Source organism: Porites lutea, chromosome 10 (genome assembly GCF_958299795.1).
Source record: "Porites lutea chromosome 10, jaPorLute2.1, whole genome shotgun sequence".
Classification (NCBI taxonomy): Eukaryota; Metazoa; Cnidaria; class Anthozoa; order Scleractinia; family Poritidae; genus Porites; species Porites lutea.
In genome coordinates this window covers 4,327,082-4,469,662 of record NC_133210.1, presented here as the reverse complement: position 1 = coordinate 4,469,662, position 142,581 = coordinate 4,327,082, and the positions used below count along the sequence as shown (strand labels likewise).

The window sequence follows — 142,581 nt, the reverse complement described above, 5'->3', positions numbered from 1 at the left end:
AATACCAGTACTGTAAATGATCTATATGTAATAGATGCCTGGGGTGTTTGTTTAATTTTAGGGGTCTACGAGGGGGCATGATCAGAGGGATTTTTTAAAAAGAGAGGCATTTATTCTCAAGCTGTAACAAGCTCAACAAAGCTAATACTCATTTAGTAAAAATGTTCATTCATTCATCCATTCATTTAATTAGCCATTAACCACATATAAATACGACAACCATATACAAAAAATTTACAACATGTTAAAGATACATCTGTAATACGCACTATTCTAACTAAATTAGTATGTGTAATCAAATGGTGACGAGTGAAATTAGGGAATAATTTCACTTGCATTTTGTCCAAATCCTAATAATTTCCCAAGCCTGATTTGGACAAAACCCAAGTGAAATTATTCCCTAATTTCACGAGTATACCATTTGATTACCTATTAATATTATGGGTGATGAATTACGTTAGCAATCTTGGATTTTTGACATGCTTATCCTGGATTGTATCGATCGAGAACTGGACTCTCTCAAATATTTAGACCTTAAATTTGGCTTATAAAGTTCAGAATTTTTCAGACTTTTTCGGCAAAATACCTGTTAGAATCCTTCTTGATGTTCTCTTGTGGGTTCACGTTTTCTAAAGCATCTTTTTGTGCTCTGACATCCGCAGTCTTCATTCACGGCATTTTAAAACATTGTTGCCATCTTGACATTGAGACGTACGGAATGGTTGCCATGGCAATTTAGTAATTTCACATGTGAAATTACAAATTAACGCTGAAATTTCGCGCCAAAATTAAGGAGTAATTCGTCACCTATGATATTATTTACAAAATTAAATGTTTAAAGTGGTAATGACAAGAAAGCCTATATAGAAGCGGGGGGCTTACACACTATGTCTATAGGCCTCCTGGAACTATACAGTAAACCATGTGAGTTAACTGGGTACTGAATGAAAAATGGATTACGGTAATTTTTATTTGAAAGCAAAGAAAAGAAAAGGAAAAGAAAAAAGAAAAGGTATGTAGCTCAACAAAGAGTATGTTTGACTAAGAAGGAAGGTTTTTTTTTAAGTCTTTTGCCAAACAAACTGATGAAGAGAGTTTTTAAACAGCAGTATAACCAGTTTATCCTTTGAAATGTCTCAGTTGTCTAGAGATTCATATCACTCTTTCAAATCTCAACTTGATGTCAAAATCCTTGTTCATCGCATTGCCGTCTTAAGCCTACGTATCCTTTTAAACTTGACATTGATCAAGATACATGTAAAAATATGTGCAAACCTTTGTTAATCAAGCAAGAAACTGTATTTGCTCCTTTTTGTGGAGTAATTTTCATGAGGGGGGCATCTATTAGACAGGGCGGTTGTTAGGGAGAAATATCTAATGAAAACATAACATTGTAAGGGGGCATTTATTAGACAAGAGGCATCTATTTTAGAGAGGCTTTCCATTAGATCATTTACGTCAATTATTAGAGTGGTCAAATTGTACTGATGGCAAGGGATTATAACTAACTATTCTCAAATTTTCCATGGCCACAAATCATGGGAACATCAAGTTCACATGAAAGGTGCCAGCATATGCCATAAGGCCATAAAATCCTCCACACTCATTGCAATCGAACATACTCTCCTTTACTTGTTTGCCCCTGGAAATTTTCCCCAATTTACCTTGTCGTCAAAGTCACAATCATCGGCATCAATTAGAAGAAACCAATATCCAGTGTAACTTGATTGGTTATAGTCGCTTTTGTGTTTTACTTCTGAACATGCTGACCTTGGGTCAGCCAGCACCACTACACCCTTAAAAACGAAAAAAATACCTGTTTACTAATCAGATGAGGATCCAAACAAATCAGATATATATAGTAACATTGGTCCAGAGCTGTCAGGATATTATGCCCAGGTGGAACAAACCTAATATTAATAAGTACTGGTTTGATTTTGACTGGGTTGTGTAGTCAAATTTGTGACAGAATTTTGTACAGTTTGGAGATCCATTGGGAGCAGTGAGTCACATTAGAGTGTTGGGTAAAATAAAATTCAGATTTAAATTTTTTAACCTACAATCATGGACATAAGTCTAGAAGAAAAATTTGCATTTATGGGGCTTTTATTAAATCTCAAAGACACAATATTATTTTTGTAAATGAGGGGGTGTGAGAACTGCAAACTATTTTTAAAAAGGTAGCACTGTTTTATGAGGCATCCAGAAATTACAATGTTATAATTATGAATATAAGAGTCCGAAGGACTTTAATCCAGGATGGCAAATTGATTCTCAATTTCCTTTGTCTCCTTGCCATAATTTATGAATAATAAGCAATTTTTCTATTGTACCCTCAAGAAATAACAGACATGTAAAAAAAACATTGCAAATAATTTCCTTCCCTTCTCCAAACAAATTGACTTGAACCTGGGAAAACAGAGCCAAAATTACATGTATGCACCCTTAACCACTGGGCCTTGCCCTTTAAGCCCCAACATACACATACAAATTCTCCAAACTGATCTCTGTACATTTTATTAAAGAACGTGTTGAGAGAATTTGATAAAAGATCAAGGCATTTTCTCTTTGGTGATCATTTTAATAATTCTCATAACCTAATCTCTTGACAATGCATGGATATCGTTAGGAGAAAATTGATGTTGGTCACCATTGGGACTTGAAGGGTTAAGGAACAGTTCTCAAGAACCCCCAAGTATTTTGTTAGGTTGGTCAACTTACTTTCATTGGACCGCCACGAATTTGACCACCAAAATATGCAAATCCATAAGGGTAGCAATGAGTGAGAGTCTCATTGCTACTGAAATATTCCTGAAAGAAAATTAGTAAAACACACTAAGATTGACTTGGCTAGTTTAAAGATAAAAGCCATTAATGAATATAAATTTACATGGTTTGAAAGTTTGCAGTTACAGTGAAATTACAAAGGAGAGCAATTAGTAATTCATTAATATGTTCACTCCTTTTCATCTGAGTAATCAATGTTTTTTTCAGAATGTAAAACAATCATCAGCAACAGAAATTAAAGGGAATCATTCTTACCACACAAACTTCATTTGGATCATATTTTGAAGCTGTACAAAACGTAAAATGAAAGCTCCATAGAAGGATCAATCCTTTAGACATCCACACAGTTCTCACTTTCATGGTATGAACTTCACTGAAATTGAAGTAAGTGCAGTATTGGTATACAGTGCAAATAATTTGCACGACACAATTCCAAGGTAACTAGATGTAATTCACAAAAACACTACAATCTTTCACACAATTGATTGTTTTACAACAAAGAGGTGTTGATATAATGAAGTGCTAAAGATCTGTCGAAGGGAAAATGATAAATATAAGATTGGGCACCCATTTCACAAATGTAATTTACTATCCTGCCTGGGATTTATAAGGGTTTAAATGTAATTTCTTGTTAGAAAACAGAGATTGTACATTGTTTTGTCAGTTCATTGCAGTTACACACTGTACACTTATATTTCAATCTTATTCCATTTGTGAGTGACTGTAGTCCTTGTTACTAAATTGGAGTCGGCTGTAGACTGAAGAAAGAACTTGCCTAAAAATTAATGAACACAACCTCGAAAGATTTCTAAAACGTTAACACTATGACTGCAGACTTAACCATTTTCTATCATACACATGTATTATTTTTATACATAATTCTAATAATTTATTCACAGTGCTCATCGTGTGATTCTACACACCCAAAGCATCGACCTTCCTATAGTGTAGTAAACTATGTTATTATTACATGTGATGGCTTAGTGCATGAGCAATGCGAATAGTTTTTGTTTCATATTAATTTCGTTGACTTAGTTTTTTTCCTTTTTTTAAACTCAAAACCACATACAATCCTAACTAAAACAAAGGGAAATACCTAATAAATAGAGATAACACTAAACCCTATAAATGCAAGACCACTTCCTCTCATGTATGGCATCTCTACAAGTGCTGAATCTCTAAATATTACTTTATAACACTACAGAAAAAATTGCAATTCACATTACAATGTAATGGTTTTAACAATAATAAATTGAGTAACACCCTTATTACACTTTTCAATGTTGGACTGTGCTTCTGCAAATTAACTTGTCAGCTGAGCTGTCCACAGCTGAAAATACATTGGCATTTGCAAAATTTGTACGCTTCCAAGAACTCCCAATACATAACTCACACATACAGAACTCTGAAAACTACATTGTACTTACAAAATACATGGAGAGAGTTTGAAGTGGAAATTTTTCTGCATTGCTCAAAGTTTTCCTTTTAATCACTACTCTTAAAGAACGAAATTGGATCACCATTTTTGGGTAAATGATTTCATTCGTAAAAATACGGTCTGGCTTACTCATGGTAGTGACATCTCGATAAACGATTTAATAATGCACTTTACAGACCTCGTTTCACAGACACTATTCTAATAACAATAAAAAGAACAGGAGTGCGGAAAGTCATGTTAGTTTCTCCTCATGATGCAACAAACTGTTTCATATTTCGTGTAGTCATGCCAAGTCTGGAGTTAAATGGGCACGTTTCAAAATTTACACGAGGAAGTCACGCGAATCCACAACAGATAACAACAGTACGTAAGGTCTCCAGTTCAGCACAAGCGAAATACAAGTAAGCAAAAAACACTTTCACTGCATTGGGGTACTAATGAATACAATGAAGAGTACATGCAAAGATCGCAACATTTATCGATATTCCTCAATGCAAATGTACATATTTGTAAGTTACATCATGAAATAACACGGTAAAAATGTAGAGCAAGTATTTAGCTTGGTATTATCAAAGAAATACAGCCGCATTCGTGCATTTAATGAGGATACTCTCAAATCAAGAGGCAAACTATTAAAGGACGTATTACTAAAGGATGGAACGAAAGATCAGGAAAGATGCATGTGAGGACTGGAAGAGGGCAATCGAGTCCGACTTGGCGATCCGCATATATACACGTAAAAGATTGCACTTCTCTAATCTCTCCTAATAGTGAGGCAAATTTTCAACGTCCACTTTTTCATATTAATTGTAACGATAAAATATTCGAGAATTTTCTTCCTCCATGATTCAGCGACAAACTGGGAAACTGTCAGACACTCCAGCTGTTTTCTGGATAATTTTTCGCTTTCGGCCACTTTCAGCGACATTGTTTAAACGAGCTCCTTCTTCCAACAAAGAACAGCGACAGCAATTCAATCAGTACAAGAATAAAGGAAGCCTACCTTAGTGTTTACTCGATTTTGCCACACTACATGGCGTTACTCAAGAGATTTTCTGTTGCAAGCACACTCCTTCCTCTATGTTTTGTTATGGCGCCCGAAATTTCAGGTGTTCTTGTCGCGCTGTCCTTATATGGTAATCGACCTTGTTACGTAAACGTGGACGTGAGCATTGTCATTTTGGGAGTCCTAGGTTCTAAAGTCCAAAACTTTTAAAAAAATTTTCGTCATGCATCAAATATACATCAGAAGCAACCTTTCGCCTAAAGGCCCTTAAAAAAACACGAAGGAGAGAAAAAAACATGACATAAAAAGAAAGACAGGGAAGAAGAAAAACTTCTGAAACAGAAACAGGATCCTAGCCTCTTCCACAGACAAAACTTTTGTTACCATAGGAAGAAATAACCCGTGAACAATGTCCAAGCTGCGGTAAGTCTGCGAAGAGGATCCTAACCTGAGATCAGGCGTTATTTGTTTATTTATTTATTTATTTTTTTGCTTCTTTGCCTCTTCCCGAGAGAGACATAAGGGGATAATAGGAAGAGCACCAAGAGGGCATGATCTCAGGCTAAGAGGATCCGGGAACACTGAACCCCAGAGACCCTTAAGCCCCAAGACCCAAAATCCGGGAGGATACACCGCTAAAAACACCGGGGCATGGCAAGGATGTTTCGATGCGGAGCTGCGAATATTTGGCAAAAATGAAAACCCATAGGAAATCTCTCGATCTTGAAGCGAGACCCAATAATCCCTGGAACCGTACAAATTATCAGAAAGGATTAACAGACACCATGTAATGCAAAATAGTCGGTAAAAAGGCAAACTCTCCTCTCTCGTACCATAAAAATATTTTTCAACAAACATTCCTAATTCCTTAATATTCCCAAGATCCCTGGTCAAATTTTTATTACCCAAAAACACTTCATGGAATTTTCTAGCCAACAAAATCCCAAATTCGTGAATGTCAAACCCCGAAGTACCCCCCTCGTATCGTCCATCCAGTTCGACTGGTTTTGTGTCTCTATAAGAAGATGACAAGAACAGGAAGCATTTTGGACGAAGCTGCTGTTTACTTTATCATTTACTTTCTTGTGCGTTGCGCAACGCTTTCTGGTACTAAGTCACGTACTAGGCAAAAGCGTCTTTTCGCTTCGACTTAGTGCCGATTTGTTAGCTGTTTTGTTGCGATTTTCCAAACCTTACGCAACGCTTGTGGTGGGGCGCACTTGATGTAAACACTTTTCCATTAACGTACTCCGATTTTTTTTTTTTTTTTTTTACCTACTCCAAGTTAGATATGTCGAAATTCGATCCAGATAGCGAGGAACGCCCGAAACAGGCTACTGAAAAATCGCACGACAGCCTGCATGGTGGCGTTTGGAAACTGGAAGGAGAGAAATCGGGCACGCAAGAGGTACGATAACGGCGTCGAAGAGTTATCAAGAATTTGGGTGTTAGGGAAACCACCGCTCAAGAAAAGTGCTTGAAGAAACATGAGTAGCCAGAGAGGTCGGAGAGCGCACGTCCTGGGCTTTTTTCATGTACCTCCGTGCATTTTTTTTTTTACCAGAGAAACAAGTTTAATACTTTGTTTATATAACTTTCCACAAAAAATTGCGCGCACTCATAATGACGTTGCATTGGCGGAAAAAAGACTCCACTCTTAGACAACGATAAAGTTCAGTCATCTTTATTTTTAGTAAATTGGAGACTCTTGTTCTCTATTATGAGTAAGAAAAGTAAGTCAGGAGACCTTAACACCACATTTTGCCTTTGAAATAACGCCATTTTACAAGCGCTCTTCTATCAAAATGTCAGTTTCGCACGATTCACATTTTGTGATGACGATATCTCTGATCTATGTACATGTGATTCACACCTTTAAAAAAGTCTGTAAATAAAATGGCGATAACTTAGTAAGCATAGATTTTCCCACTTTACAACTTCCTAAATAATGAAAGATATAATTTCTAGGTCAAGTACGAGGGATGTCAGTTACTCCTGTTAATGATCCAAAACTTTGAAAAAGTACTGCACCTAAAAGTTGGATAAAAGTGCAAGGAGAAGAAAAAGAGAGCATAAATACATTGTATAGGAAGATACTCTACAAAGCCCTGGTTTACGCGAGAAGGTTCCGCCCCGAGGTCCCGGGGAGGTTACTAAGGTTAATTTTTGCTAGGTATGTGCCGCTGGGCTCTCAAAGCCCCAACCCCATTATAGTATATTCTGTGGCCAATTATAGACCCCATCTTAGTCACTTTTGCGCAAAGACGTAATTTTCGCGATCCCAGCTTAGTCACTGTCTATTTATGTATCTACCTTATATTGAATGAAGAACACTTTACTTTTCACATACAATACAAACATTCTGGTACGTTTGCTAACGGTAAATATGAAGAACTGTCTCACCCCAAAAATCACAAAAAGTGCGACCCCATTCTAACTCTATGGAAAATGCGACTCAATTACAGTCAATCCAGTCGTGAAAATGCGACCTCACCCAGCGACACATCCCCATTAGCCTCTTATGAGGAAGTACCCCCCCACCCCCCACCCCCGAGGTCCAGGTCCCCCGAGGGCCGAGGTCCAGCCCCTCACCTTTTTCATATACCGTTTTCAAGAGCATGCATGAACTGTCCGCAAAATAATAAATGGCCGTTGTAGAGAGGTGGCCGTTAGTGGAGATTCGACTGTATGAATGAATAATTTACAAAACTTTTTCACAGCCATAAAATGCATCTGTCAGCCTTTTAGGAGTTTTTACCGACCGAAATGACAGATTTCCCTACCCTTTCATATACTTCAACAAGTGAAACCCATACCCTTTCTTATACTTGAAGCCTGAAAAAGGTACCTCATTCCGGCGGAGTCTCCCCGTATAGGCCATTATAGGGAGTACCCCCCTCACCGGAGTCTCTCCGTATATGTCATTATAGGGAGTACCCCCTTCCCGGATTGTTTAACTCTTAACTCGTTACAGTGGAATTCCATGCGCATATACACAGACCCGAGGTCGCTGATGGGGACGGGAAGTTCCAGCATGGGATCAATGGTTGCAAATAAAAACGGTTTCGAATACAACTTGCCTACCCATGGGTCTACGAGGATGGTCAATAAGAAACACGTTCCCGGTGTAAATAACCATAAATGTCCACGCTGGCCTCAAGATCCCTTTCATTTTCTCATTTTTGCCTCGTCGTTAGAGACCTCTGCTACAACCAGTTGCAAAAATGTTGAGACACTCCCACGAAAAAACGACCTTTCTTGCTTCAAATCGCTCCTGGTCACAGGTCTGTGAGATAAAATACTGACATCCCTCCTCCCTCCCATTCAAAGTTGTTCCTCCAAGTTTTGAGTATGGTCTTGCATTGCTAGCAACTTTGATAAGGGGTGGAGGGGGATCACAAGCACAAGATCATGGACAGGCCATTTATGCCAAAATACGGTACCGTGTCTCAAGTACTTTTGCAACAGGTTGTAGCAGGGAAATTTACTTCGTTCCTAGTTCTTAACTTTGCTATACCGTAGATGTATATAAATGTCTGACATAGGAAGTATTATAGCGCACCTCTGCCCCCAGAATATAAGACAGGGCGGAAGTGCGACGTAGTCCTTACTTTGTCTACAGGCAACCCAAGCAGAATACAACGTGCGACATAATATTGCATAACCTCAAAATCTCGATTCTCCACTAAAAGAAATCGCTTAAATCGCACCGGATCGGGACAGTAATCACACAGCAAGCAAGATTTCTCACAAAAATGGACACTTCGGGAAGCTTTATTGTTCTTTTTTCGCCACAAAATTTAGTACGATTATCTTTATTGAAGGGGGTTAAGCCCTTTTCTCGAGCGAAAAATGATATAACTTTTTAAAATCTTTTCCGTCACTACGTTCTTGCTAAAACGTTTAGCAGAATGACGACCGCACTTTCTCTCTTGGTATTGAGAAAATCTCGTACTCGTAGTCGTCGTCATAGAATCTAAATGTCTCTATTGTACAACACGTAACTCTGATACTGAGCTTGGGCTGCCTGTGATTTGTCAACTATTCCACACTTCCACAGCTCTAGAATTAAGCCGCAAGTAAAGAAAAACAAAGAATTCATGATAGGGCAGAAATACGACATACGCCTTGCTTTGTCAGACTAGTCCCACACTTCACCGTGTGTCATGGCCCTCGTAACGTTAAGAACACAGTTTTTAATCCTTAGGTCTTGGCTACATCGGAGTCCCAAAACTGACAAGACAAGTGCATGTCGCATGTCGGTGACAAATAAATTGCCCGTTTCCTAACATGAATTTCCCGAGTGACACCAACCTCTATGAGCCCATCTTCGGGCAAATCCGTGCAATGTACAGCGTTCTTGATCTTATCTTTGCCAAACATTGCTCTCAATGTTCCCGGCCGAAGATGACGAGCGATTTCCTGACACACACAAAAAAACATTATTAATTCAGTGACTCTTGTATAGAGGAAAGAAAGATTTCATTGGCTGAGAAATAGCGCTAAAGATAAATTAGCCTCAAAGCTGAGGAGGGATTGGATTGCAGGCGGTGAAAAGTACGCAGGAATTTAAGTGAAGTCCACGCTCTCTTCAAGCCTAGTATACTTGCTGAATGTATTTTAAATCTGTTAATTTTCCTTCATTCTTTTCCTTGGATTAAGCAATTCGAAAACCTCATTAAAATAGCGTGTGAACAGGATCGCTAATGTGTAGACCGATGAAGCCGTTTTTTGTTCCTGTTAGCCTTTGCCAGTCTCTCAGATAGTAGGAACGTCGAAAAAAGGCCGAGCAAAGATAAAACCCGCCACGCGCGACCTCCTCTCTCCCCAGATCTGGGAACGTCGCGAAAACAAGCAAAGCGAACACGAATAAAACCCGCCACGCGCGACTCCTCTCTCTCCCCAGATCTGGGAACGAAAATGGTGTCGCAAAGGTTGGTTTACCATTTACAAAAAGTTTCCAGCAAATCCGGTTGGAAAGCAAATGGAACACGAATTTTTTGGCTAGTTCTAGCGGAAGATTTCCGGGAGCAACGGAGCATCTAAGAAGGTAGTCCTGTTTTCCGGACTGAATGCTCCAGAAGGAAATTCGTGTCCCATCAACGAACTCAATTACTGAGGTATATGTAGACTTCAGTCTAATATTACATTCATTCATGATCTGGAATATTATCTTCGAGATCGCTAGACCATATTCAGCAATTTCAGCAATGGAATCCAAGCCTAAGACATCCTTGATGAAACCTTAACCGTGTCGTAGAGTCTGAAGAGTGTTGTTTGTCATTGGGCGAATCGACTTACGTCCTGGCGAAACTCCGTCGGGCGAAACGATCACGATTCATCAGGAGATGGCTAATTACTTTGTCCGCGAGTCTAATCACAGGTTTCCTTGGGTCAATTTAATAAAACTTTTACTAGTGTAATTTACAAGTGTAGCTATTGTTTTCAGACTCTTAAACAATGACCGCAGTTGTAAATTACAAGTGTAAAATTTTTATGAAATCGACCCCTGGAAATAAATTTAAATTTAAATATATTGTGATAAATATTCACAAAGTCAGCTTACGGGATCCGCAGGTCCAACAAATTCTCGAAATGTAACTGGCGCATCAGGAGCTCTTATTTCCATTGCAAGGCAGGGACCACAGCACAGTTCTTCGACCATACTCTAAATACAAAGAGAAAAAAACACAAAAAGAGCGATTCTAGTTACGATTCCAGGCCTTCCTTTAGCTGGTCCTTAGGGAGTGGCGGAGGGGAGATTTTAGAGAGGGGAGCTTCGCTTCTCCTCCCCCCGTGGGAAAAGCTTGATGCAGGGTCTAAGAAAGGGGTTCTTGACGCTACATTCACGTCGATCCAGCATCCCCAACTTCTGTCATCTCTACCCTGAGTACCATTTTTTTCCCAGTACCACATCCCGTTCCGAGATTTCGGCGAATCCCGTTGCCCGAGTAGTAATCAACCCCGTATCCCGTCAAGAAATTCTGCGTTTTCCCGAATCCCGCACTGTATGTCGGCCAAATCACGGATCCCAAGAATGCTAGATTCTAGTTTGAGCCCAGTGAAAACATGACGGCCTTGTGGTTTTTCAGACAGCGCGATGACCAAAAAAAAATTGAAGATGATGAGATTTGCGAAATATCCCTAATATTCGTTTCATACTCGAGGTTCTTTTCATAAGAAAAATCATAATTTCTGAAAAACAAAACCGAACTTTTGGCACAATATACAGTTATGCTCGCTTTCAAAGTATACTTAAGCGCCTGGTCCTTTGACCACCGCAACTTGTACCGCGTACTGACCTTGTATTCAAATACAACACCTTTGTACACTTCATGAAATTCTTCAGCATTGGCTCTTTCAAGATGAAACTAAGAATCGGGACATAAAAGAAGTACGTACAGTTGATATAGTCCCGTCATATAAAATTATAGTCAGCATAGCAGGCGCTTGGAAGTAGTGGGCACAAGAAAAAACGGGCGCGCGAGAAGGAGACACGCAGGCTAATAAAATTAAATTTTTAAAAAATAATTATTCTTGGGTGTGTTGCGTCTTCAGCTTCTTGAAGCAACGTGAAAAGATTAGAATGGTGGGGCGGGGGCATGGAATGCTTCTAAAGGCACATTCACATTGACTCTGTGTTTTACCTTGTTACAGAACCCAAAACCTTGAGCGAGCAACTCCCATACCAGGCCTATGTCATAGCATTTATACGAACCAGTTTATTTTTAGACACACTTTAGGGCACTCTTCCCCGCGAAAATGGAATCTCCGTTACGCGTATGAACGTATTCGAAGCATAAGATATCCAAAAAGAAAACGTAACGTCATTAAAAGGCAAAAATTATCACTTTTAGGTCTGTAGGTTTTGCTGACTGGTTTGTGGGACTTAAAAGATATTCTAAATTCGCGCCAAAACCGTTCTAAAAATAACCTGGTCCGTAAAAACGCCGTGACACGAGTACATGGAAGGGATCCACATGGAAGTTGCTTGCTCCACCTCATTGTTGGTACCTAAGAGCGACTGTTTATTGGCCCCCAAACTCGATAAGATTAGAAGCTAGATATCTCTAAAGTAATAATGTGAAATTCCAGTAAGTTATAAGCTCGTGCATCTATAGGTCCATCAACACGCAAAAAAAAAAACAAAAACAAAAACAAAATTCAGCTTCTAGTCCCCTTCCCTGACAAGCCAGGGAATTCACACCTGTTTGATTATTTTATTTTCTTACCATTTGGAGTGCAGAAATCTCAAACCCCTTGCTGCATATAGCTGAGATAATTTTGCCCGTGAGGCCTGAAGAAAAGATTTAAAAACAGTTAAACAGAGTTAACAACAAGGAGCAATAGTCTTGTCAGGGACTTGTCAGAAATTAGCAGGGGGGGAGGGGGGGTGGAAAACGGGGGAGGGTCAGAGTTTTTTGAGCCCTCCAAAAGGGAGGGTTATGAAAAAAAAATGACAGGAAAAGAGGAAGGGTCACAAAAAAATAAGCCACCACGATCGTGAAGGGATGCTTCAATATTATGTTGTACGAGAATACAAACCATATATGAAAATCATGACATGCAATTCTGATTTCCTGACATAATGATCATTATTTTCCTTGCGTAGAAAGGCAACTTCTCCTACTTGATTGTGGTTGATAAGGTTTTAATGTACCCATTTCTATAGCATGCTGTTTTGTGACATGCCCCTGTTTGGAGCATCACTTGAAGTGATCTCAACTGAAAAAACATTCAGAAGTCTAACTTTTTTTCGCGAAAATTATTCGTCTTTGATTCTTATAGTCGTGAAAGATAGCCTGAATTTCATCCGATTACTTCAAGTCGTTATTACTCCCTCAGTTGTTGAGAGGAGAAAACGACTCGAAGCAATCGGATGAATTTCAGGCTACATGAAGGAGAAACTGTCATAATCCCATTAAACCAAAAACTTTCTTGTGTCCTGTTTGCCAACAGAAGAAACACTTGCATGTCCATCGTAGGTCAGTTTCAGTACAAGATGGCTTTTTTGAAAGTACTGAATTACTTTCCTTGTACCACTGCATAAGAATTCGGACTCAGGGGAGGGTCCTAGAATTTTAGGACGCTTTCCAGGGGAGGGTCGGGACATTTTAATCCCTTACCTAGGGAGGGTCATTTTATTTTCATCGCTTAACTGAAAATCTCCACCCCCCCTCCCCCCCTGCTAATTTCTGACAAGTCCCTGACAGTAGCCAAATGGAGGTTCTCCAGCATTTGTGTTTGTGGATTGGCCAGTGTTTAGTATTTTGCTGCATTGCTCAGTGATATCTTGACTGCTCTGGTGCTCTTGACCTTCCCAAAAATACTGTCTGTTTTATAGTCTACATCAGAGTCTATTGTCTCGACCAACAGATCCTATAAAGTCTGGTTACATCAGACTTTCGATCTGTGAATCAACATTCAGCATGACCAGTGATGTGTCAACCCTTTAAATCCCACGAGTGATGGACATCAACTTCCTCCCAACAACATCAAAACGTAACCACGTAAAAGGTTACAAGAATTAGTAACCGAATGGGAAAACGCTTTGATCTTTTAACAAAATCTCTCAATTAATTTTCCAAGGAAAAGTATGGAGAACAGTTTTTAGGGAGAATTTCTACATGGATATTGGGGCTTAAAAGGTTAACTAGCCTGCAAGCAAGCTCGCTGGAGTGCTCTGGAGAGCTTAGATTGCAACTACATCTCTGCAATTGGAATTCCACCTCCAACTCCCCTGTGGCTCCCCGTCGACTGAGCTGTCAGATTTCGGCCAATCACCAGGAAGCAGAAACAAGCATGAATGTAAACAAACATTGAAAAACACATGCAAAGCGTAATGACGTCATTGCTTATGACATCTCCGCCCGGCCAGTGTTTGGCATTGACTTTTTCGATGCACATTAATTTTCATACTCCAGAGACGTAGTTGCAAGTTCTCCTTCCTTTTCCTGCCCCTCCGCCAGAGCACCCTGGAGAGCTTGCTCGCTTACGCGCACTACACTTCCAACAACCACCCAATAAAAATCTACATTATAGAGCATATTAATGAGTAAATTGTACCTTCAACAATGGCATGAGGTTTTACTATACACAGGGTGCAGTCAGAGAAAGTAGCTGTATTTTTTCCACTAAATGTTCGACCACCAAAGAAAAAATCAATCTCCTGCAGGAAAGGAAACGTAACAAGTATGATTTAAGCCCTTGATTCTTCTGAAGCTATGATTTTCATATTGCAGCTATACAAAAAACCTTGAAAACTAAGCTCATTTTTATTCTAAAGCAAATATATCTAAAAGCTTTGTCTTTCCCCTTTTCTTGAGTTCAGATCCTCCTCAGATGACAGATAGAAAAAATTTACCAAAAGATTACCAAACAGTGGCTCAATAGCAATTAAGCTACTAGCAAATATAATAGCTTGTTTTATTTTTCTGCATGAGCATGAAATAAAAAGGCTGCATGTTGATAAAAAAAACCAAGCAAGAGCTTGATTTGAAGTGGCTTTGAACATGTAAACTAGTATACAGTTCTCCTTGGTAACCCTGTCCAGGAGTGTGACTATTTACCCTTTGTGGGGGCTCTGCTTAAAACAAAACTTTGGTTTAAAGATAGCTTCTTACTTTTTGAGCTGATACAGTAGAGTCTGATCCATGGGCAGCATTCTTTGTATTATCTGCAAAGAAAATATTAATAAAAAACATCATGTGTGTCAAAGTAACAGAGTTTCACTTAAAAGTCTATTTATTTTTATAATACTTATCAGTTACACCATCCATCAACTCATTCATCCAAAGACGACAAAAGACCTGACTGGACGTGGCAGATGAGGAACGGACTAAAGATCTTGTACAATTCTTCAACAGTGTTTTATTCTTTGCAGTTTTTTCACCCAATATTGCGACTCTAGACAAGTTTCCTTGAAAACTGAAGCCCTCTAGTGTTAAGTCTCCTGAACTAATGGAAGTTGAACATATGTAGTAAGGCTGTTGCAACATTTATAATGTTGCAGCAGACATAATTGCTAAACAATTTTATTGATCAAAGCTAGATGCAGCAAGAGCACTGTCATTTCAGGAGGCGTCACACCTTGATTTGTGAGACAAGTTTCCTAACAGGGCCGGTAAGTCCTAATTCATTTATCAGTGGTTTTATTCTGTTAGCTTAAAACATTATTTTGGTGAATAAGATATTGTGGAAGAAACTATAAAGTTAACCTACCAGTGCCAAACTTGGCTCTGACTGATATTGGAGCCTTGTTTCTTGCAGTTGCTGAGTCTGTTGGGCCCAAAAGTGTGCGCCACTTTTCAATAGCATTTGATCCCTTTAGTTCCATAGCAACAACTGGGCCACTTGTTATAAACTCTACTAAGTAACTTGAATTAAATTAATAAAAACATTCATGAATGATCATTTTAAATGATGACGTTTAGAAAATGTGACTAAAATGTCATTTAGGCCAAGTTAGTTTTCAAGTCAATGCAGTCAGCGGTCGATCTCCCCCTCAAGTTTACATGATCTGTGGGGTGAACCTAGGGGCCTTTGCTTATCTTGTCATGCTGGTATTTAGAGCTTATCATTGCAGATCTAGTGTTGCTCAAGCATTAAAGCAACTCTTTGCAGATTCTGGCACCCAGCCCCTCCCTCCCCATTTTGGGTCTGTGTGTTAGTAAGTATGGGGTCAGATGAGTATTTTCCACTAAATTCCTTCAGTGTGATGGTGTCAGTTGGCAGCTGCATGCAGGAGTGGTTCCCACTTGCGGGGTTCCCATCGATACCTCTTTGCTATGCCTGAGGTGCTGAGGCCCCCAGCCAACCTTTAAGGCACCAGTCTCCAAGCTCATCTATTGGCGATGAGTTTAAGTCGCCTTCAGGAGCAATAAAGGTTAAGATAAAATGAAGCAAATAAACTATCAATCACTTTTTTATTAAAAGACATTAAAATTCAGTTTCACCGAGCACTATAAGTTATTGTAAGTTGATTCTTACTTGTAAAATGGTTTTCCTTGATGCTCAGCATAAAATCTTGAGGCTTCAGAACTAGAAGTTGCAAGAATGTATGATCAGGTAAAAACGTGATTATTCCTGTCTGAGATGGACACTGACATGACCAGTATAATTTGTGTCTCAAAATCAGAGAACATGCATAGGTTAAACAACAGCTCAACTTTTACATAAACATGTAATCTCTCATGCATTCCCTCTATTTTGTGTTTTGAGTACATAAAGGCATCCATATGCATATAAGAATTACTACAACAGTAGAAATCCGCCTTATTATAGAGGTGTGTGTAATAGGGAGTTGGCTCTTTCATCTGCACACATTACATTAGGTTACTGGATCCAACTACAATTTTTCAAACAGGGCTCAAAAAATCTTGAATTAGGACAAGCTGCTTTATAGCATAGCAAGAATATTCACCTAACCAAATTCAATATCGTGAGCGTGCTACATAGTCCCATTGAGCACGCTGATGGCGTCAATAAACCATATCTCAAGTTCTTGTGAGGTTCGCATTTTATCCTTCCAATACATCTCCCAAGTGCATCCATAACTCAACAATACACCGTCAATGAAGTGTTTACCTTATGTTTTACTTTAATTTATTATTATAATGTAAATTTAAGAGAAAACTTTGGAATTTGCTCACTGATAATAGGGAAATGGGGGAGTGTTGACGTTTGTTCTAGCTCTGCAGGCTATGGCATGTGCAAATTAGTTTTTGCAAAGTTGTTTTGCTCAGAAATAAAGATCATTTCAGTGAAAATTATTAATAGTTTTCCACCTCAATATTATAAAACTTTTTCTTTGAATATTATCTTAAGCGACTTGAATAAACTTTCTCTCAGTTTCATGCAAGATAAATCATAACTGTGAGGTACAAAAATATAGTCATGAAGACATTTTTTGACATGAACTGCTTTGAGCATCCCAACAATACAATATTTTTAAGTTAACTGCTGCATTGATCACATTGATAATTTTACAAAACAATTGGTCCATGCTTCAGCTGTGCGTATTTTGAGATATGTAGCACTTGGGAAGTTTGGACAGCACTCAAGACGCTAGAGTTGCTCTCAGCTGCACCTCAGGCAACTCTTTATGCTTCTTTCTCTTTCCTTCTCTGCTTTTCTCAAACCCTTGGCAATGTTTTTTTTTTGGTTTTTAAGCTCACCTGGACAATCTGACCATCTTAGCTCTGCAGATAAGAAAGCCTTCTTGATGGATCATGTCAATTATGCTTCCTACAGAATACAGATAAAAAAATTAATGTTTCTGTTATTTTCTGTTATTTTAAATGTTGTTGTTTTTAACCTCATGATTTCTTATTATGTAATTTCCTAATAGGGGTATAGAATGGTACCTTGAAAATGTGGGTCTCGGAAAAGTTTGGCCTGATCTCGAAAATTATCTCAGAATGGAATGGAAAATTATCTCAGAATTGAATGGTACCTTGAAAATGTGGGTCTCAGAAAAGTTTGGCCTGATCTCGAAAATTATCTCAGAAGGGTTTTTGATGGGTCTCAAAGTCTCATTCTTAGACAATTTTTTTTGCCAAAGGGTTTTGGGGCCTCAGATTTGTCGTTTTTTCTCTTCTTTTGGTCTTCAGGAGCCACATTTTGCAGAGTTCATGGGTACAGCTTAAAAATATTGAACTGAGCTAGTAGATTAAACCAAGCAGTAAAACAAGACAAAGCAGTATATTGGTGGGCTTCCACTAGAAATTTTCAGCTCTTAGAGTCTTGGGGGGCCCAGATTTTTAAGTAGTAAAGTCTCAGGCTCAAAAACTTCATTCTGTGGTTCTGACATAATATAATATACCGAAACCATGACAAGCAAACCAATGAACTGATCACATAAACTGTAACTAACCCATCTGTGAGACAGCATCAGGCTTTATCATAGCAAGTGTTCTGTAAATTTAAAAAACACAGCAATAAGTGATAGAGTGATAGATCAACTTATGTATCAAATCGATTACGTAACTTCTAATTTACCATCTTTTTAAAGGAAAATTTGAAAGACATGTATCAATAAAATTTTGAGCTTACGTCTCATTCTTGCTTTTTAAAAGATTTGATGTACGTTGGTCAGCATAGTCTGTTATCGACAACTAGAATCACAAGAAATAATAAATAATTAAAAATACTCTAAGTCTTCATATACCTTAGTCTTAATATAAGTTAACAGGATCTGAAGTGGTTTCAGGTGACCTCAATCAACTTGGTGAAAAGTGTCATAAAATGCCCCTGGCCTGTGCATTGCTAGGAGATCAACAAGCATTGAAAGAGAACATTTAACAAGTCCTCTGGAAGAGAAAAATGAGGCCACTACAGAATAGGCCATTAGTGAGTCCCAAAACCTATGACTTTGAAAACGAGGTCATGTGCAAAACCTTTCTTGTGGAAAAATGAGCTTTATTTGCAAAAGAATAAAATTTGTTTTCATATTCGTGGCTTTGTACTTAGCCTCGCCTTGAAATAGAGGCTTGAGGTAACTTGAAAATGGTCTATTACATTAGAGGTAGCCAGTAGGATCTGAAACTAGTTTTGCTTTCTGTCAGATCAGTGTTGTCAGTAAGATCTCAAGTTGCTTCAAGTGCCTGGGTAATTTAATTATATGCAATTACCACTGGTAGTTTCAATCAGTTCTTTTGATTAGATATTTTCCATTTGTTTCCACAAGTGAACACAAACCTTTAACTTGTGTCCTTAGTGACAGCCCCGCAGGCAAAAGATTAAACCAGCTTGTAAATAACATTGTCAATGATTTAGTTCTAAATAAAGAACTGCAATGTGCCTAGATTTAAATAATAATAGCTCTAAAAAGATCAAAGAATCAATACCTAAATGTGTTAACATGGCATGTGATGTTAAATACCTGACGTGAGTGAATAGTAATAGTAGCTCCAATGAACAGGTGGTGAAGCTCAAGGTCATCTATTACTGACCTCTTCAGAAAAAGGCGACGATTCTTGATGTCATACTAAGGATGTGAACACATCAAATAACATTAATATTAGCTACTTTTATAACAAAAAGACTCCAGCAATTTATGTAGCCTGTGTGTCAGGTGTTGAAAGAGGAGGGAGAGGGGGGAGGGGAAATGGAATGGGGATTTGGAAAGGGAAGAAAAGGGACACCTGTTATAAGACCCTCCCCCCCTCCCCCACTATTGAAAAAAGGGAAACAATTATACAGCCTGAAGTTATGATTATATGAAATAAGCCTGTTGAGTGAGAAAAACCTCAACATTTGAAGAGGATCCACTGTCTCCATTCAATGATTAAAAAGTTGCAACTGCCTGAGCAGAGCTTGCAGTAACATTAACTAGTCAGCCATGGCAGCCATAAGTCAGTGATTTCCTGAAGGTTCCAGATTTTCAACTTTGAGGATCAACAAATCAATCATGGTTATATGTATTGTAGGTCAATGGCTTAAAAATTTGTTTGTAGAACAAATTTCTTTATCACTTTAAGATGAAAACATCTTTCTTTAGGCATTACAAGGAAGCCTTAAAATCTAAAAAAGCACCTTAAGACCAGTTTTTTCCAGGAAGAGAAAATTACCATAACCAATATCTGACACTAAGTTAGAGGACCTGGCCCCAGTTGTTCAAAAGCTGGATAGTGCTATTCGTTAGATAAATCACTACCCAGTTGATAAGCATTAGGGAAACCATTGTACTATCCACTGGATAGAGAATTATCCAGTGGATTTTGAACAACCGGGGCCTGACGTAAAAAAAAAAAAAAAAATTACACCACATGTACCATCCCATATGTGAAGAAGGTGTTTGTCATATTTTTTCAGTTTTTCGACATATCATTTTCGAATAAAGTGTAATGCTAATTAAGCGTAATACACAGTGAAAAGTCATTTAAGAATGATATGCTTTTACAGAAGTTCAGTAAAGTCTTGCTGTTGAGGACTTCACTCATACTTCTGTGAACGCATGTGCATACGTACTTCACATAACGTTAACTGCTTAATCTCTAGAATGACATCAAGGGAGGTTTTTGTAAATAACAAATGATTTTAAAAGAATTCATTAAAATGATCAAACTAATGCAAAAAAACTGGCCATTACCATCTCTACAGACGAGTCGCTGGGATAGTAGAGGAGTTGGTATTTTCTCATTAATGCAGCTCTAGGGTCGTACCATTCCGCCAAAAACGCAAACCGATCATCTGATGCAGCCTGTTGATAAGCAAAAACGTAGTCAAACCACATATAATACTCTTGAGATACACGATAATCGGAGATCTAGCTCACCATTATAAAACTTGACGAGCTAAAAACAATAAAAGATACGGTCCAAGTTTAGATCTAGCGCTTCTCTTGTTTTGGCAACGAGCAAGCCTCATTCCCATGTAAATTGATTGGTTCCAGTCTGTCGCCGCCAAGTCTAATGTTGGACAATTTAGGGATAATTACATGACATACACTATAAGGGTGAGGCTCTCTAAGGGCAGGGGAGAAGTTACGCGGGCCGATCTTTTTCTCCATGGAAAATAGAAATTTCCTTGTGTTAGATGGAGGTTTGGGGTCAGCATTAATCCGGGCTGGTTTTGATATTGACGTAAGTAATTACGATACTTTTTTTTAATTTTTATTAATGCCCACAAATTTATTTTACGTACAACTCCGGGAAAGACATTTATTATGCATGCAGCTATCTCACACTATTTCCCACAAATTAGTTTATATGAATAGAGCCGAAACATGCATGCGTTCTAAATGTATGGGAATGAGAGGAAATCTTACCAGTCAATGTCTGGTAGGTGTCTAAGGTGGGGATGCGCCTTGGACACCATAAGACATCTTTCCCCCACCCCCACCTCCCACAGTCCTAAAAGTTTAAAAAACAGTTAAAAAACAAAGTGTAGCTGTGTATGCAGTACCATGGAAGCAGTGGTTTCTCTATGCTGATTGCTGCCCTTTGAAGGGAGCATAGTATTCAGCATAGAGAAACCACTGGTTCCAGGGGATTTAGGGGGTACGACAGGTGGGTGGTAGCCACAGAGAGTAGAGGGCTGAAGGGGTACAGGAGGTGGCAGAGCCCACTCCTGGAAGGGCAGCAGGTGGGAGTTCTGAAAGAGTTGAAGGGACGAGAAATAGGGGAAATTAGACAACAATGTTTCTGCAATCGAAAAAGACCTGAAGGAAGGAGTTAGTTAACGTAAAATTCCGAAAATAAGCCCCAGAACTTATATTTTTCAAAGGCCCACTTTGAGGGGCTTATTTTTGGAGGGACTTATATTCAGAGGGGCTTATGTACGGAGGGAAATTTGTGTTATAAAATTGGTTGGGCTAGCTTGTAGTGGAAAGGAAATTTACCATTTTTGCTTTGTTTTACTTTGTATTCAAGGGCAAATTCCAAGTACAAGCCCCCCCCCCCCCCCACTGGGGGCTTATGTTTGGAGGGGCGATTTAACGGAGGGTTTTTTGCGTTACGATTTTGGGGGGCTTATATTTGGAGGGGCTTATACATGGAGGGGCTTATTTTTGGAATCTTACGTTAGTCTGGTCGAGCGCTCAGCTTGGACAACATATTGTCTTTCAGTGGCTTATTCCTAGAAGAGTTATCACTTCACTAATGGCAGCAGTCATTCACTTCAGGATATTCATTGACTTTAGGAAAGGTTCCTGTACCCAGGGTCATGTGTGTTTTACCATTGGTCCAGGTGACTCTCCCTCTAAAATGCACATCTATGGTGCTGCCTCCCATGGTTTCACTATGACCCTGGTTGCATTGACTTCTGGGTGCTACACCTTGTCAAAGGGCAACCTGTGTGTTTTGTCTGAGACTGCTTATTGGTTATTCACAGCTAACCTAGGATATCTAGTAGAGAAGGTTGTAACATTAAATTATTTGGAAAACAGTCGATGTACCAAGTGGTATAAGATGCAAATAACAAAAAAATTATTATTGTCTTGTCTTGTCTTGTCTAGTTGCCATTTCCCTATCTGCAACCTGGGGACCTGGTGGATGGGGTGGCCTCTCCACACCTTGGGAGGAAAGCAAGGAAAAAGGGGCGGGAGCCAGGTATGCAAGGTCGAGGTATGGGAGACCAGAGTTTTGGGCACCCTTGCCTCCCTCCCGCCCCCCTCCCGCCATGGCTCCCTATCATATATGCAGCCATACATCTGTTGAGACTCAAGCTTAAATTATTTTTCTTAGGAAGATCCACTTTGGGGTGGAAAAGTTCTCATTGAAAATCCAGATGCAGTAAAAACCATTCATAAAAGGTATGTTATACTTAGTGGCAGGAATATATGAAGTATCAGGGCTGCCAATAAGAGCCAGGGGGCGGGGTTTTCCCCCGGCTTCTATGTCTGTGGCTCCTGGCTACTTTCACTGGAAAATAAAAGAAAATCGAACCAAAAGAAATCCCTAGCTGTTTGATTCCCTGCCTACTTGTCGTATTTACCCGGCAAATAGAAACCTTAGTAACAACCCCACTATATTAGCTTAAACATGTTTTGCCTTGAAGTGTCAAGTTCAGTTTACCACATTTGGTCAGTTACAACATCATCTGAATCCTTAGTTAACTGTCAGCAGTAATAAAAAGGGTTTACACTTTGCCCGGGAGGGGCGGGGGGGGGCAGGGTACTCCCATACATTACCTATACAGGTATGTGCCGCCCAAAGGGGTCGTGATTTTGAAGCTCCTGTTTTAGAACGGGGTATCCATTTCGGAGGCATTTTCTAGAACGGGGTATAATATTTCAAACGCACGAAAGCTCCACTTTTGTAAGCAGCCATTTGAAAGTATTCAAGGACAGATTGCTTTTAAAAATACAGTTCAATGCATCCATCAGGGAGGAGTATGAGTTTACTCTCACCGGGTGTTCATTAGGCATCGGAGATCAGAGAATTCTCCGTTTGCTATGAAAAATTCTCCGGCTGATGTTCGGTAGCCTGTGACTATTTTTTACTCAGATGAGGAGCCTCGTTCAAAATATTCTCCTGTAACATTACACCTTTCTCCTGCTACTAGAATTCTTAATGTAAACCCTGTTTTGAGACCATTAGTTGGCCTGTGAGCAAGATCTTGGGATCCCTAAGTTCAGAGCTTGACAAAGGCTAACCACAGATCAGGTTCCCTTGTTTGCACTTTAACATTGAAACAGAGTGCAAAGAAAATCATTTTTACAGCTTGTCATTAGGGCAAGGTGAAGCTAGCATTTACTAGCCCAGATGTCATTTCAACTTGCCCCAAACACTTTTTGACTCGCAGAATTGATTCCACAGTTCTTCTGTTATTCAGATTCCTAAAAAACTTCACTTGCCTGTCGGGCAAGTTAAAAACAGAATTCACTACCCCGATAACAAAACCCACTAGCCGCAGGCTATTGGACACTGCTTTCTTTGCATGCTGCATTGAAACCAAGGATGAGGTTATCCAGATTTCTAACAAAATTTTGTATGTTTTGTACTTTTTTATTTGCCATTACATATTAATAACTTATACAGGGCACAATGAAATAACCTGAACCTTTCATCAAAAATGGTTAAAGTGATTCACTGTTCTATCCGGAAAGTATCTCTGAAATCCAGATTATTCTTTCCAAAAAACAACCACAGCTAATCTTTCTTGTGATTTTCCCAAAAATGAAAATCTTTAATATTATTTACAATGTTAAAAGTGAAAAGTAAACTCTCCAAAAAGACAGTCACAAAAATTCCTTATGATTCATTGATATCTGGTCTAGTTGTTGTGAAAAGACTCCTCTAAGACTATTTTTACTTATAGTTTCCTGCTAAGTGGAGCGAATGTTGTGATTACCAATACTTATCAGGTACTTTCTTTTTAACTACTGTTAATAATTTTTTGATGAAAGAAGAAAGATTTTGTTTTCAGTTGTAGTTTAAAAAGCATGGGGCAAAGAACCTTGAGTTGCCATTTGAAGCAAATTGAATCTGTGACCTTTTGGAAAAACGTACGAAAGTTATATTTCTGGGATTAAGTCACAGCAGTAACAGTGAAATCCCAGAGCCTTCATCTCTGTTATGAAGCCTGAGTAATACAGGCAGAGATTCTAACCCTCCTGTTTTGGCCTGAAACCTCTTGTTTTAGGTGAATATTTCCGGCCTCCAGTTTTTGCTTACTATTCTCTGGGTTTTTGAAACTCTTCCTAGCAAAGATATATAATGTTTTCTTTGTTTAACCAGTATTTTCAGCATGATTCTTTACCGTTTTTCTGTGGTTTCTCAGCCATTTTTACCCTTTTGGCATCCGAGCATGAGCATGCGATAAATTTGGGCACAGTAATGTACTGATGTGATAGGGACCAATATGTTGTTTTAAAAATGCCACTAGTTATTTTCCATTGACTGTGATCTCAAAATGCAGGAAATGTCATCTTAGAGGCACATATGTTAAGATTTTTCCTGGGGGAGCATGCCTCTGGGCCCCCCTAGTGGCTCGCACCTTCCACGCTTGTGGACATGGTGGCTATGCTGCTCCACAAACCTCCCTTTAATTTTTTTCAGCTGATATCATCCTCTGTCCAACTGAATCAGAAACTTAGACACGGATGCAATGACCCTGGAGAAGCAAACTTTGAATGCGGCTTGTTCTGACAACTTTCAGTTTTTCCAATCACTGTGGATCTGTTAGGTTTAAATAAAGGCCTTTTTTGACATATCTACCTTTTAAGTTGATTTTGTTGCCAGGCATTTTTAGTAGTCTTAACTGGTTCTTACTTGAACTTGAACTCAGAAAACCTCCTTTGCTAGCTTGAAAATCCCAATTTGAAAAGGAGGGGCAGTGGGATTAGATAAATGCAATAGGAAATAATTTAACTTCAATATACCATAATTTTGATTGTAATTCCTGATGTATTTCATTCTTAGGTTACCATAGAGGGACTTTGTCAACATTATGGTCTTAATCAGAGTGAGGCTGTGTCTGTAATTTACAAAGCTGTGAAAATAGCACGGGATGCTTGTGATGAAGTGCACAGGTAACAATAGTTCTTAAGTTCCTTATTGTTGTGCAATTTATGTTAACTCCCCAGAAAAGGACTGCCACATATAGAACACAGAAAAATTATTTTTTGGTTTAAGCACTCACAGATGTAATAAGGTCATTCATGATGGCTTTTTTTAAACCCATCGCCAATAGATGGGTGTGGGGAAGGTGCCTGAGTAAACTGAGAGAGCGGCAAGTGAGCATAAAGGTAACCATGACAACCCTGTGAGCGGCAACCACCCGGCGCCATCACACTGAGAACCTCAGTGGAAAGTTTTGAGATAATTACCAAGACCCACCCAGAGCGAGGGAAGGGCCGGGAACAAAAGGGCCTTGACAGGAGCACAAGCAAAGACAATGCGTGCAAAATGACTTGACCTCCAAAGGAGTGCTGTAAAAATACTGGGGCCCTGAGAAAGCCCTAAGCCCACCCAGCCCCACATACAATTAGCAACGGAGACTACTGGCCAGCATTGTCTCATGTTTAACCTTGCCTGAATTGCATTTAGCCACATTTCATTTTGTTCAGGTTAAATGTGATCACATGCAGAGATTGTTATAACTTTAGGTGATTTAAACTGACTGACTGTCTGACTAAAAAGGGAGGTTTTCTTGCTTTCTAAGTGTGGTTCTTGAAAAGCCAAGAAAAGTGCATGGTCAGTACATTAATTTATTCTTATCTTTTACAGCACCAACGTTGGATGTCAAGAAAAACTTCTGGTGGCTGGATCAGTAGGGCCATACGGAGCATGTCTACATGATAGATCTGAGTATACTGGAGACTATGTTGATAGCATGACCATTCAGGTTAGTTGTGATAACTTTAAGCTGGTAAAAACATGCCTAAATTGCAGATGCAGTTATAGATGTTAATAAATAGATTTAGCGGAGGCTAAAGGCGAAGCTCCCGTTAATGAAAAAATATTGCAATAACGAAATCCAATTACAGCTGAGCGTGAGATCAGTTGAAAACTAAATGATTGTCAGCGGTAAACTTTAAAAAAACACCTAACCTCGATGGGTCGACACCTGAGCCTGCAATATGGTCATGTGATTACTGGTCAGCAGATACCCTGTTTTGACAGCTGTCAAGTGAATGTATCATATCAGGTTGCAGGCTCCCACACTAACTAGAAAGTGTAATTATTCAAATTGGTTTCACTGCGGATCGATGAGCGGTGGGCGGGCTGGTGGACATACGGTCATGTGTCTACCAAAATTTCTTGGATGGAAAGGTAACCAAATTTTCTTTGGTATGGAGCTCCGTTAAAAAGGCCCAGCAAGCTGGTGAGGACTGCATTGCCAGAGCTTATCCTTGTTACAGTGTCATGATCAACTTGAAAAATTCTAAATCCCATGAAGTGATGCAAGTCCATACAAGGTTAACTACCACTAATGTGGTACCTGGGTGGAGAGAAACAGTATAAAGAAAAGATTCCTGATGTCTGACAGCATAAATGAAAGATTATTGATGTCTGAAGAGATACATGTACCAAAATAGCTATCCTCCTCTTACCCAGTCCTCCTGAGGATTACAGAGGATGGCATGATGATAGCCTGCAAGCAAGCTCTCCAGGGCGCTGTAGTGGTGGGGTGGGAAAAGGAAGGAGAGCTTGCAACTACGTTTCTGGACTTTGAATTCCACCTTCAATTCCCCTGTGGCTCCCCATCGACTGAGCTGTCGGATTTCCGCCAATCAGTGCAAAGCGGAAACGAGTGTGAATGTAAACAAATGTTGAAAAACACGTGCCAAGGGTAATGACATCATTACTAATGTTATCTCCGTCAATCAGCATTTCGCGTTGTCTTTTTTGATGCAGATATTCAAATTCCAGGGATGTAGTTGCAAGCTCTCCTTCCTTTTCCCACCCCGCCGCCAATGCACCCAAGAAAGCTTGTTCACAGGCTAGCATGATGAGTAAGAAGGGTGTCTAAGTAGGAGGCTACACAATGGCTCTGTCTCTGTACTCTGTCCTGTTGCACATCAGCACAGGTAGCTAAGATTACTGGGACTTGACCCATTTTCAGTAATGGAACTGCTACATTTAGTTCCCTTCTGGGCTGAGACACTAGAAAAGTATCGGGTCCATCCTTGGTTACCTTCACGTTGAGTTTAATATCGGTTCTTGTCTAGTAGGGAAGTAACATGATGGTTCTTCAGAATTATTGTCCACTTTCAAATCGGACCCCATCCTCAACCTCCACTTATAAATATGTGCTTGTTCATTACAGGAACTTATGGACTGGCACAGACCCAGGATAGATGCTCTGCTACAAGCCGGGGTGGATATCCTAGCAATGGAGACCATCCCTGCTCAGGTATATCTACAATGTCCTTTGGAAAAACCCTTCCTGGCAGATCAAGAACTAATCACGTAATCTGAAGGCTGCTTTTAAAAGAAAACTTAAGAGCTCTTCCTTTTGGTACAAATGGTTTTAGGGCATCATTCTAGCTGCCTGAAAGGGGTGCATTATAAAGCACTCGTTACTAAGCGATGATTCAGTTCTTAATGTCTTCAAGTGGCTACATCATAGCCAGTGATTTTAAACTGTTGGCTTTATCTCTTTTACCTTTCTTGTAGTTAAGTGCACAGAGGTGGAAGGGAGCCCAGATAGAAAAAAAAAAACGTTGGGAACAAAAACCCTAGTGACGTGGTCTGCCTGTGATTGTGTGAGTGGAAAGGTGGTTGGGATATCAATAAATGGGGTGGATGTCCTGTAATATCACCTGCTCCTGCAGAAATTTTCATTAGTTTTTTAATCCACCACTAGAACTTTGTGGGTTAACTATTACAGCTAAAATTTAGTCACGTTCCAAATGTGTGGTCTAACTACAGTCAACTCCCGATAACTCGAACCTTCTAGGGAAGTCAAAAAAGGTTTGAGTTATCAGGAGTCGACTGTAGTTCTTGAAACTATTTTAGTAATTGTACTTCTCTCTGACTTACAATGCCAAGAGATGGGGAGAACTGTACCAGTGGACTAACGGTTTTGTTTCTTTGTCTCTGTTCATGTTTATTACTAGAAAGAAGCAGAGGCACTTGTCCAACTTCTCAAGGAATTTCCCACCGCAAAAGCTTGGCTCACGCTATCGTGCAGGGTGAGGTCAGAATTCTTGTATGTCCATGTCTATCTGGGGTCATCCTTCGGGTGACTCACTTGCTTCAATGTGTTCATAGTATCGTGTACAATGTTTCTATTTAGCTCTGTGAGCAAGACAGTGTAAACTAGGGTTCGTACAGTCTTGAATTCCTGAAAACGTCTTGAAATTTGCCCAGCAGTGTTCCAGACCTGGAAAAGTCTGGAAATCTGATAAGAGTTCGGGATTTTTTTTTCAAAAAGCTGCAGCAAGTGCTTTATGATTTTTTTTCCGTGGTCACATCCTATTCAATCTCGCCCATAGCCAAGACATACAATTACAGAATGAGTAGTTTCAGAACTTTTTTTGTCCTCATTGCAGTGGTTACTCTACGTTTCGGGTGCATCATGAAAAAACCTTGGATCCTGCGTTTTTCAAGGTCTCTAGTGATCACCTATTGTTAACCTTGAGTCTGGAAAAATAAATTATTATTTTGGAATAAAGTCTGGAAAACGTCTTTAATTTTGGATCCAAAAATCTCTACGAACTATGTTAATCTGATTTTTATGTAAATTCTCAAGATAGAACAGATTTTTTTCCGGAAATGTCGTAAAGCAGCACGTACAAACAAAAGAGTTTTACTTGAATCTTTCTATATATATTTGTCTTACTTTTTAAGTCCTGAAGAGACACCGTGGGTAAATAAAGATGTTGTTATTGTTGTTTATGTCAAAGGTCAAAATTAAATCCAGGTTAAACTTTTTTAACCGTGGTTGATTCTCAATTTCCTTTGTCTCTTAGCTCTAATTATTCGCGAAAAGTCCCTCAGCGGCGATGAACGAGGAGAAACGTCTGTCGTTCGCAGGCTATGGCTCTGTGAGTGAAAGAATATGTGACGCTTTTCGATAAGAATTGGCGTGTTAAATTTATGGCTACATTTATGTTTTAGGATGGAAGTCACACTTGTCGTGGAGAAATGTTCTCTGATGTTGTGCAAAACGTTGTCAGGCAGTCAACTCAAGTGAGTCTTTAAGGTTGTATTGAGGTCATTAGAAATAAATTCTTCATCACTGTAGTCAGGGGCACCCAACGTCAATTTTTGGAAAATATCTGTTCGGAAGACGATTTGAGCTCTAGAATTTTCGGAACATTTGTTGTAAAGTAACAAGACGTACATTTTTCCTTTAAAATATTTTTTCAAATGCATATTGACAGGTAAAAAAAGTGGAGTGTGGATATTTGTTTTTATTACAGGGTTGTTTTCCTTTTAAAAACAGTACATTATTGTTTTCCCACTCTTTGAGCTTCTTTCCTCATGTGATCCTCTTTCACTCCTAGGTTGCGGCCGTTGGTGTTAATTGTACCTTTCCTTTGTATGTGAAGGTGTGTGCTCAAGATTACTCCACCATTTCTAAGTTTGGTGTGCCTTGTTAACATGTTATATAATACCATCAAATTATGTACAATTAATAGCAGCACGACAAGACATACATGGAAATAGTGCAGAACTTCAGAGGTGGAAGTTGTTCACACTGAATTGACGAGATTTCAACGACAGTCAAGTCTCTCGTAAGCGGCCACCTCGGAAATTCCAAAAAGTGGTCGTAACTAGAGCTGGTCACTTATGGGGATGAGCTCTCGCACGCGATCGTATGGTAAAAGTGTGACAAAAAGACGGATCGTAACGCACCTAGCCTGCGAGCAAGCTCTCCTGTTTGGGCGAGTGAAACGCGTTCTCGCGAGGCTCGCTTCGCTTGCCCAAATAGGAGAGCTTGCTCGCAGGCTATAACGCACCAAAGACTAACAAATAGCAAATAGCAAATAGCAAATAGCAAATAGCATTACGGCTAAGCTGACAGACGACCAGAATCATCACGACATAATTGACCAATCAATAACAATAATAACCATAGTTTAATACCATCAACTGTCGACTCTGAAGATTACTACCACGCAGGTTGTCTAAACGTCAGTCAACAACAGCTGACAGCTGGCTCCACTTATTTTATATGATCATTTGAATATTTTTATTTAATTTTCTTTTGATGTAGTCCCTGTTGCAGAGCATCAAAGGCAAAGTGGATCTACCCTTCGTTGTTTACCCTAACAGTGGGGAAATGTTGAAAGATGGAACGTGAGTGCTTTACTAGTATTGGGAGACTTTCAAATGGGAGAAAAGAAGATGAGAATTGGGAAAGAGAGAAGAATAGGACACCAGTGGTGGGGTGGGTAGAAAGAGTAATGAGAATTTCGAAAATGAAAGAAAAGGTGCAGAAACTAAGTGTAGAAAGGACCAAGAACGCCAGGTAAAGTCAAAGAATACTCATATGTTGCCACCTACTCTGTCGTGTTCAAATACATGGCAATTATATCATCTTCAAGGAGAGGGGCAAAGGATACTTTGAATCAGATAATAATGACTTAGTGGAGTTCAGTATCCGTTTTAAAAATAGGGGTGTTGAGTGGTCGATCGAAAATGATGCGTCTCGAAAAATATCAGCGGAGTCTTGAAAACTCGACATCTAAAATAAGAGTCTCGGGATCTCGGTCTCGCTAAAAAATGATTCGTCTCGAAGTCTCGAAGATGGATAATTTGGATCGCGGAATCTGGAAAATTGTACCCGATATTAAGCCATGTATATTATAATCTCGAAGGCAAGGTTTAAAACCAGGGTCTCGCAGCCTCGAATTTACCATTCTATATCCCTAAAAGTGATTATTACATGCATTTAGGATGGATTCCTCTAGAAAAGTACAACTGCACAGCCTTGTGGATGAGTGGATTGAAGCTGGAGCTGTTTGGATAGGTACGTTTTTGAGAGCAGAGAAGTGATCTTGATCGCTGAACCGACCATGTCACTACTGCTCCTTCACTTGCTCGACCAACGGTCAAAAACGTTTTTGTTTTTTATTCCACTGGGACAAGGTAAACTGACCTCAGCTCTAGCAATAGATAGCTATTATGGTGTTCAGCAGTGACAGGAAATAAAGCGGAATTAGTAGGATTAAAAGCTATACAACGACGCGATAGCATCGAGAACGTCAAAAAACAACAACTTTGCACGTGCAGCTCACTTTTGCATATTTCTTTGCTGTTTTTGCCGACTACGACGTGAAATTATAAAATGCCTAATTTCGCGTTTTACGGAGGAGAACGTAAACAAGCAACGGCGAAATTTTATTTCTCTTTCTGAACTTGGATATGGTCCCTTGGAATTCAAATTCAGGAGGGTTCGCCTATATTTGACTAAGTAAATGTGTAAGGACAATCGCGATAAACACTGAAAGAATGCAAACTTACGTTTTAAGTGACGTTCTCGTTGCCGTCGCGTCGTTGGATCTTAAAGTCCCTCACCGAAGACGTGAACGCGATTGCTTAAACTACCCTTCAAAAAGTTGGGAGAGGATAGGATTTCCGTGTTCGCGATCACAGGCTAGTGGTAAGGACAAGGAAGGCTTAAATCCCGGTCATAATTACTTAAAAGACCAAAATCGCACAAGTACATTTATTGTTGGTTTGTACGTGACGTCATGGCGGCCATGTTGGTGGTCAAGAACAAAAGCATTTCTGTCCTCTGAGAACTAAACTCTATTTTCATATAAATTCTTCGAGGAAATATTCTGTTGTTTTGACCCCCAAAATGGCCGCCTTGTCACGTGGTTACAAACCAGGAATTGCTCCCCTCCTGTCAAACTGATGTTGGTTTCACGGGTAGCGCCTTCAAAATCAACATTGAGGGGAGAAAGATAAAGAAATCTGCACAAATTTCATCGAATGTGACAGAGGTGGTTGATACCCTTTTCCTTCAATTCCCCGGGGGGGATAGTCCCTGTAATGGCCAATACGGAAAGGCTCCGCCCGAAAGGGGTAGCTTTTTCAGGTTTCAGGTATATTAACTTGAAAGGGTAGCAATTTCACTACTTCAAGTATTTCTGGTATATGAAGGGATAGGGAAATGTCATTGTGGTCTGAAAAAGGACCTAAAGGAGCTTTCACACACATCTCATGGCTGTGTAAAACCCACGAAAACTTTCTTGTCTAGTGATTTATTCATATTGAAATGGCGGTGCATTTACCGGAGTTAAAGGAGTGCAATATTGTAAACCACAGGTACTATTGTGAAAGGGTTACCATTTCACAATGGAAGATATACGAAGAGGGTAGCTTTCTTCTTTACTGGTAAATGAAAGGGTCGCAAGACGAGCTTCGACTTTTATCGCTGAAATGACCTGCAGAGAATGGATAGCAAGACTCTTGAATTTGTTACCGACGTTCACTGCTAACATCAGACAAAATGGATTTTAATTAACTATGCGTACTGATGTGATGTTGAAACTAATTTCACAGGGGGTTGTTGTCTGACGAAGCCAGAGGACATAGTAAAGATACGAGAAGTAGTGGACAAGCATCGATGACTAGCCAAGCCCTCTTCAAAGGATACCTTCAGCTATATCGCAGTGTTCTAACCAGACTGCGACATTTCAGCACTTTTTCGGGAAATGCCGCTCTAAAATTAGCCCAAGGGGTCCTAAGAGCGCAAAGAATGAAAAAAAACTATACAAAACCTACGTACATTTCCTTATAATATACGCCAAAAGTTAATTGGTTATGGCGTCTTTACTCTAACTCAGAGCTGTAAACTGAACGTTTGTTAACTGTATGTAAAAACTGGATTTCTATTAGAGTGGTTTTCGTTTGAGTGTCGTAAAACCAAAACCAAAGTAATTACTCTGGCCAATCACATAGGACACAGACAATACATTGAACCAATCAAAACTCGAAGTAATTACATGTGGCTGACGCAAAGCGCGGGAAAATGCATGCGAGCGCGTCACAATTGGCTTTGGTTTTACTTCTGATTGGATGAAAAGGTGGCGCGAATCTTTTAAGCCAATCGCATCGTGTAGAAAGTGCAAAACCAATTACTTTTCGACACTCAAATGAAAACCGCTCTATCTAAGAAAGGGCGAAGGATTTACTCTGACTGGGACCTGTGAGTTTAACGTTCGGGTAACTGTATCTAAAAGTAATGTGACCCGCTTTTCTCCCTCTTGACCCTCTTGTAGCTTCTCAATGGGTCCTGTGGATCCCAGTGTAGAAAATCGTGGTAAGAACACTGATATCAGTGGTATCAATGTCTGCTGTGTATGGGAATCAGTATTCATGAACATTTCAACACTTGTTTGCACTAAAGACTGATTCTCATTTATGTAATGTAGTAACAATGGAAACCGACATGGATAGAAAGAAATTAAGATGAAAATAGTAATGAATAATGGCAATCATATAATTGGAACTGTTGGATGAAGAATTAAATTTTTTCATTTAAGAAGTATTATTATTCATTCAAAATATTTCCCCGATTCTAATTGGCTAAAAGCACAGGCATAATTCACTAAAACCAGCTACTGATGACCAAATTTGGTTTGCGTTTAATGAACCGATGACGTCAAAAGTGCAGCCTTCTTGCAAGTTAATGCACCGTTAACCGAGAAGACCTGGGGACGAAGTGGGACGGACATTTCACTCGTTTCAAGAGTAACAACTAGGCAAAATAATAGCTAAATACATGGCAAGAACAGCAAGAAGATAACTCGAAGGGCGACATCTGCTATTTGGAGAATAATTGCGGAGTTGAACAACCCTAAACGTGCACTATCGAAGATGAACTTAACATTTATGAAGGCAAGCATGTTTTGGCTATGTTTTTAAACTATGAATTATTTTGAATGAATAATAAAACAATTATTGAATTCGGCTTTCGTATCATATGAAGGATAATGGAGATCTCGGAGGGTGTTATCCGCCTTGGCCTACGGCGTCGACGGATAACACCCTCCTCGATCTCCATAATAATTCTTCATAAGATACTCGGCCTCATTCTTTAATTGTTAAATTACGCAGTTATATTTCCCGGACTAGCTATTCAACCCATACGCAATAATTACACAAAAGTGGTCGCAAATCTCAGTGACTTTATTAGTAATTAAAATGTTCCTGAGAAACCTGTATACAAGTTGCACCATCTGCATAACATTGCCTGTGTTGCCAACGATTTGTAAACCATATTTTGAATCCAGATCCAACGTCACCAAACAAGCTATGTTGCACCAGATATGAATTTTCTCACACTTTACGTTTTTTTTGGTAAAATTTAAGTTCCGTGTAATAGCTGGAATTTATTAAAATGGCATTATTTTCTCCACAGTACCCCCACAGAACGAATAGTTTCGAATTTTAACACTGATTTTAAGATTCCCCAGATTGGCAAATTCAGGTGAGCACTGTTAAACATCTCAAGGGACTTCAAATTTGAATTTTGAATTTCACACAGTTCTATTAGCCTGCAATTGACAAGATTCTGATGGCTTGAGAGAAAACTGTTTTCCTTGAGTGTAACAATAGTTCCTTCTGATCTGAGAACTGTTGGGAAGTTCAATGGCTGTACATAGCATCCAAAGTAGCCCTGTAATAGTTTGTAATGTTCTGGCGCTTTAGCTTGAGTGAATTAGTAACCAGGTCAGTTTCAGGCGTCCACTGTTCTGTGACCAGTGTCAAACGCTGAGGGAGCTCAAACTTCTCAAGTCTTACTGCAAAAGACCACAGCAACGCTGGGAGTTAGAATTTGCCACTTTAAAAATTAGGAGACTGGGCCGAAAGACTTCTGGGACTGTTACTAGGGACAGGGAAAAAATTGACCAACAGCTGATTGGCACATCCCCAGTAACCATCCCAGAAACAACTGCGGGACGCATTTCGGCCCCAGTACCCTGCTCGTTTTAACCCTCACAGTCAAGCCAGGTCAAGCGTACCCCCAAGATTCTATTAACGAAATCCGTTGGCTGATCCCATAACAAGTGTCAAATTCAAACTGGCATTTCTGCATGGGTAATGACAGGCAATATTTTACAAGAGCTTCTCCGTATTTGGTCAGATTGAAAATCTTTGAATGGATTAAATTTCTTAGAAGACATTTACATCAAAATTAAGGAAACTTCACTTTGTCTCTCTTCACCCATGCGTATAAATAGGTACCAGCAACATACAGCGCGGGGATAAACCTACGATGGACTAGTATTCCATCTAGGGGGAGTAGCAATACTCCCAGGCATGCTTTATGCACCTATCAATGTAATGCCAGCAGTGGGGGGGGGAGGGGCAGGGCATGGGGTGGGGATTTGACTTTTTTCAAAAATTTGCAGTCAAATTCCCTGCCCACGGGCAAATCATTCCAGTCAAATGCAACCAAATTTCCCCACCCCAGGCTGCACATTGCTGTCAATCCCAAGGCAGAACCCAAGAAAGGCACAATAAAAATATCTCCAAATAAAACTCTGCAATCTTTTATAAACGTTGCTGCATCACCAAAGATACATGTTCCTGTTACAGCTGCAATTATATGTTTTAACCATAATCCGTGTTACACTGTGTAGAATGCATAAACCTTTAGAGCAAGTCCACATTTTGTACGTTTAAATACACCGTTCTTAGTAAAGGGTACAAAGAAAGTTAGTTTTACAAGTTTATAGTGATTGTAGTGAATGAGCCATACACTAATCAATTGTACTTGCAAAAATCGACTTGGTTTCTCTTTACTTCCGTTTACTTTGATACCACAGTATTTTAAGAGGTTCAAGTGATCAAAAATACTCTAAGACTACCGAAATTTGAGGACAAAACAGTGAAATCCACTCAGCCTTCCCTTGCTCTCATTAGCCTCCATGACTTCCTAGTCTTTTCAAACCGTACGGCGCATGCATGAAGCGTGGAAGCGGGAAACATGTTTGGTCTCAGTCTTTTTCGTCCGAGTCGGCAGTCTAATATCTCCACGTCGGGCGAAGAAAGATTCAGATATCCCCTCCCCTGGGAGAACAAGATCAGTCAAATGCCCTACCCCAGGGCCAACAAAGACAATCAAATCCCCACCCCATGCCCTGCCCCCCGCCACTTTACATTGATAGGTGCATTATGTCAAGGAAACCAGGATAAGCTCTGGCTGTTTAGGCCTTAGCTTGTGGGCGCCTTTACCTTTCCACCTTACTGTAATACTTACAAGCTTTGCCAAGAGCCTGGAGGTCCTTTAGCACAGCATCTGTGATGGTCTTACTTCTGCACTGTTCAGCCCAATCATCAGTCATGATACCAAGGGAAACAGCTAATGCCTTAAGCTGCTTAGGGCGTGGCACTGCCAAGCACACCACATAGTTGTAACCAGACTCTGCATACACACAGAGGGTTTCAACATATTGACTTTGTGCGAGGGAAGCTTCAACTTTTCCAAGGGAAACATACTCTCCAGCCGAGAGCTTCACAAGATCTTTCTTGCGGTCTAGAAAAATACACGTTCAGTTACATTTAACTCCTTCTGAGAGTAGGAACCTAACTATGCCTAATGGTAAGAGCTAGTCCAGTCTGGAAGCAGCTGCTAGAGGAACTAAATTACCCATTGGTCCACAAGCCAATGGAGCTTTCTTACTTTCCCACCCATTGTACTTATTAGATCTGCCAATTGATACAGCCTCCTTCCACCAATGTTTGAAAGAGCACATGTGGTACGCTTTATATTCTATTCTTTTGTATTATGGTATCCCAACTGTGACTGCATGACATATACATCAGTAATTGCTCATATCAGTCTACAAGGGGTTTGCCTTTTCGGAGAACCACATCTCCCTATCAGGTAAGTACTAACCCTCTGATGAAATATAACATCTCTGAGCTGTATCCTATTTCAAGGGAGGCAGAATATTTTTACAGTCAACCCAGCTGTAAGCTACCACCCAGAATGCAAAGAGTTAGTGGTCACTTATGAAGGGTGGTGGCTTACGACATTCCAACTGTGGGAGGTAATTTAGAAGCAAAAGTCCAGACACATCTATGTTTTGAAGAGAATGTACTACATGCAATTGTTAGTTCACAATATATTGTAAATCCATGTTGTTTCTTAAAGTTATTCTCATACTCTGACTAATGCAGTTCACACAGCAAACGCAAAGATCAGACCATTGTATCAGTTGGTGGCTTAAAGAAGGTTAAAAAAATGGAAACTTCTGAAACTGTCATCCTAAAAAATGGTTGCAGCCACTTCCGAGAGATTCCAACTATAAGGCTTTAATCAGCACTGCTATGTCATGAAGTTGTATAAGCCCAGAGACTCTAAGCAGAAGTAAACGGTATTTCCAACAAAATCAAATCAAGGACATTATTACCTATAATCTTAAGACAACCATCAGGGTGGAACTCGCCAATGTCTCCAGTGTGGAACCAGCGCTGGCCATTTCTATCTACTTCAAAGTCTTGAGCTGTTTTTTTGGGATTCTTGAAATAACCCTTAGTTACATTTGGACCTCCAATGACAATCTCTCCTCTAGGATAGGGCTTATCTCGGACAGAATAATTTCCTAAAAAAATCAAAATAAAAGAAGAAAGTCTGTTGTGTTTATTATCTTTCTGGCCAAGAACCATTTTATAAATTGTTTGTCTTATTACTAACCTTCTTCCCAGGTAACAAGCTTAATTTCTGATGAACAAATTGGAGGTCCCACACGGCCTGTTGCTCTATCCCAGGCTAAAAAAAAACAAAAAAGTGTAAAGAAAAAACGTAAATGTGATGATGCTTTTCTTGTCTCAAATAACATTTCCCTCTTTATTGATTAAAATCCATGTATTTGCCTGAGTTGAGGGCATTTCAAAAGAGATGACCGACCTCTGCTGATCTCACGTGCTGCAACTGCTTTTGTGCTCAGTCAGGTTATTTTCCCATGACTTAACCACACAATTCAATAAAGTGGCATTTACTTAACGAAAACTAAAACAAATTATTGCGACTAATTTGTAGATTTCAAGAATTCTTCAATCCCGTCATTCAAACTCTAAACCCTGTTCAATATCCTGATAGACTTTTGGCTAATTTGATGCCCCAACACTGACACAGTTACGTAACATACCATGGCAGACAGTTCCTCCTCCACATGTCTCAGTAAGTCCATAACCCTGTCCAACAGGGCAGCAAAGGCAAACATTCATAAAGAACTGAGTATCCTCAGACAACGGTGCACCTCCGCTTATGATCTGCCTTACACGCCCACCCAGAAGATTACGCATTTTGGAGAAGATGAACCTGTGCAAAGAAAAAATTGATGTCAAGGAAAATTTTAATATTTAAAAATGCACCAAGTAAATTTTTAAAAAATGCTTTCTAATGTTCTAGCTCTTCCACTTCCAGAGTGAACAAAAGAGTATTGTAAGGTGGTTCAAATTTTAGAGTCTGTGCACAAAATTCTGGGGCATGTCCATTCAAAGAAAACCTCCTGAGCAGTACTTTCACATGGTACTATTTTTATGTTCCATTATTTTACAGCAAAAGTGAACATTCATAAACAACTGAGTTTCCTTAAACAAGGATGCACCTCTGTACTGCACAAAAAGCTACCACCACCCCTCCCCTTGTGGCAACTCGTAACTTTAAAACTGCAATAAATTTCTCTTGGTTAAATGAAAATAACTCTTTTAACCCATTCGTCCCTTCTACCACTTGTGACATCATCAGTTTTATCGGTCAAGGACAACATTGTCTGCTAACTTGTGCAGGGTGAAGAGATCTTTAAACCATATACCAGAATGAGCATGACTCAGTCAAGAACACCAGAGAAAAAGTAAAAAACATCTAATATTGACCGAAATCTTGTTCCACTACCGACCTACCTTCCCTTCCTCTAATCCTAAGATCCTAAAAGCTTTCCCAAAAACTTTTCCCTCCAAAATGAAGCCTACTATTAAAATCCCCAGCAAAAGACAAAATTAGGCAAAACAAGCGGAAAAAAAGAGGGGAAGAGAGAAAAAGCAAAAAGTACAAAAATATGCTCTCTGCAGATGCCCGAACTTCGCAAGCTGATATTTTGCATCTAGATCAGAAGGCTGCCAAGTGTATGACCTGTAAATGGCTTTGTGGTAAGTTTTAGCCCTTTATAGCATGACAGAGACCAGAAAACCGCTCAACTAGCTTCAAAACGCGTTTTTCGACACAATTTCCAGGGGCAAATGGGTTAAAGCATCGCAATATTAAGGGTTGATAAAAAATGAGCAAATTCAGTGCACCCGTCTACTGCATAATTATGATGAAGTTCAGCTTCTTTTTTAAGTCATGGATTGGGAGTCAGGACAATATTCATTGAATAATTTTCGCTTCTCCGCTATGTGCATAAAAAAACCATGGGTCTTTCCCAGGGATCCTGCTACTGAGGGGCAAAAAGTGATCCAATCCACCATACCAGGCTAAAAATTGGCAGCAAAGCTGCAAATGTCCACATGTCCCACACAATACTCGTGTACGTCCCCAGCGTTGACCCACAGAATGGCTGTTGATAAGGGCATAACGTTTTGTGGCTTGAACTTACTTGTTAAGAAGAGGAGTATCATAGCCCATCCTCAGCTGTTTCATCTTGTAGCTGTATGCAAATGTGAAGAAAAGCTGTAGAAGGCGGGGACCCTCCTTGACCTTCTCCATAACATTTTGCCGTATTCTATCCATAATGGCAGGGACAGCACCCATAATGGTCGGCCTGAGAACAGACAGGTCTCCTTTTGTTCCTTTCTTGATTTTAGATGACTAAGGACAGACAAGAAAAGTGACAAGATTAATTAATAGTCAAGAGAAATTCAGTGAACTAACAGGCAACTACCTTATAATTATACAGCAGGGTTGACATGGTTTAGATCCAGTTCTTCCATCAGATCAATTTTTGTTTGGAAGATCTTTTATTAGAGAAACAATTCCAGGGTTTGCAAATTTTATTGATGAGTGGAGTCACTGTGACTTCTGCTTCACAAATTTTGGAGTCATTTTGGAATATTTGGAGTCAAGTATCACAATGAAAAATGCCATTTTCAGACTTTGCAGCACGTGGTCCTGGCATGTATACACTATCGTGAGGGATACATGAAGTACCTGTGGCGGTCCGCTGACCTGGAAAGCTCAAATCCATGATGGCGGTCATCGAGTAAACTTTGATCGTAATTTACCCTCCTCCTGTTTTGTCGTGCAGTATAATTCTTTAATTTTGATGATTTAATTAAGGTTTTAATACAACGTTTACAATTAACGTAAATTGTATTTGTTGCGAAAAAGGTAAGGACAAAACTGTTTTTGTTACGGAAAATTTCTGGAGTCGAAGTGACTCCCTCTGTAACCTCTGTGGAGTCATCTGAACAATTTTGGCGTATTTGCGAACCCTGAATTCAAATGACCTGACAAAATGTCCAAGCTCAATCAAGGATTTGACAAGCGTATTTTTGACTGGACATAAGTTGACACCTAACCAACAAACAGCTGTGCAGCATGAAAGACACACCTTTCAATCTAATCAGCTGCTGTTGACTTATTTTTTGTGCTCTTTCTACCTGTACAGTCGAACCTCCACTATTAGGCCACCTCTCTACAACGGTCACTTTATTTCATTCCAGCAAACAGATTTACTCTTATTTAAACCTCTCCCCAACAGCCACCTCTCTACAATGGCAACAGCCACTAACGCATGTCCACAACGGCGAAAATAACCTCTCGACAACGGCCAGTTTTTTCAGTGACTGATGAAAAAGTCAAGAATGGACATCCGTACGGCACATTTATGATCAATCGCTGCAATTGCATTTTGATTTTGTTTCATTTATGCTGCTGTAGCAGTAAGCATAAATTGTCTATGATACTTACAGCGAAAGTTGCGAACCTTGCTCCTTGTTACGTTAACATTTTGATTCAAGACATAATTCAAGCTTTTCACGTATTCTATCTCCATACATAATATATGATTGGATTTCCATGATTATGGGACACAGCAAGCATAAACTTAGCAGAAAAAAAACACGTTGTACACCCTAAAAAAATTTTCATACAACACCCCTAGTCTTCCCCTAGCCTGCGTGCAGACGATAACTAAACTCTGATTAGTACCGTCTGCGAAGCAGCGCAGAGATCCTTGTTCTGGACCCCCAACCGACTCCATGACTTACCTGAAGTACGTTTTGAATTTCCCTTCAACCTGTTTGGCTATTATCAGTCTTGCGACAAACAAAAACAAAGGTCTTTTTTAACTGGCCAATCGTGGTGCGTACTTAAATCTGGGTACACAGCTGGAAGTCCAGAACAAGGATTTCAGCGCTGTTTCGCAGACGGAGTTAACCAGAGTTTAATTTCGTCTGCGCGCAGGCTAGTCTTCCCCATAACAGCCACCTCTCCACAATGGCCACTTTCGTCTGTCCCCAAGGTGGCCATTGTGAAAAGGTTCAACTGTACTTTAAATTTTCTGGAAAACCATGCAGACAGACATCAAAATTGTGGAAAATGCCTCAGGATTATCTTACATAAAAACATTTTTACCTGATCAGAAAGGGTAAGGGGGCTTGAGTATCCTATAGATGCCCCTTGAGCAAGAATTCCAGTTTCTACAACAACAATGAAGGGCACAGATAGTTAGTTACTTGTAACATTCACAAGTAAAGGAGACTATTTTTCTTTGTACGCATAAAATAACACAAATTTAGTCCTCTCGGCAATGTTCTTTCTTACCTGCCACAAGCTCCAGTACATGTGCCAAAGGTAAATAACCAACATAAACATCTTTTTCACTGAAGAAAAAAAAGAAAGATGGAAGACATGAAAGTCTAAAAATTAGCATCATCTTAAGCAGAGGCATCTCTTGATTTTGAAACAAACACGTGACGGATTCCTACCTTGGACTGTATATAATTTTCCCACATCATATTCTTAAAATGAAGCCAGACAAACTGTATCAGGCGCTTGATGGCCGCTTAAAAGAGGTTTGATTTCCCATTCCCTTTTACAGTTACTCTGGGACTTTGATTATTAATGGCTGCTTAATAGAGGGCCTGTGGCCACTTAATGAAGATTCAACTGTTTATGTTTACATTTGTATTCAAATAATCTACAAAAGCATAGCCGTCTGTATTTTTATGTACATTCTAACAGATCAAGCCTGCTCAATATTGTACCACAGATTTCGCTCTTAAATACATCCCCAGTCCAAAATTCATCAAAGGGTAAGATAGCTGATAATCATGTCCTCCAGAACACATAAAATTAGGCAGTTTCACAAGGTGGTTGTCCAACAATGGCAAAGAAATATACAAAAAAGTGTAACACACAGGCAAAGTTGTCGTTTTGCTTGAATAAAGCTATTGCTTTTTCGCCGTTCTTTTTTTTTTTTTTTTTTTTTTTTTTTTTTTTTTTATTGCAAGTAAAACACACACAGAAAAGAAACAAAAATTACACAGAATAAATAAAGTAATAAAAAGAAAAAAAAGTAACAAATAAAGTAACAAAAAAAAAACAAATAGCGAATTTACACACTTACATGGCAATATACTTACAAATATTAAAATACGTTACAGCAGTGCTAATTCCATATATTACTGTACTTAGTATAATCTATAATTAATTTTTACATTTTTTTTCTTTCTTTGTGGTGAAAGTAATATAAATACTCATAGTAGGTGCACATATTACTAATTTATGTTTTTGGAGTTAGGAGACAAGACCCAGCGAGGAAAAGAAAGGTTTCCATTTTTTTGTATTGTGCGGTGTCTTATACCAATTATTGGTATATATATCTCAGATAAAACAAGAAATTGTTGTGAATTGGGAAACATTCTTTTGATCTGCAGATCCAGATTTGCCGTTCTTGTGATCTTTGTTATTGCTTAAGCTCCACACTGACGCACATGCTAATTAATAGCTCAGAACACAAATAAAAGTAAGAGAACATTACCTAACTTTGGGATGCACTCTTGACACAATTCCAGTCATAGCAGCTACTAAAGAACCATGAGGTATGATAACACCTGGTTTTGAGAAGAATGAAAGACAATAGTGACCAACATAAACTTTCTCCTAATGATATCCTGAGACACAGGGCGTACAGCTAGATGGATCACTTTTAGCACAAGGATTTGATGCAACAATGACATACCTTTGGGAAGTCCTGTGGAGCCACTTGTATACATGATAACTGCAGTATCATCTGAAGTTGGACCCCTTTGGACCATAGATGCTAAGAATATACAAACCATTTACACAATTACTAGAACAATAATAATTATTTTTAAAAGGCGCACGTTTGAGCCAAAGGCTCAAACGGCTGGAGCTTAATATCCCAGTTTCCTTGGCATGAAGCACGCCTGGATGGGATGCTAGTCTATCACAGGGTTACCCCCCAGTACTATGTTGCAGGTACCCATTTACAGCTATTTCAAGGAAGGTTGTCGGAAAAAATGTGCACACGGCAATCCCGAAAGGTAATATGGGATACGATCAATTCACTGTTCCTGACACTGTAGCTTTCGAACTTACTTTTGTTCCTTTCCTTTAGCACTCGCAAACATGTATCCATTGCCTCTCGTGCCATTCTCTCAAATTTCTTTGAAGTACTCAGAACTGAAAACCACCCACAATACCTTTTGGGATTGTCCTGTGCACTGTTTCCGACAACCTTTCTCAAAATAGCTGTATACACGTGGGTGAAGAGAGACAAAGTAGAGTAAAGCTCCTTGTCTAAGGAAACAATGCAACGGGGACGCTTGAACCCCAGACCTCCAGATCCACAGTTCGAGGTGTTAACCACCACGCCACACAGGCCTCCACAATAATACAATAATAATATTTAAAAAACCACACCTCTTCTTTTACAAGGCATAAGTAAGTCTCCAGTTTGCAAGTGCGTAAGAAATGGAACAAATCTTTTAAGGACAACCACAACTTCCTAAATTAAAATGCAGCTATGTAATCCTATTTGCTAAATTTTAAAAAGTTAAAACCTGTCTTTGCATTTCAATCAAATTCCAAAAATAATGGTCCAGTTTTGTTTACACACTGAAACTATTTTCTGTTGTCTGCTGCAACAGATGACAAGCATTGACATTGACTGAAACTTGAAAACGTTGGAACAATTTTTTCAAGTTTTAATGTTACTTGCAAAAACCACCAAAAAAAATTATCATCATAAATGATCCTTGTTGAAATTTGTTTGAGATGTTCTTCAAAACACAACAGGAGGATTTTACTGACTACTAGTGTGGTGATATAGTGCCGGGCAAATGATTGAAAGCTAAAAATTAATTCCTTGGCACATTTTCAGTTGTGTAGGATGTGGGCTTTTTAAAAGAGAAATTGAATAAATTCAATGCCCCAAAAAGGGGGGATATGCTAGGCATGAAGAAATCTATAAAGGATCTGCATTGACAACTCCAAAAACATTCTAAGAAGAAAAGATTGTTACAGCCGCTTACCTTTACCTTGGGATTCACCAATCTCTTCAACTTCACGGATTGAATGGATTTTCACCCTCCTTGAGAAACCAAGCAGGGTAGACTTCTTTACAACATTTCCAAGGTAGACAATATGTTCCAGTTTAGGTAGTCTATCAATCATATTTGAAAGTTTGCTGAGTAGTGGTGCATCTGTGATGATAAATCTGACATCGGTCTCATTGATGGCATGAACTAAGGCTTCCTCACCAAGAGTCGCATAAACTGTAACAACTGAAAAGAAAACAGAAAAATCAAAGGGGCTCTGTATTGGCTGTCTGGTTCACTTTACTAATAGGCTGATTTAGCAACAGAATGGGAACATCATTTGAAGACGGCAAAGCACGTGAAAAAGACTAAACTAGACTTCCGGTGCCCATTCCATTCGTCAAGCCAGAAATGTTTGATTTGCGTGTGCCGTCATCAAATGACATTCCCGTTCTGTTGCTAAATCAGCCTAATGTTGCAAATAACACTTTCTTACGCACTATGGAACTTAAAGGAGAACTTCATTCCAAAATTGCAGGATTTTTTCTTTTCGCCAACAAAAAGATTATACAAAGGTAGGTTACTCACCGAAATTTCGACTTAATTCTAAAGAGCTTTCCAACCCTATGAAATCCTCGTCTGAAGTAGCCCAAAATCAAGATCTGACTGCCGCCATCTTGGAGAACTCTTAGCAGCCTGCTGATGAGTGTGTGACGTCAATGCGCTCAACCTAAGTTTCTTAAGTCACTCAAAACTTCTCGTTTCTTCATTTCAGAGCTGCACAAGAAGCCATGACCACAAAAAACACAATCCAAAACAAAGAAAAAAGGAAGTGTTGAGTGATTTAATCTTTCTGCCAAACTCAGGTTGAGCGCATTGATGTCAAGTACTCATCACCAAGCTGCTAGGAGTTCTCCAAGATGGCGGCCGTTGGATCTCGAATTTTGGGCTCCTTTCGACAAGAATTTCATACGGTTGGAAAGGTCTTTGGAAGCTGAAATTTGGGCGAGTAACCTACCTTAATCTAATCTTTTTGTCAGCAAAAAGAAAAAAACTGCCATTTTGGAATGAACTTCTCCTTTAATGTTAATGAAGAAATATTTCTTGTAAACAACATCGGGAGTTTGAGGCAAATAACTAGAAATAAGGATATGGGATGCGGAAGGAATGAAAGTAACATGCACACTTCACTTCAAGGGCAGTAAGATCGGTATTATCGGTATTTTGAAAAAGGAATACAAAGAATATATGTAGTTGTTTTGAAATAAATTCAAGGTTTCAGACTGAAGTATATATGTTTTTTCAACTTGTCATGTGCTTAAAACATGGTTCGAGTAATCAAGGGTAAAATGAAAGGGTAAAAGCAACACTAACAATAAAACAAACAGAACAAAAAATTGTGCTTTAATTCACTCACAATGACAAAAAATGTCTTATTTTTTACCTGGGAAATTTTGAGCAAAACAGCCCTGTGCAGAAATAATCCATTCAGCTTTAGTTTCAGAAAACAAAAGAATATTTTCTTTAACTTGCTGTCCTAAAGCAGCTAATCCACGTCCAAATGCTCTTGCTCTTGCATCTACCTCGGCATAGGTCAGCCAGTTGTATTCTCCACACACAAGCTTTTTAAATACTCTTCCGTTAGCTTGAACTTCATCTTCTTCTCTAAGGACTTCTCGAGTTCCAAGGCATTTCCTGTATGGGTACAAGTTAACCGAACGCCTAGGGGGAGAAACATTTTATTTACTTAACGGGGCTATATCACAAGGATATTGCTGTTTTAGATCAACTCTGTGGTGGAGTCATTGCTTAGTGTACTACATTAACTGTAGATTTGTGAAAAAGAGCACTAACCATATCAATAATAGTTTTTGGTCATTTTTGCAGACAAAGCATTAAAACTTAAAAAACTTGGTCCAATTTTTTCACGTTTCAATCCATGTCCATTCTATCCATCCGTAGCAACCAGGGTTTGCAAATTTTATTGATGAGTGGAGTCACTGTGACTTCTGCTTCACAAATTTTGGAGTCATTTTGGAATATTTGGAGTCAAGTATCACAACGAAAAAAGCCATTTTCAGACTTCCCAGCACGTGGTCCTGCTATGTATACATTATCGTGAGGGATACACAAAGTAGCTGTGGCAGTCCGCTGACCTGGAAAGCTCAAATCCATGATGGCGGTCATTGAGTAAACTTTGATCGTAATTTACCCTCTTCCTGTTTTGTTGTGCAGTATAATTCTTTAACCCATTCGCCCCTGAACCACCCGTAACCGCCCGTGCGGATCCAGGTCCTTTCTACCCTTTGTGACGTCATCAGTTTTAACGGTCAAGGACAACTTTCTTCGCTAACTTGTGCAGAGTGAAGAGATCTTTCAAACCATACCAGAATGAGCACAATTCAGTCAAGGACACCGGAGAAAGAAGCAAAAAACCACGTGACAAGGACCTGAAAATCTCCATGAAAATCTTGTTCCATTACCCACCTACCTTTCCTTTCACCTAATCCTAAGATCCTAAAAGCTTTCCTAAAAACTCTTCCCACCAAAATGAAGCCTACTAAATGCCCAGCAAGAGAAAAAAAAATGAGGCAAGAAAAGCGAAAAAAGAAGGGAAGAGAGAAAGCGAAAAGTAAAAGTCAAGACTGCTGTGTCACTTTTAAACCCAAAAACTATGTCGAAATTTTGCTTTCTGCGCATGCCCGAACTTCGCAAGCTGATATTTTGCATCTGGATCAGAAGGCCGCCAAGTGTACGACCTGTAAACCGGTTTGTGGTAAGTTTTAGCTCTTTATAGCACGACAGTGACCAGAAAACCACTCGACTAGCTTCAAAACGCGTTTTTCGGCAAAATCCCCAGGAGCGAATGGGTTAATTTTGATGATTTAATTAAGGTTTACAATGTTTACAATTAATGTAAATTGTATTTGTTGCGAAAAAGGTAAGGACAAAACTGTGTTGTTACCAAAAATTTCTGGAGTCAAAGTGGCTCCCTGTTTGTTACCGAAAATTTCTGGAGTCAAAGTGACTCCCTCCGTAACCTCTGTGGAGTCATCTGAACAATTTTGGCATAAAATACGCCAAATTTGGCGTATTTGCGAACCCTGGTAGCAACAGAAGACAGGAAACAGTTTCAATACCTAAATATAGTCTCAAACAACAAAACTGGACCATTATTTTCAAAATTCAATTGATGTTTTAGCTTTTTCTTAAGTAAAGTAAACAGTGTGACATAGCCGCTTTAATTCCATACTGTTAGGCTGGATCACAGACGTAATTTAACCCCTGTTGGTAACATCTGTCTAATTTTCAACACAAGACATCAGCATTCATAAACTTGGCAACTTGTTTGACTTTTAGGTGCTCCTTCCAGCCGTGTTGACTGGTTTTAGCCAAAACAAAGTTAGAAAAAACCATGTTCACTTCTAATACCGAAAAGGGTAAAAAATTTTGGTCAGGAAGTGAAATATCAACAGCAAGGATTAATATGGGTTCAAATTCCAGACAAATGTCTCCACATGTTTATATGTATAGGGGCCAATTTTTCTGAAAAATGATATGATCAAAGTACAAGGATGTCTTAATCTAAAAGCTGGGGTGTTCAAAGGCATGAACTTTGTTTCTTAGGGACAAGGGTTTATAAGATGTTCTAGTTGCAAATAGGTTTCAAGATTATCCCAAAATGTACTAAACTTTGGTGAAAATGGTCTGAAAATAAGGATTGACTTTGGTATTTTGACATGCCAGAAAGAAGTGCAAAGTTTTGGAAAGGAGTAATCTATGCCAAAAGAAAACCACACACCCACACCACACCTCCATCACACCCCCCCAGGGGAAACCATTAATACAGTGCCTCACAGGAATGCTGAAATATCAGTATCCCCTTATAAAATTGCAAAATGCGATCAACAGCAACAGAAGAAACTAACAAACAACATTTTTCATTCAAATGGTAGGACGGCAGGCCTGTATTGAATACAATTTCATTAACGAGGCAATCACAAGAACTTTCGTGCTTGGCAAGCAATACATTTAACAATTCGCCGACTATGTACATCTCAACTGTTGGACTTTCAACTAAATATTGTACTAGAGCAGCACACAAATAATACAAAACAAATACAATTTCAAATACCTAACAAGAAAGAGCAGAACTATCGAGGCCTGAAATGAAGATTAATGATTTTCTGTTACAATTAAATGTATTTCGACGAGAAAAGCACATCGATCGTTACGGTGCGCAATAAAACGAACGCTCGGGAAAGTACAACTCGGGCAAAAAATGGAAAAGCTAAGCTGCGTAGTACAGACGAATCTGCAGGGTAACGATTTGAAGTTCGATCCTTGATACGAATGTTACTTTCTTGTCGTGCAAGTCGCTTGCAAGAAAGAAAGATATCAAGCGCGAGAACTTTGATCCTTCATATTTACAACAGTTACAACGGCTCAAAGAATGTACTTTAACCCTGCTGCATGTTAAGATAATCTAGACAGTGCTGTAAACGCACGATTCCACAGTTCCACAAGATTCCTAGTTGATGGAACAAAGGTTCACCTCGGCGCAATAAACAAACGCGTTCATACAATTTGCCATTTCGACTATAGCTCTGCCTAACCCTGGACCACTTATCGTTCATTTTGCCATTTTCGACTCTAGATCTACCGAACCTTTGATCAAATATCACGGCAAAAACATCCAGTTTCACAAGAGGCACATTACTGATCGAAATAAATCACCGGCGACCTCGTGATCAAAAATCAAAACCCCTTTACACCTTTTTATCACACGAGGGAGAAACTACTACCAGTACTAGAGTGTATTACGTGTACATGCAATTCTCCATGGTGAAGGGCTATTTCACGGGATCGCACCTTTATAGCCGACAAAAAACAAGTAAAACTTCACTTGCAGTGAAAAATAAATATCTAGGCTTAATTCCCCGGTCACTTAACAAACTTACTTGAATAGTTGATCCAAGGTATTTGCGCCATCATAAAGAGTCGTCACCAAAGAATCGAAGTGTTCAACACATCGATACGGAGCGCCTGGAAATTGACCAACAGGCCTTGCTTGCACTTTATTTTTCGGTCGGTAATGTTTTCTTCCAACCAGATAATACCATGGCAGAAAACTGATTATTCCCCAAAACCAGCCGGCTATGTTAAGGCTGAAGAGAAACACGTTCTCCACCAACGACCTCTCCATGTTGTAATGGTGACTTGACTGTGAATCAAAAAGAAAGACTCTTGCGGCGGGGTGAACAAAGTCCGCATGACCTGTCACTCAGCTGAGAACCACCGTCACCCTGCGCGCGCATATCACCACACCGACTCACAACATTTTTCCACTCCAAACAAAACCGAAACGCAAACGATTATCAGCGATAAGGCAGCTTTTGCAGGTTTTTTCCAAATATTCAGTACCCGAAAAAACTTTTTTGCCTTACTGCAGTTGTTCACCCCGTTTCGAACTTTGCTCAGGTGTTAATCACTATTGTGACGTCACAATGACCTGTTAACAAAACTGATTGTAATTCGATCAAAGTTCAGAGTACTATATACCATGTGGAAATGAACGGGAAAATATTACATAATACTAAGTAAATACGTTCCATACATTTTACTCTAACTTCTCTCATCATAATCGTCACACAGGATAATTCTTTTAGAAAATATTAATACAAATGTAGTCCTGTGAATGATTCGAAAAGAACCGTCCCGATCCGAGTTTCCGAAGGAATGTCAAGGATTACATCGAACTAGAAGTATACGTACGTGGGATTTGCGAATTAACCTACTCCACGTTTGGATCTAAACATTTTAAAACGTTTCTATCATGACGCGCGGAACTTGAACCTCAAAAGATTTTATGCTCGCCGCCAACACCTGGCGGGGCCCATGTGCAAGTGACGGGGATTCTCGTCGTCTTAGTAGAGACAGCAAATTTTGGTCTCACTAACGGCCTACGAGGAAGGCACCGGTTAGTTTATTTGATAATTTCCCCGCGAGGGGAACACGTGAAGAGGAGAAAAGGCCTCCTCTCCTTTTCCCATCAATTTCTCCCTTGGCCTGAGGGACAGAACGCCAATATTTTTACCCGTCTTGGTATCGCTTAGGGTTGTGCGTAAGGAAATTGTTTCTTAAAAATAACAAATGCCGTCATGGTCACTGAACCACACCCAGGAATTGGTCTCCTGACTCTTCCATAGGGGTTCAATTAGACTTGCCACAAGCCGGCCTCAAGAGTGTAAATCGGACAAAGGACTTTTTTGAAAGTCTAGGGTTCAATAGGCCTCTTTAAACTTGTATGTTTTGTTTTCCTTAAGAAGGTCTCAGGGGAATTTGACGAAATTTGAAAGAAACAATTCTCGTGGAAAACAACATCCCGTGGTCAGTCTTCGGGCCAGGAAAGGGGAGGGGGGTGGTTGTCGCTCACCCTCACTTTCTGAAGAGATAGAGGGATTCCTGTTCAACAGACTAGTAAAAAGATTATTTAGCCTTCGAGGAAGCTCTCATGTTAAGGGTATAGCAAACTTGTATTTTTTTTGGAAACCAATAAAGTCTGTGTGTGACAGTGTGTAGCCTGCGAACAGCAGACGCATTTCCGGTCGTCGCTTGTCTACAGTTAGCCTCCCACGAAGGCATTTTTAGGGGAGCTCTTAGGGATGAAAAAAGGAGCTCCCCTAAAAACGCCTGCATGGGAGGCTAGTCTACAGTGTGTGCGATGTCACGGGCGGAAGGCACGCGAAATAAAGAGCTTGCTCACGGAGGGTAAGGATAACGATTACGTCAGTGACTCTGTACTTTATTCCACAGATCAGAGCAGTCGAGTTCATTGTCTAGCCCTTACATAATCATCCCTAGTGGATATAAGCAGATGAGCGTGACGACAAATAAGTACCGGTAATGGCAGGTCAAAGTCTAGGCGAACTCTGAAACTGAGGGGCGCCCTACACATCAGCTCTACAAAAACATCTGACTACTGAGGTTAAGTTAATAGGTTGGAATTATCTAAAGGCTTCAATTCTACGAGATAACTATTATCTGGCAGGCGTTTTTGTAGAGCTGATGTGTACGGCGCTCTCCAGTTTCACAGTCTGTCTAGACTTTGACCTGCAATTACCGGTACTTATTTTTTTTCGTTACGCTCATCTGCTCATAGGCATCACGTAGAATTGAAATTTTTAAATTCCAATTAAAATTTACTTCATTTTAGCATGACTGTTGGAAAAAGAGTCTAAAGCGCGGTGAAGTTTGCTGCAATTTGAATTATTTGATAAAAATAGCCTAAAAATTATTTTTTTGGTCGGTGTTCAATATCTAACTTTTGTGTCACTTATACATTTGATTTTTTCACTCCAGTTTAATTTTTTTTATGTTAAGTTGGGCCGAGTAAGTTTTTTTGGACGTTATTACGGTAACCTGAGATTACGTTTCGTTTCGATGAGAGAATGTACGAGATGACGAGATGGCCTGATCTCAGGTGACAATTGTACCCAACGACCGGATGTTTCTAAATACGTCAGAAGTGTCTCAAATGGTTTTCTCCAAGCTTTTGTGGCCTGTTTGGTTATTTTGAAGCTGCCCCAAAAATTAGTCGTCTGTTCGGATGTCTTAGGGGAACTTTGGTCGTCTTGTCGGTTGGGTAGCCTGTTCCCAGCGTTCAGATAGTGGTAGAGTGCGGCGCGAAGTCAGAGAAGGCTGCCCCGCGAAGACGTTTTCGCTGCCGTCGCCGTCCTCCCTAATAAAATGTGAAAAACACCCCGAAAATCTTAGAAAATTTAGTAGACAAACTCCGATTATCTTCAACGAATGGCACGATTATCCAGAAAGTTTTAGCCTTTCTCGACTTTGAAAATATTTACTACTCCTTCGAACAGCTATGGTGCCCCGGAGGTAATTACCACGGCAAATCGGCACAGTAAATACCATCGCTCCGCCGTGGGTTGGGAAACAGAGGCGGATGTAGGGGGAGGGTGCAGGGGGTGCGCCCCCCCCCCCCCCGAGATGACCTGCGGTTTTCTAATACAACTGGTATTCTGCAAAAAAAATATAAAAAAACTATGTGGTTTATTGGTGTTGAAGTAGAGCAAGAGACGAGTGCACCCCCTCCTAAAAAAATCCTGGATCCGCCCCTGGGAAAGATACAAGAAAGATAGGAGTGGGGAAAGTTTGAAATGTCAAAAAGGAGAAAAATTACATAAACCTGACACAACACCTGAATTAAGTGAGATTTTATTTATATATAACAAATTCTAACGGCTTTTGACACTAATTGGTGAATCTAGACTATTTTCAGTAGATCGAGAGTTGAAGTAAGACTCACTGTGAAAATGTCAAAATAAATTATTCTCCGTTTTCACAAAAACAAGCAGCATTTGACCACACAAATTCCTTCAGCATCTCACTTCTCTTTATTTCTAACTTGCACAGTAGCCGGCGACACAGACGAAACTAAACTACTGGTTACTAGTTGGGGTTAGTATTACGTCTGCAACGTACGCTACTTGAACAGGTTAAGCTTCTTAATTAAAATAAGGAAGGATTAACACAGCTTTGGAGTGTAAACATGCTACACCATTAATAAATTATAACTTTTATAATAATAATGATGATGATGATGAGGAGGAGGAGGATGATAATGATGATGATTTAAAGAACTAGAAAGACACTCAGATAATTTACTACAACTAGTACAAAACTAAAATCTAACTTATAGAAGGAGGATTAAGACTTTTTTATGTTAATTCCATAAAAATAAGCTGCGCTCACCACATTGTTTCGGGAACATAATTATATTATAGAAAGATGCATCACATTCCTGTCTAAAACTCAAACAAAAAAGCACCTGTAAATGATACTTTTAAAGTTTCTGGCTTTTAACGGTTGCTTATTTCAAGGGGAGTAAGCTTCATTATTATCTTTGTGGATAAAAACCGTCAACCTCTTAGGCAACATTTTAAAAATAATGCGGGTGCAAATGTTGTCAAGAGACTGATTTTCTTGCAGTAGGAATAGAACTCTTGTGTATCAAAGTCCTGATAACTTCCTGGGTGGGAACTAACTTTTTCATAAAAGGCACATTTCAATTATGCCACTGCCATCCACATTTTCTTTCTCTCTTTCTTTTTTGTCGGGAGGGGGAGGATTTCATTCCATAAATGCATTTACATTTTTCAGAGGTTTGCTGCTTTCAGCATTATTAACTTGCACCACTTTTAAGAATTTTTGGAGTGGGGGATAAGGTTACTTTCAGAAATTCACAGTATTACCGACTCAACTTTTACACGAAATAAAATAAGTGTATCATCCAAGGCTATACTACAAACTAAATTTTCCTCAAAGTTAAATATTGTAGACAGTTATGGTCAAAATTCGACTGTGGTTGTCATCAGAATTTTCATTTTGACAGAGAATAAGGACAGTTTTTTTTATTAGAACTTTTGCCTGTAAGTATATTTTGGGCAGCTGAATTTGGATCATTATTCTGGGAAACTGGCCACCTACCCCTCCCCAAAGCCATTATGTTATCCTAAGTGAGAAGTAAGTGTTGATGTTGGCTTAGGAGAGGGGAAGGTGGGCAGTTTCCCAGAAACGTATGATTATTATACCTCTGTAAAGGACACACTAGCAAGAGTCCAGTGGGTGTCAACTAAAGATAGTTGATCACTTCACTTGTTCACACTCAGTTAGTACTTGTATTAGAACTGAGATGTTCTTTTCTTTTTCTCCCCTTTATTCAACTAGCAAACTCTGATAATAATACCATTCCAGAGTTTCCTTTAAACTTTAAAATTAAAGAGAGGAGTTAATAGAAACAAATATCATAAACTCTAACACCAAGGAAGACCACTTTCCAGTTCCTCAACAACCACAGCCTCCACTTGGTTGTTGGGGTTCCTGTGGTGTATCTTTTAGTTTGACTTCTATGAGGTCATCTTTGTGTTTGTCTGGTGCATTGCTTTCCATTCCAGGTAATGCTGCAGCAACTCTTCTGAAGAGCTATTAATAAAAGCACAAAATAACACACTGAATGTTCTAATAACATGCAAAAATCTGAACTGACAGTGAACAGACAGGCTTACCAAGCCAAAGAACCTCAAAAATAAACCAAATAAGAAATGAAATAATAATATAACATTAAAGGGGCAAATTGTCCCACAGCAATGTTGTGCTCAGTTGCCTTTTCCCCTCCAAGGGCGGATCCAAAAAGTTCCGAAAGGGGTGGCCGAGACACTTGCCCACTTACCAGCTATATAGATTCTTTTTATTTTTCTGAGAATTCTCTAATAATAATACAAAATTTCAAAAAGAAAAGGGATGGCCGCGGCCCTCTCGGCCCACCCCTAAACCAACCCTTTCCCTCCAAGGTTCGAATAAAGTCTTGTATGGTCATCTGGGACAAGTACATACAGATTTTCTTGCTGCACAAAAACTTCTCTAGGCGAGTCATCTTTTAACTACATGTAAGATATTAAACTAAGCAGGGCTGTCAAAACGTTTTTAAGTAGCAGGCTGATAATGAGTAGTAGGCGGCTTTGGAACTTGCACCAAAGTTACAAGTTCTTGAGGGCCACGATATCTAGGGCCATTTTAAAAATTAGAGTCTCGGAAATGACGTTTCCAGGGGTTTTCAAGAGGTATTTTCCACTACGGACACATGTTGTTTTGTCAGAATACTGGCAAAACTGGGAACAATGCTGTTGAAACGTCCCAGGCGTTCCACAACATTGCATGGTTCGAACGTTCCACAGATCTAAACCTGTTTCAATATGCATTCAATGTCATTCAAATCTGAGAAACAGATGCTTTATAATAATATTTTATTTGACGGTGCTTATTTTTTGTTAGCAGTTATGGTAGAAGAAGATGAAAGTAGCCAGCTAAGGATGGCTAACTAGCCAGCAGTTTTGGTCTGCTACCAGCCCTTATTGACAGCCCTGACTAAGACAAGCAAACAATGGGCTGGGAAGCAAAATGTTAAAGCGGCTAGTGCAAAGGGGAAGCTTGTTGTTCCCTTCCCTAAATTATACCCAAAGTCATCCATCCTAAGCAGGATCCTAGGTTCTGCAGCATTAAATTTCTGGACTGGAAAACAACTCTACTAACTACATCTTAGGTAAACAGTACATTCACACTAGATTAAAGAACAATTTTTCTGTTTTGTACCTGTTTTACATTGTATCCTGCCTTGGCGCTTGTTTCTATAAACATGACATTCAATTCTTTTGCTTTTCTTTCTCCTTCTTCTGTTGTTACTTGTCTGAATTAAGAAAAATTGGGAAACCCTTTTTGATTACACTTAATGTCAAGCCGTTTCATTATTTTTAAAGAATTAAGGAGCTGAGCAGGTTTGGCCCAGCCTGGGAAACTGCCAACATTTCCCGATGCCACCTTTGCTTTCCCCACAAAATGACGTCTGAATGACAGCAGAAATTCCATACTGATGACGGGTCACTACCCAGATCTGGGTAGTGCTTCTGACTGGTTGAAGCCAATTTTCAGTGGTAGGGTCGCAAAATGTTGGCTGTTTTCTCAGGCTAGGACTGGTCCAGCAGTGAGAGCACCAGCCTTCCTCCAATGTACCCTGATTTCAAGTCCTGGCATCAATGCCAGCGGTTTCTCTCTGAATACTACCGATTTCCTCTTTCTCCAAAAACAACATTCAACAGTCAAATACCATAAAATCCCATGTTCAAGTCCCCTGGTTTTAAGTCCCTCTGGATGAAAGCCCCCATTTATAAGCCCACCCAAAACCCCTTATGAAGTTATGTAAGCCCACGGCTTTAATGTGGGATTTTACGGTATTTTACTGCAAAGTGTCTCCAAATAGTAGTTTGGGGTATGCGGTGGACCACAGTTTTGTATATTGTAAGTTCTTGAAACTGTTAATTGGCACACTCTCTAAATAATGTTTTTTTTTTTTTACAACAACACTTTATTTCATATTTACATACAAAGGAAAGATTACAAAAATTGTAAAAAACTAGAAAAAAAAGTAGCAAAATTACAGTTTACAGAGTAGTCTCTCTAAATAATGTTAGTTATTTTGTTTTTTACTATGAAATTATGACTGACAATAAAACAAAGATAAAACAAAAAATGGAAGTTACCTGACCTTTTGTCTGAGAGATCCGTCTTATTTCCAACCAACATAATAATAACATCGCTTCCTCTTTCTGTTCTCACATCATCAATCCATTTTGCTGTTTGCTGAAAGGAGTTATAATCTAGAAATAAATGACCAAAACTGTTCATAGAGAGGATCATTATATGTTTATATGAAACTGCCCACCTACCCCTCCCCTAAGCCAATTATATAAACACTTACTTCTCACTTAAGGCAAAATGTTGGCTTAGTGGTGAGGTAGGTACGCAGTTTCCCAGAAACGTATAATGATCTTAATTTTCAGTCGAGCCTTTTGAAATTATTAGAGGAGGCACCTGGCTGAATGGTTGTCACATTGTTCCTTGAATTTGGGCCATCCACAGTCTGTTTTTTTTTTCCCTTTGGAAATGTCCAAAAGACTGGGAATGAGTAAAGGATGAAAGAAAGGCTGATGACATCATGTGAAGTCAGTTCGTTTACTCAGCCTTTGCTTCTGCATCTTCTTGCTACCTCACACTTGTCAGTTTTGTTGCATGATAGGGTGGAAATTTTTTTTAAGGCAAATTCATATGTTTAAAAAAAAAAAAAAAGGTTTGGCAAGATTATTGAGGAGTTTAAATTTTGGATACATATTTTACACATATTGTAGAACGAAAACCTACAAAGAGAAAAATTGTGTCATATACATGTTATGCCCCCATATCAACATAAAACTCTGGAGACTGATCTCCATACATTTCCTTCAAACATTAGTTGAGAGAAGCTGTTTAAAGCTCAAAGCAATTTTTTTTTACGCAGGGTGCAAAGAAAGTCAGTTTTACAGCTTGCCATTCGGGCAAGCTATAACTAGCATGTACTAGCCCGAAAGTCATTTCAACTAGTGCCAAAAAAAATTGATGAGCAGGATTGACTACAGTTCTTCTTTTATTTGAATTCCTAAAGAAATATCACTTGCCCATTGGGCAAGTTAAAAACAGAATTCACTAGCCCGATAGCAAAATCCACTAGCCCCGGGCTAGTGGAGTGAGGGACATGGCTTTGACCTCACTGTGAAATTTAGGAGCTAAGTTCTCTGAAATGTCATTCCCTCATTTTAAGACCTATTTTATGCAAATCAGCCACTGTTATCTTTAGACAACAATATAAAACATTTGATTTCAATAATGTCTTCAATAATGCTCTCTTTCCAAGATGTGTGGCCCATAAAATGAAAAGCTGTGCATACTTTAGTACATTTTTATATATTCATTCATTACCTTGATCGGATTGGATCACAACTTGCGTATTTTATAAAACAACTTATTTAATTTTAGTAAACTTTCAAGCGGTTGCAGGCAGTAAGAAGTGTTGCTTCAGACAGTAAATTTTACTGGTTACCACCTGATAAGGAGAAAACTGGGACTGGTTCGGGACACCAACATGGCCACCGTTTCATTGTTTTGGGACACCAATATGGTCGCCGTGCTGTGTTCTCCCTAACTTTTACCTCAGCAGGTTACGAACCATTCATAGCCACTAAGGTAAAGGTACCAAAGGTGCACTTTCCTGAGGGCAGGGGGGTAGTGAAGTGCAGGACATGGCCCCACCCTTGCTGGGAAATTTATGAGCTAAGTTCTCTGAAATGCCCTTCCGTCATTTTAAGACCTTTTTTTAAGTAAATTGGCCGTTGTTACCTTTACACAACAATTTAGAAACGGTTGATTCCAATAATTCTACTCTGTTCTGTTACAATGTTCTCTTTCCAAAATGGGTGGCCATAAAAAGAAAAGCTGTGGCATGTGAGAATCGGATCGGATCACAACTTGTTTTTTTTTAACACTACTTCTTTAATTTTAGTAAACCTTCAAGTTGCTTCAGGCAATAAATTTTACTGGTTACCACCTGATAACGAGAACACTGCCATGATGTCATGTGAAAAGACTCTACAGCAAGGCAGATGAGTCAAGCAAAATTTAACAACTACATTACAAAGTAAAACTATCTAACATATTTACTTGTTATGTCATAAACTACAACAGCCACACTTGAGTCTCGTATGTAGCTCGGTATTAAGCTTCTAAATCTTTCCTGACCAGCTGTGTCCCAAAGTTGCAATCGAACCTGAACAAACAAGAAAAAAACAACTAAATTCAACAGGCTTGAGTGTTATACATGTAGGAGGCTCATAAAGCAAAAGGCAATATTATAAGGTACTGTAAGTAAATGCCAACTCTAATCAGTGACTGTCACCTTTTCCAGTAGTAAAATCATTATGACTATAAAAATCATCAACTATCCTTAAGAAGCACCTTGGTTAACAGAATCTACTACTAGAACCACCCAGTTTTTAAATTAAAATAACTCATAACCTTGTCCTGCCTATTTTATAGAGTAATAAGTAATTTAACAAGCCTACCGTTCTGTCTTCTAAGTACATTGTTTTTGACAGAAAGTCTATTCCAATAGTGGCCTGAAAAGAGGGTTGCAATAATTAGCACAAACATAGAAAATAAATAGTAATAACCAATGATTATTACTTAGTCAAGGCTATGCTCTAACAGCACCCAGGGGCCCCTGGCACCTAATGATTGCTCCTGGGTTGCCTCCAGGTGACTAGAAAATCTTACTTTTTTAAAATATAAAACATATGCTAGGCACCCTGGATTACACAGAGCACTGGGCTGCTTTCAATTTTCCTTAGAGCAAAGCCTTGAAAGAGGTTTGAGATTATTAATTTGAAATAAAGGACCAGTAAAACTTTGGAATTTCAACATAGTTATGTCCATAGAACCCTTGCTTTTTTTAACTGCCAGTCAGCACATTACTAAGAGACTAGACTTCAAGCAACATCCCTTTATGCGAAATGCGCAATAGAAGAAAATTGTCACATGTACAACTAGAGACAGGAAAAAAAGAAAAGAGAGAGACTACTACCAAAGCTGGAATGAATCACCTTTTATTGTCAAATAATTTTTGGGTACAAATTTGAAATCTAGACTATTTTGATAATGCTATAGGCATAACCAATATTGTAGCTTCTCATTGTGCACGGAAAACATAATTCATTCACCCTGGCTTTTGAAGCAGTCTCTTCTTTTTCCTCCTGGGTTCACAACATTATTTCTTGTAGATTGCAGAAGTGTCAAACCCCAGTAACTTTGAAGAAAAACAAGCGTCTGCTTGCAGTCTTTTAAGAGACAAAGGGATAAGATAGTGATAAATATAAGGGATTTGCCTTTTTTCTTCATACTTATCAGTCTTATCCCCACAAAAAGCTCATTTTGTGTACAAAATAGAGTTAACAACACTGATAATGTATAGTGGCAAAATGTGGTACTTTGACAAGAACTGCTACAAGAGGGAGAAATATATTTTGTTGCTTTTGAAAAAGAGGACAAAGGAAAAAACAACAATTTATCACAAACATCCCTTTAACCCTTTCATTCACAAGTTTCTGGGAAGGAAAAGGCTGCTAATAATACTACCAACAAAGAACTTATTTATGATGTAAAATTGACATCATAGTGAAGTTATCTATGTAATATCATAGGTGACGAATTACTCCTTAATTTTGGCGCAAAATTTCAGCGGTAATTTGTAATTTCACATGTGAAATTACAAAATTGCCATGGCAACCCTTCCGTACGTCTCAGTGTCAAGATGGCGACAAAGTTTTAAAATGCCGTGAATGAAGATGTCAGGGCACAAAAAGACGCTTTAGAAAACCTGAACACACAAGAGAACATCAAGAAGGATTCTAACAGGTATTTTGCCAAAAATTTTAAGGTCTAAACATTTGAAAGAGTGGAGTTCTCGATCGATACGATCCAGGATAAACATGTCAAAAATCCAAGATTGCTAACGTAATTTGTCACCCATGATATTAATAGGTAATCAAATGGTATACTCGTGAAATTAGGGAATAATTTCACTTGCATTTTGTCCAAATCCTAATAATTTCCCGAGCCTTCAGGCGAGGGAAATTATTAGGATTTGGACAAAACGCAAGTGAAATTATTCCCTAATTAATTCACTCGTCACCATTTGATTACACATACTTATATAATTATAGTAACAAGATGTCAGCTCTTTAGGATTTGGTGCCAATATAGGTAGCTAAATTGAAAGTACAGCAGAAATGATTTTTGCATAATGTTCACCAGCCTATATTATCATCTCTTACATCACCACTTATTTGCATCTAATCTATGTCATTTTTATTTCCTTTTAGAGTTGTCAAATTTCTGCAATTTGCAAAGTTTAATTTGTGAAACTTCCATGAGAAATTACCAGAATTCAATAAATGGATGTTTACTTTAGAGCATTACTCTAATAAATTCTCATGAAAAAAAATAGTATTGTATCAACTGAACCAAACCTTCTACATGATCTGGTGATACAGCTGCATTTTAACTCAATTTTCGTATTAAATAAAATTGTCGATCCAATAATCTATCAATTCCAAAGGCAATATTGACCGTTAGGGTTAGAATGCAGAATATCTGAAAGACAATACCTAATACTATTCTGAAAAAATGCAAGCTTTGTACTGATTATAAACAGACTTGAAGCCAGCGATCGATGTCAGAAACATCAAACGCCGGCTGCAAATTTGTAGAAGACCGATCGATTTCTCACACTTACTTGATAGGTGTTGTCAAAGCTGTCATACATGAACCTTGTTATAAGAGAAGTCTTTCCCACTGAAAAGCAAACCATATCACTTCTATTTAGCCCGAGAGTTCAAAACACAATCTGGGCAGGCACTTGATTATGCCAAAAAGTACACTTTTCACAGCTGACTTTTCGAACACCCTGAAATTTACGATCTCCATGAGTAAGTTGACACTACTGCAAACTTACCGCTCTGTTCACCTAAAAAGACCAACTTGAATTTTCTTAGAGGATTACCAAAGTCCGACGACATGGCTTCTTCAAGAAATAAGACAACAATATAGTGCAAGCTCAGGAGGTCTTATTTTAGTACCGAAGTTTGTGGTATTTATATCATTGAACTTTCGATCGAAGCCACGTCGAAAGATGTAACGGCATCTGCGCTTGCGTAACGCGTACTTTCCCGCATGACGTCATTCAATAAGTAGCCAAGCCTTTATTTGCTTGGGCAAAATGAAAATGGCGGCAGTTTTGAAAACATTGCAAGAAGAAAATTCCCTTGATTTGTTCATTTTGTATGAAAATGATAGTTTGTTTATCAGATATAAAGACGGAACATCAGTTGAATTGTCTCCTTGTGGAACAGCTTTTCTCCACCGCGAAGCAGCACCTTGTAAACGTAGAATGAAACAGCTGACAAGATTCGCTGTCAGTTCATTCCGAACTAAAATAATCGAATCTGTCAGTATTCGTAACTTGTTTGCGGTCAGACCATATCTCTGTAAAGAACTGACCTCTCAACACGAACTTAAGGTGAGTAGTTCTGCACGTGTTTGCCGAATTTTCCTTGATCAAATAATACGTGAAATTTTTAATCCATATTACCCGAATTTCCGGACATTTTCCGACAACTTCCGAACTTTGCCGAAGATTCCCAATTATGATCAGATTTAGGGTTAAGGTAGCTGATGCTGGAAGGGCAAGATTTCTGAACAGCCCCATTAATTTATAGGGCTCTGAGGGATTATTACCTGCACAAAGCCTGAAACATGATGTTTTAGATGGTTACGGCAAAAATATGACACTTAGCATGTTGGTCTGGGCTGGGTTGTTTAAAACTTGGGTAAGATAGGGTTAGTGTGAAATTTGAATTCACGTATGAAAGCTTAAAAAGCAAATTCAGGTTAATCCTTTTTGTCTACAATGTTTTGATACAAGAAAATGCATGTCAAAACACAGGCGGCCCAAACTCACGTTGCAAGGGAAGGGTGTAATGTAATTTACATAACATATGTGACGCGCACCAGTGTCGCGTTACCACAGGCGACCGTTGAAAATATAAGAGACTTTGTATGGGAAATATATCACTGAGATCTGCGAACGGCAAATAACGTTAAACCTTACTTTTTCTTAAATGAAATGAATAAAAAAGTCTTACCTGCAATCTATTCCGCTGCGGTTTGGTGTCTGTTTGTCGTTTTACTGTTTTTTTGGCTTTATTGCGTAACCACTGTTACTCCTTTCATAGAACGAAGTGAAAGGAAAAGCAGCCAGCTCCAGTTATGTACCCCTTTTTCACGTTCCGAGGGTGTCCACTCACAAGAGCTTCCATCGAATTTTGATTATATAATTTAATTTACTGAAATCTACTGAATAACACCTCTCCCCCACTTTTTCTGCATAAATGCATACTTCTAGGATACACATACAGATACTCTGTTTACAGGTTTCCTTTACCATTTTGTGAACGAGGATCATGAGGTTATCCCTACATTATTTAAGATCTCTCCTTACAGATAACCCACCCAGCCCAGAAAGGGTTGGCCACACCACAGGGTCTACGTCCCTTACTCTTTTCGAAAATTGATGTGGGTTCTCTTACGTCGTACAAGAACAGATATGTGAACATGCTGTGAGTTGGGACATATGGTTTTTCATCCTTATCCAAGAAGACTAGAATGTCTAACAATTTGTAGATGTCATTACAAGGGCAACACTTTCTTCTCAGGCCCTGAGTGTTGGTCCAGCCAGGATTAAACCCGTGACCTTCCCCTCAGCAGACTAGTGCTCTCCCAACTGAGCTAACCAGGATACTTCAATTGAAGCACGTTGAACATGACTTGTATGATCATAAAGTAAAACCATGGTAAAATTTTTTTGTACCACATATTAACCAGGCCTGCCATGTTAAAAGCTTATCTTTCCACCCTTAACAATCCTAGGTTGGTTACCATGGTATCACAGAATGTCATTGGTGTGATCAACCTGCTAAAGACTTTGTTACACTGTTGTCTGATGGCTCTGCTTTCATGGAATCTATTGATGGTTTAGCAAGCTTAACACTTTTGCCTCACAGGCAGGCATTTGTCGTGAAGTTTCTTTGTGAGGTCAAATATCCCTTGCCAAAGGTAAAAAAACAAATTAAAATGTCTTCTATGCAGATAAAATATAGGGGTTTAAGGGTCAGTTTAAAGGCCATCAAAATGGCCAAAGCAATGGCTGGGCCATATTTCAAGCACTTTGTCCAACAAGTGGTTTGGTGGCTCACCAGTTTTGAAAAGTGTTGAAAGAATCAGAAAATATATACTTTGTTGTGGCTTGGTGGCTATTCAGTCTTCATCGGTGAGATTTATTAAAAAACATATAAAATTATATCATACAGAGGATATTACTTGTGTTTAAATATTACCAGTATTCACCACTCGAGGAGAAATTTCGTATCTCCACGCGGCTTTTTGTTCCCCAAATTAGTTTCCACTTACTGTGCATTCAAACTTTAGCAGAACTCTGTGAAAAGGTACAAAAAAAATGGTAAAACTATGTTTGGGAATATCACCAACTGCACACTTCTGCAGATTAAGAAAGCAGCAAGAAACACTGGGAGCCCAACAAGAGTAATGGAATTAAATACACTTGCAGGTCAGGTGTCACTTCTACTTGATACTTCAGTAGTTTTAACATCACAAATTGGAGGTCTGCTTTTAGTTTGACCATAAAAAGTTTGTTATCTTTAACAGAAAACAAATGATAAAGGTTTAGAGGGACAGCAGCAGAAGTATTATTACACTTGGCAAGAACAAATCCATTCATCATTCTCATGTCCTGAGCCATGGCAGTACCCACTTCAGTGTGTAGTTGATGTTGTAAATAATGCAGAAGAATCAACAGTCTCTCCTGTTGCCAGTAATACTGTAACAAAAGTACCCTCCTCTCTTCCAATCACTTGCAAAGCTGCTCATCTTCACTCATGGAGAGCCCAGGTATGAGATCAGAACTTAAACAACTAAATGAGCAAGCCCTTACATTATATGATAAGCATGAGCTTATTAGTTTGGGGAGAATTTTGGGGCAAGCTGGTGAGAAGAAAGGGGCAAGGAAAGCAAGCCTGAGCTTGAATTTTGCTCCTTTCGAGGTGTAAAGATACTATGCAATCATCTATTCTATCACTTTTCCTCGCCCCATCCTTCTTGCTCACTTTACTCAAAATTTTGGAACCCTGAGATTGCACAAGTGAGCCTGCTTACAGGCCAGAGGAGCATGGACACAATGTTTTTCTAAGACTGCCTTGAGTTTACCCTTTTTATTCAAGGAAACATCAACTGCATTTACAGTCAACCTATATTAGAGTTTACTTCTTTACCTAATAAAGAGCAGCCAAAAATAAAAAAAGTCAAAAAAGAAATTTTATCTTCTGCTTTTCTTGTCAGATGGTACCAAGTGAATGCTTGGATGTTGAAAACTGGGAAATCTTCTGGCAATCAAACATGAGAGTTATTTGGAAAGGTGGCATTACCTATAGGTGTGTACAAGCTGCCCCTTTATACTAGAGCAGGGCTAAAAAAAAACTTAAATGCAAGCTTGTCCTTCAGGCAAGCAGCTCTGAAATCTTGCTTTCCCAAGGCCACTTCTTGCTTATCTTAGTTAATGATTTTGTTAGAGGAAGACTAGCCTGGATCTTTCCCTTTAGGCAAGTAAGTTTTAAAGGTTATGCTTGCCCAACAAGAAAAACTTCTTGTCCCAGACTACCAGATGGGATTTTTTTGTGCCCTGTAGAGGATACTAAATTGTTACATACATTGTAGCTGCAGCAGATGCATGGTTATCCTACCTGAGAACTACTGGGGGTTCCCATGATTAGTGTTTTGGTTGCCTTTCCCGTCAAGTACGTGTTCGTACTGACAACTTAAACTATCCCCAGTTCATACAAAGGTGAGTGTTTGCATCCCCATATTTCCCTTGGGATTTGATTAACTAGAGTAATTATTTTTGTTTTAAGATTAATAACTTAGAGACAACCAGTGTTGCATTCTAGATTAACGGTAATGTATGTACAGTTGACTCTCTCTTAACGGATACCTCTATAAGACAGACACCTTGTAAAATGGACACCCAGAGTTGGTCCCAGCCTTTCTTTACTCCATCTATTTGACTCTCTCAAACATGGACACTTTGTACTGGTCTGATCGATATACATGTATACACCTAAGTTTTTCTTTTTTTTTTCTTAGTTTGTCGAGTGTACACTTTTATACATCTTCACACTCAGCAAACTAAAAAAGAAGAGGACCTGCTCATATTTCTAACACAATACAATCTCTTACAGAATATTCCCTCAGCCAACTGGTTTATTTACTGTAGAGATTGATCCCGGAGATGGCTCTATAATGAGATCACAATCACCATGTGCTAGATACTTTAATCATTGGATTGTTCATTGTCATCCACACCAGGTACAGATTAAGGTCAGATTAACAGCATTGTGTAGCAGTTTTCTGCCGTTTTTCTGTGTTATCTTTGAATCACAGAAATCAATGTTGTTGCAATTATATAATATATTAAGAGGGAATGTCTGTGACCAGGGGCCCATTTCTTGAAAGACCTGGTAACTTTCTGTGCCCAAAGCAAAATGTTAAAATCAATTCTAAACCCAGATAGCTAACAAACCGGCCCATGACAGTTTTACTTGTAGTATATAAACAGCAAAACGACTGATACCTCATTCACAGACTTTTGAGAAACGGGTCTCATGTAATGTTCCTTTTCAAGGAAGCTTATTTAAAATATTCATACACCGTAATTATTGTTTTGTCTTGCATAGTGCCATAAGCATCATTAGAGTATGCCACTCTATTAATAGACTTAAATTTCATTTCTAATGTATATGAAACAAAATCCTAATTCAAACGCTGTAGTGACAGTATGTACAGTCAACTCTTGCCTTCAAAAATTTATGCATCAGTCAATTCCAGCTGCGCCCAGCGCCACCCCCCCCCCCCCCCCCACCCCCCTCCCGGGCTATTCCTATCAGAATATAAATACACGGAGGATTTAACTGGAAAAACAAGCAGATTGGCTCATCTGTCAAGGGCAGGAAAAAATTGAAGAGGATTGTAAAGGCATGTTGTCGATTTTATGCATGCATTTCTTAATTGCTTATCAAGCTAGAATTACATGGTGAAATCGGGAGCTATCAACTTGAATCAATGTTTTTTGGTCATTGAATCAAATTTCTGTTGATATTATTTGAAGAACATCCTTTCATATTCATAAAACTATCCACAAAAGTTAGCTTTACGGTGCACTATTAATTTTAATGTCAATGATTTTATAACAATTGTATTAAAACCATAAACTGGTGTCATCACGGAATGAAGTCTAATTAGAATAGCACTATTTCGTTAATTGAAACAAAAAATTGCACATAAAAATGCTTAAAATGACACTACTCAACTGTGTGATCAATGAAAAATGTTGCAGTGTTGACGGAGGACAGGGCATTTGCCTTCTTTTTTGGTCCCCACCCAGGGGGATTTGACAGCTCAAGAGTCCCCACCCCCGAGAATTTGTCATCGAAGGTCAAAAAAATGCTAATACCCGGGGATCAGCCAGGGGAGGTGGGGGGTCGGGCGCAGCTGGAATTGACTGACGCAGTATTACAAACATTTGACTGAAATAAATTCCTGCTATTAAGGACTTTGCTGATGAGGACTCAAGGTCCCTACAGTGTCCACTATAAAGGGAGTTGACTGTAATTCCCCACCCTTACGCCACCGAGTTTTTGAAGCAATTTCTCCCACTCTACATCAGTTTTAAATCAATTTACCTTATTTATTACTTTTGTTTTAAAATTGAAAGACTCTGGCCTTCAGAAAATCTCTGCCCAGTTCCAAAGACACCAGAAATCCTAGGGCTATTTCTGATCAACAAATTGTCCAAACATTTTTCAGTCAAAGTAACATTTTCTTCAGCAGATGAAAATTTCTCATGTGCATATTGGATAGCATTTTCGGATAGCCGGTCTCCCACACATATTCCAGTCTTGAAGAAACATACGTCTTTTTGTTGTAACTTGTAAAATGAGTTGCTATCATGCCAGGAACAACCTGGCAATTGTACGGGTGTTACCCCCATTGTTACAATCAGTAAGCCTACATACGCGTCCTCAATCCGAAATGGTTCGAACATTTTGGTGCGATGCCAAAGTTTGTTGAGAATGTTGTGTGACATCACGTAATAAGGCCCTCGACAGTACGTGTGGAAGCGTGTTCTATTGTACGTTCTATAACTCAAGAAATAAGACTTCCAAGGAACTCTTTCGATTCCTGTATCTATCGCTAAAGCCCCAGCGTAGATTTGCGATGGCAATCCAGGAGACGTCTCTAGCCATTTTATAAGTCTTGGCACATGTACATAAACATCATCATCTGCTTTCAAAATATACTCGCATTTGAAGCGTGTCGCCCAGGTGAATGCCGTAAAAACTTTGATAATCAGATTGTCGTATGTATCTTTGTAATTTCCGATGAGAAGATCTCGATAAATCCTAGCTTCTCGTTCAAGCTGCAGATCCAACTCGCGATTGAACGTTCTACCCAAATTAAATATCATTTTCCATGTGCCACTCGCACCTGTGCCTTGCAGGCTTCCCCATGTTTGACGAATCGTTTCCCGCGTAGCTTTACTACCCGGACGTGAAGTGACAATTGCCAACAAGAAAAATTCTTTGCTTCCAATATCTGGTTCGATGGCCGGTGGAAAAACATTCAAAGTCAAATTTGGAGAGCTATAGTGGACTTTCTTGTAAATATCAACAATGCTAAGGCCGATGAGAAGCAAGGCAAGCAACAGAACCGCACGTACGCAGGGAAAGCTACATAGACGGACCATCTTCCGACGTAAAAAGGATAAGCACGGTGAAATAGCCATTAAAATAGCTGAAGAACCGTAAACGCACTAAAATAATCAAAAGACGACGAAAAATAATTTAATACTACCGCGCCTACCTGGTATTTCATTTAAGACAACACTAAATTTCTCATATGAGAGCTTGACGGCACGTGGGTTCACAGGCAACCCAAACTCAGTGTGAGGGTTAATTGCGTGTGATACCATATTGTGTGATCTTAAACTAGCCGTGAACATAAGGGTTACAGGTAAGAATTTGAATGGAAAAATAAGTAGTAAAGATGTAGTGGAAATTCGGGGGCAAAGGAAATCGCTTAAACTGCAGCGGATCAGGAAAAAAACACACGGTAGGCACAAGAGCAAACCAAATAAATAAGGTAGAGTGTTTAATATTGAAAATCCCAGCGAGTGTTTGTCTGCGTGAATCTAATGTTACTCCCCCCCAACCCCCCCGCTGGTTGAGGACTTACCTTTTCTTCTTACTTCTGAAGACTGGCTAAAATTGCATTCACCCCTGAAGAATTTTGTGAAAATTAAAGCTTGACCCCCAACGAATTTCATATCTTTTACTCTGCCCCTAAAGAAATCCTCAATTTTTATAAATTCCCCCTGGAGAATTCGATGGTTCCTCATGGGCGAGGGGAGGGGGGCGGATATTAAATGCAATAGCCCAATACCTGAATTCCCATACAAATCCTTACTACTTGCAATCCTTTATATTCACAACCATTTTGAGGATCACATTTCTTCTGGAAGACAGTACATAAGAATATTTTGTCTCTTGATCTGTTGCCCAAGCATAGTTTGACATATTTGTGGCCTTGTAGAAGTTAAATGTGGTAAAGGGTGGGATCCGACTCTTGTGGAGAGACAGATAGAAAATTTTAAGCCATACTTTTATTATGATTGGTAGGTTGTCTAGAGGGAAAATGAAGCCTCTTGAAAAAAGTGGTATTTTTTTCTGCTAAAAATGCAAACTATTTTACGGATCTCTATAGGGTGTTGAGATTCAAGAGAGAGTATACTCAGCTGACAGGCCACTTCCTGACAGATTGCTAAGAACAGAATACTCCGTTGGAAAACTGATAAAACAAGCTACAAGGTACAGTTCAAAATTAAAGTCACGCAAGGTCAAGCTTACCCCCATAGGTTCCAGTAATGAATAGATAATTTGAAAAATGAATCTGTTAGTCGCTGCCTCTACCCATATCAAATTCAAATCTGCATTCCTGCATACATAATGAGCAGTGAATTTCTGGGTACAGCTTCTTATTATACGGTCAGGGTAGATAAAATTGCTTTGAAGACTTTATTTTACATCAAATTCAAGAAAACTGAGCAGGCAGAAATTTCAGAACTAGCATGTGAATTCACTACTCATTACGAATGCAAGAATGGAGGGATGAATCTGAAATCTACAACTGCAAACAGATGCAACTTTCAAATAATAGAATCATTAATAGGATCTTAAGGGGTATATGCTTGACCTGGCTTGACTGTAAACCCCAAAATAAGAGGCAATTAATAAGATATCATTTTATTGTATTTCAGTTACATAGAGTTCTTGTCCACTATTGGAAACCAGTTAGCTGAGCGATGCTGTTGGAAAGAGGTGACCCTGCCTGTAGACACAAATGTCCAGTGCTGGCCACAAGATCCCTACTTTCCTTTTTCATCCTTAGTTCCACACTTCTCAAAGGTGTGGAAGTGTGGAAAAGTCTGACAAAGTAAGGATATTGTCGCACTTTTCTCACAGGCACTAATCCCTTGTAATTCTTTACTTAGTTCCACACTTCTCAGAGGTCTGGAAGTGTGGAAAAGTCCGACAAAGTAAGGATATTGTCGCACTTTTCCCCCTGTTAAGAACCCCTTGTCATTCTTTACTTAGCTCTACACTTCTCAGAGGTGTGGAAGTGTGGAAAAGTCCGACAAAGTAAGGATAATATCACACTTTTCCCCAGTCATGAACCCTTTGTCATTCTTTACTTAGTTCCACACTTCTCAGAGGTCTGGAAGTGTGGAAAAGTCCGACAAAGTAAGGATAATGTGACACTTTTCCCCAGTCATGAACCCTTTGTCATTCTTTACTTAGCTCTACACTTCTCAGAGGTGTGGAAGTGTGGAAAAGTCCGACAAAGTAAGGATAATGTGACACTTTTCCCCAGTCATGAACCCTTTGTCATTCTTTACTTAGTTCCACACTTCTCAGAGGTCTGGAAGTGTGGAAAAGTCTGACAAAGTAAGGATATTGTCGCACTTTTCGCCCTGTTAAGAACCCCTTGTCATTCTTTACTTAGTTCTACACTTCTCAGAGGTGTGGAAGTGTGGAAAAGTCTGACAAAGTCAGGATAATGTCACACTTTTCCCCTGGTCATACGAAACCCCTGTCATTCTTTACTTAGTTCTACACTTCTCAGAGGTGTGGAAGTATGAAATAGTCTGACAGAGTCAGGATATTGTCACATTGTGCAAAAATATGCGAAGATTCGCGGTAATGCGTTATTGTTAAACTGAGAAAATGGTTGAAAAATGTGTGGTTTTTGGGACTTTCCCCCCAGTCACGAATCCCTTGACATTCTTTACTTAGTTACACTCCTATGTATGAAATGAGAATAAAGCGCAGTGGGAGTATTTGTTGGTTTTATTCCTTCAACTCGTTTTACATCTTTTTAAATGCTATTTTAAGTTTAGACAACAATTTTATGACTAGAAGATATTAGCCTTGTTTCACTGCCATCTGTTTGAATACCCGACCATAAAACAAGCTTACGTTTTCTCTGTCACGAAGTCCCCGTCAGTCCTTTATCTTCGTTTATTTCAACGGAAACCTCAACAACGTCATCTAATCTATGGATTTTTATGTTTGAAATTTTTCATCTTAATGTGCCATATATGAGACGTCTTATTCTGGGTTTTTCTCCTTCCTATAGATCTATTCGGCTGACTCAATGTCGTACCCAATTCAAACCCTTTGGGTATAAAACGTTTTGTTTTAGGAATTTCCATATCATTTAAATGTGAATGCCACATTATAACGCAAATACAATCCACTAAGAATCTTAACCCCGGGAGCTTTCAATTGGGTACAACAGTCAGGTCTCTTAAAATCGTGACACCGCTAAAAATAGGTAGTAAAGAATGCAGAGTATGTACGTTCTATCTTCCTCGCTTTAAGATCAACTTGATAAAGTTTGTAAATGCTCAAATCAATTGTTATTGTTCTATTCCTTCATCAGGTTCATGACCTAAATTGGTCTAAAAATATACAGCATTCTGTATAAAGTAATAATTGTGACTTATCGGCCTAGAGTAGCTACCTGCAGATCTCTCTGTGGAAAAGGGGGATCACTGTTTGGGTGCGTGTTATAGGGTCGGCAATGTTTATGTTATCTCTACGGCACGTGACAATACTAAAATATTTGCATGGTCCACCCTCCTCTTCGTCTTTAGAGAGTCACCCTTAGGTGAATTCTTTTTCGCGGTTTCTTGGCCTCGAGCCGCTCACCTCCGAGCGTGGTGTTGCTTCTTTTTCATAATTTATGTCCAGCATTTATATAACCTTAGAGAAGAGGAAAAACTGCGAAACAGTGGATATATGGCGAATATATGGTGAATTTGAACCCGTACTGATAAGGAACAAAGCTTGGTTGGAGATCGGATTTCTTAACTTTAAGTTTCTTTCAACGGCTGGCATTGAAACAATGGTTATATCTGCTATTCAAAATAAAAATAGTTCTTGAGGAAAAATGTAAAAAACCATACAGGAATAAAACCAAGCGCTCATAAAGCGCACTGAGCTTCTCGTGACTCAGGGAAAGTGAGACAATATCCTTACTTTGTCGGACTATTCCACACTTCCACACCTCCGAGAAGTGTGGAACTAAGTAAAGAATGACAAGGGGTTCTTAACAGGGGGAAAGTGCGACAATATCCTTACTTTGTCAGACTATTCCACAGTTCCACACCTCTGAGAAGTGTGGAACAAGGTAAAGAATGACAAAGGGTTCATGACTGGGGGAAAAGTGCGACAATATCCTTACTTTGTCGGACTATTCCACACTTCCACACCTCTGAGAAGTGTAGAACTAAGTAAAGAATGACAAGGGGTTCATGACTGGGGGAAAAGTGCAACAATATCCTTACTTTGTCGGACTATTCCACACTTCCAGACCTCTGGGAAGTGTAGAACTAAGTAAAGAATGACAAAGGGTTCATGACTGGGGGAAAAGTGCGACAATATCCTTACTTTGGCAGACTTTTCCACGCTTCCACACCTCTGGGAAGTGTAGAACTAAGTAAAGAATGACAAAGGGTTCATGACTGGGGGAAAAGTGCGACAATATCCTTACTTTGTCAGACTTTTCCACACTTCCAGACCTCTGGGAAGTGTAGAACTAAGTAAAGAATGACAAAGGGTTCATGACTGGGGGAAAAGTGCGACAATATCCTTACTTTGGCAGACTTTTCCACACTTCCACACCTCTGGGAAGTGTAGAACTAAGTAAAGAATGACAAAGGGTTCATGACTGGGGGAAAAGTGCGACAATATCCTTACTTTGTCGGACTATTCCACACTTCCAGACCTCTGAGAAGTGTAGAACTAAGTAAAGAATGACAAGGGGTTCATGACTGGGGGAAAAGTGTGACAATATCCTTACTTTGTCGGACTACTCCACACTTCCACACCTCTGAGAAGTGTGGAACTAAGTAAGGAGTGAAGAAACTCTGGATTTCATGGCCAGGGCTGGACATGGCTCCCTGTAGAGACTATGTCATTTAATCTGATTGTCTTTTTAGCATCCTGTAGTTATTGTAAAATAATTATTAAGCAAGCAGGCAGGTGATAAGTAACAATTCTTGCAAAGCATTGAAGTGCAGTATTTATTAAGCAAAGTAGGTAATAGTTGAAGTTGTCTGTACAGAGATGTTAGCCAATAAAAAAAAAAAAACAAATAGCCCATTTGACTTCTGACAATGAATTCTGCAGAGTTTTTTGTAAATTTTCTCAGAGTCTGGTTGGTTGGGCTAACCAGCAAACAGGCATCCCAGACCTAGGACCAGAAGGGACCAGGAGATCAGGGGCACCCCATGATGGTTTCCTCCTAAAAGCACAGAAATACGTTTTAGGCTACCCCGAGTACTTTTATACCTCTAGAAATGCATTTTAAGCAGAGCTATACAATTTGTATCTGTTTGGTCATCCTTCATCAACTTGAGTCTTTTCGAAATTTCAAGGGCTTTTTTAGATTTTCATAATTTTTTACGAAAAATACCTTAACTTGGGGAGTGAAATACAAAAATTAAACTTCAGAAAGTCGTAGGGAATTTATTAGATAAATTTTGAAAATTGCACATGAAAGGGGCGGTCACCAAGAAATTTTTATTTTTATTTTTTTCCTATAAAGAGCCTAGTATAGTATATTTTGGCAGAAAAATCCTATATTTTCCTATATTTTGAACTTCAAAACAGCCTATTTTTCCTATCCGATTTTCCAAAAAGTGGCTGGGATGCCTGAGCCAGCTTTGCTAACTTTAGAAATTTAACTGTCATTAAAGGATTAAGGGACTTTTGACTAATAGAGCCAGTTTAAGTTTGTTAAAACATCAGTCAATATCTCAGCTGGTACTCTAAGTCAACACTTCACTCAGATGCAGGGATGGTTGTATTCAACCTTAATTAGTGGGATGCTACTAATGTTTGCTGCATGTCCATTTTGGCAGGAGTCAAATCTTCCAGTTATATTGCCCAAGCCATTCTATCCAGCACATATCGTGGAAACTGCAGTTGTGGCAGGCACAGGAAGATTCAAGGCTTACTCAAATGGAAACATCAATATCGTATTCAGTGACAGAACAATACTTGATCTGAGAAATGTAACAGACAATAAAGAAAACGAGCATGAGAATTCCAGTTTATGTCAGCTTATTCTCTCTAATGGAGATGTGCAACAATTTAGTTTAGCAGATGAGGAGCAGTGTGCCTTATATCAAAGGTAAAAGCAAAATATAAGACAGCCCTTTTGCAGATGGTCTTTGAAATCATAATGTAGGGATAGACTACAATATATTTTTTTTTAATGGGGGGCGGGGGGTCTCATCATGAGTTCATGAACAACAATTTTGCATTTCACAAGTCACAAAACATTTTAAAGATTCTCAAAAACAAAGGTCGTACAAAATGTCAAAACTGTTACGTTAGGCCCATTTTGTAAAACACAGTGCTTTAGCAATATTTACAGTTAACTAGAGTTTTACCAACCTGCGTGATTATAAATTCCCTAGGGAAGTCAGCTGTAGGTGGGTCTGAGGGCACTGAAGTGTGAAACAACATCAAAAGACTCTCTAAAGTAAATTTAAATCGAGCCATCAGATGCTAATTAAGGTCATTTGGCCAAATTCAGGATTTATTATTCTTCAGTTAATCTTCAATGTACATGTAAACAATCGACGATTTTGGCAGTTCAGGTTTCACTGAGTGCACTTCAATGACGATTCACAGAACAGTTTTTCAGTACATCACGATTCATGGACACAAAAAAATGGTCAGTCACGGCATCACAAAAATAAGCTTGCCCCCCACCCCTCCCTGCCCCCCTTACAAGTGAACAAGTGAATCAAATCTTCTAAATGTCATGTCTAACATCATGCAGCTGCATTTGTAAGTTGCTAACTGCAAAATTATTTTCAGTGTAATTTTAATTTGACTGAACATATGCAGTCAGCCTACCTGCAAATGTTAAATGTAGTTTGATCTGATTTTTTTTTTTTCAGATACTTGCAGACTGCCCAGCACTGGAAAGAATGGGTGAACTCATCACCCTCACAGAGAAGAACATTTTACAAAGACACATTATGGGACCCTGAGAAAAGGGGGTGAGTTTATATTTGATAAGGTTTTGCCTTGTATTATTTAAATATTTTATACACACTTTCTTTAGAGCTAATAACACTTATGTTGAGAAAGATCAGTTACAAGATCTTACTTTTGAGAGGAACCATCACCAATTCCAGCACCAGAAGAGGACTTTCATGCACTTACAAAATTTGCTGAATTTGCTAAGGTCCAAGCCTACATGTATCTGAACTCCCGCCTGAAGACGAAAAATGGCCACTGATTTTCCTTTTATGTGGGGAGGGGGGGGGGGAGGAGGAAGGGCTTGGTTTTACATAGACTACTGAGGTATTCCCGATAAAATTCATGGAGTTTAGTTTAAACTTACTTTGCAGCTATTATCACGTATGCTGACTGTTATTAGAAAAAATATATTGACACCAATTCTTCTTACGTTGCAAATTGACCAGTCAGGAATAAAAAGGCACTGGTCTGTAAAACTCGAATAAGAAGTTAACATTCTAACTCTTCCACTTTCTGGATAAACAGGGCTATGAGTCTTGAAATTGACAAGATAAAACGATTTAACTGTATCCTTTGGTATAATTTTTACCTTAACTACATGGGTTGATTTAGGGGAGTGGGTCCTTAATTGGCCATGTAACCCCTTCATATACCCCATGTACAGTGCACTTCCTCTTCCTATGGCCCAAAAAAATCTTGAACCTAACCCTAAATCTACGAGAAAGCATTAACTCTCATGCTCCTATTGTTTCTCTCTGTTCTGTCCTCTGTTATGTTTCAAATCCTTGACACAGTTTTTGCCTGATCAGACATTCATGATCAACAAAGCGCTGTAAATGAAACCCTAAAAATGACAAAGGACAGCACAAACTCTACAAAGGTATTTCACGTACACTTATGTGAGTAATTGTGTCAACTTGCCCATTTCATGCCATATGCACGTAGCTGGAAAGTTACTTCAGCTTTATCAATAATAAATTTATTATTATATTGATATGCTATCTTGTGTTCTATAAACATGCAGAACCTTGACAGCCTTACAGCGTATAGAACTAAACAATGAACAAATAAGGGAAGTTTAAGGGAACGCGTCCAAATATCGGCATCGGGTCACGCCGATGCCGATCAATCGGGTGCCGATTTTTTCCGATTCCGTTTTCAATCGGTACCGATATTATCGGTACCGATTGAAACGGAATCGGCACCGTTCAAAATTCTTCATCGGGCCAATTAACAGAATTCATCAAATCTTGACTTATATCTGTCAGCGTTTGTCAAAGGGTTGAAATCGTCGGTCACGCTACGTTACTGACAAAAATTATATAGGGCAATGTTTATGTCAACAAAAGCAAAGCGTGAATGATTGAGTTTTCAATGCACAAACAGGCTGGGTAAGACCAAGTGTTTATCGCCGTATTGTATCTTGTCTTTCTGAAATGTGTATTGTTTCAAAAAAAAATTAGCGACAAATGCCTTCATCGAAGAGTTCTTATGGAAGACAATACCAGACAAGATGAAGAATTTTTGTATCGAGCATCTTTAAGCGAAAGATAGCGCGCTGAATGCATTTACGACCTTAGAATCCAAAACGCGTGATTGAAGAATCCTTGCTGGAGGAATTTTAAAATCGTTTAGCCAAGAAAATAGGGGACAGAATACTGTCAGATCAGGCATTCATGACATTGCGTGTACAGGAGCGAACTTGAACCGGCTAGAATCAGGCAAGTTGTTTATTTGCTTGTAAACTTCTCTCGTCGAGTCAAACTCACTGGATCTTTCATTGTTACGTTGATTGCACATTCCGTTGACGCTCCGAATTTTTTAAAAGAAACAACTAATTTTTCGCTCTTTTCTGAAACGAGATAAAACAAAGCTTTCTATAAAATGTATTAACTCGAGTTAAAGAAAGGAAAGAAAACTGCTTTTAACGATCCGGCTTGCGACGTGCGCTACGTATTGGATACGTAGGCAGAAGCAACTTGAAAACGCCGTTCCCTGTATTTTCAGCTCATCAGAAGTGAATTGAATTATGATAAACTTTTAATTGCAAGTGAAACAAAATACAAAATACAAAACTAGCTTGAAAGCAATGTTTACAAGTTATAGTTATACAGGTGACAACTACAAGTTTGAATAAGCTTTGTAAATAAACAGCAAGTTAGTACACTTATTTTATATATAATCTATTATAAGAATGTTGTTTTACCGGCCTACGCTGAATATTCTTATTGTTCTGTCGGTTTTCAGTTGAAAATATTCTTGAATTATTCTTAGTTATAAATTTTATTACAGCTTATGCTTGGCATTTCCGCTTTGGACTGTATTTGGCTGCTAGGCAGTCACGAATTTTTATGAGAGGTTTCGAAATATGACTCGCTCTACATTTTGTTAGAACAGCGTGGAAAAGTTTGTAAGCAATTACCGATCGGCTGACAGAAAACAAATCGTCGAACAGCCTTGTAGACATCTTCGAACCAACTTATAAGGCGAAAAAACATCTACTGAAGTATTGTTATAATTATTTTACTATTGAGAACAAAGCAAGTTTTAAAGACTGTTTTGTTGAGTGAAATGACTCTTTCATTATTTGGTTTCGTGACATGTTTGCAGAGTCACATATCCTTATCAGATGAATGTGATACCCCATTATCCACATCGGAATGTTTCTGGCTCCGATTGAATCGGCAAAGTTTTTATCATTATCGGAAACGGCAACTAGTGCCTACAGATAGGTACCGATTCCGATCAATCGGAAAATTAATCGGGTCCGTTTCCCATGATCGAGTTGCCTACCGATATTTGGACGCGTTCCCTAACCAAAATTACACAGCCACTAAGTCATCCTTAGAAAATCAGAAAGCAAAATGTTTTCAAGTCATACTTAATCATCTACTGTGGCAAGTAGCATTGTCAAGGGCTTTTTCCAGTATTGAACAACTCAGATGAAAATCTATGTTAAGAAAGCTACTTTGAAATGTGTGATTCTATTTCTAAAAGTTTTAAAAATAAGTTCAAAGAGGAGAACTACAGACTCTTCAATGAGATCTGTGTCGCATCTTACCCTTAGTCTTACTTAGTTTTTTGCGTTTACATTATTGTAGGATCTCTTCAAGACCTTACTCATTCAATAAGGATCTTAAAAAAGGATTTCTAGATGGAAAACACACACAACAAACTCAATGCTTTGTTTTTCATCACCTGTTTTAATTTGTTGCCTAACACTGTCTACATGACTGCTAAAATTACCTTGTATATATTATGATGTAATAATTATTTTCTCTTTTTCTCTCTAATTTTGTAATAGGAACTTGAAGAGATGGAGGCATCTCTCAACATTTTGGGTTCCCCAGCTGAAAGGGATGCTATGATCAAGAAAGTGCTGGACCAGAATAACAAAGCTATAGATGACATTGATGGCCTGCTGGCCACAATTAATAACACTTACTGTTCTTGATTTAATCATTTAGTGACAAATTATATAATGATTACTTCTTTAAAGCTGGTTATGTGCTGGAGGTTTAACTGTATAATTTATACTTCTTTTAAGTTACTGAAAAATGAAAAGAATCTGATTGCCACATATTATTTTACAAAACGAATTTTGGAGGTGAAGATAACTTTGACCAAATAACATGTTATTTTCTCCTGTGAAGATATCATGTTTTAGTGCTAAAGCTCGCCTGGTATTTCATTGGTGGTTATGTATAATACAAAGGTAATTAACTTTAGATTTAACCAATTTAGAGTTTCACTGACATTGGTTTTTTAGTACAGTATTTTTCTGATGACCATTGAGTTCAATGTTTCTTCTGTGGTTTATTTTTTCTTCTTTTTAGAGGTTGTGGTGGTTGTTGTCATAGACTTGTGCTTTACTTTCAGCTCTTTCCAAGAGTGCCATAGTAACAGAAGAGGAAATATAACCCAGAGGCCGTTGAAAAATACTAAATATAACCAGAGGTAAAGAGGAAAACTTGTATCCAAGCTTGGGCTTCCAACTAGCCATTCAGGACAAAATGTCATCCAGCCTGTTTAAAGATATTCATATTTAAAACAGAATAAATAACTTATTCTGTTTTAGATAAAACAATTATTGTTTTATCACAAAAATATTCAAAAGCAACTTTGGGACAAAGAATTTCCAATCAACATAGCTAAAAATATAAAGTATTTGCACTTCGAATGCAATTTTGTTTTCTTAAACAATTTGGAGACCTATGTGGCACTAGCCTTCACGGATGTTATCTATCTGGGCTAGCAATGTCTGCAAGGCAGTGCCAAGATCCTTGCTCTGGCCCCCAAAGGACTCAAATTTCCAAAAGTGCATTTCATATTTCCCTTTAAACAGATTAGTAAATCGAGATTGGCTTTTTTAACAGGCTGGCCATGGTGCATACTCAAGGGGGGTGGGGGTGGGGACGTTTCGCGTAGAGGAACATCTGCGACTCAGCAACAGAAATTCCATACTGATGACGTAAAATCTGTCCAGAATCCGGTCAGAAGCGCTGATTGGTCAACGGAGTAGTTACATTGTTTTAGCTATTGTTTACGAATGAAAGATAAAAGGCCACAAGGTTCAAATGTAAACGCGAACAATCTCCGGCAAAACAGTCAATATTTGTGGAATATAGTCTTTTCTAGAAGAAGCTTTTGAGTTTTACTGGAGCTTGTTGGCAGATGAACACAACACTTTACCAAAATCGACCATAACACTCGTTAAATGGACAAATTTATATTTGGAACCCCATGACTACCAGATTTATTATGTAAACATTGATTTGCATCATCAGTATGGAATTTCTGTCGCTGAGTCGCAGACGTTCCTCCATGTGAAACATCCCAGCGGCGAAGGGTGCGGAGAAACGAATGTTTTCACAGGCTAATTTGACCAGAACTTTAATTTTGTTTGTAACGCAGGCCAATAAATGGTACATAATTACTCAAAACCCACCTAACAACTGTCCATGGACTGCAGTGACCCATGGTCATGGATGTCCCTAATAATTTCCCTTTTTTAGTGAATATTGCTAATCAACAATACAATAATCTGAACATCTGATTATATTGGTTGTGACCTTACAAGTTTTCAGGGGAGGTGCAACATCAATGGTTTAGGGTTTAACGTTCAACAATTTAACCAAGAAATAATCATCATTTCAAAGCACTTGAAAACACTTTTCTTTCAATAACACCTACTTCCATTAAGAGGGCAAATGATAAATAGCATAATGCAGTCATACCTCCATACAGCTCACAAACACATAGTGTTATCTGCACAAAATGCCTGTTGAAATAACACAGAGAATAAACCGTTTATTTCGATATGTTAAATTTCATACTTGGCTCTGCTGGGGGGAATAAAATAAACAGGGTTCTAACAGAGTCTTGAATTCTTGAAAAAGTCTTGAAAAGTCTGGAAAATGGAAATAAAGTCTGGAAAATGGTAAAAAGTCTTGAGTTTTTTTTTTTTTTTTCAAAGCTACAACAAATTTATAAGTGATTTTTTGTTTTGTTTTGGTCAAATCTTATTCAGTCTCAACTGTATGATGAAAGGAGCTTTATTCCTGCATTTTTAAAGGTCTCTATTGATCACCTAGTCTGGAAAAAGAAATTATTGTTTTGGAAAAAAGGCTGGAAAAAGTTTTGAATTTTGGATCAAAAAATCTGTAGGAACCCTGAACAAAAGAAATTAATGTTAGTATTATTCATTGCTAAGCCTCAAGATCATTTCTTTTGTTTTGTTCCCCAAAGCCTTGATGCCAAGTCTGAATTATAATAATATTGAAATTGGTCTATTAGCATGAATAAATTATATTTAATTTTGCATTTCAGTGTCAAGCAGCTCTCAAGGGTTTCATTAAGGTTTTAAAGTGGCTGGTCTCTCAGGGAATTAAGTAGCTAGTCATTTATGCCAAAAATCCTCCTATGAAAGTGAACATGATCTTCGCAGTTGAATGAACAAACCAAGTGGTTGAAAAAGGACCTGAAAAAATTCCGGCTTGACTGCTTTTTCACCAGTTCAAAATATGATTCATTTCATATACTGTAAAATTCCAAAAATAAGCCCCTCCAAATATAAGCCCCCAAACCAGTAACGTAAAAAACCCTCCATGACATCGCCCCTCCAAATATAAGCCCCCCTCCCCTCAGGGACTTGTTCTTAGAAAATTGCCCTCAAATGCAAAGTAAAACAAAGCAAAAACGATAAATTTACTTCCAACTTGAAGGCAAGCCCAATAGATTTTGAAATGCAAATTTCCCTCCGTAGATAGGCTCCTCCGAATATAAGCCTCTCCCAAAATAAGCCCCTCAAAAAGGGCCTTTGAAAAATATGTTTTCAGAATTTTACGGTATTTCAATTCAGATGCTCCTATATTTGTTATTTTTCATTCATTTTCAAACTGAAAGTAGCAGGCTGATTTTACTGCAGTAGCCAGCAAAAATGCCAGCTTCTAATGACAGCCCCACAGCCCTTCAATTTTCCTGAGACATAGCCTTGGCAATGACATAAAATCAAAGCAATATTTTACCTGTAATGTTTGTTGAAGTAAATGGCATAAATTAACATCAGGGCAAGAGGTCCTGTGATAACAACTGTAAGAATCTCTAAAGAAACAATTGTTGGGTCTGAATAAAGCCACCTTGAATCTGCCTTGCCATATTCTTTCCCTGAAAACCATGTAGTAGAGATTAAGAAACTATTGAAAGCATCCATGGATTGACAATTAAAAAGTGATTCTTCATCTAATGCTATGATTTTGCTTTATTTCAGTAAGCAAAAGAAAAAAACCTAATTTGTTTCCACTTTCAACGCACTATTACTGTGAAACTCATGAAACTGTGAACACCAGAAATATTTATGGAATGTTATCGTGTTGCGAGAAATAAGCCAATGAGGCACCAGATAGCAAAACTGCAAACAGCAAAGGTAATTAATTTGCGGTTTTGAGGTTTGCTTGCGTATCCTGAACTTTATTGTGATTGGCCAGTACACAATCAACATTCCTGGAATTTTTCAGGTGTCCACGTTTTTCTGAGTTCGATTCACAGTATTTAAAATCTTGAATACTGTGGCGATCAACTGAACAGGTCGTTAGACAAAAATAGTTTTGTGAATCGCCATATAAATTCAATAGTGTGTTGAAAGTGGAAACAAATTAGGCTTTTGCTTACTGAAAAAATGTTAAGTAACACTTTCTTGGCTTCAGTAAACAAAATTTCACATACTTATAATTTTGCTTGTTTCACAAAAATGAACTAGAAGTCCAATTATAAAGAGATAAAAGGTTTTACAATCCCCAGTGCTATGGAAAACTACTTATTGAATAGAATGTTTTTTTAGAAAAGTCTTCGCAGAGTTATTTATATATGTCTTAGTCCCAGGGGGGTACTGCCTCATATGGGCTTTTTAAGTATGTACCGCTGTGAAGGGTATGGTTTTCAAGCAGTTTACTATGGGATGGGGTAAATAAATCAGAGAGTTTGGGTCTAGAATTGGGTATCAATAAATCAATAATAAATTGGTTGTAGATCTTAGTCTAGACTAATGAGACTGGGAATTGCCACTCAAAAATATATTTAAAAAAGTCAAATCGGTTTTGCTTTGGCTGGACTATATGCTAGTGACCTCAGTAGTTTCTGGAAAACTGCTACTTTAGGATAGGGGGAATTTGGGAAGTTTAGTCCAGTACAGGATAGCAAAATTCAGCTGAACTAGCTCTGGTATAGGCTAAGGGTTCCAGGGTCCTGGAGGCACATCCTCACCCAAAAAATCCTAAAGTACCCCCCCCCCCCCCCAGTCCCTAGTGCATGCACTCGATAATGCTCTCACGCATACCATTAGTATTCTATCCCTTCTAATGCCTTTAAGCAAATTATATCGAAGAATCTAGACAGGGATCCCTTCAATCATCTCATCTCATATTCAGCCAAACAAATCTTTGTGTCCTTTTTATTGAACACACCAAGTACACTGATATCATAAGGAAAATTTTAATGCTTTGGGTTTTTTTTATTTCTTCACTTACACACTTCAGCTAAGATGTGGTTTGTATTATTGACAGAACCAACAAGTGAGAAATAAACAAAAGGTCCTTCCTGAAAAAAAAAATTGCACTTTTGATTATTGACTATCATCAGGAGCTACTAAAGAGAGGGTCGGAAAGGGGTTTTACCGTGAACCGTGAACGCCTATTTTTAATCGCCGTGAATCATGAACGAAAGAATTTCCGTGATGCGTGAACAAAAGTAATCCCGTGATTCATGAAATAACTAATTTATTTCTTGACATTCGTGACCATGGTCTATAATTAGCTAATTTTTTTCGTGAAATATAATTTCAATGTAAACTTTCAAGGAACTTGATATATCAAGGTCAAGTCAAGTTTAAGGCCGCGACACTTCCTCTCATTATGTACCATTCCTCATATACACCAGCAGAAAAAGTAGTTTCCCCTACTCAACATTTTCCAGATGATATAGAAACTACAGCTTCTGACATGCAGCCACATGATCAACAGGATGACTCCAAAGAAGTGCAAGAATATTACACAGATTCTTATGTCAGGGAAGACCTGAGGAATGATGAAGATGAAATGACCTTTCTCTGTGGCATACAGACAAGTAGAGGTCGAATGATCAGAGTTGTCTGGCCACAAGAGTGAACAGTGTATTGTGTAGTCTGTGTCACTGCCCTATGAGACCTATAAAAGTACTGGATATTGTTCTTGCACATATGCACTACACTAAAGGATTGCAAAAATAAAGTGTAACCAGTTCTGCTTGTGTAGAGTACGGCATGCAGTTGTGAATTATTGTAAATCAGGAGCCCTGTGTAAATTTAGTATTTTAGGACGTGAAAACAATTATTTCTTGTGTATGCATAACTCAAAAATTATAGTCGACACCTCAGTTTTGCAATACTATATGGGCGACAAATAAAATCAAACGCTAAAGTTTGCGTGATTTGTAAAAAGTCTGTTTTAATTACCGTTAACCGTGAAATTTAGATTTTAATTCCCGTGCACAACACCCACCCTAAATGATCACTTTTGATAAATTACTAGATTCTCCTTACTAATAGGCTCGCATTTTCTTGCAAAACAAGGAGAGAATTAGTCTATACAGGATCAAGAGGCATTAATAGAGATTGAAGTAAACTGCTTTTAAGTATACGAATTTTTACGATTCAGTCTGCTGTTTTCCGATCAGATCTTTGCACCACCTGCTGGGACATTCCATTTTTTACCCACACCCCCTCGATTTTTTTTCTGCAAGGATCTGGACCCTTAGGATATCTTTTCAAAGTTGCCGACGAAAAATTAACCCTTCTGGATTTCATTTTTCAAAGGGCGCCGGAAAAAATTGATGGTTCGGATTAGAGCAATCTTAAGTAAGGGGTAGGGGTGCGAATGAAAAATCGAACCCTCCAGTCGACGAAGGTGACACCATATACCACCCTACCAGCGTAAAATGGGTCAGCACATCATAAACTAGCCACGTAATTATCCATTTCTCCAATGATGGTAGCTTTCGACAAACGACAAATGCAAAAACTATCGCCACTAAAGCTTCCAAAAAAGTAAAAGACAGACTAACGATTGACACAAAATTTTCCTCGAGCGTGAAGCCCGCCATTTTGCCAACAATCACTTCATGTACAAGGAACCTAAAATGACATAATGAGGTCGTTGGTGCGAGCAAACTGGAACGATTTGTTCGTTTGATTGTTTCCGTTTAGAGGCGTTCACACTAAGAATGTGGTAAAGAAAGTCACTTTTCGGGGCTTATTTGTGTATATCTTCTCACTTTATTACTTTGGAAGATCTCAGGAGAGATTTTTAGAGGTTTGGGTAAGATTATCTACTTGTACAATATCGTAGTCACCTCCGAATTTCGCATTCTTTACGGGCTAGCCATGAGCCTCTGCGCGAAGCCGCTTAGCTTTGAATGGTAGTGTTTTCAAAGCTATCGCTGTATCAGCTACACGATCCAAGTCTTCTTTAGTACATTCTAGTACATTTTACTTTACATGTACGTTGTTCTCGCCCTAACTTGATAACTCTGTGGCGAGCACACGATTTATTTTCAATGATGCGTTTATCAAAAGCTTAATCTTACTTCTAAAAGACTTATCATCTACATGTAGTTTGCATGATCTCGTCCCAGTTGTTCTAAAAGTGGATATTGCTATCCACTAATTAAAACTTTATCCAGTGGATAATGTAATTGTTTACCCATTACATATCTACTAGATAGGGAGTTATCTGGCCTCGGTTGTTCAAAAGCGGGATAGCACTATCCACCGGATAAATCTCTATCCAGTGGATAGCCAATTAGTTTCCCCATACTTAGTGATTTATCCGGTGGATAGCACTCTCCAGCTTTTCAACAACCTGGGCATAATTTTACATAGTAAACTAGCAGTAACGAAAGGTTAGAAAGTGTGGCGAACACGTACCAAGTACGTTTACCTTAAAGGTGCAATTGATGTTGAGAACCACTTTCATAATCCAAGGCAGCTGCCTAATGGGCGCTTGGTTGCCAGAGCCATGATTTGCCCACGGGCAACCAAAATTTCCAACAAGGAGCTCACATGGGCACCTAAAACTTATGATTGTTATGCCAACTTCTAGTGAACAAATGACAAAATTCCCTCCTTATCCTGCACTTGTGAAACAAAAATGAAACTATAAAACTTTGGTCTTCGGTCATAGGCCAAAAGATGTTAAACAGCCGCAAAACAAGTTTGGTTGTACTTTATTCGCAGAACTACGCAGCTAGGATACGCAGACAGTACCACGAATCTTCAGATTGTTTTGAATACCCAAAAAATTTGCACCAATATCAGACCACCCAAAAAAATATTTGTTAACTTTTAACAAAGTTAAAGTTTTTAAGTAACTACAAAATGTGGCTTTTGTCAAATTTCTACTTTGCAATAATAATATTACAGTAGAACTCTGAGAGGAAGTGGAAAACAGTTTGAGTTAGCGGGATTCGAGTTAGCAGGATTGATTGAATGCTCAATTTGCCATGTTAATAATTGATAGTTATTGATTTTCCAGTACTTTAGTGTATAGTATATAGTGCAAATTTACTTATTTCATAAGAAATGTGCTAACATGATTATGCATCATTTTTTTATGATAAGATATGAAGTGTTCGTTGTACCAATTAAAATCAAATTGCTGCAGAGCTAAAGTTTTGGTGTTTTGACCATTATTATACAACAAGAAGGTTAATGAGATGGCATCCAAGTGGTGTTACAAGAACCAGAGTTTCGAGTTGTCGGGTAAATTTCAGTGAAATTTTGAACAAGAAGAAGGGAATTTTGTTCAACTTAGTAGGGAATTCAAGTTATCCAAGTTCAAGATAACAAAGTGAAATGACTGAAAAGTGGAGTGAAATACAAGGGAAATAGGACTTAGTTTGAGGTAGTGGGGAATTTCGAGTTATATAGGTTGTACTACATTATACAGTCGAACCTGTATTAAGCGGTCACCCCTGGGGAATGGTTAAGTGACCGCTTAATACAAGGTCACCGCCTAATACAGGTTGCAAGAAATACAGTTCAAAGAATTCAATCTCCAGTGCTGATCAGAGCAGACGTTTGATCTCAAATAGAAACATTCATTTCCGGCGTTTTAATGATTTGTGAAAATAAACAAAGAAGGCAATCGTTGTACGTCATGTGTTACATTATTTGAAACTGTATGAGCAAGTAATTGACACCGTGTGACCATTTAACACAGGTCAAATGGTGACCGTGACTGCTTAATAGAGGTTGAAATTACAGTACATCAAGGGAAGTAATTTTTGTGACTTTGAAAACTGACCGCTTAACCGCCTAAGACGGTGCCGCTTAATACAGGTTCGACTGTAGTAGTTTTCTTTTTTTTTTCATTCATAGTAGCTGTTTACTCTTATTAACCACGCTGTTCACTCTGAACTGATTTTGTTGTTCATTGTATCTATAACAGGTGTGAACAATCTTCACTCACTACGCCATTATGCCTTTGTTTGGCCCCTCCAAGAAGAATCCTGCTGAAATAGTTAAGGCTACCAGAGATGCCCTTACGGTTTTGGAGCAAGAAGCTACCAGTAGTAAGAAGACAGAGAAGGTAATTTGTATGTGTAATCAAATGGTGACGAGTGAAATTAGGGAATAATTTCACGCGCGTTTTGCCCAAAGAGGGAAATTATTAGGCTTTGGACAAAACGCAAGTGAAATTATTCCCTAATTTCACGGGTATACCATTTCATTACCTATTAATATCATGGGTGATGAATTACGTTAGCAATCGAAGATTTTGACTTATTTATGCTGGATCGCATCGATCGATCGTGACTCCACTCTCTCAAACATTTAGAGCTGAAATGGGGCTTAAGTTTTCAGAATTTTTCGACAACATACCTCTAAGAATCCTTCTTGATGTGCTCTTTCATGTGTTCAGGTTTTCTAAAGCGTCTTTTTATGCCCTGACATCTTCATTCATTACATTTTAAAACTTCGTTCCCATCTTGACACTGAGACGTATGGCAGGTTGGCATGGCAATTTAGTAATTTCACACGTGAAATTACAAATTAACGCTGAAATTTCGCGCCAAAATTAGGGAGTAATAATTACTCCCTAATTTTGGCGCGAAATCTATGTCATCTATGATATAAGCGTAGTAATAACATTTCCTTAACTCTGGTGGTGGCCAGTAAGTAGCAAAAAATCCACATTTTTCTCCTATTCCTCTTTTTTAGACTGGTTTTCGGCTATATAATAATTACAGTTGCAGCATGAAAATGGAGAACACTGAGTTTTGCAACAAAAAGGGCATATTTTCCAACTAACCAGATGTAACTAAACAGCTTTTTAAATTTTTGCACATGTATGTGTTGTGGCTCATTTTATCCTTGGTTAAAATTTTATTTACCTTTGTTTCAAACTCATTATCATACATTACCCATACCCCAAAAATTTAAACCAAGGATAAAATTGAACCGCAACATATGCATAAGCCAAAATTTAATGGACTTTTTTTTTTTGCAAATCTATTTTGATCTTTCTTTCATGCTCTCTTTTCTCCTTTGCCTCCCTTTTATGTTATGCAGTTTTGTTGCCTGCTCCCTTCTCCTTGCATAAGTAGGATTACAAAGTTGTCTCTAACCATTAAAGCTGAAGATGTCATCAGTGGCCCAAAACATTATTTAAAAGTGAAGCACTTTAAGGCTTTCTGTTCCTGATGCAAAATATCAGCTTCCATAGTTGGGGCTCATGCAGAAAGAAAATGTTTAAGAGACGTGTAGTTTTTGGTTTCAAAAGTGACAGAGTAGTCTTGACTTCTACTTTTTGGTTTCTCTCCTCTCAGTTCTTTCGCTTTTCTTTTTTGTTTTTTGGCGTCCTTTTTGCTGAGCATTTATTAGACTACAGTTGAGTGAGAAAAGTTTTAGGGAATGCCTTTAGGATCTTCTTAGGTTTAGATGAAAGGAACTTAAGGTTAAGGTGGGTAGTAAGATATGTTTTACATGCAAATTCTTAGGTCGATGTTACATGGTGTGTTGCCTATTTCTTTGACCTCCTTGACTGAATCGTGCTCATTCTGGTGTAGTTTGAAAAATCTCCTCCCCTTGCTCAAGTTAGAGGACAAGGTTGTTCCTAACCATTAAAACTGATGTTATCATAAGTTGTACAAGGGACATGGACCTGCATTATGGCAAAGGGGGAATAGAGGGTTGTCACTAAGATTTCAAGTTGCCGGGTAAATACAACAAGTAGGCGGGGAATCAAACGGCTAGGGATTTCTTTTGGTTCTATTTTTCTTCTATTTTCCAATAAAAGTAGCCGGGGGCCACTCTCTTAGTAGCCGGGGAAAATCCCCAGCCCCCGGCTCTTAATGACAACCCTGGGAATAGGTTAAGGCAGATGCTTCAAATACAAGGATCCATATTCCTTTTTTCACAGAGTCGTCAGCCGGATAAGTAAACCTGGTGGCATACTTGCCCGGTTACAATTTGGATTGCCTGGACAAAAGTGCAGAATTATATAAAAGAATGGTGAAAAAGTTGTGTGCAACTTGAACATTTCTGATTTGCATTTTATTTACATTATAGTTAGTAAATAGTTACTAAGAAGGGTTAACTGTTAAGTACAACATGCTACAGGCCTAGGCTAAACACTGTCAGTTTATAAATGTTTTACCAGTAGCCACGGTCGGTCAGTTTGCCATGAAAGTGAGACGATGCACTTACTTTTTCTCCCATATAAGGCAGTGGCCAGCTAGCGGCTCCTGCATCACCTTTTTCTTCTATCAAAGGTAGCGAAATGTCTTCTAAAAAACACCACATCTTAATGCATATAAGGAACTGGCTTCTGCATCACCATTTTTTCCCACCAAAGACGACAAAACGCCTTCTAAAAAATTCCACATCTTGATGAGCGCTGTCATGTTTCCTATAAGTGGCCTCTGAATGCAGTACATGTACCTGAACTTCACAAAAAACTGAGCCTGCAGATGATGGTTTCGTAGAAAATACTGCACCGTCAAAGATGGCATCCAAACTTACTATTAATTTTCATTGCCGACAAAAGCTGCTTGTTATTCACCATTATTCTAAAAGTTTTAAGTGGATAAGAAGTAATCAAAACACAGGGAAAATGTATAAAATCATATAAGAATTTTTTAAAAGATTTTGTGGTTGAGCAAAACCTCACTTGTCTGAAGGGCAACTTTTGGAGTTATCCCAAGCCCTTAGGATTTCAAATGCCATGGATAACAATTTTTCGGTTCCATGCCCAGAGATCATGGGAAACCAATTTTCTGGTTCAATGAAAATTCATGGGAACCCACTTTTATTTCTTTTAATGTACAGAAACATGTTGTTAAACATACTTTAAAATTAAAGAACGTCAATGGGTATAATTATTATTTATGCAAAATGTCAGAAGAAGGTCAATTTAAGTGTTAAATGTCTGTGCACTATCAAAAATAGTGTCAAAAATTCCAGACTCCTCTCTGATACAACTAAAGAAGTATACTTACTTGAAATGTTCACTACAGTCCTTTCATAAAGAGATTCGGGCCTCATTGTCAGTTTCAATAGTGAAATTGTCACTAAAAGACCACTTTCTAAATATTTTTAAACTTTTGGAGTCATATATATATATATAGATATATATAGATATATATATATGTTGTGTAAAAAAACGGTACCGTAAGAAAGCTGTTTTTTTACACTGATATATATTTGTAAAAGGACAGCTTTTTTACAAAAATATATTTTGTAAAAAAATGGTCACATTGCTGGCAAATTCAGCTAGTGTTCATATTAAACTTGTTTAGCCTTTACAAGTGTTTTCTGGCTTATTTCTCGATCTCTAAAATAAAACACGCATTGCCGTACGTTACAGACGTCTTTATAGTCCCTAATTCTTACAAACGAATCGGCTGCTGTTTCTATGGCCTTACAAGTTACTCTGTGTCTTGCAAAAATTAGACTAACAAGCGAGTGTATGTACACTTGTAGCTATAGGTTAGCGTTTCCCTTTGCTTGATTAGCCGACTGAACATGTTCCTACATCATGTTGAAAGCTTAAAGTTGTAACGCAGACACTCTTACATGCATCAACATGGATTTCAACATAGCATGAATCCCGTGATAGAAGTCTAGCGCAACATACATAATACAGGAAATTGCCTAACAATTGCTGTCGTTGATTCTTGCTGAAGATTTTATGCTGGAAATGGAGTTATGATTTATTTGTCCACTGCTAAGAGCATCAAAGCATTATAGCCAAGTATTTTGTTGACAGTTAAACCGATTATTGCAGCTGATAACCTTGGGAAAATAGATAAATAATACAGAACAATATTCTGTACAGTTTTCGGCTTGAACAAAAGTAGCAATGAAGGAGAGAATAGAAGGCTTTGGTTGCTGCAAGAGATTGTGACAGGCATTGCTTATAAATAACACAGTGAATAACCCAGCTATTCTGTTATTGCCTAACATGCAGTTACTGCCGTGCGTGACCTCGGCCAATAAGCATAACAAATGAAATTACTGCTTGTTCCTTCTTCGCATCCAACAATTAGAAGGTCCTGGAAAATTGAATGACAAAGGAAACAAGAAGAAATAATAAAAAGAATAAAAAGAACGTAAATTTTTAACGCTGTCAGCGAGTTAACAGGGGAATTTAAAAGCCCCACAGTAAAGGGGGCAAGGGAATGTGAACATGACTAGCCGTATATATTATAATGTACGGTTTGAGAAGCACACGAAGAAGTTCGAACCATGCTATAGAAAACAGCCTGTCTTCGATAAATGGGTTTGTCAAATGGTCTATATGTGTAAAATAGCAGGATTTTTACATAAAAAGGCAGCTTTCTTACAAAAACATCTTTTGTTAAAAAAACAGATTTTTTACATAAAAAAGCAGCTTTTTTACAAAAATATATTTTGTAAAAAAGCAGTATTTTTACAACCGCTTAATTTGTAAAAAAGCAGCTTTTTTACATAAGAAAATTTCGCAAATACACAAGCTGAGTCATAGAGAATTGCTCTACTAGTGTTAAGAATCTGAGTGGAAGATACTGTATTTGTGTATTTTAATCCGTCAGTCTGAGTATAATTATCAGGATTGTCACTGGGTAACTATTTTTCGGTTCCGTTATTTTAAGATCACCGTAACGACACAGTACCGGAAACTACCGGCAATTACTGTGAAATCTTAGGGCTTGTTATCTTAATCGCCCATGCGAAATTGTAGTCATCTGGGAGGACCGGACGACCGGGGATATGGATCCTTGAAATTAAACATTTTGTCCAATGCCCTTCAAACTTTAATTATTTGGTAGCAAAACATGTCAGATGTGCACCCAATAAGAAATGTTTTGCCACCATAACCTGTCCATGTTTATAGATGAAAACTGAAAATGACTTAAATAACATCACACCCAAAAACCACATGTATACACAAAACATTGTTGGTCAACAAACTCTGGTTTCAGATCTTTATTTTATTTGTGGCTTACATGTTGATTAATTGTACAAGCAAGTACTAGATAGTTGTCGGTTATATTCCATAAGTGTGCATAAATTTCACAACTTGGGATCGGACTCTCATTGTAGCGGACAGTTTTCTTGTTTTGATAGGGGTGTGCATTAGTAATTTAAATTCTGTTAAAGCTTCCTCAAATATTGTAACAAATGATTTGTGTGTGAGTCACATATTTGCTCTATTTTTATTTTTCATTCAATTTTAGGCTTTAGAAGATATTTCAAAACAGCTAGGTGCCATGAAAACAATTATTTATGGATCTGGAGGTATGTTGTTTAGACAGTGTTTAACAACTGCATTGCTTAGTGGAGCTGGGTACCTGGGATGTGCATGGACTTCCACTCTTGGCAAACCCAGACCCTAGACAGAGTTTGTGCTCCCATGGCTGATAAACCGGCGCCTTCCAGCCATGAACCCCCTCACCAATGGAACCAGGCAACTATCACACTGATTCATTAGTGGAAAAATAAAGAGGGGGAGAGATGGGGGTAAAAGAATGATCTAGAGGCTAAACCAAGAAAGAGGCTGCCAGGAAACGCTCTACTAAACACATGGAGATGATGGAAGCAAGGCTGACCATGCTTGAGCCACTACACTGACCACTAAGCGACAACACGCGACTGCGCCCCTTGTTGTTTACTGTGTTAAATTTTAAGTTCATTAAATCTTTTCTTTAAATCTTTTTCTTTTTAATTAATTTTCTTTAAAAAAAAAACCCATTCATTTGCCGTTTAAAAAAGAGATGTGGTACTTCAATTTTTATGGGCCTCATGTCTCTCTATAACTACCAATGTAATAGTTGTTGTGAAATTTGTTTTTTAGATTCAGGACCACAGACAGAACTTGTAGCACAGTTGGCCCAAGAATTCTACAACGTTGATGTTCTATTTCATCTCATAAATAATCTTGGAAAATTGGATTTTGAGGTTATTTTTAAAACTGAACTTTTACCGCCCCACCCATGTCCAGAAACGCACACAGTTTGTACCCTTTTACTTTACATTAAAGACAATATTAATAATTAACAATTAATGAATGAGGCTGAGTATCTTATGAAGAATTATGGAGATCGAGGAGGGTGTTATCCATTGAGGCCGTAGGCCGAGGCGGATAACATCCTCCTCGATCTCCATAATTCTTCATATGATACGAAAGCCAAGTTCAATAATTGTTTTATCATTCATTCAAAATAATTCCTAGTTTAACCCATTCGCTCCTGGAGATTGTGCCGAAAAATGCGTTTTGAAGCTAGTCGAGTGGTTTTCTGGTCACTGTCGTGCTATAAAGAGCTAAGACTTACCACAAACCGGTTTACAGGTCGTACACTTCATGGCCTTCTGATCCAGATGCAAAATATCAGCTTGCGAAGTTCGGGCATGCACAGAAAGCAAAATTTCAAGATAGTTTTTGGGTTTAAAAGTGACACAGCAGTCTTGACTTTTACTTTTCACTTTCTCTCCTCCCCTCTTTTTTCCCTTTTCTGGCCTCATTTTTTTTTCTCTTGCTGGGCATTTAGTAGGCTTCATTTCGGTGGGAATACTTTTTAGGAAAGCTTTTAGGATCTTAGGATTAGGTGAAAGGAAAGGTAGGTGGACAATGCAACAAGATTTTCATGCAGATTTTCAGGTCAATGTTACATGGTTTTTTGCCTCTTTCTCCGGTGTCCTTGACTGAATTGTGCCCATTCTGGTATGGTTTGAAAGATCTCTTCACTCTGCACAAGTTAGCAGACAAAGTTGTCCTTGAGCGTTAAAACTGATGACGTCACAAAGGGTAGAAAGGACATGGATCCGCACGGGCAGTTACAGGCGGTTCAGGTGCAAATGGGTTAAAAACATGGCTAAAACATGCTTACCTCCATCGATCCATCGATGTTAAGTTCATCTTCGATAGTGCACGTTTAGGCTTGTCCAGCTCCGAAAATATTCTCCAAATAGCAGATGTCGCCCTTTGAGTTGTCTTCTTGCTGTTCTTGCCACGTTTTTAGCTATTTTTTCGCCTAGTTCTTACTCTTGAAACGAGTGAAATGACCAGCATTTTTGTTTCCACAACCACAACAACTCATCCTTGTCCCCAGGTCTTCTCGGTTAACAGTGCCTTAGCCTGCATGAACGCTGCATTTTTGACCTCATTTCCTCGTTAAACACAAAATTCTTTTAGCCAAATTCTTCTTTTAGCCAATCAGAATCGGGGAAATATTGTGAATGAATAATAATTAACAATTATTCGCCGAAGGCGAAGTTAATATTGTTGAATAATCCCCGAGACGAAGTCGAGGGGATTATTCAACAATATTAACTGAGCCTGAGGTGAATAATTGTTTTAGTATATTCACACGAAGTGATCTCAACAGAATCAGAAAGGAAACCATTAAAAAACCATTAGTTTGATTGACGGGTGAAAATTCATGCGTGAACACGAAGCCGTAAACAGTGGATGCGCAAAAGTTAGATCTTTACAGTATCTTCAAACATGGCAAATGATAGTTTTAATCCTTTTGTATCGAGTTTTGTAAGCTTTAGCATCAACGGTTTAAAAGAAAACGCCGAAAATTTAAATTACTACCCAATTCTGAGAAGAAAAGTATCTAGAGCTTTATTTGTCCTGTCAACTCACCGTGAATGAGAAAGTTTTCTTCGTCGCTTCTTGCAAATGCTGTCAACAGCGGCTGCGATCAAGGTAAGCGTTGTTTATCTCCAAAGTTCTTTGCCTTGTTAACTTGCTGGCACGTACAATTTTCGAAAATATTTGCCTTCCTCTCTTCTCCATAAATTAACCTCTATTTATAGGCAAAATTGGTCTTGCGAGAAAATCCCGAAATCACAAAACAGTGACAAAGCGACCTCGTTTTCCTCTGTAGTGGTAAACATAGCTTCGAGCGTACAAAAAGTCAGCTAAAGTAAACCACTTCACAATAAATCACGCTGTTTAAACACCATGAAGTCTATTCTTGCCTTCAAAGTCATCAGCACTTGGATATTCGTGTATTTTCAAACAGGTTTTACTTTGAAACTTTGGCAAAACACCCAGTTCACGACAGCGATTTTGCTCGGCTTTATATTCACCGCCTAGCGCGGTGAATATAACGTCATAGTCCGAGATAGCTAACCAATCAGATTGCTTGAATTACCAAGATCACTGAGTGTGTATATACTAATTATTATTATTATCATTATGGCTTCATGTTTGACAGTATTTCTTGCATTATTCTAAAGGGACTGTGTATGTGTGAGTTGTGACAGTAGCTGATTGTTTTTAAACCAATCAGAAGCAAGTTAGGTGCATGCAAGGAAATTTACATAATTCAAATTCGTTGTTCACTACGTAAGAGTACTTCTGGATGTTTAGTTCAATTTTATATATTCTAATAATTCCTATTTGTTCTCTGCTATTCCCAAGGCATATGTTGCGGCCAATAAGAATATGATTTACAACCCTGTCCTGCCTGTGAGGTCTTTCATGTACACATGCTAACAAACCGATCGGCAAACAAAATTTGTAAACAATCCTTATATTACTGATCTCTCTGTTCGCCTTAGATAAACCTAGAATTATCTGCAATGGTGCCTGACCGGTGACCAAAACACACAGCATAGGTATAAAGATTATCCTAAAAGAACAACACAAAATTGAGTATATTGATTCAAATTTCTTTATATTGCGTGGGGTCAGTGTTCTGCAAAACAAACTTTATTGAGTAGAACACATAAAGAAACCAGACTTATTGATGGTAATTGTATAAACAGAATATTCAGGCAAGAATTTATTTTAAATCACAGTTCTTGAAACACTGACAACAATATTATTACATGTACATGCTAAATCATTTGTAGCTAGTAAACTGAAAGGTGTTTAAAGTTTCAATCTCTGGCTTTTTGGCTGAGATAGAATCATTATTGTTCTAATGGTATACATTACAAAACTGTACTCAGGTTTTTCTTATAATCCTTGAAAAGGTGCTGAATTCTTCTGATTCTATAGCGACATTTGTTGGGGTTTTTTTTCCATCTACAGTTGACTCTCTCTTAATGGATACCTCTGTAAAATTGACTCCTAGTGTCGGTCCCTGCCTTTCTTTACTCTCTTTATTTGGCTCTACATGTATATAAGATGGACACTCGGAGCCTATCCCAAAGGTGTCCATCTTGGAGAGAGTCGACTGTATGGCATTTAAGGTGGCTGAACACAGTTTTGCAGTTTGTGAGTATATGTCATTTGCTAAATCATGGCAAGAGAAGGGTTACAGCTCACAAGTGGAAACTTGCCAAGTGAAAAATATTTTGACTGACAGGTAAAATTTGACATTTTCGTAGTTTCGATGGCAACATGAATGATTGAATACAACCTTAAAATTTCACTTTTGCTCAGTTTACATAAAACTCACTCAAATTTTCCTGTAAACTTGAACACAGCTTACTATGATTAATCATTACCATTTGAAACTTATTTGACCAAATTTTAACAGACGGCTTTCTAGATAGTCAGTAATATAATTGTACTGTAATTATCAAATCTGTCATAAGAATCAAATCGTCTGTTCAACTTCCATTTAAAAGTTCTCATGATTAAAATGCGATAAAAGTAAAAGTTCTGCCAAATATCACAAAATTTTAATGAGTATATTTTGAAAAATTGCTTCTGTGTACCATTGCTTTTTTGCCGCCATGTTTGTTTGTCTAATTTAAAACACGCGCCGTCACTCGAGTTACTGCTGACCGCCCACAAAACTGTGTTCAGCCGCCTTAACTGAGGGACTCGATTTAATTGGTATGACAACTATGTCTTTGACTTACAGTATATGGTTCATTACTGTTTAAAAACCCAAGGTCAGGGCTTCCCAGGTCTCAAAAACCTTTCCCTGGTCAATAGATGTTTCTCAAGTTTTGTTCCTTGTTTTCTGTAGAGCAAGAAAGATACAGCCTTAATCTTCAACAACGTATTAAGACGACAAATTGGTACTCGTTCCCCCACAGTGGAATACATTAGGCAGAAAAATGAAATTTTGCTTAAACTTCTTGAAGGGTAAGGCTTTTGTACTTAGAAAAGAAATGGATAACCAGTATTGCATTTATTGCAACTTAAGATAAATCTCCACTTAGCTCAAATCTTGGGTGTTTACATGTACAAGTGAAAGTCAGGGCACCTTTTCTTTTTCCGAGGAACAGCTCCCTACTTAATATCGCACAGGTTTACTTCCCACATTTCTTTATTACAGTCAAAGCGGGTGAAGCGTTCCCGTCACTAACAAACTAATGAATTCATTAATGGTAAAATGATTTTGTTTGTTGATTCAATAATCCATTCGTAAAATGAACAATCAAATATTCTTATTGAGCCTCGATTCAATAAAAATCAAATGTTGATTCAATTACTGTTTTTTGAAAAACTACACTTTCCACAAGTTAGACTGCGAGCAGTCCCCAGGATGGTCATGCGAGCGAGGAAATGGAGCTAAGAGAGTGAAAGTAAAAAACAAGAAGCCGAGGGGAAGCTCCCCCTCAGCCATTTCGCTCTCTCCAGTCCTGCCGAACTTAGACTCGACTGACTGAAGAGGGACTGCTTGCAGTCTATCCACAAGTCGACCTCAGAATTTTCTTTTTTCTTCTTTTTTTCTAAGAGTCGAGTGCAGGCGAGTTCTGAAGTTCAAACCCAAAGAAACTGTTGCATGTACGCCATTTTGCTGCCGGTAATCAGTGCAGCAGACCTGACCTCTTAAAAAACATGATGGTCAAACTGAGGTCAGTGTACAATGTGCGGTAATTAATAGATTTCTTTCCTTGGCCTTTGTCAGTTTATTTGCATTTGCAGTCTGTCTATTCCAGCTGTTATTTTGATTAAAGGCAATGAAAAACGCAATCGTAAACGGTAGAAAAAGGGTAGCAAATACAACTGAATATAGCAGACAGGAATAAAGAACCAGTAGTTTTTGTTTATAAACCAAATCAACATTTTAATTATTGAATTGAGGTCCAATTTGACTGTTAGATTATTCATTTTATGAATGGATTATTGAATTGACAAACCAAATCATTTTTCCATTCATGAATTTATTAGTCCATTATTGACAGGAATGCTTGACATGCCTTCACTGTAATAATAAACAGATTTAATGGTTTCACTCAGTTTTTGTTTAAGATTTAAACCAAAATTACATCTTACACTAGAAAAGGGAGTTGGCATCAGCAGATTCAGAACAAAATCATGGAAACATTCAGATTCTTGCGACTATGATTCCACTCTTCTTGCAGCTGTAATTTTCTATTATCATTAGGTCCTTAAAGCACTCTAACCACTCCAATTCAGTCACCTTTGAAAATTGGCCTTTAAAGCACAAGATTTCTCAGTCAGTCTTTAAATGTGGGATTGACCAGTTAATTGATCATTTTGTTCTCTAAGAATCATATCGAAATATATACATGTACTTGAAATAAAACTCTACAGGTTTTTGTAAAACTTAACAGTGTCAATGCACCTACCAGGTACAGTTATTTACTATAATAAACTCTAGTGAAATACCAGGTGAGCTTTCACGCGAAAACATGATATCGATCTTCATATGTGAGAAGATCATTGTTGCTGTGGCTACATAATAAATCACGCCTTTCACAGCAAAAAAAACTAGTAATGTAAAATGGTTTGGTTATTTCATTGGTGTTTATAATAATAAATAGAACATTACATGGCCGCTTGGAGATATGAAATTTCTCTTCTCCTCTGTGTTTCTCTCTACAGCTACAAACAACCTGGAATAGCACTAAACTGTGGAGTCATGCTCAGAGAATGTATTAAACATGAGCCATTAGCCAGGTTTATAATCGAAAATGACAAGTTCTACATTTTCTTTGAATATGTTGAAATGTCAACATTTGATATTGCATCTGATGCATTCTCAACATTCAAGGTATCTGAAACAGAATCACGAGTCAAGGTGTTAAGACTGACATTTTCACAAATTTTAAAATAACTAAGATAGAAGGCACGTTCTGATTGGTTAAAAATCTATGGTTTATTGTGCTTGTAAAGTCATAGGTTCACTTAAAGTTATTTTATAAAAGCAATGGACCACACTTTCTATGGGTTTACCGGCATGATAACCAACTTAGGATGTTGGTAGGACACTCGAAAAGCTTATAAATCACTTGCCTTCAGCTCATAATTTACAAGCTTTTCTCGTGTTCTCCCAAGATCCTGCATGGGTTAGCACACCTGTAAACCCGTAGAAAGTGTGGTTTATTGCTTAAATAATACTGTTAGTAAAAGGATTTATGAGGTGCTTTGGGGGGGTGGGGGTGCATATGTCCATGGCCTCTGTATTTAAAAACCTGTCGTTTTGCATATGTGTGTGTGACATGTGACTGTTGGTATTTCAGTATGGTATTTTATGCTTTTCTCTGGTACAGTTTCAACCTATCTTTGTGTGATTTGTCACCATTTCTACTGTCCTATATTGCTGTCTCAAGGCCACCGTGTGGCTTGTCAGAATTTTACCCTATTATGGCCTTGTAATATTTATGGTGGAGCTCTCGCTTGTCGGAAGTACATGCTCCATGTTGGGTAGTAAATGTATCCAAGAAATTTTTATTAGCTGTGACAAATTCTTCCATCTGTACATCCACCCCCTCATGTCAGCAGATGTGAAATATCACACTTACTGCGGAAAAAACATCTCTTAAAAGATCCCATGAGACATTTGCTTTTGGCCTTGACTAGATCTGTCTAATTATATTAGAGCGCAGTAAGAGTATTACCCTTGAATTTGAATCACCCTCAAAGTATCTGCTGTTGTTATGTTGCAATAACCAAAAACTGAGAAGTATACATTCAATGGACAAGTGAAATGTTAAAAGGTTATTTGCCTTGTTTTGGTTTGGCAGGAGTTATCACAAGATATAAGACCTGTGAAGCAAATTAATCTCCTTTTAGTGTTCATAGTAGAAATTGCAAACTACTTACTACTTACTACCGGACATGCTTCAGCCTAGCCTGGAAATATGGCCTTCTCTCCTCGGTTGACACTCATTTCCATACTCCAGAATGACGTTGACACATTATGATTCATCTCCACAGTAACCCCATTTACATCCCAGAAGATCCTTTTTAATGCCAGAGGACTGGGTTCAAATTTACTTTAACCAAAAGGACATTAACTACATCTCACCTTCCAATATTAGAGCCAGTGTTGAAACCCGCTCTCCCCAGTTACACAATTTCCTCTCCAATTCTCTCCCTCCTCCGTCCCTGACATTTTATGAGCCTCCCCGCTGAGCTTCACTAGTTTGTGTGATAAACATATTTTTAGTACACAAAGTAATTCTTTACAAAGGAAGAAACTGCATTGACTATCAATTATACTCAGATTAGGGTGAAACCCTAAGAATAGTGATAATAAGGATCGTTTTGCAAGAGAGAAGTCTGTGCCTCAATGACAGAGATTCTGTTCTGATGACACAAATCAATGTTTACATAATTAATTTAATCTTGCAGTCTTGAGGTTCCAAAAGTACCTGGTAAATTTGTTCTAGTTAATTTTCTCCTAGTCTTTTGTCATAAATGTTTGAGTTCCTCTGCAAATTATTCCCCAAAAATTGTCTGTTTTTTAGTAGGTTCATTTATTTTACATTTGACCTTTGTGACCTTTTGTCTGTCATTCAAAAACAATATGTTAAAAAATAAAATTATTACATCAACCAATCAGAGCTCTTGGCCAGATTCTTGACAGATTTAACATCATCAGTCTGGAATTTCTGTCATTGAGGCAGAAACGTCTCTCCCTCAAAATGTCTCTAGGGGCGGGGATTCCATTTCACGTCAGAAAAGCAAAATTAATGCAGTCTAGTTTTGTATAGTTCCCAAATTTGATATAAGTGATGAATTATTAATATACCTGATGTGTCAACATTATTGATTTATTTCTTATTTATTTACAGGATGTTCTTACAAGACATAAAATACTAGTTGCCGGGTTCTTGGAGCAGAATTATGACAAGGTTAGTTAGTCTGCAGTTGAATTTTTGTAAGATCTTTACAAATCGTTACCTGTCTCGATGTATGGTTAATATTTGGCTTTTTCATGTGAGGTTTTCAATTTTTCGGTAGTTTTACGGTCATTATGGCAAGTTACTGCACTCAGAGAATTATGTGACAAAGAGGCAGTCTTTGAAGGTAAATCTTTCCCTAGTAAAAATTTATTCCTGATCACAGTGTGGTAGCAGCAATATTGCGATGTGATTGCGCACATCACGGCATGATAGCAACTTGGTGTTTGTGAGCATGGCAAGGTTTTAGCAACTGCAGTGTGCTGATCAGGATTGTGGCTTGATGATAATAATAATAATAATAATAGATACTTATATAGCACGGTATCCACTAATTGCTCGAAGCGCTGTACAATGATATGGTAAGTTAAGTTAAAAACTATTATAAGATGATCATAATCGTGGCACAAAAGAATCTGCAAGGATCATGGCATGATTTAAATAAATAATTTGCAATCATGACCAGGCACACTTGCAATTGCAAAGATTGTTGTCATAGAAGATGTTAGCAAGTGCAGAGAAATTCTACAGCGATCTCTATAATATACCAGTAGGCATGTTGATTTTCACCCTATCAGTTTCAGATTTCTTCATGGGAACGTACCACGTAATTAAATTGCCAAGAATCAGCCTTTTAGTGAAAATTGGTGGGGAGATATACATTCACAAGCACCATTAAGCTCTGGTGACTCCATTCAAATCCTTGTAAAATTGGCTTGGATAGTAACACTGAAGATCCAGGCCTATATTGGAAGGACTTAAATGGAGTCATCAGAACATAACCCTGCTTATATCTCTCCATCAATTTGTATTAACCCTTTAAACCCTAATGTCAAAGTTGAGATTCTCATTTACTGTCCCTATACATGTACTTTTTCAATCGAAGCAGTTTGGAGAATTTGTTGAAATATCAATAATAGAGAGTTTTAGATCCGAGTTTACCGCGAACCTCTGACCGCGGTTTGCAGTTACCCATTTGCGGTTCAATGTTCACACATAATTCGATTTAGATTGGCGGTGGATTAGATTATGGCCACCATTCTGAATCAGCAGCCATGAATGGCAATAGGATTTGTCAAATTTAGCATTTCGCCCGAATTTGTGCCTCTGTTAATGGATAAAGAGTTGCTCCACAAGATTTTTGTATCGTTACGTGGGATAAAACAAGAATTATACACTAGAAGCTTTCAGGTAAAGGGCATATGTGAAAACCTAACTCCCCACATTGAAAACGCACGTCGTAAACCTCAAACGTGACGCGAAAGACTTGTCACGTGACCTCCAGCAGTTAGAGGTTCGCGGTAAACTCAGATCTAAAACTCTCTTCATCTTCCCTGGTCATGAACTCAATTCTCATGACCAGTCTGTTTTCTAAAGCATTGACATTATAAGGAGAAATTTCATGCTGATGACTCTTAGGGCTTAAAGGGTTAATAGCTAGGCTGATATTTAGCGAGAGGACAATTTTTTTTTCTTTCTGGAAATGCTAACCTATCCCATAATTTCACACATTTACCTTTTGTGATGTCATCACTTCTCTACAACATTGTTGTTGTACACACAGTTCAGTCTTTTTGACCCGCAGAAGTACATAAAGGTATGACTGACATTTGCACACCCTTTGTTATTATTATGGACTATTTGCCACTTTAGAAATGAGAAGAAAACTGGGCGGGGTTAACTTTCGCGAAGACTTCTGAAGGGAAAGGGCATGTCTTCCCAGACATTCTTGGTCAATTCATTTTAGTGACATATCCAAGACTAATGGCTCAGACCAGGTGATCTAAAACACATAGTCTGCGCTAAGTAATGAGGCCTTACAACTAGGCATGGAGACCATTAAGATAACAGGAGACAGGGTAGGTAGTTCAACTTGGTCTAAGAAGACAGAATATCGCCGAAGATGGTCTGAGCAGTTTGAGGACTACAGCTGACTATGTAGAGAGAAAGCCTTAACTATAGCTATTAAAAATACCCTGTTGTTGTACGTAGCTTCTTGGTGAGCTCTTGCTGGATCGCCATAACTTTACTGTGATGACCAAGTACATTAGCAATCCTGAAAACTTGAAGCTTATGATGAACCTGCTCAGAGACAAGAGCAGGAATATCCAGTTTGAGGCATTCCATGTGTTCAAGGTAAGCCTCTCATTTACAGTTAGCCCTGGTTCAGAAGCCCGAACTTTTCATAGGCCGAATTAAGGACGTGAAAAGTTTGGTATCTGAATCAATCAGGAATGCCAAATTCAATGTGGAACTGCTCAGCCGTTCCTCCCGCCTAGCTTGGCCAGGAATTTCTACATTGGAGAGGCTTTGGAACAGCTTTGGTTCAGACGCCAAACTTTCCATATGCCAAACCTAATGCATAAATTAATTATATTAATGTATTTTGCAAGCAGTTTGACCAAAATGAGCTTTTTTGGTTTCGATGGAATCAAGGTCGGCATCTAAATTAATTCAGCTGGTCTATATAATTTGGGTCAGCCTTAATTTGAATTAGGTGCGGCTTATGAAAAGTTAACCGTTTGAACCGAGCCTTAGACCTTTAGGTTAATGATGGCTAATTCTTATTTTTCTGTTGTGATGTCACTCAGGTTAATTAAACAAACATGTAGGTCATGAAGATAAGAGAAATGATCATAAGAGATAATGTGTAATGAAATCTGGAATTTACGGAACCAAAAATGCCCCAATCACTGCTGCAATTAAGTTTCTTATTTTAATTGCTGTGGAGAGTGAAATAGTGGTCACAATATTGTACCCTCTTTTTTTCCAGTAAACACAAGCAGTAACTATTAGATAGCAAAATAGAGCGATTTTCGTATGACCTCGAAATGAAAACGCGCTAACAAAACAGAAACAACAAATGAACGGAAATAGAGCGATTTGATTGGTTTATCGAACAGATACAAACGCACGCGGCTTTTGGTTGGTTGAACGAACGCTCGGGTGAAAAAACTTCACGCCCCAGAACTTTCTAGAAATCAACCGATGCTTCGCTTTGACGTCATACTGCGACGTGACTGGCCAATCGAACAATGCCTTTTCACGTTAGGGTTTTCTTTGGCGGGAAAACGAAGAGGCCATGTTTTGACCTATTCATCCATTGGCTGATGAAACAAATAAGAAACACTTACCGAAACCATTTTTCAAGGTCATACGAAAATCGCTCTAAAACATGTGATAAATATACATAGTAGAAACACAATTTGTTTATGTAGCATTTAATTTACTCCTCACACTTTCAATGTGCTGTTATCACTGAGTTTCGCTTATCCGTCTACAGGTCAAATCTATTTAGTAATAATTTATCGCACTTGTACTGTTTGTCTCAACTCTTGACAGTGCAGTGACAAGGGCTTGAAAAAAGTCCTGCCTGGGAGTCTGGGACTAGTAGATTTTCTTGCTGAGCAAGTAACTTTTAAAGCTTATTTGCCCATTGGGCAAGGTTCAACGCAAGTTTTATCATCCTTTAACAAAATCAGTAAGTGAGACGAGCAAGAAGTGGCCTTGGACAGCAAAATGTGAAAGCTGGTTACCCAAAGGACAAGCTGAAATTCAATATTTTTTTAAGTCCTGAGTGTCTTTAAGTGGGTCCCTCTCCAATGATTGTAAAAGTTGCGATTGAGTTGGCAGTTGCATAGTTTTGGGGGGTACTTTTGCTAATTCAAGGATTTAGGTTTTCTTGGGAAAATGCTATAGGTAATGGTACATTGAATGTAACCTTACCTATAGCCTGCAAACGCAGACATATTAATTTTTGTGACGACTGGAAATATGTCTGCATTTGCAGGCTGTTACCCTTGGAATAATATTTATTTTGCAGGTGTTTGTTGCAAACCCAAATAAATCTCCGCCAATTCAGGAAATCTTGGTGAAAAACAAAGACAAGCTCGTGGAGTTTCTGACAACCTTCCACAATGACAGAACAGGTATCAGTATAAATATGTTTAAATACAAAAGTACTGTCTGTTAACTTTTTCAATCCCAGAAAGGACCAAAGTAAAAAATGGGCAAAAATTCAAGATTTCATTAAATTTGTAAAATTTTGCAAAACAAATAGCCCAGTTTGAAAGCACTGCTGAGGAGGTTTTATTTGAATGGTCATATCATAGAATTTCATCAACAGACTCAAAGTTAGAGTTACATACTAAATAAATAGTACCATGTGAAAGTACTGCTGAAGAGGTTTCATTTGAATGGTCACACCATAGGATTTTATCCACAGACTCAAAAGTTACAACTACATACTAAATAAATAGTACCATGTGAAAGTACTGCTGAAGAGGTTTCATTTGAATGGTAGCACCATAGGATTTTATACACAGACTCAAAAGTTAGAACAACATACTAAATAAATAGTACCATGTGAAAGTACTGCTGAGGAAGTTTCATTTGAATGGTAACACCGTTGGATTTCATCCACAGACTCAAAAGTTAGAACTACATACTAAATAAATAGTACCGTGTGAAAGTACTGCTGAAGAGGTTTTACTTGAATGGTCACATCATAGGATTTTGTCCACAGATTCCAAAGTTAGGACCACCTTGCAAGACTGTCATTAATTTTTTTATATTTTTTAGAATGAAAGAATTTAACGAGGAAAATTATTGAAAAACAAAATGCTTCCCTCCCCTCCCCTCTACTTAAACAGCAAGAAAACAGCATGTACGCATTGTATATTTTGCATGCAGGCCATGACAATTTTTTATTTACTTAGTTGGCCAGGGATTTTTTGGATACCCCATCACTTTCATTTCTGAGCCACCCCCTAACCCCCCTCCCCCCGCCTCCATGGACTTACCAGAACCTGTACTTATGTACAAAGCTGGTGAGAAAGGGAAAGAACTAAAATATAACAGCTGCTGTGAGCCTTGAAAGAAAAACGGTCCACAATGATCGATCATTCGAACTGCCGCTGAAGTCTCAGTGACAATCCTACACAGTAGAGAGTTTTAGATCCGAGTTTACCGCGAACCTCTAACCGCTGGAGGCCACGTGACAAGTCTTTCGCGTCACGTTTGAGGTTTACGACGTGCGTTTTCAACGTGGGGAGGTAGGTTTTCACGTATGTCATTTACCTGAAAGCTTTTAGCGTATAATTCTTGTTTTACCTCACGTAATGATACAAAAATCTTGTGGAGCAAGTCTTTATCCACTAACTGAGGCACAAATTCGGGCGAAATGCTAATTTTGATAAATCCTGTTGGATCTTGAAAACAAGTGCCATTCATGGCTGCTGATTCAAAATGGCGGCCGTAAATTTGCGAGAAGAACTAATGTAAGACTTTACAGCTCTTTGCTGCTGCTAGATAAACCCAGTGTTACCGTAAATTTCTTTTATTTTCACTGATTGATATTTCTTCTATTTCTAAATGGAAAAATAAACCGGAATCCACTTCTTTAATCCACCGCCAAACTAAATCGAATTACGTTTCAACGTCGAACAGCAAACGGGTAACCGCAAACCGCGGTTACAGGTTCGCGGTAAACTCGGATCTAAAACTCTCTAATGCCTAGGGTGTGACTGCTGGCCAACAAGCCTGTGTCTACCCTGTTCCAGGCTCCGAGATAGTCGTGAGCACGAAAATAAAACGGAAAGAAACTGGGAAGCGAAAGGGCTCTCTCCCTTCCTTTGTCCTTCCACTGGGCCCTTTTCCCAAATTTCATTTTCATCTGCCTTTCACTTTTGTACTATGTACTCATGGTCTGTTATTTTTACGACTTTTCAGAGGATGAGCAATTCAATGATGAGAAGACTTACCTAATCAAACAAATCAAGGAACTGTAATAAAAAGGCATCCATGACATGAAATAAGAAAAATACATGTAGATTTTATTTTGTATTCATAATAATATTATTAGCCTAATTGCTATACTTTGCTCTGGATAAAATTGTTTAATTTTTGATCATTCAGAATGTCTGAACAAAGCACAGTTGTTTTGCTTCTAATTTTTATAGTCTGTAGCATTATTCTTACCAGGGTTTTTCCATAAGGAGCTGAAGGGTTCCTTCTCCTCAAAACAGGGCCACTGGCAGAACTTAACCCCTTTCACTGCCAAATGTGGCCAAAGGCAAATTCCTACCAAATTTCATTTTCTAAAATTTTGAGAAACAAATAACATCATGTGAAAGTACAGGCAGAGAGCTTTCATCTGAATGGTCACATCATAGGATTTCGTCCACAGACTCAAAAGTTAGAGTCACCTTACAAAAGTCCATCAAACACTCTGGCAGTGAAAGGGTTAAGGAAACACAGCATTCTGTATGCTTCAATGAAAACCACATGAAGCAGATAGCATGAAGCAGAATTGCCCGGGTGAGTAGAGTAAAAACCCGCGAGTAAGAACCTGCATTTTCCCAAGTTAGCCTAAACAGGTACTTAGATATATTTAATGGTAATTAGCACAAATTTAGGCTCTTTACGTTCTTAAATAGGTTATATTCTGAAGAAAAAAAAAACAATGTAGCTAAGGCTTTTTGTGGTGTACAGCTTATTCCTTATATAAAATCTGCATACATTACATTGCAGTTTGGAGTGTTAAAGCACCTATGTCTTCGAAGAGCATCCTGAATGTTGACTTATTTCATAACTTGCCTGATTGCAGAGAATTTTTTTTAGATTTTAAAAAGTAAGAACCGTTTTCAAATTTTAGGCCAACAGGTTCTGAAAAACCAGGTTCTTACTTACAGCGTTTTACTGTACTCAATGTATGGCAGTATCATGAAAGTTGTTTATTGATGATGATGATGTTGATGAGTATGCGCTGCTGTCAGTCATTTAAACAAACGTAAAATAAAATTGCTCAACTATGAACATAGCACCACCAGCGGCAGATTTTGCTGGCTTTAATGCTGTGTTTTATATTTTTTTCGTGGAAGCCCCACAAGGCCGCCACCCATTAAGGACACTGCTGTATAATCTTTTTATGTTTAAACAGTGGCAAAATTGTTGTTCACTTTGGTTGCCATATTACAGTCGACTCTCCCTAAGACAGACATTATTGGGACTCACTGAGTGTCTGTCTTAAGGTAGTTTCCGCCATGTATCAAGTCAAAGAAAAGACCTGAAGAACAGCAGGCTCCCACTCTAGGGGGGTGCCTGGTGTCCATAATCCTTTCACTTATAATCCAAGTTATGGTGTGAAATGATTTATCAATCTATTCTAACTTTTGTATCCTTTGATACCTTTTTGGTAAAACTTTTTTCATGGTGCTGTTATTTGTAATTTGAATTTTTGTGATTTTTTTACATTGTCCACTGTTGAGAATGAAAGAATAGAAGAGAGTTGACTGTACAATAAAGGTTTGGTTTTGTGCCTTGGTGACCTTTTTCGATGCGTTAGATAACTTGAAATAAAGGAAGTGGCTTTGTTGCCCTGCTGTCTTTGGCAAAGTGAGGATGCTCTCAATATTATTCATTGGATTACTTCGTACTAATATTCAGAACAAGGCTGCTTCCTGTTTCTGAGATCAAATCATCTAGCTTCCCTAAGTTTGAAAATGAGTCAAACATAACAAATATATGAGGATTTGCGGGACAAATAACTAGCTACTGTCCCTGAGAGACCAGCTGCCTTATGACAGCCCTGCTCTCCTCCTCGCCTAAGAGATACGACTTCCCTTATCCTCTCAAAACGCTTGCGTGGGAGGCTAATAAGTAAAGGGGACCATGCGAGAAAGTAGTTATAGTAGAGATTGCAATATGGATGTAACCAAACAAGGAGTTGGATTTTGTTCACGTGACCAAAATGAACCAATCAGAAGGTTGGTACATTAAAGTCACGTAAACCCCAGCTCCCAGATTATTCTATACTGGAATCTGTTATTGCTCAAGCCGATTATTCTTTGTTACCATGATATTATGAGAAAATATTACTACCATTTAGTGTATTCACAAATGAAAAGCCATTCATTTTAAATTATCTTCCTGTGTAATGCCAGTTAACTATAAAATATCCATTAACAATAATTATGTCATCGTTTTGAATTATATATAATAATGTTATGTTAAAGGTCAACGATATTAACAGTGATCCTTTGTAAAACTAATCTATATTTTCCATTGTACAGAGAAATTTGTTGCACTGGTCAGAAATAACCATATCTTTGAAGTCAAGGGCATCAATAAAGGAATGTAACTACTAACCGGGTTATTGATTGTTATAAAAGTTGGCCTCAGAAAAGAAATTTTCAGTCGTACTAGTCATGGACACTGGAGATATTGATGAGTGATTTTAAAGCCCAGGGGAATTTCATTGCTGGTTTCCACGTGACGTCTCGGCGGCCATGTTGGTGGTCAGGAAAAAAGAATTTCTATTCTCTGGCAACCAAACCCTATTTTCATGTAAATTCTTCGAGAAAACTTTCATTGTTTTGAACCCAAACATGGCCGCCTTGTCAGGTGGCTGCAAACCAAGAATACGAGAAGGCTCCACCCTGAGAATCTATCCGAGACCCTGTAGCATTTTTGACAGAAAAAGTGCCCTGTGAGAGAACTTATATAAAATAATATGATACAGCCCAACTGTGCGTCTGTTCGAAATATTTTGAATAAAGGCCCTTTCAAAAACTTGAATGGCACATTTTCCGAAACTAAACCTCAAGTAAGCTAGCGGCAGTTCCGAAATCCCCGTTCCGGGTCCCCAGCTGTGTATGTATTGCAGTTCAATTTTATTCTTGGTTCCAAATTTTTTCCCTTTGTTTTGGGGTATGGTAATTTATGGTAATGAATTTAAATTAAAGGGAAAATAAGTAATTTAAAACCAAGGATAAAATTGAACTACAACAAATACGTACCAGTTGAGTAAGTGCCACTATTTCCTGATGTCAAACTGGCTGGGTACGAGTCTGTTTAATATGGGATAAACAACACGAAACCCACATAGTTTCCGGTTGTGACTAGAATGGGTACCCCAAAGTCAGATTGTCATCTTCACTCAAAATACACCATAGGAGTCTTGTAACTTAAAGTAGTAAATAAGAGAAGAAAGAAAACAGAAGAAACAGCAGGTAGTATGTAGGATTTGAACCCGCGTCATTTGATGTCTAATCCATATCCGTATCCACTACACCATCAAGGGCTGACTGCCGAGACTGGTTAATTTTAACGTACTTTACATCGCGTTGATCATTACATTATTGAAAGCTAACCGTTTTTAAAACTGCACTTAACCCTAATCACTGTACTTCGGTGCTAATCCCTGTATTCAACTCTTTTCCTTGCACAACTGTCTCTTACTCTGATTTCCCCACTTTTCTAAAAGTGCTCGTGCCCAGTAAATTCGCCTAGATGCTGTTGCTTTGCTCTTGAAGCCAATTGTCTTAGTAGTATACAGCGCACCGAATTATCCCTTTTTGCCGAAGAATAGGCCATTTTACAGTTGTGTGCTCAGTGCCCTAGCCTTTGAATAAAAGCGAGGCTGGAGGTGACCTTGTTTTGTCACAAACCTTCCTGCTTTTCAAGTGCAAATCGTGGTATTTTCATGCTAACAAGCCCGTGAACATGATCATTTACATATGAAAAACAAGAAGGATTGTAACAAAACAAGGTCACCACAAACCTCACTTCTATTCAAAGGCCAGGTCACTGAGCACACGACTGTAAAATGGCCTATTCTATTACTTTGTGAAGGAATACATTAACGCCTATGATGTCATATTCTTTTGTCTTTATCTGATGAATAAAATGCGTGGGAACCTCGTTAAGTTGCCGGGAACCATCAACGCCGATGACGTCATCGACTTTTGTTCTCTGCTGGACCTCTGCTAGCACTCTAACAGGGAAAGCCTTATCAATAAAATGCGGAGGAATCTTATTGAGATAAGCTTATCTGCTTTTTCAAGATGGCTTAATTGGTTTGACAAGTTTTTAGATCGATGATATCATAGTTTATTTGAAATTATGTGCATCATATACCAAGAGAGAATATTCTGTCTTGCATATACTTAATTGGCATAAAGCCACCTGTGAATTGAAATCACTGAACCGTAACGTAATTATGCAAGTTCTATTCATTGCCGCTTTCCATTGCAGACACTGGCCTCTTCAGCCCTGACTCTATGATACCCATAAAAAACATGTCAGAAGAAACACTGCCTGGAATTAACGTTCGTTTAAGTGATTATATTAAGATTATAAGCAATTTCAAGCTGGGGCGTTCAGCTATTAAGAAAGAAACCAATTGTATAAGGAACCGCAGTCTGTGTGCAGACGAACCCCCTCCCTCAGAAAAAATCTGTACACAGGCTAAAGAAACTGTTGCTGATTAACTTAGCTCCTGATTATTTGTCTTCCAGGTTTATTCGTAGGCATGTATACATATGAACTATTTAGACCGCAGTCTTTTTCCATAGAGTTCCATTCGTAAGGCGATGCACTGATGCCATGCACTCGGGTACAACCTCAACACTATAGCTCTAAACGGCTGCATCTCGTGTTTTTCAACAGAACTTTGGTCCTTGTTGCCATCGAAGTCCTGTAAGTACAACAAAGGGTATGCCATGCTGATTTATATTCTAATTTCATGAGGGAAAACGCGGCGTTCATTTACATCAAAGACCAAAAAATACAATGGGACACTCCCGAAATCCAATCCTAAGTCCAATCGGTAAATATCAAATGTTTATTTTTTAGGACTTTCCTGATTTTATTGCAAATGATCCAAAGAAGTTCCATATTGTTCTTAGTTTCAGGGTGCATGCAGGAAAACGTGCTCACAGATTGCTGAGAGACTTACGGAAAATCTCTTAATGGCATCTAGGGGAACGGAAATACCGTAAAATTCCGAAAATAAGCCCCGGGGCTTACATTTTTCAAAGGCCCTTTTTGAGGGGCTTATTTTTGGAGGGGCTTATATCCGGAGGGGCTTATCTACGGAGGGAAATTTGCGCGGTTTCAAAATCGATTGGGCTAGCTTTATAGTTGGAAGTAAATTTACTGTTTTTGTTTTGTTTTACTTTGTATTTGAGGGCAATTTTCCAAGTAGAAGCCCCCGGGGGCTTATATTTAGAGGGGCGACTTAACGGAGGGTTTTTTGCGTTACCGGTTTGGGTGGTTTATATTTGGAGGGGCTTATACATGGAGGGGCTTATTTTCGGAATTTTACGGTATATGATTTAAACCGTATAGCAATGCACACTGAATGCAGTGTTATTGGAAACGACAATCATTACGTAGAAAAACAAAGATTGTTATGTAACTTACTATTTTATTTCCATCAACTTGGTATTGGGTCCACGACAGTCCATCATAGTATTGCAAAGAGTATTGCGTGACCCAGCATGCTTCATAACTCGCCCCTTGAGTAGCAATTCCAGTCAGATTTACTATGCTTTGTGTGGCAATGGTCAAATAGTGTTGTGTATCATCGGACAGCGGTCTCCAACATGAGGGGCCATGAAGCCTTGCGTTATACGCCTCATACCCAGGTCTAAAAGAGGATGCTGAGATGCCTTTGTCTTTGATTGAACCGCTCTCTAAACCGAGGGGCACTAGTACTGAAACTGTAAAATGATAGGGCTCAAGAATCCGTTGATTCCATTCAGAAACGTGGGATAAAAAAAATATATCAAAATGAAATAAACATGTCTAAAAAACCTTCATGCCTAATGTTTTTTCGGGAGATCAATGGTGCTGACCAGTCAAAACGCTTAAATATTTCTGGGAACGAAGGCTTCATTCCCACAAATCATAGCCTGAGACCAAGGCTCTGCATTGGAGGAAAAAGAAGAAAAAAATCGGCGTGGGCAAAAAAAAACATCGGCGAGGGAAGCGAGCCGAGAGGTAGTCTGGAGAGGGGAAATCATTCTCGTTCCCAGAGCTTCGATCCTTTTGGTCAGCGGCGAAATCGTCCCCGCCGCTGACCAAAAGGATCGAAGCTCTGGGAACGAGAATGAGGGGAAATGGGATCTTTAAAATGGGAAGGTTTCCTGGATGAGAAATCAAATTAATGCGTCTCTAAACAACTACCTTAGGTAAGATGATTTGCACATAATTTATCCTATTCGTACACACCTTCACATAAGGAGCCAAAGAATCCCTCGAGACACACGCAGCGGGTTACGGGATAGGGCTCACAGTGGCCTCCATTCTTACATGCCTTAAAAGGCACACAAGGATCAAATTGGCGAAAAACCATACTTATGTATGAAGATCCTCTTGTTGGCATAAAGTCTGTTTCGAAAACTTCTCGTGTACCAAGGTTCATCTCACAGGACGCTCTTACCGCATAGAAATTTATGCTGAAGCATCTTGGATCCCGCTCACAGGTAAACAGGCACCCTTCAAACGTTTGCGATCTCACTGTTTTTAAAACGTGACCCAACAAGGCGTAATCAGCGATTCGAAAGCTGTTACTGCAAACATTGCAATCTGCGGAGTGTTTTTCCAGGATTAAGACGAGAAGAGTATAACAGGCACTAGCTGATAGCTGCATACTTCAAAGCACCTATAATGAATAAATAATAAATAAATAAATAAATAACAGAGTTTCCAAAAAGTGGCTCTTCATCTGTTTTGTAAAAGAAATCAAAATTTATAAAAAATATCCTTACTTATGATTGAAGATAAATGTAACTTATTTACAATTGATAAAAAGAAAATTACACTAAAATGTAAAGTACAACTAGGTGTAAAAGATTTGAATGGCTATAATTTACTTTAGAAATCTCAAGTGTATCTAGCTAGAGGAATGATTCAGTTATTTCCCTGCAAAAATGTCATAAGTCATCAGGTGATCAGCGACGGGGGGCTATTAAAAATCTTTAAAGCTAGGGCTTTCTGCAAGTTGCTAGGCAACGTTTTGGCAACTTCTCGTATTTCGAGCAACTTTTTCTTCTTTCATATTTCACAATGTTTTACTAGACAATTTATCAATTTATGAATTTCTTGCCAAAAAAAGGAGCCAAATCCTCCCCCCTGGGGCAGATCATGGGCGCAAGATAAAAGTAGGTGGACTGCTAAGTCAGCGGTGTTTTAGAGAAAATTCAAAATGATGGAAGAAGATTCACATTCGACTGACTTGAGTGTCTCGGGTGAAGAAGGTCTTTTAACAACAACAGCAACTTGTGGAAAGCCCTATTTGCAGCATAGTCCCTAAAGGTACCGTTTTCAAGTACGATCGAGAGCCTAGTGGTAGAACTGGAACAATGAACGCCGACCAGTTACTAACTGACCTGGGACCAGGCTCTACAGTGGGGAACAAAGGCAGAAAACGGGGTCAAATTTGGTCAAACAGGATAAATATCGGCGAGCGAAACGAGCCGAGCGGTGGCCTGGGGAGGGAAAAAGGGCGTCCGCCACCCTTTCCCGGAAACCTTCCAAGAAAAAGTAAAAAACTGAAGATATGTTATTTTGGTGTATGGTTCAAAATTTATTTTTCTGTTTGTTTAAACTTATATTACCAAGATTACCATATTCAAAAGAAGGAAAAATTTAAACCAAGGATAAAATTATACTATAACATATATACAAGAAACGCGATTTTAAAACTAGTTTGCTAATGGAATATTTTCTTTTTTTAAAGATGCACAATTGAGCTCATTCAAATTAGTATATGTTTGTTGAATGCCAGAATCACACTTCATTTGGCAATGCCGTGCGACGCCTCGAGATGCCGCGTTCACGTCTGTTGAAGCAACCTTAAAGTTTTAAGAAGAGCTCGTGCTTTGTATTATTATTAGATGTCGGTTAGTGAGAGAGTTAATTAATTGTGATGGCCGGGGACTAAACTATTAGGCACCTCTTTGAGGAAATCTCAGTTTGAGGCAATACCTCTTTTTCAGCAAAATGCGAATTTCTGTTCAAGACACTCACCTCACCAGCAACTGTAATGATCAGCTCAGCATCGTCATGAATAGGTAAACATTTAAAAGCTAAGTTATCAACTCTGCTGTTTTTCGCAAGTGCGGCAAAGTTGCTGCATGTCAAACCAAACGGAAATTGAGTTTTTCATCGTCGACAACATAATAGATGAATTATATACACAAAAAGCCTGAATAATAAAAAGTCAGTAAGGCCCGGTTGTCTGAACGAATTTAACCGGTGTTTAACAAAACCGCGTTCTACGGCATTTTCGATCATTTCATGCCCGATTAGCTTGTAAACATGACCCTCAATGAGTTATGGAAGGAAGGTGTGTACCCTAATACAAACAAGAAATCTTCTGGAATAACTCAGTGCTTAAAACAAATACTAGTAAGAAGATAGTTCAAACCCGCCATCAGAGTGGTGTAGATGTCCTCAAATCTCTTGCCCTAGCATATTACTGTACTGTGTTATTCAAAAAGCCTTGTTTCGATCGTTCTAATCATTGCCTTGTTTCGCCTGTCGTCAAAAATTATGATATTCAAAATTGACGGCAAGGCTGATAGGACAGCTACTTTGGATGGGTAATTTATTTTGTCAGTATTAAATTTGCCTAACCGAAATATTGAGGAAATAAATTGCCTATCAACTAATCATTGTTTGGGTGTTATTCTATATTTATTGCTGATCCGCCTGATCTACTTCAAGATCCGGCTTTCCCTCGCGCTACAGTTTGTCCAAGTGGTCCTTGCTGAAAATTTTTTCTAAAAATTATGATGTTTAATTTACAATCTATCAACATTTCTGACGCTCGATGATAATTAAAAATGCATGGTTCTGATAATGATTCCTACAGACAATCGGAAAAGACGCATCGGGTGATGGGGTATGTCTTAGACTCCCCTACGCATTTTTCGGTCTTGTGACATGTCGTCATCCAACAGCATAATTTTCTTTATCTCTTTACTTTAAAAAATTTGAAAGTCAATAGCACACTTTTAAGAAAATGGCGTAGGATGTTTTGAATATCAATATTATTACCGATTTTGTTTACACGTATACAAAAAATAACATCTTGGTGAAGGTAATATTCAAAACTTTTTAAATATAGATGAAATCCTTTATTTTCATTGGCGGAGAAAAGGAACAACTGAGTAAACTCAAATGTAATCTATCCAATTTTCGCCTTGGCATGATTTACCAAATAATTTAAATCTGAAATGTGAGGACATGATATCAATATAAGAGGCACCTATCATTCTCTCTTTAACTTCTTTCTACTCTGTTGACAGTTGAACTTAAAACTGTTTCTTTGTACCTGTAAAGTTGAAGGGATATCACACTAGACAAAGTGCTACTGGTGCTACAGCGAGCATTAAGGCTGTTGGTGACGGAGCAAGATATTATTCATTATGTCAAACAACCCTTGAAGGCAATTTAAATATACAGTACACGTATACAAAACCGGCAAGTTCCACAGTATCAATATCACCAGCATCATCGTTGAAAGGACACCCCCCAAAAAAGAAAAAAAGCGCGGTTGGGTGTTTCAAGCTGGGAGTTATAAGTACTCTAATTATATAACGTTGCAGAGATGTAATATTCCAATCAGTCGCAGATACTGATGTGATAGAGGAATAAAAATGTTGGCAAACGATGTGGCGATCATCTTCGTTGTTGTCTATGCAGTGGAGGCTGCATTGATCATCCTTGGAAACGCGTTCACCATCTTTGTTTTCTCAACTCCGACTCGGACATCGCATATAAGAAGAACTTGTTATCTCTTGATAAATCTCGCCGTTGCTGACTTACTTGTGGGTATTACAGAGCCCATGATTCTGGGGATGGAAAAGTACCATCAGATGACGGCGACAACGTCAAAACCGAGGGGAATTAACGAAACAAACCCAGTGAGGGGAAAACGAGAAAATGCTCTGCGAGTAGTATGGATACCAGGAGCAATGCAACTTTTTGTATCAAGTGCATCGGTTTTTTTTCTCGCCCTGATTTCCCTCGAGCGCGCTTTCGCCGTGTTAAAACCGTTGCGGCATCGTGTTGTTAGCACTCGCGTTTACATCTACAGTATTGTCGTCGTATGGGCTGTAGGAATTTTCATATTTGGTCTGATGGCTCTTTCCTTTTATTACCAAACGCTGGCGAGGGAGACTGTTCATGTTGTTGTACTTTTTTGCCTTTTCATATCTTTTGTGTTGATTTGTGCGAGCTACCTCAAAATAAGAACACGATTGAGCGGCACTGCACCCGAAGTAGCCGTTGTCAACCGCCGTCAAACTGCTGAGTATAACGTACGACTTTCAAGGACTCTGTTCGCGGTGATCGCTTTGTCGCTGCTGTTTTGGCTGCCAGCGTTTGCTGTTTACATAGGTAGGGACATCTGCAAGAGGTGTTTTCACCCATACGTGGTGTGGACGGTCAATGTTTTCCATCTTGCCAATTCTTTAGTTAATCCCTTCGTGTATAGCTTCAGGATGCCGGTATTCAAAGAAGCGTTGGAGAAATTGTCGAGAAGACGAAGGCACGTTATTGGAACAAGAAATATCGAGGCTACAAGTCTGTCTTTGAGTCCATCTTCTACTTCGAGGATGAATCACACAGGTTTCTCGGCTGCCGCAACATGTGGGGGTTCTCAGTTAAATCTCTTTACGGAAAGTGGAGATCAGCTTTTTACAGCGAGTTCACCGAAGCTTTCACCTGTAGTCAGCACTGCTCGCATTGGTGCAAAACAAGCAAGTACTCCTTCGACATCCATAGTGACCCGATTATAGGCAAAACTCCGATGACCTCATTTTTTACACTTTGCTCATTAGAATACGAGTACAAGGCGTCGCGCGTATGTACAAATCAAGTGCAGAAGCTGATAGAGCTGATTCACTTGGACAACTTGTGAAAAGGTTTAACTCTTTGCAAGGAATAGTAGGACTTGAGCTCAACCCATAGTGGGGTTTCATTGGGCTGCCGACTGCCCGAAGCAGTGGTTTAATACTTTGAGAAGTATAGATTATAGCTACTCCTAACCGGAGGAATGGGATAGATATATATATAACTAGAATTAACCAAAGGTTATGGAGTGCGGGTGACAACGATCGAAGGTCAAAACGCTTTCGTTCCAGCGCTGTGCTTCGCGTACGTTATAAGCCGGACAGATGGCCAAAACACGCGCGTGATCAGATTACGAGTGATAAAATGTCCAAAACGCGCGCGATCAAATTGCGTTCTGTGCATTCCATTCATTCTTAATGGCAGTCCAAATGAATGCTGGCCACATACATGGGACGCATGCGAAATAACAACCTTGAGATTAGAATTGCAGGCCCCTCTTGTCGCCCGCAATTAGCCTTTTGAAAGGAGAAAACGATTGGCATTATTTTTAACTGGAAACCAATTCGAGAATTATCTCAAGTCAAAACAGAGCACGTCTGCTGTAATATGATTTTTAAAAGACCATTCCTCGCCAAAGGAAACACCTTACGGTTACGGTGTTTTCAACCTAAAAACAATGAAAATTTCACTGGGCAAATACGACAGTTATACGCGTATGTTGCAGCGGAATCCACCCTATATGATTAGAAAATGAAGAGGAGGGAGAGTGGCAATGGTGATCTAGCTAACCAACTAACAAATAAAAGAACGAACGTACTAACCAACGTGGTTAGTCAGTTAAACTGGCTAACCAACTAACCAAATAACTAACTAACTGACTAACTAATAGAAAGATGCATTGAAAGTATTTAAACATCTAGATGAATGTGCGTAATGAACTAGGAGTTTCAGTTTGAAGTAAGTGCTGGCGTCAGAGTTGGAGGACAATACAGAGAATACTGCAAATGAAAAATAAAAAGAAGAAAATGTAAGTGACCCCAGGAATTAGGGTGGAGAGCCTTTCTAAAAGAAAAATATGTTATTTCCGTGTATTTGTGTTGTTTGAGAGAGTTCCATGTAATTAGTTGTGATGCGGGACTAAACCATTAGGAACCTCATTTTGAGAATTTCAGTTTAAGGCAATACCTCTTTTACAACCAAATGTGATTTTTTGTGCAAGACACTCACCTCACCAGAAACGGTAATGATCAGCTCAGCATCGCCATGAATAAGTAAATATTTCAAAGCTTAGTTACAGTTGTTCGCAAGTGTGGCAAAGTTCATGTCAAACCAAACGGAAATTGAGTTTTTCTTCGTCGACAATATAATAGAGAAATTATATACAAAAAAGTCTGAATAATGAAAAGTCAGTATAAAGGCCCGGTCGTTTGAACGAATTTAGCCAGTGTTTAACAAAACCGCGTTCGAGGGTATTTTCATGCCTGATTGGCTTGTAAACATGACCCTCAATGGGCTATGGAAGGAAGGTGTGTACCCTAATACAGAAAAGAAATCATCTGGTATATCTCAGTGCTTAAAACAAATACTAGTAAGAAGATAGTTCAAACACACCATCAGAGCGGTATTAGTTATGCAAAAAGCGTTGTTTCGATCGTTCTAATCATTGCCTTGTTTCGCCTGTCGTGAAAAATTATGATACTCAAAATTGAAGGCAAGGCTGATAGGACAGCTATGGATGGATAATTTATTTGCCCAAAATCAGTTTTGCCTAACCGAAATAAGGTACTGGTCAGCTTTCTCGAAAGGACGAAGTGCCTGGGGAGAGAGGATAATCGCGCCAAAAAGTTCCGAAGTGATGACGTTACAAAACTTAATTTATGGAAGTACGAAACTTCTTGGTATATTAAATTGATAACACTAGAAATAACCAAAGGTTATGGAGTGCGGGCGACAACGATCACCGAAGCTTTCACCTGCAGTCAGCACTGCTTGCATTGGTGCAAAACAAACAAGTACTCCCACAGGGAGCCCGCACAATCTGTTTGTGTAGCCGATTGTTTTTTATAGTAAATGTTCTGGATTTACCGTTTGCCTCACCTATAGCGATATGTCACTAACTATGTATATAAATCAATGATAAATAAACGTTGAATTACCTTACCTGTGGTATATAGTCGTCCTTTTACCTCAAAAGCGGTTTTTTGAGCGATTTTGAAGGAGTTTGAATTCGCCGTTGGCTGTTCCTTATAATAGAAGGACAAGGGTGGAATCCATGTTTTGAAAGGGCTCCAGTGCCGGAGCGATTTTCCCCCCAAAAATCGCATCGCACCGCTCTCAAACTCCGTAGCAAAAAGGTCGAAAGATTCACGTTTCTCCTTGTACCTTCCAATTGAAAATCCATCCAAACAGCCCGGAGCTAGCCGTCGAAGAAAATTAAAATCCCATAGTATTCGAGCGGCAGGAATGCGTAGCAAGATTCATACGTGCCAGCCAGAAACCGTCCCGCTGATTGCCTCTTTTTGATTGGATGTCGTTAAACAACAAACGCTTACCAAGTCGTCTTCATCAGTTATTATTTAACCATTTGTTTAACGACATCCAATAAAAAAAAAGGCAATCAGCGGGACGGTTTGTGGCTGGCACGTATGAATCTTGCTACGCATTCCTACCGCTCGAATACTATGGGATTTTAATTTTCTTCGACGGCTAGCTCCGGGCTGTTTGGATGGATTTTCGATCGGAAAGTACGAGGAGAAACGTGAATCTTTCGACCTTTTTGCTACGGAGTTTGAAAGCGGAGCGATGCGATTTGGGGGGAAAAAATCGCTCCGGCACTGGAGCCCTTTCAAAACATGGATTCCACCCTTGTCCTTCTATTATAAGGAACAGTCAACGGCGAATTCAAACTCCTTCAAAATCGCTCAAAAAACCGCTTTTGAGGTAAAAGGACGACTATATACCACAGGTAAGGTAATTCAACGTTTATTTATCATTGATTTATATACATAGTTAGCGATATATCGCTATAGGTGATGCAAACGGTAAATCTAGTACATTTACTATAAAATAACAATCGGCTACACAAACTGATTGTGTGGGCGCCCTGTGGTACTCCTTCGACATCCATAGTGACCCAATTATAGGCAAAACTCACGACGTCATTTTTTACAATTTTGCTCATTAGAACACGAGTACAAGGCGTCGCGCGTATGTACAAATCAAGTGCAGAAGCTGATAGAGCTGATTCACTTGGACAACTTGTGAAAAGGTTTAAGTCTTTGCAAGGAATAGTAGGACATCATCATATGCCAAAACCGTCAAAGATATCTATATGTGTGGCCTTTATATACCTCCGTGTAATTCACCATATTTCAATGTAGAATTATTTGAAGAACTTGATATTTTCCTCCCAAGGCTCAATTCTCCTTATGGGTGACTTGAACGCTAGAACAAGAAAGTATTCTGACAGTGTTTGTAAATAGGGAAATAACCTCATTACAAACGACCAATCAGAATTCTCTCTCTGCCCAACGCAGAGAAATAGTTTTGCTAACGAATTAAACAGTCACGGTAAAAGGCTCCTTGAAATTTGTATAAGTGCAGACTTTAGGATTCTAAACGGAAGAGTCAGTGGTGATTCCCTAGGAAGAGTAACGTTTCATGGCAAAAACGGAGTGAGTGTAGTTGACTACGCAGTATGTGACCAGGATCTTTTATCACACGTTGCAAATTTTGTAGTCAAAGATCCACTGCATTTGTCAGACCATAGCCCTATTACTACTTGGCTGAATATTAACCAAAAGACGAGTTACAATCACACCATACTTGAAGGAGATACTTGAACCTGTTTACCGAAACAATTTCTGCTGGATGGTTTGAGGTCTCCCCGTATACAAACACTAATAGGCGATTATATTGCTGGCGACACATTCAATGAAAATACTGAGCTATCCCTCGAAAAGGTGGAAAACATTTTAATCACAACGGCTAACTGTTGTTTAAAGATAAGAGCAGGTAAAACGTGTAAGCGTATCAAATCATTATCAAACAAAAAACGGTTTGATAAAGAATGTCGTTTGAAAAGGCACGAATTACGAAAATTAGCAAACAATGAACTTTAAGACCCTTTGAATACTACCCTACGTGAGCAACACCATGATACTCTGGCCCAATGCAAGAAGTTACTTAATTCTAAAAAGAATGATTATTACAATGCCAAGATTTCTGAGCTAGAAAAAACTGCAGACAATTCAGACGCGAAAACGTTCTAGCAATGCCCGAAATCGATGGACGACACTAGAAAAGGAGAGGATGTTCCATCAATCTCGGATTAAAATGGGCTACAATATTTCCACAATCTTCATTCAAATGAACCTCTTAACCCAGCGCAGCAAAACATTTGCAATGAGCTACGACAAAATGAATGCCATGTCAACACTCTCGTCCTTTAGATTTCAGGATAACTGAAAAAGAAATACGTAAAGCTGCGGAAAAGTTAAAGAATAATAAATCACCATTTTCGGATAAAACAAGACGCTGTGGGAGCGTATATTTTGGCGTAGTCGTTCTATGCGAATCATACTTTGAACATGCCTTATTGCAGCTAAACAACTGTCATCATATCTTACCAGAGAAGATAAATCCTTCACTCTACTTGTTTGCTGAACCACACAGCTTATACAGTATGTCCCAATCCAGAACAAAAATCCTGTCATTTGATGACAATGTCTGAAAATGTGCACATCTTCAATGCCAACTTGCTTGGAGCCAAATTGCAACATAGGACATAAGTGGTTACAGCCCGGAGAGTAAGGTTTATCTCAGCTCCACTGATACTGACACTTTGAGGAAGATTGACTGACAGATTTACCGAATAACCGCACAGCAGACCACGTCTTCACTCTCCGAACTTTTATAGATAAGTATGTTCATTATCACAATGAAAAGATCTATGCTTGTTTTGTAGATTTCAAAAACGCTTTTGACTCAGTCTTGCATGACAGGCTCTTGAATAAGCAACTTAATTAAAAGCTTATACCACAACTCTTCCTTCTCAATTAAAATTGCCCCAAAACAAACGCGATCATTCCGTTATGCGAGACGTGTGCGGCAAGGCTGTATCTTAAGTCCCCTGCTTTTTAATCTTTATATTAACGACCTACCTTTCGCATTTGAAAATATAATTATCTGATCCTTTTGTTTTGCCAAACGGTGCAAAACTCAATTCTCTATTATATGGAGACTATTTAATCATTTTATCACGATCCAAAACAGGACTACAAAATTGCCTCGATAATCATTTCCTTCATTCTGTACTTCATGGATGATGAAAATCAATCCCAAGAAAACAAATATTATGTTTTTTTAGAAACGTGCGAGAAAAAAATGCAGAGCTTGGTCTTTTCCCTTTAAATATCACTATCAATCAAAAAATTCTCAAATACATTTTGTATATTCAGTCTAAAGATGAGGAATCTCTCGTCAAACAAGCTTTTTTTAATGTCATTCGACTTAGACTGTAATGGCAAAAATAGCTTCCACTCTCATTTAATGAATATGTCAGAATACTTTAAGCTTCCTGACTTAAACCCTGAAATTAACCCTGGAATATATCTCACAAAGCACCCTTCAACATTCTCAAAAACTTGAATTTTATAGATCTTTTAAAACCGATCATACCTCCTCTAGTTACTTGGACTTAACGAGAGGAACAGCTGGGAGAAGGGCTTTAGTAAAACTACGAATAAGCAGTCACAAACTAATGATGGAAATAGGCAGATACAATCAAACTACGAAGGATAATAGGCATTGCCCTTTTTGCGGATGCAATGTAATAGAAGACGAATTTCACTTTCTTTTTCAATGTCCTACATACTCTACGATTAGGAATTGTAAAGTCGACTGTGATTCCAAATATTACCCAGTTACCTATAAACGGTTTGATCAATGAACTGATGAACTCTTCTAATTACTTTGTCAATATACAATTCATAAAATATATTTCAGCTTGTTTTGATGTTCGTGACAAATTATTATCAAAGTAACGTAATTGCCCTGTGTTGTAATTTTGATTCCTAAACATAGCGTTTGCAATACTGTATGTGTTTGTATGGTCATGTAAATAAAGCTCGTTCTTGTTGTAAGGTTGGTTCGGCGGTCACAGACAAAGTTAAAACTTTTACAGCTACGGGTTTGGGATTAATTGTAATTGCTATTGTAATTGGGTTTGGGACTATTGTAATTGCCAAGATTAAGCACGCAAATTTCGTAAAGAAATTATCAGAAGATCAAGTTTTTAAAATGCCAGTTGTTTTGAAATTATGCAAATTTGTGACATTTTAATTGAATGTTTTTCGTTTGAATGTTTAATTTATAGTAAATGTGACAGTTGCGTGTTTGCATTTTTCCACATTGTGATTTTCAATGCTTATTTCTTTCAACGATTAAAAACTATTCATTAGTAGTAAAGTAAAACTCAATCAACTCATAAAGCAGTTACGAATGGATAGATTTGGCGAAACCAATGATCAGCATCGTCATGAATAAGTAAGTTACAGCTGAAGTTATGAACTCTGCTGTTTTGTTCGCAAGTACGGTAAAGTTACTGCATGTCAAACCAAACGGAAATTGAGTTTTTCTTCGTCAACAATATAATAGAGAAATTATTCAATAAAAAAGTCAATAAGGCACGGTTGTTTGAACGAATTTAGCCAGTGTTTAACAAAACCGCGTTCTAAGGTATTTTCGATCATGCCCGATTGGCTTATAAACAGGACCCTCAATGGGTTATGGAAGGAAGGTGAGTACCCAGACAAGAAATCTTCTCGATATACCTGTAAGAAGAGAGTCAAATCCGCCATCAGAGTGGTTTAGATGTCCTTAAACCTCTTGCCCTAGCATATTACTGAGTTATTCAAAAAGCGTTGTTTCGATCGTTCCAATCATTGCCTTGATTCGCTTGTAGTCCAAAATTATGATACTCAAAATTGAAGGCAAGGCTTATAGGACAGCTACTTTGGATGGGTAATTTATTTTCCCAATATTATTTTTGCCTAACCGAAATATTGGGGAAATAAATTACCATCAATTGATCATTGTTTAGGTGTATTTCTATATATATTGCTGGTCCGCCTGATCTACTTCAAGATCCGGCTTTCCCTCACACTACAGTTTGTCCAAGTGGTCCTTGCTGGAATTGTTCGCTAAAAATTACTTGAAAGTCAAAAGCACACTTTTAAGAAAATGGTGTAGGATGTTTTGAATGTCAATATTATTAACGATTTTGTTTACACGGATATGAAAAATAACATCTCGGTGAAGGTAACACTCAAACCTTTTTAAATACAGATGAAATCCTTTATTTTCATTGGTGGAGAAAAGGAACAACTGAGTAAACTCAAATGTAATCTATCCAATTTTCGCCTTGGCGTGATTTACCACATAATTTAAATCGTAAATGTGAGGACATGATATCAATATAGGGAGCACCTATCATTCTCTCTTTAACTTCTTTCTGCTCTGTTGACAGTTGAACTTAAAACTGTTTCTTTGTACCTGTAAAGTTGAAGGGATATCACACTAGATGAAGTGCTACTGGTGCTACAGCGAGCATCGAGAAGGCTGTTGGTGACGGAGCAAGATATTATTCATTATGTCAAACAACCCTTGAAGGCAATTTAAATATACGGTACACGTATACAACACCGGCAAGTTGCACAGTATCAATATCACCAGCATCATCGTTGAAAGGAGACCCCCCAAAAAAGAAAAAAAACGCGGTTGGGTGTTACAAGCTGGGAGTTATAAGTACTTTAATTATATAACGTTGCAGAGGTGTAATATTCCAATTAGTCGCAGATACTGATGTGATAGAGTAATAAAAATGTTGGCAAACGATGTGGCGATCATCTTCGTTGTTGTCTTTGTGGTGGAGGCTGCATTGATCATCCTTGGAAACGCCTTCACCATATTTGTTTTCTCAACTGCAACTCGGACATCGCATATAAGAAGAACTTGTTATCTCTTGATAAATCTCGCCGTTGCTGACTTACTTGTGGGTATTACAGAGCCCATGATTCTGGGGATGGAAAAGTACCATCAGATGACGGCGACAACGTCAAAACCGAGGGGAATTAACGAAACAAACCCACTGAGTGGAAAAAGAGAAAATGCTCTGCGAGGAGTATGGATACCAGGAGTAATGCAACTTTTTGTATCAAGTGCATCGGTTTTTTTTCTCGCCCTGATTTCCCTCGAGCGCGCTTTTGCCGTGTTAAAACCGTTGCGTCATCGTGTTGTTAGCACTCGCGTTTACATCTACAGTATTGTCGTCGTATGGGCTGTAGGAATTTTCATATTTGGTCTGATGGCTCTTTCCTTTTATTACCCAAAGCTGGCGAGGGAGACTGTTCATGTTGTTGTACATTTTTGCCTTTTCATATCTTTTGTGATGATTTGTGCGAGCTACCTCAAAATACGAACACTATTGAGCAGCACTGCACCCGAAATAGCAGTTGTTAACCGCCGTCAAACTGCTGAGTATAACGTACGACTTTCAAGGACTCTGTTCGCGGTGATCGCTTTGTCGCTGCTGTTTTGGCTGCCAGCGTTTGCTGTTTACATAGGTAGGGACATCTGCAAGAGGTGTTTTCACCCATACGTGGTGTGGACGGTCAATGTTTTCCATCTTGCCAATTCTTTAGTTAATCCCTTCGTGTATAGCTTCAGGATGCCGGTATTCAAAAAAGCGTTGGAGAAATTGTCGAGAAGACGAAGGCACGTTATTGGAACAAGAAATATCGAGGCTACAAGTCTGTCTTTGAGTCCATCTTCTACTTCGAGGATGAATCACACCGGTTTCTCGGCTGCCGCAACATGTGGGGGTTCTCAGTTAAATCTCTTTACGGAAAGTGGAGATCAGCTTTTTACAGCGAGTTCACCGAAGCTTTCACCTGCAGCAAGTACTCCTTCGACATCCATAGTGACCCGATTATAGGCAAAACTCCGATGACGTCATTTTTTACAATTTTGCTCGTTAGAATACGAGTAAGACGTCGCGCGTATGTACAAATCAAGTGCAGAAGATGATAGAGCTGATTCATTTGAACAACTTGTGAAAGGTTTAACTCTTTGCAAGGAATAGTAGGACATGAGCTCACCCCATAGTGGGGTTTCATTGGGCTGTCGACTGCCCGAAGCAGTGTTTAATACTTTGAGAAGTATAGATTATAGCTACTCCTAACCGGAGGAATGGGATAGAGATATATATATAACTAGAAGTAACCAAAGGTTATGGAGTGTGGGTGACAACGATCGAAGGTCAAAACGCTTTCGCTCCAGCGCTGTGCTTCGCGTAAGTTATAAGCCGGACAGATGGTTAAAACACGCGCGTGATCAGATTACGAGTGATAAAAGGTCCAAACGCGCGTGATCAAATTGCGTTCTGTGCATTCCATTCATTCTTAATGGAAGTTAAAACGAATGCTGGCTACATACATGCGACGCATGCGTAATAGCAAACTGGAGATTAGGATTGCGGGCTCCTCTTGTCGCGCGCAATTAGCCTTTTGAAACAAGAAAACGATTGGCATTATTTTTAACTGGGGCATTTCTACAACGCACCCCCCCCCCCCCCCCAAACGCAGAACTTGAGCGGAAATTTCAAAAATTATTGTCGTTCTCCGCTTATAAAACGTGACAGGGTCAAATTTGGTGTTTTAACTGTTATTAAGTAACAGTAAATTCCTTCTCCTTGAATTCGCAAAGCAAATTAAGTTTCAGTATTATTTCTGTCGGATATTGCATTTAAAGCCCTTCTAACTATCAAAGGCAAGAGAGTATGTTTCTATTTGACTGGGTGATCTACAAATGGCATATTTCTTTATTGTAAGACTTATCACACGCACGGAGAGAATTGAGAAAAGTTAAAGCTTTTCCCGAGGGAAACGTGGGAGGGCATTGTTTCTTCAGTTCAGCACAGACTAATAACATCATCGAATGTTGCATTTAGATAATCATTCGGCGTAGATATTGGGCGCAATAACTTCACGAAATAATTTTATGTTCGTTTCGAATCGATTTCTGAATCTGTTGCCCAGGCGACCTGAAATGACCGGTCCCCTCCACGCAAAAATCGGCTCTGTTGAAGAGGGAATGGGGAATGTTTTTTGTTTGAATGTTTAATTTATAGTAAATGTGACAGTTGCGTATTTGCATTTTTCCACATTTTGATTTTCAATGCTTTTAAGAAATAAAATTCTTTCAACGATTAAAAAATATTCATTACTAGTAAAACTCAATCAACACATAAAGCAATTACGAATGGATAGATTTGGCGAAACCAATTCGAGAATTATCACAAGTCAAAACAGAGCTCGTTTCCTGTAATATGATTTTTAAAAGACCATTCCTCGCCAACGCAAACACCTTATACGCGTATGTTGCAACGGAATCCACCCTATTTGATTAGAAAATGAAAAGGAGGGAGAGTGGCAATGGTGATCTATCTAACTTACTAACGAATGAACGAACGAACGAACTAACCGACTTGGTTAGCTAGTTAAACTGACTAACCAACTAACTAAAAAACTAACTAACTGACTAACTAATAGAAGGATGCATTGAAAGTATTTAAACATCTAGATGAATGTGCGTAATAAACTAGGAGTTTCAGTTTGAAGCAAGTGCTGGCGTCAGAGTTGGAAGACAATTCGGAGAATACAGTTTGCAAATAAAAAATAAAATGAAGAAAATGTAAATGACCCCAGGAATTAAGGTGGAGATCCTTTCTAAAAGAAAAATATGTTATTTCCGTGTATTTGTGATGTTTGAGAGAGTTACATGTAATTAGTTGTGATGCGGGACTAAACCATTAGGCACCTCATTGTGAAAATTTCAATTTAAGGCAATACCTCTTTTACAACCAAATGTGAATTTTTGTGCAAGACACTCACCTCACCAGAAACTGTAATGATCAGCTCAGCATCGCCATGAATAAGTAAATATTTAAAAGGTAAGTTACAGTTGTTTGCAAGTGCGGCAAAGTTCATGTCAAACCAAACAGAAATTGAGTTTTTCTTCGTCCACAGTATAATAGTCAAAAAGAGAAATTATATACAAAAAAGTCTGAATAATAAAAAGTCATTATAAAGGCCCGATTGCCCAATTGGCATGTAAACATGACCGTCAATGGGCTGTGGAAGGAAGGTGTGTACCCTAATACAGAAAAGAAATCTTCTGGTATATCTCAGTGCTTAAAACAAATACTAGTAAGAAGATAGTTCAAACACACCATCAGAGCGGTATAACTTATGCAAAAAGCGTTGTTTCGATCGTTCTAATCATTGCCTTGTTTCGCCTGTCGTGAAAAATTATGATACTCAAAATTGAAGGCAAGGCTGATAGGACAGCTATGGATGGGTAATTTATTTGCCCAAAATTAGTTTTGCCTAACCGAAATAAGGTACTGGTCAGCTTTCTCGAAAGGACGAAGTGCCTGGGGAGAGAGGATAATCGAGCCAAAAAGTTCTGAATTGATGACGTTATAAAACTTAATTTATGGAAGTACGAAACTTCTTGGTATATTAAATTGATAAAACTAGAAATAACCAAAGGTTATGGAGTGCGAGCGACAACGATCGAAGGTCAAAACGCTTTTGCTCCAGCGCTGTGCTTTGCGTAAGTTTCACGTGACAGATTGTCAAGACATGCGTGATCATATAACGAGTGATAGTAGGTCAAAACGCGCGTGATCAAAGTGCGTTCCGTGCATTCTGCACATTCTAAGAGGAAGTCCAAACGAATACTTGCTACGTACATGCGACGCACGCGTAATAACAGCCTTGAGATAAGGAATGCGGCTCGTCTTGTCACCCGCAAATAAACCTACTTGCTTATAATATTATTTTTCTCTTAGTGTGAGAGAGAGATATTGGCACTTTTATGCAATTTAAACTTTTAAATATTAGTAACTTCACACTTTAGGATAGTCTCCCTGGCAGCCGTTTATTCAACCTTGTTCCCAGGGCTTTTCCCCGGAGACAAGGGTAATATATGAAATTATTTAAAACAAATCTTTAATCAAATTGACGTTGATGTAATATTAATGTATCAGGTTTTTTCTTCCTTAGTTAAAACATTTATTGACACAACTGGTTTATTTTGTTATTTTTGAACGTTTTCCTTTTGTGTAAGAAGTTGTAAATTTTTAATTTGGTTATTACATATGGTAAATCTCGTAACCTACCGGAATCAATCCGTAAAAACACTCATAAACAAAACTATGTATATAATAAGCTCTTGGTTTGTCTAAACTTTTATCATAAATAATTATTCTATGATATCCATTCTTAGTTAATCTAGGTTTTAAAATCTTTTCTGTTTTAACATTTACAATTTCACCGTCTTTTGAAGCTGCATAATTAGAAAATACACGACGATTGTAAATTTTTTGGCCGTCAATAATAACCCTTTGCTTTGGCACCTTTTTTTAATGTTTAATAATCTTCAATCTTTTTTTAATTACCATCCCACAATAGATGAATCGACCCGGTAATTAGCAGACTCAGGATTTTCCCAATTTAATTCCTTCTTTTTCTTTTTAATTTTCTTTGCTCTAGCAAGAGACCTTTTTCGTCGCTTTTCATCACCATGAATTAAAAAATCTTCATATTGTGGGTTACCAAAATGAACTTTTTTCCCATCCTTGAGTGTTACAACATATTCACTATTTTTTCGATTGGAAAAAATCAAGAGATTCAGCACCAACCGTTAAAGCTTTTTTAGTTAGTTTAACAAAATCTTTTCCATCTACAACATTCCGTGTTGGTTCTTGTATTGTTGTTGTTTCCTCTTCCTCAAAATCAGATAAAACTTCAGTCGTTGGTTTTATTTTTATTAATTCATCATATAATTATATTTAAATCACAAAAACTGTTTCACCGTTTCGAGCGGCATGAAAAAAGCCCCCAATTGGAGGCTTAAAATTCAGACGGTCGAACTTGATTCTATCATTTAAAAAGTCTTCATCTTAATATTTACTTCCTTCATAAAGGAAATTTATGATGCCATGAAACAAACCTGCAAAAGCTGAATCATCTGTTTCTCGAAGTTAAAGTTTGTTAAGATTGTTTGTAAGATTCTGGACATTGTTAAGAATCTGATTAAATTCTTCAATCGACTCTCTCGCAGGCGAACCATTCTTTGTTGGCCATAAATCATTATCTGGGTCTGGCGAATAAAGTTTGAGAAGCTGCGAGTCGATTTGATTGATAAGATCGTAGTCTCTCTTTGAGGGAAAAACGACGTTATCAAATTGAACAAGTTGGATTTTGGTTCCTGACTTGAATCCCATTTTGTTGTATGTTCTAATTTCTTTAAGCATTTATTTTTAACTACAATAATCTATCTTTCACGAGAATCATGAATTTTTATGAAAAAAAAATGTGAATAAATTACTAACTTTGTCAGTAAAGGTTACTCTTAAAGTTTACTCGGATGTAGGTGTCGGAAATGTTATGTAACTGAAAGTGTATTTTGAGTAGTTATAAAAGATGATTTCTACAACAACAAATCACAACTTGGTATAAAAACTTAGATAAAAATAAATTCTCAAATAAATTTTATTTCTCATTTTCACGCGATAATGATAAATGGGAAACCCCCCTTCTAAAACATTCTGAAACTGATTAAGTATTCACAACTTAGTCAAAAGAAACCTGTAGATGTTTGAAATGTTGTGTAAACGATTGTCTGTTCGGAGTAGTTATAAAATAACGATTTTTACACCATCACCAACAACATTTGAGTAGTTATATAAAGATGCTTTCTGGCTAAACTCAAACATGTTTTTTTTTCTGATTAACCCCGGCGAGCGAAGCGAGCATTTGGTACTCATATAACATAAATATTCAGGTATATTACTGTCATAAAAAATGACAGGGGTTGATTTTCTGATTAAGGACTGTTTGAAAAAATGCTCCTTAAATTAAAATTTGCAAAAAAGTACAAATATGATGACAGAAAATAGACAGAAAAATTTTGATGACGGATGCCGGAAAAATGACGGGGTTAATGAGAAAAAAGTAGGTTTGAGTTGAGCCGGAAAGCATCTTTATATAACTACTTGGTTTAGGATGTTTTGAATAGAAATATTTTTGCCGATTTCGTTTATGCGTGTAAGAAAACATCCCAGTGAAGGTACCGTTCAAAACGTTTTTGAAATAGGTGAAATGCTTTATTTTCATTGGTGGAAAAAGGACCAACTGAGTCAACTCAAACGTAATCTATTAAATTTTCACCTTGGCATGATTTACGACACCATTAGTAAATCGGAAATGTGAGGACATTATGTAAGAGGCATTTTACATTTTCTACTTCTCTCTGCTTTGTTGCCAGATGAATTTAAAACTGTTTCTTTCATGAGGTTGAAGAGAGATAAAAAACACACTAGATCATCAAGTACTACGGCGAGCAGCTGCTGTTGACTTAGGAAGGTATCGTTCATTTGGTTACACAACCATTTCATGCAGACAATTTAAATGTACACGTATACAACACCGCAAAATTGACTATCAATATAACCAGCATCACCGTGAAAAAAGACAAAGAAAGAAGAAAAAGAAAAAGAAAAAAGGTGGTTGGGTGTTACCAGCAGGGCGTTATAAATACTTTAATTGACTTGAACTATAACGTTGTAGTGGTGTGATATTGCAATTGATTAGTCGCAAATACTGAGATAGACTGAGAAGAATGTTGGCGATTATCTTTGTTGTTGTCTTTGTAGTAGAGGCTGCATTGATCATCCTTGGAAACGCGTTCACCATCTTTGTTTTCTCAACTCCGACTCGGACATCGGATATGAGAAGAACTTGTTATCTCTTGATAAATCTCGCAGTTGCTGACTTACTTGTGGGTATTACAGAGCCCATGATTCTGGGGATGGAAAAGTACCATCAGATGACGGCGACAACTTCAACACCGAGGGGAATTAACGAAACAAACCCACTGAGTGGAAAACGAGAAAATGATCTACCAGGAGCAATGCAACTTTTTGCATCAAGTTTATCGGTGTTTTTTCTCGCCCTGATTTCCCTCGAGCGCGCTTTTGCCGTGTTAAAACCGTTGCGTCATCGAGTTGTTAGCACTCGCGTTTACATCTACAGTATTGTCGTCGTATGGGCTGTAGGAATTTTCATATTTGGTCTGATGGCTCTTTCCTTTTATTACCCAAAGCTGGAGAGGGAGACTGTTCATGTTGTTGTTCATTGTTGCCTTTTTATCTCTTTTGTGATGATTTGCGCGAGCTACCTCAAAATACGAACACGATTGAGCAGCATTACACCCGAAGTAGCCGTTGTCAACCGCCGTCAAACTGCTGAGTATAAATTACGACTTTCAAGGACTCTGTTCGTGGTGATCGCTTTGTCGCTGCTGTTTTGGCTGCCAGCGTTTGCTGTTTACATAGGTAGGGACATCTGCAAGAGGTGTTTTCACCCATACGTGATATGGACAGTCAATGTTTTCCATCTTGCCAATTCTTTGGTTAATCCATTCGTGTATAGCTTCAGGATGCCGGTATTCAAAGAAGCGTTGGAGAAATTGTCGAGAAGACAAAGGCACGTTATTGGAACAACAAATATCGAGGCTACAAGTCTGGCTTTGAGTCCATCTTTTACTCCAAGGATGAATCACACCGGTTTCTCGGCTGCTGCAACATGTGGGGGTTCCCAGTTAAAGCTCTGTACGGGAAGTGGAGTTCAGCTTATTACAGCGAGTTCACCGAAGCTTCCACCTGCAGTCAGCGCTGTTTGCAATGGCGCAAGACAAGCAACTACTCAATAATTCCTTCCAACAAAGTACCTTCTCTAGCCCATGGAAATTGGCGGAAGTCGTCCCTATACCTAAAGAGGGATACCCAGAGAGGCTTACAGAAGAAGTAACAAATTGTCAGTTCATCAAACTGGCAAAAAGAAATACATTTCTACAGAAACTTCCCTAGCATATGTCACTGATCAACTTTTGAAAGCAGTTGTATCGTTATTAGTATTATTGGATATGTAAAAAGCATTTGATAGTTTTGATCACAATTATCGTCTTATTAAGTTGCGCAGATATGGCCTGATGTAGCCAACCGTTTCTTGGTTTTTTAGCTATCTATCATTTACAAAGCAGAGGGTCCAAGGGGTCCGCTACAAAGATTTCATCTCAGAAATACTTCCCGTATAACATAGGGTACCCCAGGGCTCAATTCTGGGTCCAATTTTATCCACCATCTATTTTGGTGATCTTGTTAATGAAATTAGCACTAGTCAAGCCAAAACGTATGTTGATAATTGTCTAATGTTTTTCAAGTTTAAGGTATCAGATTCAGCTAATGCCATCTCAGCTGCGAACAATGATTTAACTGGTATTAGTAAATGGTGCCCTCATCATTCGTTTCTTATCAATCCCCAAAGTTATTAGTCGTTGTAAGTTTACTCCAACTTACCAGTCAGTTACCTGCTATATCGCTTATAGTACTAGGTAAAACTATCTCCCCGGTTCTAGTTCGCAACAGATTTTGGGCCATACTTAGATCAATGTGTCAATTATAGCATCCATATAACTAAGACAAGTTCCACTTGTTTTCATCCGTTGGTACAGGTAAATAGAATTACGCACCTCTTGGACAGAAAGTCACTCATATTACTTGTAAATAGCTTTGTCTTTTAGCAAGTTAGTTTATTTTACCTTTGTATAGGGAAACACAGTTAAATCAAACATGCATAAGCTGCAATTAGTGCAGAATTTCGCTGCTAGGATTGTTTTAGGGTTAAAGAAATTTGACCATATTTCAGAGGGTCGTAGATCTCTGTAATGGCTGTATGTTTCCGAGAGGGTTTTATTCAATGATTTAGTTTTAGTATTTTAATGTCTAAATGGTCTAGCACTAAGTTATTTCACGGTGGGCACGTGTGACATCTAAAACGCTCACCTGAAAAATTCACTTGAAAATTTGCAACAATATAGAACTCACCATTCTCTAAAATCGTATGTTTTTTGTTTTTCAGATTTTCGCTTTTTTGGCGGGAAAATGACGTCACAAAGTTCCCGCCAAATTTGGTTTTAGTATTTTAGGATATATAATGATGGGTTCTGAAAGAACTCACCACAAGGATATCAAAAGTGAAAAATGTTTTGAAATATGCCTATCCATTCAAAGATATAGCGTTTTGAAATTTGAATTTCCCGCCATTTTGTACTATTTTTGGTAACGACATGGCGGAAAATTGGCTGGCGCGACCTTTATCAGTCGGGAGAAACAGAATAGTGTTATCCTCCTTGAGGGCTTGTTTCTTGTCGTCAGTTACGTTAGTCTTAGGTGGCTGTGCCTTTTGGAGAAGATTATTAACAGTTCTCCTGACTGGGTTGGCTTGTTCTGTGTCAAGTGGTCTTATAGCAGACTCGACTTTGGCAACTATCTCAGTGGATGGGATACTAGTTGGAATTAATGCGAAATTTAACCTTTCTACAGTAGCGAAACCTCAGTGTCGCTTAAGGACCTTAAGGTGTATTGGTCGGCGAAACAGAGGACTGTTTCGCTTGCAAAAGCTTATCAAATTTACGTCGTTGTCGGTCTTTGGTCTTATTAAAGACTCGCTCGGTGTTGCAACTGATCTTTTCAAGTATATCATTGGACGAAAAAGCGGATGTTATATTTATGCCTTTTCCCGTCCCTATACTCTGAATAAGAGCTAGAATATGCTGGATTGCCTGAGCTCCGTTTACTGGGCCAAATGAAAACAACTGGGTGTGGAGGAAAATGGCTATGAGCCTGTGCTCATTTCCTCTTTATTCAAATATGCATTTTCAACAAACTGTTCGAAACATAATCTGGCCCGGTAAAGGTGAGGGCACAGAAAAAGCAAACAACAAAACGAAGAACATTAAACTACATAGTCAAGAAATGTGGGAGGCCATGGGGATGAGCAGGAAGAAAAAGCACGTTTTAATCCCCTGCTGAACCGAGACGAGTGACTCATACAGGAACGTGCTGGTCATATGACGAATGCTAAACTGCAGAGGGGGGGGGGGGGGGCGGGGGGGGGTTATATCCTAACATAATTACCTGCTCCCCACGCCCAGACCCACTGGGAATACTTTACTTATTACAATAGGAAAGAAAATATTTCCTTTTTTGTAGTGAGCTCTGTAGCTGTTTTCACATCTCCCTCAGTTCTCTGAGTAAGGCGTTTTCTTTCTCGTAACAACCTGAAGGATGCTTATTCCGCTACTCTGCGAGCGCCTTTAGTTGGTATTGGTGACCGGACCCGTAGGTCTCTTGGAACAATGCGGTTCTTAACACACCTTATGAGAAAGACCCTATGAAGAGCTGCAGTGTGTGGTCGAAACGTCGCGATCAATATCAAAGTGACAATTGTGAGACAAACGATAAAACTAAACCTTTTATCACTGCTTTTTTTGTCTCGTTTGACTTTGGCTGTGAAAAGAAAAGTTCTAAAGAGAACGGAGTTGTCGGTATTAGTTGTAAAAAAAAAGCTTTGAGCGAGGCATGTCATCTTGTTTTCGCCTTCAAACCGGGCGCCAGCTAAAAAAAACGAAAAGAAGGGAAACAAGGTTTCGAAACACTTCAATCACACCGCTTTCTCCATTAAATGAAAAGTGCTTTTGTTTTACATCTTTTATTGAATTATAATTCATGTTTTGGTCGTCAGTCAAAAATTCTACATTGTGCTAACGGCTTTTGTCTCTTTCGTAGACTGGGTTATTCCAGCGAAGTTGCCTGATTTTCCCCAAACTTGACAGACTCGTAACTCTCCTGGCAATCAATTCGATTTCAACTTTCTGCTCTCAATTTCAACTTTTTGCACTGTTTGGGATTAATTGACGTGCTATCGACCAATGAGCGTGCCAAAATGTTTGCCATGTATTTTATTAGTACAGGTAACAGGACTGAGTGGAGTACAATTCAGGGAGTCTTCGGGTGAGAAATTTCAAATCGACCGAGCGCTTAAGGCCGATCTAAAATTACAAGCCCGATTACGCCTGACTTAAACTACACGAAGTCCTATTACCAATTATTTGTGTCAATAACAAAATGCGAGAATCTCAGTCTTGGAATGTTTATTAATGTAAATAAAAGTCACTGCACTAGTTAGTTTCATCCATTTCTCTTTTCCAGTTGAAGCTGGACAGCTAAGCTGGTCACTACTTTGTCATTAATTTTGATTGGTTATCCATGATGTGCTAAGTAGTTAAATATTTCATTGGCTAGTGGCATTTGCATTTCCTTGAGGTCTATTCGTTTGTAACTGACATCACAAAATCGAAGAACCGGCAGGCATCTGACGAAGAATCCTCAACCGAAATTAAATCTACAGCGGTTCTGCCGTACATCAAAGGTTTATCTGAAACACTTAGTCGATGCCTACAACAGCATGGCGTACGATCTGTTTTCGAATCCGACGCAACACTAAGATCGCACTTAGTACGACTTAAGGATCCTGTGTATCCACGAAAATAAGATTGACTAGTGTGTAAGATTCCTTGTGAATGCGGCAAAGTAAATATTGGCGAAACGGGAAGCTGCATGCATGAACGGATTAAGGAGCACGATAGAGATATACGGCTTTCACGAACTCAAACTTCGGCCGTTTCTGAACACGCCAATAAGAACGGGCATTATCCGCTCTGGGACGAGGTTACGTTTATTTACCGAGACCCTCACTGGTACTCTCGTAGAGTTAAAGAGGCTATCAACATATGACTTCACCCTAACAACATCAGCAGGGACATGTCAACCGATCTCTACCACGGCGGACCGCTTAGGGATCAGTTTCTTCCTCTCACAATACTGACCAACAATGCTTTGGACCGAAACCCAGCAACCCTGAGCGAGGTTTGTGATACACCAATCACTAACAACCTCAGTGGTACAAATAGTCCGACTCAGTAAATCGAAACTATCGCCTGGTGAAGATCTGCAGTGTGCGGTCGAAACGTCGCGATCAGTATCAAAGTGAAATCGTGAGACAAACGACAAAACTAAACCCTTTATACACATTATCCACGATAATTAATATCTTTCATGAAATATGCGATGATCATTCTAAGTCACCTGAGATGCAACTCCTGAAAGCTAACAAGAAGCTGTGGGAGCGTATATTTGGGCGTCGTTACACTAAGCGTATGTGAAATTTTTGTTAAAAGTATATTAGGGATGTGTAAGTAGTGCAGTAGCTTTGTATAATTTACGGGTTGGTTGAGATGTGTGAAGTGAAAGGCATGGAGTTATATTGGACGTGAATTGGTAAGATAATGGCTGTAGTTTGTTAATCAGTGAAACTGGTTTCTCATAGAAATTGATATAAAGTAACAAAAAAATTTTTTGGAAGGTAAAAGTGATTTTAGGTGTTGCAGTGAGGTAGTAGTGGGAGACTGGGAGTGCTAATTTGGTTATGAAGAGATGGGGGGGAGCCAACTTCATAAACATTCTTTTAAAAGAAATCAAACGATCTTCTCACAACTTGCAAAGCGATCATCAAGGGTCTCGCCAGCGGATTTGTGTAGTGATCATGCGCATTACGTCATAGACCAAAGATCAAAGGTTTTGAGAAGGAACAAAATCATGGCGGGGTTGTTTCTCACTATTATATATTGGTAATTTGCAACTTAATTGATTTTATATAGTGTATGTTTTGCTTCAAATTTTTCCTTTTTAACTATTTTCCTCCGCAGAGTTTGGAATACGCAACCTATAGCTGCGTATAGCTAAAACAACCGCCGAAGAATTAAGATATCGATTAATGTTTTGCCGAGAACCTAAGGAAAGTTAAGGTCGCTTGATGGTGAAGAGCTTTTAATTTGTTTATTCGGGTCGTTTGAATTGTAACTTTGAATTTAAGGTGTTGACTGATCGGAATAAAAGAAGTGAAATGTTATCACCGTTATGAAGTGTGAATCTGTTTATTCAGGTATGTAAGTTGATATTTATAAAGCTCTCTTGAATAGACTTAATTCCGATAAATTTGACAATTTCTCCAGTAATTTTTATCAGCATCATATCTTCTATAATATTCTCCTCGCCCGGCAAAATACCTATAATTTCGATCGATAGCCAAGCGCGTTGTTATCGGTTAAGAATCTACAAGGTTGCAATGGGTGTAGCTTGTGTTTTGGAATTTCCATACCAAAGGAAAGATATTATACGCGAGAAAAACAAAGAGGCATGATATTATTTTTTCAAGTATTAAATTATTTTCTCTGCTGGTTTGCTTTTCGCCTCTGAAATGTTTACTTTATGAAAAATACACTCCAGTTATCCTCTGACCACCTCGGAAGGTGAGCGCTTTGCATGTTGTGAGAACATCGTTTTTCGCGGTCCCAGACCACGTCTCCACCCCCCTCCCCCGTGGTAGTTACAGTCTGATGTAATGAAGTGGTGGTTGTGAAAGATCTTATCAATAGTCGAAAACATACTTGTACTTATTTTAAAAGTTGTTAGGATTTTTTGTTTAGGATTGTCTTTCGGCTATTTTTGATAATATTTGTATCGAGAAAACGCGTACGTGGATAAGGGAAACTTAAGATCATTTAATTTGGAGAAAGGGGTATGAAGATGTTTGGGGGAACTGAAATTTTGGGTGTGTGGGTTCGGTGGGCTTTGAAAAATCGGTGAGGTCAAAGGGGCTTAGCTCTTCATCTGTTTGTAAAAAAAACTAAAATTAAAAAATAAATAAACGAATAATAGCCTTATTATGATTGAAGATAAAGGTAACTTAGTTGCAATTGATAAAAAGAAAATTTATAGGTAAGGGTTTTTTAAAACTCAACACAGTAAAATTCACGGACAAAAAGCAACGTTTCGACCGATCTTCGGTCATTTTCAAGAAATTAAAAAATTAAAAGAATTAGCATTTATATGTGTAAGGTATAAAAATGTATTAAGAACTATAAAAAATGTTGAAAATGTAAAAAAGTTAAGTTAAGCATGCTGAGAACGAACAACAATAGAAAATAGTTAGAAGAGCTATTTAAAAACTTTTGCACGAAGTGTGTCTGATTGTTGAGACCAGGTCTCAGGTCATTAAATCTCAATGTACAATCAGACACTTCGTGCAAAAGTTTTTTAAATAGCTCTTTTAATTAGATTCTATTGTTGTTCTTTTTCTGCATGCTTCACTTTATTCTTTTACATTTTCAACATTTTTTATAGTTCCTAACACATTGTGACGATAGGTTTTGCCCTTCCAAGCACAAATCGGGGAAATAAGCGTTAAGAGAATTCGAGCGACTTCGGCGTAAAAACAACAAGGGGAAAACTGACTCTGCAACTCGCTTGGCAAGCGGGAAAGGAACTCGTCACTATTCCAAGGTACTAGGATCTGCTACAACTGGAAACAGGACAGGACTCAAACTTGGACTTCAACAGTTTAATCTTCAGCTCGTGAACGTAAAACATACAGTCAAGTAAATCCGCAATGTGAATCGAAAAACAGGAATAACAGTGCTCTATTTATACTAACCGATCAACTTATAGGCCATTTGCACTAAGAGGTCATGTGACATCGTTTTTATGAAAATGAAAGTTGTATGACTTTGCCTTCGAAAAACGATTAGGGGTCATATCTTAAACAAAATAATAGTTATTTGGTTTTTCAAACCCGCACCATTTTCTTAAAATGAGCAAGTTCGTAGCTGGTCACGAGACCAAAATGTGATTTTTAAAATTATGAATTACCTCTTTCTGAACACAAATTTTGCGCTTAAACTTCAAGGAAATGTTGAAAAGATGATGTGGTAGCGTTTACAGCACATCTGAGCGTAACTATCACACGTTTAACAAGACATAAGCAAAAAGTAGTTTTGGCCGCCATGTTGGAGGGCAAGAGTATGCCCTCCAACATGGCTGCCAATACAAATCATACTACTTTGTTGAAAAATCAAAGTGCCATAAAATATCTCCCTTAAATGCGTTTTCTCTCAAATTTCGGGTGTAAGATAATTTTTATGTGCTCTGTAGATGTTTGGCATCAGCAAGATTTCAACTTATTGTTTAAAGGAAGCATTGGTCACGTGACCTCTTAGTGCAAGTGGCCTATTACAACATCACAAAACAAATGGAAAGAAGGTTGAATCAAATCAGCTGAACAGCGATAACAAATCTGGATAAATACAGTTTTAAAGTTCATATGTTAAACTAAATAACTAAAAATTAAATGTCGGTCAAGCAAGTGAATTTAGGAAACCTGCAAAGAAAGCTATGTAAGACAATTCGAGTTACCTTTGCTCAGGATTCCCTTAAATGTCAAAACTAAAAACTACGAACGATTGGTATTTGAACAGGCAAAAGATCCAGTTATTCAGTGACTAAGCTGAAAACCTATTTTTGGCCGAAAATTCAATTTCGATGGTACATATAATATGCGTACAGAAATCTCCTAAGGCACACTGTTCCAATAATTATATACATGAGTAAACAATCTCGGTTATAATGTTTGTACAGAGAATAAACATTCCTGGTAGTAACGTTTGCACAGTCTTAAGGTGGCACGTTCCTATTTATATGCGTGTTGGTTATGTTTTTAATTCGCGATTTTAAAAAAAAAAGGTTCAACCGATTTCTATGATTTTTGGCATCTGTAATAAATAACAATGGAACTTTAAGAAAATGATACTTATATTGTTTTGTAGGTATAAAGACCTTTGAGATATCGGCATATACTTAAAACCGCATTTTTACCAAAAAATGTAAATAACTTCGAAATCCCACGACAGATTTTTCCCTAACTTCAGCAAACATGCCTCAGAGCTCTCTAGTTTTACATCTGCAAGTTCAGCATAAAGTTGTTCTTCTTGTAGTGCTTACTATGTTCGCCGTAGGTTTCTGATTACTCTGTTTCTTGCAAAAAAGCTTTAGGTATGAATATCCTTTCAGATAGGAGATAGTCTGTCGGCAGTCTTCCTCTATTCGTGCTTCAACTTTCACAAATGTGTTAGCGTAGCATTTTAAGGTTAAATTTGATCCGCATTTTGTGCAGCGAGTTCTACGGTCACGATTACCTTCAAACTTGCAGATATAAAACTAGAGAGAGTGAGGCTTATTTGCTGAAGTTATGGAAAAATCTGTCGTGGGATTTCGAAGTTATTTACATTTTTCGTAAAAATCCGGTTTTAAATATATGCCGATATCTCAAAAGTTTTTATACTTAAAAAAAAAAAAATAACATTTTCTTAAAGTTCCATTATTATTTACTTAGTATGCCAAAAATCGTAGAAATCGGTTGAATCTTTCATTCTGAAAAACGCGAATCAAAAACATAACCATCACGCATATAAATAGGAACGGGCCACAAATCGGGAAAACATGATTCAAAACGGTTGAAACCCTATTTCATAATTTTGTAGTCCACGTACCATGAAATAAATTGAAAACCCAATGAAATCTACATTTTCCCCCTAACAATATTTTTACACTTTAAAAATATATTTGCTAATTCTTTTAATTGTTTACT

The 142,581-nt window shown here is 38.5% G+C and overlaps 12 protein-coding genes across 14 annotated transcripts in view; 5 read left to right on the top strand and 7 right to left on the bottom strand.

Moving 5' to 3' along the window:
- The window catches only part of LOC140950062 (E3 ubiquitin-protein ligase RNF13-like), a 13,160-nt gene extending 10,354 nt beyond the window's left edge, over positions 1-2,806 (bottom strand). The window contains exons 1-2 of the mRNA XM_073399225.1: positions 2,722-2,806; positions 1,665-1,796 (exon numbers count right to left, since the gene is read on the bottom strand). Of these exons, the coding sequence (XP_073255326.1) occupies positions 1,665-1,796; positions 2,722-2,727 (138 nt within the window). The 5' untranslated portion in view covers positions 2,728-2,806. The remainder of the gene's footprint in view (positions 1-1,664; positions 1,797-2,721) is intronic.
- Positions 2,807-6,894: 4,088 nt separating this feature from the next.
- Positions 6,895-20,587, bottom strand: LOC140950152 (nucleoside diphosphate kinase homolog 7-like). The gene is made up of 15 exons (XM_073399339.1): positions 20,509-20,587; positions 20,323-20,433; positions 19,114-19,218; positions 18,285-18,346; positions 18,106-18,146; positions 17,408-17,477; positions 16,221-16,271; positions 15,453-15,607; positions 14,855-14,907; positions 14,298-14,400; positions 12,464-12,528; positions 11,534-11,602; positions 10,798-10,899; positions 9,546-9,653; positions 6,895-7,262 (listed from the first exon to the last, which is right to left on the bottom strand). Exons 1-15 carry the CDS (start codon positions 20,509-20,511, stop codon positions 7,230-7,232), a joined length of 1,131 nt encoding a protein of 376 aa, XP_073255440.1. The 5' UTR covers positions 20,512-20,587; the 3' UTR covers positions 6,895-7,229.
- A 125-nt stretch (positions 20,588-20,712) lies between these two features.
- On the top strand, positions 20,713-33,170 carry LOC140950246 (homocysteine S-methyltransferase YbgG-like). Of its 3 annotated transcripts, XM_073399455.1 has the most exons (12): positions 20,713-20,815; positions 22,418-22,485; positions 23,994-24,039; positions 25,097-25,206; positions 25,904-26,021; positions 27,447-27,533; positions 28,240-28,314; positions 29,243-29,314; positions 29,632-29,676; positions 30,345-30,427; positions 31,027-31,100; positions 32,642-32,858. In XM_073399455.1, the coding sequence occupies exons 1-12, from the start codon at positions 20,741-20,743 to the stop codon at positions 32,707-32,709; spliced, it is 921 nt and encodes a 306-aa protein (XP_073255556.1). In that variant the 5' UTR covers positions 20,713-20,740; the 3' UTR covers positions 32,710-32,858. The 3 variants fall into 3 exon arrangements, with proteins under 3 accessions (XP_073255556.1, XP_073255554.1, XP_073255555.1); XM_073399453.1 differs by lacking the exon at positions 31,027-31,100 and having other exon boundaries at positions 32,642-33,165; XM_073399454.1 differs by lacking the exons at positions 29,632-29,676; positions 31,027-31,100 and having other exon boundaries at positions 32,642-33,170.
- A 1,079-nt stretch (positions 33,171-34,249) lies between these two features.
- LOC140951246 (long-chain-fatty-acid--CoA ligase 4-like) lies at positions 34,250-50,014 on the bottom strand. The gene is made up of 13 exons (XM_073400478.1): positions 49,561-50,014; positions 46,044-46,321; positions 44,594-44,845; positions 43,279-43,359; positions 43,078-43,150; positions 41,859-41,917; positions 41,670-41,734; positions 39,691-39,902; positions 38,242-38,414; positions 37,788-37,862; positions 37,504-37,695; positions 36,348-36,623; positions 34,250-34,884 (listed from the first exon to the last, which is right to left on the bottom strand). Exons 1-13 carry the CDS (start codon positions 49,803-49,805, stop codon positions 34,730-34,732), a joined length of 2,136 nt encoding a protein of 711 aa, XP_073256579.1. The 5' UTR covers positions 49,806-50,014; the 3' UTR covers positions 34,250-34,729.
- A 2,804-nt stretch (positions 50,015-52,818) lies between these two features.
- Positions 52,819-61,745, bottom strand: LOC140950457 (ras-related protein Rab6). The gene is made up of 7 exons (XM_073399686.1): positions 61,551-61,745; positions 61,332-61,390; positions 59,104-59,157; positions 58,703-58,808; positions 56,718-56,829; positions 55,769-55,862; positions 52,819-54,601 (listed from the first exon to the last, which is right to left on the bottom strand). The coding sequence occupies exons 1-7, from the start codon at positions 61,612-61,614 to the stop codon at positions 54,464-54,466; spliced, it is 627 nt and encodes a 208-aa protein (XP_073255787.1). The 5' UTR covers positions 61,615-61,745; the 3' UTR covers positions 52,819-54,463.
- A 45-nt stretch (positions 61,746-61,790) lies between these two features.
- Positions 61,791-78,796, top strand: LOC140950458 (uncharacterized protein C5orf34 homolog). The gene is made up of 12 exons (XM_073399687.1): positions 61,791-62,114; positions 63,524-63,709; positions 64,319-64,561; positions 65,009-65,100; positions 65,905-66,043; positions 69,485-69,588; positions 70,038-70,098; positions 74,208-74,479; positions 75,258-75,359; positions 75,868-75,908; positions 76,152-76,222; positions 78,647-78,796. The coding sequence occupies exons 1-12, from the start codon at positions 61,815-61,817 to the stop codon at positions 78,794-78,796; spliced, it is 1,761 nt and encodes a 586-aa protein (XP_073255788.1). The 5' UTR covers positions 61,791-61,814.
- Positions 67,389-68,574, bottom strand: LOC140950454 (UDP-GalNAc:beta-1,3-N-acetylgalactosaminyltransferase 1-like). Its single transcript, XM_073399682.1, has one exon. It carries the CDS (start codon positions 68,505-68,507, stop codon positions 67,413-67,415), a length of 1,095 nt encoding a protein of 364 aa, XP_073255783.1. The 5' UTR covers positions 68,508-68,574; the 3' UTR covers positions 67,389-67,412.
- A 346-nt stretch (positions 78,797-79,142) lies between the features above and the next one.
- LOC140950456 (emopamil-binding protein-like) lies at positions 79,143-85,001 on the bottom strand. Its single transcript, XM_073399684.1, has 5 exons — positions 84,802-85,001; positions 83,367-83,436; positions 81,870-82,008; positions 80,580-80,623; positions 79,143-79,367 (listed from the first exon to the last, which is right to left on the bottom strand). Exons 1-5 carry the CDS (start codon positions 84,973-84,975, stop codon positions 79,159-79,161), a joined length of 636 nt encoding a protein of 211 aa, XP_073255785.1. The 5' UTR covers positions 84,976-85,001; the 3' UTR covers positions 79,143-79,158.
- A 7-nt stretch (positions 85,002-85,008) lies between these two features.
- On the top strand, positions 85,009-109,569 carry LOC140950455 (calcium-binding protein 39-like). The gene is made up of 11 exons (XM_073399683.1): positions 85,009-85,190; positions 87,321-87,461; positions 92,593-92,653; positions 93,210-93,313; positions 97,291-97,409; positions 99,120-99,288; positions 101,315-101,374; positions 101,484-101,549; positions 103,415-103,558; positions 105,246-105,351; positions 107,153-109,569. The coding sequence occupies exons 2-11, from the start codon at positions 87,351-87,353 to the stop codon at positions 107,209-107,211; spliced, it is 999 nt and encodes a 332-aa protein (XP_073255784.1). The 5' UTR covers positions 85,009-85,190; positions 87,321-87,350; the 3' UTR covers positions 107,212-109,569.
- Positions 109,570-111,749: 2,180 nt separating this feature from the next.
- Positions 111,750-113,630, bottom strand: LOC140949398 (lactadherin-like). Its single transcript, XM_073398557.1, has 3 exons — positions 113,438-113,630; positions 112,628-112,926; positions 111,750-111,899 (listed from the first exon to the last, which is right to left on the bottom strand). The coding sequence occupies exons 1-3, from the start codon at positions 113,628-113,630 to the stop codon at positions 111,750-111,752; spliced, it is 642 nt and encodes a 213-aa protein (XP_073254658.1).
- A 3,241-nt stretch (positions 113,631-116,871) lies between these two features.
- On the top strand, positions 116,872-118,014 carry LOC140949397 (histamine H2 receptor-like). Its single transcript, XM_073398556.1, has one exon. The coding sequence runs from the start codon at positions 116,872-116,874 to the stop codon at positions 118,012-118,014; it is 1,143 nt and encodes a 380-aa protein (XP_073254657.1).
- Positions 118,015-125,951: 7,937 nt separating this feature from the next.
- On the top strand, positions 125,952-127,064 carry LOC140949396 (G-protein coupled receptor 52-like). The gene has a single exon (XM_073398555.1). It carries the CDS (start codon positions 125,952-125,954, stop codon positions 127,062-127,064), a length of 1,113 nt encoding a protein of 370 aa, XP_073254656.1.
- The last annotated feature ends 15,517 nt before the right edge of the window (positions 127,065-142,581 follow it).

Coding starts and splice junctions, on each gene's coding strand:
- LOC140950152 (XM_073399339.1), bottom strand. Junction 18,147..18,284: donor TTAAAAAGCAAGAATGAGAC/GTAAGCTCAAAA, acceptor TTAAATTTACAG/AACACTTGCTATGATAAAGC. Junction 10,900..11,533: donor GTGTTGTATTTGAATACAAG/GTCAGTACGCGG, acceptor CTTTGTATTTAG/AGTATGGTCGAAGAACTGTG.
- LOC140950246 (XM_073399453.1), top strand. CDS start 20,741: ATGGAAAATAGAAATTTCCTTGTGTTAGATGGAGGTTTGGGGTCAGCA. Junction 27,534..28,239: donor TGGAGACCATCCCTGCTCAG/GTATATCTACAA, acceptor GTTTATTACTAG/AAAGAAGCAGAGGCACTTGT. Junction 28,315..29,242: donor GGCTCACGCTATCGTGCAGG/GTGAGGTCAGAA, acceptor TTTATGTTTTAG/GATGGAAGTCACACTTGTCG.
- LOC140951246 (XM_073400478.1), bottom strand. CDS start 49,805: ATGGAGAGGTCGTTGGTGGAGAACGTGTTTCTCTTCAGCCTTAACATA. Junction 46,322..49,560: donor ACCTTGGATCAACTATTCAA/GTAAGTTTGTTA, acceptor TTCTCCCCCTAG/GCGTTCGGTTAACTTGTACC. Junction 38,415..39,690: donor GATACTCCTCTTCTTAACAA/GTAAGTTCAAGC, acceptor TTCTTTGCACAG/GTTCATCTTCTCCAAAATGC.
- LOC140950457 (XM_073399686.1), bottom strand. CDS start 61,614: ATGTCGTCGGACTTTGGTAATCCTCTAAGAAAATTCAAGTTGGTCTTT. Junction 59,158..61,331: donor GCTTTGACAACACCTATCAA/GTAAGTGTGAGA, acceptor CCCTCTTTTCAG/GCCACTATTGGAATAGACTT. Junction 58,809..59,103: donor TGTACTTAGAAGACAGAACG/GTAGGCTTGTTA, acceptor TTGTTTGTTCAG/GTTCGATTGCAACTTTGGGA.
- LOC140950458 (XM_073399687.1), top strand. CDS start 61,815: ATGAAAATGGCGGCAGTTTTGAAAACATTGCAAGAAGAAAATTCCCTT. Junction 63,710..64,318: donor TCAAATATCCCTTGCCAAAG/GTAAAAAAACAA, acceptor TATCTTTAACAG/AAAACAAATGATAAAGGTTT. Junction 75,909..76,151: donor CAAGATAAAACGATTTAACT/GTATCCTTTGGT, acceptor TTGCCTGATCAG/ACATTCATGATCAACAAAGC.
- LOC140950454 (XM_073399682.1), bottom strand. CDS start 68,507: ATGGCTATTTCACCGTGCTTATCCTTTTTACGTCGGAAGATGGTCCGT.
- LOC140950456 (XM_073399684.1), bottom strand. CDS start 84,975: ATGGCGGGCTTCACGCTCGAGGAAAATTTTGTGTCAATCGTTAGTCTG. Junction 83,437..84,801: donor TGCTGACCCATTTTACGCTG/GTAGGGTGGTAT, acceptor TTTTTTTTTCAG/GAAGGACCTTTTGTTTATTT. Junction 79,368..80,579: donor TGTTTGTGAGCTGTATGGAG/GTATGACTGCAT, acceptor ATCTTTAAACAG/GCTGGATGACATTTTGTCCT.
- LOC140950455 (XM_073399683.1), top strand. CDS start 87,351: ATGCCTTTGTTTGGCCCCTCCAAGAAGAATCCTGCTGAAATAGTTAAG. Junction 103,559..105,245: donor AGGCATTCCATGTGTTCAAG/GTAAGCCTCTCA, acceptor TTTATTTTGCAG/GTGTTTGTTGCAAACCCAAA. Junction 105,352..107,152: donor CTTCCACAATGACAGAACAG/GTATCAGTATAA, acceptor ACGACTTTTCAG/AGGATGAGCAATTCAATGAT.
- LOC140949398 (XM_073398557.1), bottom strand. CDS start 113,630: ATGAACCTTGGTACACGAGAAGTTTTCGAAACAGACTTTATGCCAACA. Junction 112,927..113,437: donor CTTTGGCTCCTTATGTGAAG/GTGTGTACGAAT, acceptor ATCATTTTACAG/TTTCAGTACTAGTGCCCCTC. Junction 111,900..112,627: donor AAGTTGATGGAAATAAAATA/GTAAGTTACATA, acceptor TTGTACTTACAG/GACTTCGATGGCAACAAGGA.
- LOC140949397 (XM_073398556.1), top strand. CDS start 116,872: ATGTTGGCAAACGATGTGGCGATCATCTTCGTTGTTGTCTATGCAGTG.
- LOC140949396 (XM_073398555.1), top strand. CDS start 125,952: ATGTTGGCAAACGATGTGGCGATCATCTTCGTTGTTGTCTTTGTGGTG.